The sequence below is a fragment of the Nilaparvata lugens genome, chromosome 1 (genome assembly GCF_014356525.2).
Source record: "Nilaparvata lugens isolate BPH chromosome 1, ASM1435652v1, whole genome shotgun sequence".
Lineage (NCBI taxonomy): Eukaryota > Metazoa > Arthropoda > Insecta > Hemiptera > Delphacidae > Nilaparvata > Nilaparvata lugens.
In genome coordinates, this window is record NC_052504.1 from 99,915,878 (window position 1) to 100,055,877 (window position 140,000).

At 34.5% G+C, this 140,000-nt stretch overlaps 2 protein-coding genes across 4 annotated transcripts; one reads left to right on the top strand and one right to left on the bottom strand.

Moving 5' to 3' along the window:
• The first annotated feature begins 44,938 nt into the window (after positions 1 to 44,938).
• LOC111062285 (X-ray repair cross-complementing protein 5-like) lies at positions 44,939 to 102,862 on the top strand. 3 transcript variants are annotated; one of them, XM_039419826.1, is made up of 15 exons: positions 44,939 to 45,202; positions 46,699 to 46,800; positions 51,732 to 51,967; positions 53,090 to 53,233; positions 55,295 to 55,388; positions 58,543 to 58,680; positions 62,461 to 62,614; positions 69,851 to 69,990; positions 71,083 to 71,220; positions 77,249 to 77,385; positions 79,637 to 79,906; positions 84,740 to 84,900; positions 89,660 to 89,869; positions 96,945 to 97,081; positions 102,360 to 102,862. In XM_039419826.1, exons 3-15 carry the CDS (start codon positions 51,846 to 51,848, stop codon positions 102,372 to 102,374), a joined length of 1,860 nt encoding a protein of 619 aa, XP_039275760.1. In that variant the 5' UTR covers positions 44,939 to 45,202; positions 46,699 to 46,800; positions 51,732 to 51,845; the 3' UTR covers positions 102,375 to 102,862. The 3 variants fall into 3 exon arrangements, with proteins under 3 accessions (XP_039275760.1, XP_039275761.1, XP_039275762.1); XM_039419827.1 differs by having other exon boundaries at positions 45,009 to 45,097; XM_039419828.1 differs by lacking the exon at positions 44,939 to 45,202 and having other exon boundaries at positions 46,699 to 46,799; positions 51,730 to 51,967; positions 102,360 to 102,860.
• A 13,434-nt stretch (positions 102,863 to 116,296) lies between these two features.
• LOC111049276 (complexin) lies at positions 116,297 to 121,113 on the bottom strand (the record flags this gene model as incomplete). Its single annotated transcript, XM_039419797.1, has 2 exons — positions 116,297 to 120,351; positions 120,954 to 121,113. Coding segments are annotated over 2 exons (234 nt in total), but the record flags the coding sequence as incomplete, so codon positions are not given.
• Between the last annotated feature and the right edge of the window lie 18,887 nt (positions 121,114 to 140,000).

Genomic DNA, 140,000 nt, shown 5'->3' on the forward strand with positions numbered 1-140,000 from the left:
AGGCAGATAATCAGCAACTCTGTTCTCCTATCTTTCTCTACAGTCATTATACCGTGGAACTTACTATACGATACTTGCAGAGACAAAAATAATCTAGGTATAATAATTAAACAGTATTGAGTTTTATCCAAGGAAATATATTTGTTGATGATTAAATAATACATTTTATAATATTGATTATATCTTTACATTGTTGAGAAACGATCAAGCAACGTTGCGGAGATGGGAAAGGATCATATCACATGCTTTGTCGAATGATAGACAAGGACAGGAATACCATTGTTAATCAAATACTGCCATAATAACGTGCACCTTACTTAAGCAGTTCTTATGTTTCAGGAGTAACATAGGGCAACCTGCATACACTCAAGTGTTGGCCCCTATGATATTAGCTATAACTAGCCGTCAGGCTCGCTTCGCTCGCCATATCCGTCTAGCAAGGGGGCTCCGCCCCCTGGACCCCCGACTGAATCGTCCAAGAATGAGATCAGCAGGCTCGCTTCGCTCGCCTACATTTTTCATTTGAGCATTTTTATCATATGTTAGTAGGACGATCCAGTTGGGGGTCCAGACTGAAAGTCTGGATAAACGGATACGGCGAGCGAAGCGAGCCTGACGGCTAGTAATATAATATTCTGATTGAAGTAGCAGTGCATCTCCAACTTGGTGCCAACCTAACAAAGTCAACTCAACTTAATGCCAACCTGACAAAATTATTAATTTAGTTACCAGTTAACAAATGTTTCGAAGAGGTACTCTCTCTAGATTATAGTTCTATATTAACATATGGTATGGACATTTTTCAATTATAATTAAGAGAAAAAGAAGAATATACATGCTAAAAGACGAACTTTAAACCCTAAAAACCACCCTTAGAGTTGAAATATTGCCAAAAGATTTCTTAGTGCGCCTCTAAAGGGCCAACTGAACATACCTACCAAATTTGAACGTTTTTGGTCCTGTAGATTTTCAGTTCTGCGAGCGAGTGAGTGAGTGAGTCAGTCAGTGCCATTTCGCTTTTATTATATAGTTGAGGTCCACGTTATAATTAATAGCAGTGTTTGATTACCATGGTATTGCTATATCCTTGTCTATCATTCAATAAAGCTGATAGCGCTACATCCTTCTCGCTTTGCTCTGTTGCCAGATCGTCTTTTAACAATTAAGAATTATCAATTAATTAACAGAATATTTCATCTTAATCATGAAAATTCATTATGAAACAGTTGAAAACTATCATTTCATGCTTTAAAAATTGATAAATTGGTAATTTTAAACGAGAATGAACAGTTAACCCTTTCTATCCCAATTTATGAAAAAACAAGATGAAAAAATTATTCTGGTGTTTTTATGTTTCAAAACACTCTTAAAAATGAGAAAATAATTTTCCCCAAATTTTTCTCACCCTCCAGGGGCCGCTAGGGGTTTGTTGTTTTAAAACAACATTGGGACATTTGGGTCATTTCAAATACGTATAGTAAAAAATTTTGGTTTTGCATTAGAAAAATCAATGGTACTTTCATCATGCTTTATTCGAGGAAAGGTGAATGATTTCATTATGGAATCATTCCTAATCAATAATTTTCTCTTGATTTCAACATTATAACAATGAAAGTCATATAATAAAATTCTCAAGAGTAGTAAAATGGATTCTCAAAAATGTGATACACAGAACCAGATTTTGGTGACTAACTTATTTATTATATTCATAACTGATACATATTTACGTAATATAAAAACGTGAAATTGAAACTGAAAATAAGGTTCTAAATATCATAAATTTCCTACTTTTTTAAAGCTATATTTTGGTTACTAACTTCTAACTGATACATACTTACATAATATGAAACAAACTAAAAACTGGAAATTGGGGTTTATCATATTATAAATTTACTACTTTACTACATCTACTCACATCTACTACTTCATCATATTTACTATTTCTGTAGAACAAGTTGTTCCTTGTAGCCTATTGGACTTTTTTATTTTATCTATGGTAATCATTGAAGCACATTCTGTCTGGGACTGAGCAAAGACATACTCCACATTTTGTGCAATACACCTTGGTGTACCCAGTCTTACACAGCTTCCTTGTTTTGCAAAATACCCATGTTCATGCCCAATATTTCTTCCAGTGTCTGGAGAAAAAGGGAATTATGAAGCTAGGTTACACTATGTAGCAGAGCTACATGTAGCAGAGCTACATGTAGCTCAGCTATAAAGCTCTGCTACAAGTTCAAAGAGTGACTTTGGAGATATGCTATATAGCAGTTGAGCCTATTTTCTCAACTATATAGCAAAAATGAGCTATCCAAAATTTACAAAATTATCCAATATCTTCTCTTTCTTCTCTGTGCTGAAAGCATCACAGTAGCTTCGCCGAAAGCAGTGGCTGCTGCAAGAACTATGTACATTCTTCTTTGGCATCTGGTTGGGATAACTAAGCAGTGAATAGTGGTTTATTCCAAACTATATGTAGCTCTGCTACATGAAATTTGCATAGATCTCCTTATAGCAGAGCTATATGTAGCTCAAATTTCATATAGCTCCCCAGCTACATATAGTGTACACTACTATAATGTAATGTATAATGTACTATAGTGTACAACTACATATATAGTGTAAACGTAGCTTTAGGCTATTTGCTTTCATACCAATGAGTCCTGTAATACAGGACTGCTGACTCAGGTAATGATTTAGATTGCACAGGTAAAACAGACTTTTGAAAATAATTGGAGAATCTTACCTGTACATTCTCTTGTAGAGGATCAGCAATAATATTACTGTCCGGTATCTTGATTTCTAAAAAACTATTCAACTCATCTTCAGGAAGATTCATGAGTTTGTCTAAATCTTCATTATCCAAGATTTTGTACATTATAACAAAAAACAATCATCCACAATAATTCAATAAACAATAACTCCACGAACGCGTTTGACAACTGAGAGAAACACAATAACATAACCTCAAAGTCTCCTCACATGTGACTCCTCTAACGCCCAATGTTGTTCTAAAACAACAGACATAAATTTTGAATAGATATTTTTTGTTCAAGTTTCTATTCCTATGACTGATATTTCATCATGAAATAATAAACAATTATATGGATATTTTTTATTCTTATTTTCAGTTCTTTAGAATTTTTATAAAAAATTATAAAAACCGAAGAAAATTGTCACATTGAAGTGTTGGTACAATTGGATATGACAGCTGCTTTTTCAGAAATTAGACTGCATTTGAGTGCTCTCTAGTGGTATAATACTAAACTAGACTAATGTAGCTTTCAAACAAGGCCAGTAGATGGCAGATTCATTCAATCACTGATCCAATAGACATCATAGAAAGTCATGTTGTTCAGGAACAACAGTGGGATAGAAAGGGTTAATATAACACCAATAAACCTGTATCAGCTACCGTCTATAGAAGGCATTGGCAAGACAGAGGATCAGCAACGTTTTTCTCCTATCTTCCTCCACTATAACATGGACCTCACTATGGTGGATAGAGTGCTTGCGTAGCAGCATAGAGATCCCGGGTTCACACCCTCTCATTACCAAAGGTTTTTCAACCACATCACTTCTGTGTTATCGGATGGGCACGTTGAACAGGCGGTCTCAGCTGAAGTGTGACAGTCGTAAGGCCCTTTGACAACCAAAATTATATATTCAGGGGAGGTGGGACCTTCCCGGAAGGGGCTCCCCACCAAAAAAAGGAATACGAATTTACTTTTTTACTTTGTCTATATATTCATACAACTTCCAACAATACAAACACCAATTTTACAGGTGTAAACTTACTTCTTGCATTTATTTGTTATTATTATTTTTTCTGTTATGTATGCTTCTTAGTTTTTTATTAATTCCGTTATTAATGTTTATTAATTCCGTTATTTCATCAAAACAAATGAATCAAATTATTCATCAAATACAATTACAATACAAATGAAAATATTATATCATTTAATACAATAATTGAAACAATGAAGTTTTATGCATTGAATAATTTCTTAATAGGCATAGATAATTCAATAAATACATATACACCCCACTATAAATGATATGTGTTGGGGAATAATCTTACAATAGATGAATAAGATGATTTTAAAATGAATAATTCTAGAATAATTGACTATTATCATAGCCACCTCTAATACAAGGCCCCGGCCTACGATATTGCAACGTCGCAGTGTAGGCATAGAATCTAATACATGATTGGTGAAAAAGATTAAAAAAATAGCAGCTGATCTTTTTCACCAATCATGTATTAGATTCTAGGCCTACACTGCGACGTTGCAATATTGTAGGCCAGGGCCTTGTGTTAGAGGTGGCTATGCTTTATAGATCTAATTGAAAATGCAATTTTCTAATAAATTCATGTAGAACAAAGGATCACGTAATGCCAAGACAATATCCCCTCACCGTCATCACAAGGGCTTGAATTACTTGTGAAGAGTTGCCTTTGTGAATGAATAAATTAATTAATATATAAATGAATAAATGAACTAATAGATGATTAATAGTATAATTCGCACCTAGAGCAGAAAATGAGATTTTTCCGGCTCGAAATCGGTTTTCAAGTCCGAGGCCGTAGGCCGAGGACTAGAAAAGATTGAGAGCAGGAAAACAGTTTTGCCCATGGTGCAAACGATATTTTTCGCCACACTACAGGTATTGCTGACAAAATAAATAAAGAATACGAAATAAAGAATACTCGTTATCATACCTATCTCTTGATTTTAGTGGTAGAAGATTTGCAGTCAGGATTTCAGATTCTTTTAAAATTTCACTTGGAATAACACTGGCGTTGTCATCTTCAAGCATTTTTGAAAATTCAGAATGCGCTAATCAACAATAAATAACTGAATAAAAATGGTTGCGAAGCGAATGCTGAATTAGTTTGATTTGAAATTCGAACTGAAATAATGGCGACTTCAGATGCAGAAAGTTGACACTCGCCCGATCTAGTGGATGATTTATTAACTACGGACTTCCATGTTAGCGGCTCGAAAGAATAATCTTTCCGGCCTAGGCCGGAAAGAAACCTGTTTCTTAGGTCAGACGAGAGTCGTCTGCAGACAAGGTCTTTCAGATCTATGTAGGGACTGGAAAACAGCTGGTTTCTGTGCAGTGTGGCGAAAATAAATAAACTAGAGTTTCCATAAACATTTTCCAGGTATAAGAAATCATGAAAGACATGCGTTGCCTAAGTGAATTAATAAATAAATCAATAGATAAATTGATAAATGAATCGATTAATTATTGAATGAATGATCAATTAAATACACTAGAGCTTCCATAAAAAATTTCCAGATGTGAGAAACCGTCCTTTACCCGCCCCTGTCAATTACTGATATTCACATTCTTCAGCTTGGCGGTCTCCTTTTCATGATTCTTATTCGCTTCTTCCTCTTCTCTCTTCTTTGCTTTCTTCTTTTCCTCCTTTGCTTTCTGTTCTTTTAACTTCGCTTCCTGATCCTTTTTCGCTATCTCTGCAGTAAAGCTTGACCGAGCAGCGTTCCACACACTCTGCATGGTCATCTGCAATCGAAAAAAATCTGGTGTGATACATTCACACAACTTTCCTTGCTCATTGATCTATAAGCCTCCTTCTTAAACGAGGATAATTTCGGGGAATATGCCGATTAAAACTATGGCATATTAACATTATGCCGATTGGCGGCTAAATAATTAAAACTATGATTATACTATTGTTATTGTTTTCAGAGTACATTTTCCTTTGTTTGAATTATGAAATTTGAGGATTTTTTAAAAGTTGTCAAAACAGCTGTTCTACAAATAAAATATCGACATGTGTGCTTTTGAATAAACTGCTCTACCTACATACCTACCTCTCGCACGAGAAGGAGGTTACAAAGTAAATTTCTCAGGGATGGGGTGGACCCCCTGTTAGTTTCCCAGGGAGGAGACTCATGCGAGTTAATAGAGCTCATAAATAACTATACAGAGTATGAATTTGAAAAAAAATCGGTCAAGTCATTTTTGAGAAAATCGTGAAAGAAATTCAACAGAATTCACTCTTCTCAGGAATATTATGGAGCTCCTGCAATTTTCCCAGAAATGAGACTAATGTCAATATTGATAGGGCTTATAAATAGCTATCTAGGGGTGTAAATTTGAAGAAAATCGTTAGCGCCGTTTTCGAGAAAACCATGAAAAATATGGTTTTTTAGCCATTATCCGCCATTTTGAATTGAATTTTATTGAATTTCTTATTGTCGGATACTCATGGTATAAGGACCTTAAGTTTAGAATTTCAAGTCAATCGGTTAATTAGGAATGGAGTTATCGTGTTCACAGACACACACACACCCACAAACACAAACTAACAACCAAAAATCATGTTTTTGGACTCAGAGGACCTTGAAACGTATAGAAAACATGAAATTAGGGTACCTTACATTTTTTTGGAAAGCAATACTTTCCTTTTCTATGGTAATAGGGTAAGGAAAGTAACAAATTCAAATTATTCTAAAAAAACATAGAATACGAATATGGAACACAGTATACAACATATTTTGGAATTCTACTACTATAATGAGGTCCACGATATAATGGTGGTGGAGAAAGATAGGAGAACAACGTTGCCGATCCTCTGTCTTGTCAATGCCTTCTCTAGACGGTAGTTGATAGAGATTTATTGATGTAACTGTTCATTCTCGTTTAAAATAATCAATTATATTTTTATTAAGCAAGAAATTATATTTTCCCAAACTTTCATAATTAAGGTGAAATATTTTGTTAATTGATTATTAAATTCAACATTGTTAACAGAAGATCTGGCAACAGAGCAAAGCGAGAAAGAGATAGCGCTATCCACTTTGTTGAATGATTGACAAGGATAGCAATACCATTGCTAATCAAACACTGCCATTATAACGTGGACCTCGCTATAGATTAATTATCTGTGAGAAGGGGGAGCGGAGTGTATCAACCAGCAATAATGACAACCATATGAAAAGTCATAATTAGAATCAGTTTTAGAATAATTTACCGAGGATGGTTAAAGGCCTATATCAAACCATCAAGATTCAAGTTCGTCAAGTTTTCAGTTCATCAAGTTCCTAATTTGTCAAGTTTTCCGTTTTTTCACTTTCCTTGCCCTATTACCATAGGTAAGGAAAGTATTGCTTTCCGAAAAAAATTAAGGTACCCCCAATTTCCAAATTTCTATACGTTTCAAGGTACCCTGAGTCCAAAAAAGTGGTTTTTGGGTATTGGTCTGTATGTGTGTGTGTGTGTGTGTGTGTGTGTGGTGTGTGTGTGTGTGTGTGTGTGTGTGTGGTGTGTGTGTGTGTGTGTGTGTGTGTGTGTGTGGTGTGTGTGTGTGTGTGTGTGTATGTGTGTGTGTGTGTGGTGTGTGTGTGTGTGTGTGTGTGGTGTGTGTGTGTGTGTGTGTGTGTGTGTGTGTGTGGTGTGTGTGTGAGTGTATGTGCGTCTGTGTATGAGTGTATGTGCATCTGTGTACACGATATCTCATCTCCCAATTAATGTAATGACTTGAAATTTGGAACTTGAGGTCCTTTCACTATAAGGATCCGACACGAACAATTTCGATCAAATGCAATTCAAGATTCCGGCTAGAATGACGGGAATTTTGTCAAAACAGGGTTTTTCGTGATTTTCTCGGAAACCGCTCCAACGACTTTGATCAAATTCATACCTGGAATAGTCATTGATGAGCTATATCAACTGCCACAAGTCCCATATCTGTAAAAATTTCAGGAGCTCCACCCCATCAATGCAAAGTTCGATTTTAGATTCCCGCAATTATCAGGCTTCAGATACAATTTAAACAAAAAATCAAGTGGAATAGATTGAGTAATCTCTACAATTTATCTTCAGTAACATTTTCACCTAAAATTGAAAATAAACTCAAAATTCGAGAAAATGTGATCATTCAATTGCAAATTATTGTTGATTCTATTAAATGATCCACTATGATAGCAGACCTCGTGTGTCTCCAGCGTTATAGCCCTGTCACCAGCTGGCTCAAATCTTTGAATAGTAGACTTGAGATGCGTGGGAGCACTAGCGACAGGTGATCAATTTTCATAACGGCAAGGAAAGTTGTGTGAGTGCGCCACACCAGATTTTCATACTTTGAGAGTGATTATGGATGGATAGTGTATTCAAAAGTTCTATATCTTATGAATAAAAATATGAATCTCAGTATCCTTCTAAATTATTTTGTCACAACATTAATGACATTTGACTTATAAATGGCGATAATGTCCGAAAAATATTGTGTCAAAATAATTTAAAAGGTTACTGAGATTTATATTTGTATTTATAATTGGGAGTAGCCCTGAAGAAAACTGACAATGAAACGACGTTTCATATCTCATCCTTCTACATGTAGACTACATCAAGAAGAATCAAATTTGCTTTTACATTTATGGGATTCGAAATACATTATCGATGCATCATAGTGTCTGAACTACTGAACTGATTAATTTTGAATTTTGGATGAAGACTCTTAATTCACTGAGAACGGTAATAAGCATACTTTCATTTTTTTTATAGAATATTTAGAATTAATCAAAGTCAACTTTTTCCAATGTGATATGAACTCTTTTCCACTGTCGGTCTTTGTTTAGAGTGGGTTTCGAACTCCCTCACTCTATACGGTATTTTGCCCGGCGCCAATCAATTACTATGAATTGATAAAATAATTACTTTACTATAATTTCACTCACTGTGTGGAAACTTATATTTCACTCACTGAAATAATAATAGTATAGAAGAAAAAGATAAAGAGAGATAGATCAGGGTCGTGTGTAAGGGTATCACGTACACCATGAGTAGCTTCAGAGGTGGGTGATTGATACCCAGGTGTTGCTCCTGGATGACTTCGCTCAGTCGTAATGTGGGCGGGGAAAGGAGGCAAGTCGAAGTTCCTCTTCCTTCTTCTTTGTGCCTCAGCTGGCGTGAACAGCACCTCCTGGTGCTTCTGACGGCGTGAAGGTCGCTCTCTTCTCTGATGACACAACTTTGATGTAATTTTGTATTGGCCTTATGGCCTCGGTTCCGCTCCAGTGAAGTAGGAAAAGGAAGGACAGACAGGATAGGGACGGCAAACAACGGTACGCTGTGCCCTGGGGAGATGGAAAGATAGGGACGGCAGACAACGGTCTGCTGTGCCCTGGGGAAATGGGAGGACAGGACGGCAGACAACGGTCCGCTCTGCCCTAGGGAGATGGAAGGACAGGGACGGCAGACAACGGTCCGCTGTGCCCTGGGGGAATGGAGGGACAGGGACGGCAGACAACGGTCCGCTGTGCCTGGGGGAATGGAACGACAGGGACGGCAGACAACGATCCCTGTGCCCTGGGGGAATGGAAGGACAGGGACGGCAGACAACGGTCCGCTGTGCCCTGGGAAATGGGAGGACAGGGACAGCAGACAACGGTCCGCTGTGCCTAGGGAGATGGAAGGACAGGGACGGCAGACAACGGTCCACTGTGCCCTGGGAAATGGAAAGATAGGGACGGCAGACAAGGGTCCGCTGTGCCCTGGGAAATGGGAGGACAGGGACAGCAGACACGGTCCGCTGTGCCCTAGGGAGATGGAAGGACAGGGACAGCAGACAACGGTCCGCTGTGCCCTGGGAAATGGAAAGATAGGGACGGCAGACAACGGTCCGCTGTGCCCTGGGAAATGGAGGGACAGGGACGGCAGACAACGGTCCGCTGTGCCCTAGGGAGATGGAAGGACAGGGACGGCAGACAACGGTCCGCTGTGCCCTAGGAAGATGGAAGGACAGGGATGGCAGACAACGGTCCGCTGTGCCCTGGGGGAATGGAGGGACAGGGACGGCAGACAACGGTCCGCTGTGCCCTAGGGAGATGGGAGGACAGGGACGGCAGACAACGGTCCGCTGTGCCCCAGGAAGATGGAAGGACAGGACGGCAGACAACGGTCCGCTGTGCCCTGAGGAAATGGGAGGACAGGGATGGCAGACAACGGTCCGCTGTGCCCTGGGAAATGAGAGGACAGGGACAGCAGACAACGGTCCGCTGTGCCCTAGGGAGATGGAAGGACAGGGACGGCAGACAACGGTCCGCTGTGCCCTGGGAAATGGAGGACAGGGACAGCAGACAACGGTCCACTGTGCCCTAGGGAGATGAAGGACAGGGACGGCAGACAACGGTCCGCTGTGCCCTAGGGAGATGGGAGGACAGGGACGGCAGACAACGGTCCGCTGTGCCCTGGGGAAATGGGAGGACAGGGACGGCAGACAACGGTCCGCTGTGCCCTGGGGAGATGGGAGGACAGTGACGGCAGACAACGGTCTGCTGTGCCCTAGGGAGATGGAAGGTTAGGGACGTACGGCAGCCAACGGGCCGCTGTACAAGGACAGGAGGTCGGGGACGTACGGCAGCCAACGGGCCGCTGTACAAGGACAGGAGGTCGGGGATGTACGGCAGCCAATGTACGCTGTACAAGGAGCAGGAAGGTTGTGAGCGGAATGCTGCTGTCTGGGGCTCGTCCAGCGTTTAAATACTCCCCGAAAGTGGAGGGGATGGAGTTGCGCTGCCGCCAGAGGCAGTTCGGAGCCCTCTCTGGCACCACCTTTAAAGGTGTGAGCCTTCTAGGCATCATCTTAAGAGGTGTACACCTCTCAGGCATCACCTTTAGAGGTGTATGACACTCGCTATGAGCTTCATCTATACCTGGTCCACAGGTACATATTTACATCGTCCATTTGATAATCAGACTTTTATGCGTGGCTTCCCGGCCCGTTTGCGCTTGCCTGTTGTTGTGTTGCGGTGGCACAGCACTGGATCCATATTTCGAGAGGGGCCTGGACTGGGTTCCTGGGATGGTGGGACTACTTCATTGGTAGTTGAAGACTGCGTTTGCTCTTCCACATCCATTTCAGTTGAGGAGGGTATTGACTCCTCCACATCCATGACAGTAGGGGTGGTATTGACTCTTCCACATCCCTCTCGGATACACCACTTGTGTTGGTGGCTGGGGCATGAATCGTGGCCTGGCGTTCAGAGTCAGTCATCTCATTCCTGTGATCCATCACTATGTTGCCCCAGGATGCTTGCCTTGGAATATGACAACTCTGCTTTGCTATCAATCAAGGTATTGGGTTCGACTCTGTTCAAACATCCTGCTTGAACATCCTTCTGTCGCGATCCTTGTTGTCCTGAGATTCTGATTGTACAGCTGATATTGTTGGGACTGATTTTGTCTTAGTCCCCAATAAGAGGGATTGCGACATTATTAGCAGACTTGTAGGATTCAGTTGGAGAAGATCCCACTCTACCTCTCTCGTGAATGTGTGAATATTCACTCTGTTTTCACACATAAATTCCATGCCTAATAGCAACTCTTGTCCAAGTCCTTCCATTATAGACGCCACTAGTGGAACTGTGATTTGTCCTATAGTTACATTAGTTGTCAGCTTCCCTTTAATGGGGTAGATTGTGCATCAGCTATATTGCGTGGTGATGAGTTGGTACCTTCCTTATCATCCCTATTTTTTGGAGAACTTCATAAACCTCATTACTCATATAATTAGCTTCAGCGCCACTATCTAGCAATGCCCGACACTTTTTACACCGATTGTCACAGTAATGAATAGTCTGTTGTCCCTTGATGACTCTTCAATCACAGGAATCCTGTGTGCCGTTCGCATCACTGCTGTCTTGTTTGAAGTTTTATTCTCCTTCTGCACATCACAGACACATTTCAGTGCTCTCTTTCTGCTCCTTTTACATGGGGGATATCGGGACAGTGTGATCTCCAGTGCCCCGGTCTCTTGTATTGCCCACACATGGGTTCAGACTCACTGACAGAATCCAAGGGCAGGGCAGTGGACTGTGGATGATAGTTGGTATAAATACCTACAAATAAATCTTTGAATTCTGTACATAAAAATACTGATAGCTTGAAGTGTGGAAGTACGCCAATAAAAGACTAAATGAATCAACAATATAAGATTTAATAATAATAAGATGATAATAGTAGCAGATGGCCACATACAAAAACAATTGGTGTTAAGTATCTTGGGATCAATAAAATAATGATAGGCAGGTGGCCCATACAAACATTGAATCAATTATTTTGAGATCAATAAATTAATAATAGGCAGATGGCCACATACAAAGGCAATTGTAAGTAGGTTAAGTTTGTGAATCCATAAATGATAATAGGCAGATGGCCACATACAAAAACAATTAGTCAAATCTTGGAAAATTACAACATGTGAAATAATGTAGAGAACTACAAAATTTAAATGAAATTAGGTCAATGACATTAATGACCATTAAGGTCTGACAATACAAAGTAGTAATAATTAAATTATTAATGATATTGGTATAATGATATTGCAATAAATGCAAAGGTATTAATAATGATACCTGAAATCAATATAAATTGAGTGCAATAATGAAGTTATTACTAAGGTACAATAATAATGATTTAAAAATGACAATAAGCTGTAAAAAATGCTCAGCAAATAAATACATAAAAATATGTGCATAGGCCTTCAGTGATTGAATGTCAGATAGACTTCGACCAAACAATTAATAGGCGTACTGGCCTCAGAATAACACTTAAAAGCTAAGGGTAGCTAATAAATACAATGTGAAGATAATCCAGGTAGAATATAGGCGACATGGGCCTTCAATGAATTGAATGTCAAGACAGACATCAATTAGAACGAGTAATAGGCGACAATGGCCTCAGAAAATCACTTGTAAAGCCAAGGTAGCTGTCAAATCCAGAGAATTAATAGTTGCTACTATTGAATACAATATATATAGGCGTCAGTGGCCTCATAAAAATCACTTGTGAAGCCAAGGGTAGCTGTTAAATACAAAGAATATATTGCTACAATTGAATACAATTATATAGGCATCAGTGGCCTCAGAAAATCACTTGTGAAGTCAAGGGTAACTGTTAAATACAATGAATTAATAGGCGTCGGTGGCCTTAGTGAATTGCATGTCAAGATAGACATTAATAAAATAATGAGTAGGCGTCAGTGGCCTCAAAAAAATCACTTGTGAAGTCAAGGGTAACTGTCAAATCCAATAAATAAATAGGCGTCGATGGCCTTAGTGAATTGCATGTCAAGATAGACATTAATCAAATAATAAGTAGGCGTCAGTGGCCTCATAAAAATCACTTGTGAAGTCAAGGGTAACTGTCAAATCCAATGAATAAATAGGCGTCGATGGCCTTAGTGAATTGCATGTCAAGATAGACATTAATCAAATAATAAGTAGGCGTCAGTGGCCTCAAAAAAATCACTTGTGAAGTCAAGGGTAACTGTCAAATCAATGAATAAATAGGCGTCGATGGCCTTAGTGAATTGCATGTCAAGATAGACATTAATCAAATATATAGGCGTCAGTGGCCTCAATGAGTTGAATGTCAAGATAGACATTAATAAAACAATAATGATGCATATGTAAATGAAAATTGAAAAGAACGATTTACATAACCTGAATAAAATTTTGAAGAGGAGATGCGGCCAGGCAGACAGGCAACGACTCCGCAATACCAACAGGAACAGGACATCAGCAAGCGATGAATTGATCTGGCTATGCTATGACAAGCATGAAAACGTCCCCTACAGCAGGCGAATCCCCAATGGAAAAGTAGGCTGAGCGAGTAGAATTCCAAATGAATAATCCGATCTTCAAATTGTGGAATTTTTGGATTGATTTCCAAACAGTAGAGATGATGCACTTGAAAGTTTGAGGTTCACGAGTAAGCCAATTGTAGAAAAAATGGCAACTGAAGCTTACATGAGGTTGCAATTTTTAGACAAAGTTTATCCAATTTTACCAGAGTAATGAATGAAGAATTCGATGAATAATTGAATCACACTGAAGAATGGAACAAACGAATTAATCTGAAGAATAATTCACACTTTAAAAAGGTTCTGTAGATTAAATAAATAGCGATGAACGCCCACACGAGGTTGTGAACTTAGCAAGTCTATCAAAGCAAATATGCAAAGCAATCGATGAATAATTGAGTCAATGAAGAATAGAACAAACGAATTAATTTGAAGAATAATTCACACTTTAAAAAGGTTCTGTAGATTAAATAAATAGCGATGAACGCCCACACGAGGTTGTGAACTTAGCAAAGTCTATCAAAGCAAATATGCGAAGCAATTGATGAATAATTGAGTCACAATGAAGAATAGAACAAACGAATTAATTTGAGAATAATTCACACTTTAAAAAGGTTCTGTAGATTAAATAATAGCGATGAACGCCCACACGAGGTTGTGAACTTAGCAAAGTCTATCAAAGCAAATATGCGAAGCAATCAATGAATAATTGAGTCACAATGAAGAATAGAACAAACGAATTAATTTGAAGAATATTCACACTTTAAAAAGGTTTGTAGATCAAATGAATAGCGATGAAACGTTCACACGCGTTGTAAACTTAGCAAAGTCTATCAAAGCAAATATGCGAAGCAATCGATGAATAATTGAGTCACAATGAAGAATGAACAAACGAATTATTTGAAGATTAATTCACCACTTTAAAAAGGTTTTGCAATTCCGATGAATTCAGATGAAAGTTTTAGACCGAGCGCAAGGTACGCACACTCGCCGACCTCCATGAAAAGAATAGACAGGAAAAACTAAAAACGCTAGCAACAAAAACGAGAAGGCGGAAATGTAGCCACGTACGTGAAACGTTTGGAAACGTATGTTGAAAAAGTGGCAAATATCTAAAAGGTAAGATGCCAAAAGACAAGATTAAATTCTAAAAAATCGAATGGCACAAATATTAAAATTACAACGGCAAAAAATCTGACGAAAAAATACGAAAAGAAGTATAGAAAACCAGCTGATTGAGCAGTGGCAAAAACCCGCGACTGAGACGTCACTGGCCTGCGCAGACGCACAAAGGACACAGCGCGCAGACAGACAGACATGATGACGACATGATGTCTACGTAGTAGCGGAACAAATAACAAGTGAAACCGTTCCAAAAGATGCTTTGTCAGATTTTACATAAACTGGGCCCCTTGTGTCATACGGGGGTATGGCACAATAAGAAAAAGTAAGAAATATGAAAAATCTGGCAAGGCAATTGGAAATTGAAAACTGGGCCCCATGTGAGAACCAAGGGAAAAAAACAATGAAACCTAAAAATACAACATGAACCATAAGAGCAAGGGGATTAACTAGAATCCTCATCAATGGGAAGAGGTGCTAAACTCGAAATAGCTCTCTAAAAGTGCCAGAGGGAGTGAGAACAGTGACAACTCGAACCTTGTCGTCCTTACCGGGATGAACTTCAGTAATGCGCGCCAGCTTCCAAGTGGACTGCGCGGAACCAGGATCCTTCAAGATGACAACTGTACCGACCTTCAAATTTTCACAATTGTTCAACAATTTGCCTGTTTTCTGAAGAGTGGTTGAGGAGTGGGTCTTTTTTCTGAAGAGTGGTGGTGAAAAAGTACGAGATTTGGGGCCGCCTACACAATGGAAGTAGGACCGCGTAATCTAAACCACAATTATGAAAGTGAACATTAGCCTGAACGCGGGCCGCAGGTAAACTACCCATGATTTGCTCAGAACGAAGAGCCGAAAAGCGAAAACACAATATGCAATGCCGCAATACACTTTTGATGGTGCGACGGGTGGAGGGAAACCAAAATCGTTGTCTTACGCTAGCCATGGTGGCCTGCACCCCAGCATGACTTATACGATGATGGTGAGCAACAATCAATGCACGAGTGAATTTATGATTGCTAGGCAACAAAATTTGATGTTTGTAATCAAAGGAAGCATTTGCATTTTGCAAACGTCCACCAACTCTGAGCAGAGAATCTGAATGAACAAATGGTGACAAGGCTTTATTAGAACTATTAGGCAATAGCTCCTGATTTTGATGCAATGCTTCAAGTTCGGCAGAGAAAGCTTCTTCTTGAATAGATTTGAAGATACAATTTTCAGCTTCTGAAATTTCAGAGACAGCTAATTGACCAAAGCGCGGAGCGACTGAATTTTGTCTCCTACAATTATGAATGAACCGTAGAACATACGCTGTTGTACGAACGATTTTGTGATAGGTGGAGCAACTATTGATTATACCTGAGATAACATCATTATGAGAAGAATTGATAGCTAATACCTGAACTGATTGAGAACTGTTTTTCTGAACTGATTTCTCTAACTGATGAGAGACATCATTTGAAGTTAGAAAATTCGACGTGACCCTACGGGGAGCGGCCACAGGTGAAGCGGGGAGGCACGAACGAGGTGCTGCAATAGGACGAATAGCTTTACAAGGACCAAATATGACCCAACCTAGACTGGTTTTCTGAAGAATGGGAGCATTTTGAGCTAGATACAATTTACCAGGCTGAAGTATCGATGCGAATATGCCAGCACCAAGTAACAAATCTACAGGTTTAGATTGATCAAACAATGGATCCGCTAATTTAAGTTCAACGGGAATTGAATTTTGGAGAGATCGATGTTCACACTAGGAACATTAGCTGATATGCTATCAACTACAATACAATTTTCTTCAACCGACCACGAACGATCAGATGAAGACAAGCAAACTGAATGAGAAATGGACGATTTGGTCTTATTCTCACCTACACTATGAATCAAAGTGTCAGAATACAAAGTAACAGTGACAATTTTTCAGCCAACCTAGTTGACATCAAATTACAATCAGAGCAAGAGTCTAAAAGCGCGGTTGCTTTAATAAATTCCCCACTAGAAGTTTGAACCAAAATTTCGGCAGTAGGTAACAAGGCGACAGTTGATTGCTGTTGCAAACACAGTGACGAAGTAGAGCTCATTGTGACATGAGAGTTCTTCTGAGGCTGTTCAGCATGAGAAACAGCTTGCTTAGCTGTTTTTGCATTCTGACCATGACGGAATTCAAAACAGCATTCTTGCCTTGGAGGAGCAAAGGATTGAGAATGAATAACATTTGAAGTTACCTTATCCTTAGAAGTAGGCTGAGTGTCCCGTGATTGAGGATACGACCTGTGAAGAACAGTGTGGTGACTCTTGCCACAAAGTGTACACGATTTGTCCGAACAAACATGATTGGGTGCGAAAGGCTTGAGGCAATTATAACATAACCTTTTGTCACGGACAGCATTCCAACGATCAGTAACCTGTACTTCAATAATTCATTACAACGATTTGGAAAATGACCACAGAATTACAAAAACTACAAGGTGACATAGAAGAGGTAGTAACCTGCATCCTAGCTTGAACATTTGATTGACCTTGATTGAACTTCGGCTTGCTATGAGCACCAACCGAGTTGGATGTACTTTGCTGTACATTTCCTTGATGATGGTTAGCTGAGCTGAAGCAACAGCTTCCATGATTTTGCATTGTGATTCCAAAAAATTCCAGAATTTATCAATGGTGGAATGTCGTGTATACCAACACTCTTTTCCCATTCTCGAACAGTAGCAGTATCCAACTGCAACAACATTTTGTGCATATACAACAAGTCCTGATTTGGACTCCAAGTTGAAGCGCTTCGAGCGCGGTGATGTGGGACTTGCAAAAGTCAATGAATGCCCGTAATGATTGCGGACAGTTACGCTTATGGTAGGCGGAGATTCAATTGCCGTGACGTGCCTGGCAGCAATTAATCTCTTGTTGTCATACCTCTCCCTTAAGAGGTTCCATGCAAGCTGAAAACCATTTTCGTCAGCTTCAATGTGTTCCACTCTAGCAAGAGCTTCACCACTGAGTGATTGACGAAGATAGAAAAATTTCAATGAATCTTAATGTTATCTTGATTACCAATAATATTAGTAAAAGCACTTGAGAATGCTTGCCATTTTGAAAGCTCCCCATTGAAGCGTGGAAGCGGTATCTGAGGCAACTGAATTTGCCAAAGGTGCGTTTTGAGATGTTGGCCGCTGGGAAGCACCAGCAGTGGCCTCATTGATGCGTTGTCTGCTTTCAAAGGCAGTTAATGCAGCGTTTGCCTTAGAGGTAATGGAGATAAACTTATTGAGTATCTCAAAATGAGTTGAAGTGTCCTGAGCTTGCAACTCTGAATTCGATAATTGTAGATGTATCTTATCATACTTAATTCTAAGTGAACCTAGTTCGTTTTTTACAGTCAATAGTTCATAATAAGTGGCTTCAGTGTCCACAACATAATCGTTATAGCTGGTTATGAACCAATCTATTTCCTGGTGTAAGTTGTCTCTTGTATGAAAAGAGCAAGGCTCAGGAAGTGAATCTTCCTCATGAACGGACATGCTTAAAAATTAACAGAAAAACCTGAGTGAATGACAAGTAAGCACTGTATTTTATTAACAAAAAATGATATAATTTATCATGATACATTCTATAATGAAAAAATTCAAAATTTAAGATCAGTTGATGTATTGAAATACAATGTAATTTAGTAGAAAAGAGTCTTAGTAATCATGAAATCATTCACATAAACATAATGAGAAAGAGTTACTATATCAATTTTTTCATAATACAATTCGTGGATCTAAAATTTCAATTCAACCAAATCAAAAAATATTGTTCCATTGAAAAAAAATTTACATAAAATTCAAGAAATGGTAATTTCAATTACTGATCAAAATAATAATCTAATAGTAAATCCTGATGTAAATAATATTATTTATTTAGGACTTAAAAAATGAAATATCCTAAAAAATTTTTATAATAAATGAATAAAGTTTTTGAAGAATTCTTTGATGATATAATCAAAAGCGAATATAGGACTATAAATCCTATTAGTGAATTAAATTTTAACTCACCAAATAATTATACTATTTTTAAAGTTGATAATGGTGATTGTTTTTATAATTATTCAAAATTCCAAATTCATGTAACTGGTAATTAATTAAAAAAGCTGGAGGAGGTGATTATGAAGATAATTCAACAATTAGATTAATTGATAATTTTTTACCATTTTTATTTTCACGAATTGAACTTAGAAAACATAATACTTTGATAGATTTTATTGATTTTCCAGGAATAACTAGTACTATAAAAGGATTAATAAGTTATAATAATGGGCATAAACAAACATTAAATAATACTGGATTCATTTCAAAATTTACTGGTGGAAAATTTGAAGTTCTATGTACATTAGGACAATTAGGTTTAGGATTTTTTGATCATCTAAGATATCCGATGTATAAAGGTGGTTTTGAAATAATATTCACTAGAGCTGAAGATCATAATGCTATCTTTAGATGGAAAGATACAACACAAGGAGCAATTGAACCACAAGAAGGTAAGATTATAATTGAAACATTCAATTTAAGAGTACCAATAGTTGAATTCTCTAATATAGCTATAATTCAAATAATAAATAAATTAAAATCAATAAGTGATGACAAAAATTGAAATATGATTACTTCCAATGGCAGTGTATAGATAAAAAAGGTGTATTTGGATCAACATTTAGTTTGATATTACAACTTCATTTAGAAATATCTATAATCCAAAATCATAGTTATATGTTTACAAACTGATTAAATTAAATGATCAAAAGGAAGATCCTTCAACTTTTGATAATGTTCAATTAAAAAAATGCTATTGTAAAAGTTAATGGTGAAAGATATCCTTATGAATGAGAAAATTTTGATTTTACTAATAAAAAAACAGCTATTTTATATGATATGTATCAGAACTTTAGAAGAGTAATGTTTAGAGATGATGAAGTATATTAAATTATGATGATCTTATAAACAAATATCCTATTGTTGTAATTGATACACATTTACACCCTACAAATTTAGGACAAATAAAAAGTGATATATTAATAGAACTTGATTTTTCAAATCCTGTAACAGCTCCAAATGCTAATAATGGTACAATTGCATATGTTATTGTTTTTCTGAAATGCACTTCCTATATGATATTAATAGAAATAGTATTAATTTGATTTAATTTTTTCTTATAATAAATGGATTTAATAAAACATAAAGTAAAGTTATCTAATAATCAAAAAAATACTATAAGAATAGCTAATAAAAACATAAAACAATAACAATTGGATTAACTTATGATCAATATCTAATGGTGAAAATGAAATTTTGTTACTAATAAACAATATAATGATGTAAAAAAAGCTTAAAAAAATAAAAAAGGTTTACGATTAACATTATTATATAATCAATTTGGTAGTGGATTATTGAATGATTTACTAACAAAAGTTGAAAATAATATACCTCTAGTAACAATGGATTATTTTAAAAATTTCATGAAAAATTTAGATGAAAAACTAATAAAGCTATTCATATCTTATTTGAAAAACTTGATAAAAGTAGTATAGATAGAAATCAGGATACATATAATAATCTTAAAAATGAAATAAATGATAAATTAGAAGATTTTGAATCTAAAATTGAACATATAAATTCACTTTTTAATAAAACTTAAATTATTTTTTTAGATTTGAAATATGACTTTCCATTTCTTGATGTTTTTTCATATATGTTTTAGTAATGAATTTATCACATACATCACATCTAACTTTTTCTAAAATTGTATCTCTATTATTATAATAGTGTTAAATAGATTTTTCATAATCACAATCTTTACACCAACTTGATATTTTATTTTTACAAGATTTGTTTTTATAATACTTATCAAGAGTTTTATCCTTATGACATTTTGAACAAGTTTTCATGTATTCATTGTTTATTTTACATCTTGAACATATATATTCATTTTCCATTTATATAGAAAAAATTTAAATAGAAAAAATTCAAATAGAAAAAATTAAATATTAGTTTTCTTTAATTCATTTTCATAAAAACTTCCAATTATATCTTCACCATTCAAATCTTTCAATTTATATGTTAAAGGATCTGTAAAAATAATTTTAGTAATAATGAAAATTTCTCTAGTCCAATTATTTTTATATTTATTCTCAAATGATTTTTTAAATGATGGTATTCTTACTCTATCATCTATTTCAAATTTTGGTTTAATAATAATATTAGAAGTTTTGAATTTATAAACTGTATTCAATAATATATTTTCTTTATTCTCATCAACATCTATAGGATTCATTTTTATAGTACTATGTTTTGTATTATTATAATTTATAATAATATTTTGTAAGTCATCAATCCATCTAAAATTTTTATTTATTTCAAAAATAATTTTCAATTTATTATTTAATGTTCTATTAAATCTTTCAATTATTGCACTTTTTTCTTCATTTTCAGTATGATATAATTTTATTTTATATTTTTTTTAATAATTGATTAAATTCTCTATTTTTAAATTCAAGACCTTCATCAGAATGTATAAGATTTGGAGATTTATGATTAACTTTTTTAGTATTATTTAAAATTTTTTCAAATGCTTTTGAAACTTCCATTCCATTTTTCTTTTTCAATGGTTCAACCCATACATACTTTGAAAATGTATCTATAACATTCAAAATATATTTATATCCATCATTTTCTTCATGATATTTATCAATATCATAAGATCTATAGCCCATAAATCATCAATTCCTAATGTTAAAATTTTTCTTCTATTAAATTTTTTTATAACTGGTTTATGTATTTCAATAGCTTCAATTTTTTCTTCTTCCTTAGTTAATTATTTTCAATAATTTCTTTAGTTACTGGTGATTTTATGAATTACTTTTATTAGTTTTATATACCAAACATTTAGCTGCTTTTCTATATAATCCATTACTAGTTTGAACTATTTCTGAATTCTTATTTTTAGTTTTCTTTTTACATTTATGACAATGAATAAGCTCATCCATTATTTAATAAGAAAAATACATCCATCATCTTGAAAAATTACTTCATAATTTTTAAGATGATGGATGCATGTTTTTTATTAAATATTTTTTTTTAATAAATGGAACAAATTAAAACATTCAATTTAACAGAATCATTTCAAGTATTTGTAAAAGGTGCTAGAGAAAAAATTAAAATAATCTTACAAATGAAAAGTGATAAAATTATTTTAGACACAGATAAATGGACTGAACTTTATAAAAACATATGTCATCAATAAATAATGAATGCAGAAAAGGAAAATATTACCAACAAGAATCCACACACATCACCGGCATGTAAGGTTTAAGGAGATCAAACTGCATGTTACCGGCCGACCAAGAGGAAATGAATTTGTAGGAAATGATCTACACCACAGGCACATTCGTTTTAAGCCAAGTTTGATAAAACGGATAGTTGCAAATTGGAACAGAAACTTTGAAATAAATCAGAAATCAAATTTAGATGGGGGCTTGAGGAAATAATAATACTTTAATCAACTGGAAGCTACATTGTGAATTACGTCAATTATCAAATTTTTTCATGGTCACAGCCTACCCACCGAGTCATTATCTTTGCAGACTAGCATCTTTATACTGCAGCCTAATCAACATAACCTAAACTTCTCCGCATCTCAGCTAATAAGGAAATATCAACAATCTACTTCAAATGAAGAAATTGAAATCAACTTCAATAACAGAAGAAATTAAAACTACGAAACAACTTTAAAAATTTACCAACCTAATCAAGCCATCTGCCTCATGTCACAGTCATCACAGAAACAATCGCCTGGTATCATCTGCACAACTGAAAAATAGAAACAAGAATTATATTATCCACGGAAAATAATTGTAAATTAGAAATAACATGAAGTTAATAGTGAATAGGAGGAAAGAAAATAAACAAAGTTTATTTGAAAAAATGTGTAAACCTAACCTTGAAATACAGAATCGATAGAAAAAATCTATTCAGAACCAATGCCTGTTCGATAATTTTCTTCGTCACACCAACCAATGTGTACGAAATCATAGAGTCAATGTTAATGGAATCCAAGCAATATCGTTATTTAATTAATGTAACATATCATTTAATGTGAATTATAAGTAAAAAACGCAACCAAAAATATATATTTATGTTAATTTGCACGAAATGCGCATGTTCTGTGTTACATGAATGTATCTCTAAAAAACTCCAAAGAAAATGAAATCCTTACCTTAAATGTGAAATTTATTACTGTTGCATCAAAAGATCATGAATTGAAATTCAAATTGATAAATGTAAGACTTAATATTTGTAACCAACATTGATAAAAATCAAGAGAGCCATTTCAAGTGTAACCCTGTTTGTACGCAACGTACTAAGCGCAAATAAGGAATTGCTCGAGTCAAACGGTAGACGATTGTCAAGTCACCGAAGTAAAATCACACTCTCACCCAATTTATGTAAAAGCCAAACCAAAGAGTCGAAACTTGTAATAACTATGAAAAATGATGAAAGTCTATATTTGTTGCAAATACTATTCAAATCTTAAGAAGTAATATGTGAAATCTTGTATATTTGTTATAGTTATGGGTCTGCTCATAAGCCACCCGTGAATGGAAGTTGTGGAGTTGTTTTAATGAAGGATCCAAAGAGACCTCATTAATTATTGTATTTCGATTGTATCCAATGAAAGGAACAATCAATTATTTATTTTCTCGTAGCCAAAAGTGCACGGTATATTGTTTTTAGTGTTAAGTGTTGAGTTTTCGTAGAAGTAAGGAGATGAAATGGTGTATTCATCACAATATCGGATTTTTCAAATAGTCATTGTTTCGACTCGTCTCCCAATTACCTATTTAAAATATCCTGGGGGCTTTTGTGTGATGAATCTTTCAAATAGATCTCATGAAAAGAGAGAAAAATTGTGATTACCTTTTAAAATGAAAGAATTTGCTAAAGGAATAGTTAGCGACCGAGCGATAAAGCTTACTTATCAATAACTGTATATTTGATAAGAGTACCGTTCTGTACTGAATATTTTTCTAGGAAAATTATTCAATAAAATTATAATTATTTTGCAAATAAAGCACAAATTGTTTATGAATCGCTCACTGATTTTGAGGTTACACTTTGTTTACTATCGATCAGATGTTTTTAAAAACAGTTCGAACGCAGCTGACTGATTCGAAGTATCGTCAAATGTCACGCTGGCTTCACGTAAGATATAATACCATCTCTAAAAATCAAAACTATCCATAAAGGATCAAGAATTTCAAATAAAAAAAAAAAATAAAATGTATGTGTTATCGTTGAAATTATTTATTATTTAAGAAATTATATTATACGTCAGGTCTTATTGTAACTAAATAGGTCATAGCATGAAATTATATTATTGATAAAATGGCAGAAATTATTTATAACAATCTCAAACCTAATAAAAATTGTACAAGAATATTAATTTATTAATAATTTAATTCAACTGAACCACATGGTAATTAAATCTCTTTGGTAGGTCTAAGCCAATCACAGTGCATAGAAATAGCACCAAGAAGGTGATCGTTTGAAAGCAACACATGTTAATCTATTATCAGACACCAACCCTGCCTTATCAGTTACACTAGCACATGTACATTGTATGAGAGAAACTATGTCTATAAGATTAAGCAGTTTTAAGGATTACATAAATTAAATTATTATTGTAATTAAAGGAATTGTATTCTACTGCTTGCCACTGACGTCATGTTTACGTCACAAGCGTTCTACCAATGGCAAATTTTTATGCAAATTATTACATTGAGATTCTGAGAAGCAAGGTCTAGCCTAAAAGCTTAGAGAAAAGAGCAGCACTTCCCTTTTGAAATCCTTACCGTGTAGATCTCTTTTTATAGTTACCAAAGACCTATTTGTGAAAATTCTTGTTCGATTTTAAATGTTCTATTTGTGAGCCGATATTTTAGGCCAATTTATTTGTTATTTGTAAATTTCTGTTTTCGCCAATCGATAAATTTAAAAGCTTAAAGTAAATGATCCCTTAATTAATTCGGTGAAGGAGATATTTAATTAAAATTCCCCACGTGCTGAAACCAAAGCCTGGATTGCCGCCGATCAAACGATTTTTGATCTAAAGAAGAAAACCACGACCGCCAAGGAAATTCACGTGAGTTATAAGTTTTAAAAGGGGCCCCAATCTACGCTTCGAAAATATTTCAGTGCAGAAAAACATAAATTTTTCTTCGTTAAATTATTGGCCACGCCGACAAGCGCTTTAGCATTTAAGAGCCTAGAATTTACTCATATTAAATTTATAAGAATTTGTAGTTGATTAGCTATCCTCCGCTGCCTGAACCACGACCCCGAACATTTTAAAAAATATTTTCTATAATTCATTTTTCACTATTTTTTCAAACTGTTAGATCTTATCAATTGTAAAATTCTGTCGAATCACGCATGGTATCATGCAAGCACAAGAAAATTTTTAACTATTCTGTTAATGCCAAATTATTATCAACCTGTAAATCAAATTCTGAACCTGCACTGTATGATTGCATATTTTATTGTAATATATTTCAGTTTTGTTAATTCGCTTTCTGAGTTCGATTATTTCTTAAGCCTGTCAATTATTGTGTCTGATACGTTCTATATCATCAAGAACCGATCAAATACGATCATTGGAATAATTGAATCAAGCTGGATATTGGAACAGGTCTAAGTGGATGTAGCGAGTGGGGTCAGATCGAGATATTTATTCTTTGTCCTTACCTGCTCATACATCAGCTTTTATCTGTTACCTACCTCGACTTAGGAACGAATGCATCAATTGTACAGCAGAGGCAGCCATAGATCATATGAATTCCTACAATAGAGCTTAAAACCCGACAAGACTCTGTTCTCGAAATATATTCTGAACGATATTTGGTTCAAATACCATATTTTTAATCCTTCAGAACTTATTAGAGACGCAGTCCCGTAAATTAGCTACATCGGGATTTTTGCTCGACCTGTATGATTTTGTATGCTCATTCTTCACAGGTAATAATTTTAAGGTATCCGTATTCAGTGTTTAGCGTCCGCTACACTACTTATAAAAGTTTCATCATTATACAATCTGTCATTAGAAGAATCAAGGGTGAGCGAGCGTTTAGGCCTCCCGCGATTCCGACAATTGTATGAATCTTGTAGTGAATCAATCAGTCTGGTGTTCACTTAGCGTCCACACACGCATTGCAAAATTTATAGCCTCTACACCATTGACTCAGTACAAGATTCACCCTACATGTGTGAAGCCATCAAATACCGCTCTACATGATTTGGCGCCCAACAGTGATAGGCATTGAAGAGGTGGATAATCGACTACGAGGATTATTTAGTTGCTCAGTATACTATAGCGCTGACAACGGGAAAATTTTTTGAAAAATTCATGGTTGTGAATTTCTTCAATTTTAATATCAACTGTTCACTGTTCTATAAAACAGCAAAACGTGCCATACCCAATTTTTGAACAGAAAAGAAATTTATCGATTGATGAATTTTTAGAGAAAAAATCGAACTCAGAATTTTATTATTGTGTTATTCGAAAATTGGTCGTACTATAAGTCATAGGTATAAGAGATATCATAAGAAAGGTCATATTATTTGAAGAATATTAGGTCTATATTGAAACAATTTATAAATATTTACAGAAAAGAGGATTGAAGTTATTTACATTTTTAAAAGTTTTTAAAACATAAAGAGGGAAGTAAAATTAAATCACGGATATATTGCGGAATAATTCAAACAAAACACTGCCCCTTTTATATAAAATTTTGCAAAGAACACTAGCCTATATATTGAATTGCGGCAAGAAATTATAAAAGTAAGATATTTATAATAATAGTAATAATAAATTATAAGAGGCGTACCTGTATTACCGCATAAGTGTTCACTGTGTATCCTGTGTGTCCTTGTCATTTTTATGTTAACGATATTGCTAACTTGACTCATTTTATCACTGAACACATTGCTAAACCACTTTTCCTGTATTTCACTCACTACGAAGCTATAGCAATTTCTATTGGATTTCTTGTTAATTATTTTGTATATCACATCAACACTTTCACGTTTTTTATTCACCGTACACGTTCGTCGCATTATTTTCTCACAAACCATGGCAGGAAACGACCAGGTCAATCCAAGTCTGTCGGACACCGAGGACCTCTCACCCGATTGTTCGCCGCCATCCGCATCCGCCACCGCATCCGCCGATTTCCACCCCAATGTACTGGATGATTTATCTTCGACGCAGGTGGAGGAGAGCTGCATTCTAGTGGAGGATCCATCGGCAGCCCAAGAGCCAGAGGACGAAACATCGGGGGAGCATACGGACGACGACGCCCCAGAAACAGGAACTCCCATTTCTCGCACCGTTGCTCGGATGAAAAACCAGCAGATGACCGTTAGATATACGCCCGCTCCCGCACTGGATATGGACACCCTCCTGAAAGCAATAGCCAAGATGTATGAACAAACAAAGGAAGAACTAAAAGAAGACAATAAACAAATAAGGGAAGAACTAATTAAAGATATCCGACAGATGCGGAACACAAGTGAACAGAGTTTCAAGAAACCAGAACCAAAGTTGAGGGAAGCGGAAGAAAGCAGGATGTTAGGATGGCAAATTGAGGAGAAGTGTCATGCAACGGAAGTCAATATTGGACCAGTAATTGAGCCCATGCATGCTAAAGCAAACATACTTGAAGAGGAGGTCATAAAACAAGCAAGTGAACATGACACATATAAGGAAGACCAACCTACCAAGAATGTCAAGACTGAAGTCGCACCGCACCCCGCAGAATGCCAAGACGAGCCGGACGACATCGCCTGCCAAGCCGAGGACGACATCCATGGCATAGAGGGACAACCCATACCACCGCGCGCCGACTACCAGGAGTCCAAGGACGTTGCCCGCCGAGTAGAAGAGCCGCCTGGACCACCGACCGCCCGTATCTCCGAGCCACCGAGGACAACACCTGCAACAGATAAACCCAGCACTCATGAAGATAGTCACAAACAGAAGTAAAACGAAAACCTACAACAATCAAAATCACAACTGAAACTAAAAACCAATGAATCAAAACAACACACAAGCAAAATAGCAGTTCAACAAAAAAGAAGAAGCATTAATAGAGTTCATTTACACCGCCGTCATATAAGGCTAAAATCTTGCATCAAACTTTCTACTAGCATACAAGAAAAAAGAAAAACAGTGGCAAAAAGAATCTATTCACACCGCAGTCATGTTAGGCTGAAATCCCACGTCAAACATTGTACCAGCATGCAGAAAAGGAAAATATTACCAACAAGAATCCACACACATCACCGGCATGTAAGGTTTAAGGAGATCAAACTGCATGTTACCGGCCGACCAAGAGGAAATGAATTGTAGGAAATGATCTACACCACAGGCACATTCGTTTTAAGCCAAGTTTGATAAAACGGATAGTTGCAAATTGGAACAGAAACTTGAAATAAATCAGAAATCAAATTAGATGGGGGCTTGAGGAAATAATAATACTTTAATCAACTGGAAGCTACATTGTGAATTACGTCAATTATCAATTTTTTCATGGTCACAGCCTACCCACCGAGTCATTATCTTTGCAGACTAGCATCTTTATACTGCAGCCTAATCAACATAACCTAAACTTCGCCGCATCACAGCTAATAAGGAAATATCAACAATCTACTTCAAATGAAGAAATTGAAATCAACTTCAATAACAGAAGAAATTAAAACTACGAAACAACTTTAAAAATTTACCAACCTAATCAAGCCATCTGCCTCATGTCACAGTCATCACAGAAACAATCGCCTGGTATCATCTGCACAACTGAAAAATAGAAACAAGAATTATATTATCCACGGAAAATAATTGTAAATTAGAAATAACATGAAGTTAGTAGTGAATAGGAGGAAAGAAAATAAACAAAGTTTATTTGAAAAAATGTGTAAACCTAACCTTGAAATACAGAATCGATAGAAAAAATCTATTCAGAACCAATGCCTGTTCGATAATTTTCTTCGTCACACCAACCAATGTGTGCGAAATCATAGAGTCAATGTTAATGGAATCCAAGCAATATCGTTATTTAATTAATGTAACATATTATTTAATGTGAATTATAAGTAAAAAACGCAACCAAAAATATATATTTATGTTAATTTGCACGAAATGCGCATGTTCTGTGTTACATGAATGTATCTCTAAAAAACTCCAAAGAAAATGAAATCCTTACCTTTAAATGTGAAATTTATTACTGTTGCATCAAAAGATCATGAATTGAAATTCAAATTGATAAATGTAAGACTTAATATTTGTAACCAACATTGATAAAAATCAAGAAAGCCATTTCAAGTGTAACCCTGTTTGTACGCAACGTACTAAGCGCAAATAAGGAATTGCTCGAGTCAAACGGTAGACGATTGTCAAGTCACCGAAGTAAAATCACACTCTCACCCAATTTATGTAAAAGCCAAACCAAAGAGTCGAAACTTGTAATAACTATGAAAAAATGATGAAAGTCTATATTTGTTGCAAATACTATTCAAATCTTAAGAAGTAATATGTGAAATCTTGTATATTTGTTATAGTTATGGGTCTGCTCATAAGCCACCCGTGAATGGAAGTTGTGGAGTTGTTTTAATGAAGGATCCAAAGAGACCTCATTAATTATTGTATTTCGATTGTATCCAATGAAAGGAACAATCAATTATTTATTTTCTCGTAGCCAAAAGTGCACGATATATTGTTTTTAGTGTTAAGTGTTGAGTTTTCGTAGAAGTAAGGAGATGAAATGGTGTATTCATCACAATATCGGATTTTTCAAATAGTCATTGTTTCGACTCGTCTCCCAATTACCTATTTAAAATATCCTGGGGGCTTTTGTGTGATGAATCTTTCAAATAGATCTCATGAAAAGAGAGAAAAATTGTGATTACCTTTTAAAATGAAAGAATTTGCCAAAGGAATAGTTAGCGACCGAGCGATAAAGCTTACTTATCAATAACTGTATATTTGATAAGAGTACCGTTCTGTACTGAATATTTTTCTAGGAAAATTATTCAATAAAATTATAATTATTTTGCAAATAAAGCACAAATTGTTTATGAATCGCTCACTGATTTTGAGGTTACACTTTGTTTACTATCGATCAGATGTTTTTAAAAACAGTTCGAACGCAGCTGACTGATTCGAAGTATCGTCAAATGTCACGCTGGCTTCACGTAAGATATAATACCATCTCTAAAAATCAAAACTATCCATAAAGGATCAAGAATTTCAAATAAAAAAAAAAATAAAATGTATGTGTTATCGTTGAAATTATTTTTATTTAAGAAATTATATTATACGTCAGGTCTTATTGTAACTAAATAGGTCATAGCATGAAATTATATTATTGATAAAATGGCAGAAATTATTTATAACAATCTCAAACCTAATAAAAATTGTACAAGAATATTAATTATTAATAATTTAATTCAACTGAACCACATGGTAATTAAATCTCTTTGGTAGGTCTAAGCCAATCACAGTGCATAGAAATAGCACCAAGAAGGTGATCGTTTGAAAGCAACACATGTTAATCTATTATCAGACACCAACCCTGCCTTATCAGTTACACTAGCACATGTACATTGTATGAGAGAAACTATGTCTATAAGATTAAGCAGTTTTAAGGATTACATAAATTAAATTATTATTGTAATTAAAGGAATTGTATTCTACTGCTTGCCACTGACGTCATGTTTACGTCACAAGCGTTCTACCAATGGCAAATTTTTATGCAAATTATTACATTGAGATTCTGAGAAGCAAGGTCTAGCCTAAAAGCTTAGAGAAAAGAGCAGCACTTCCCTTTTGAAATCCTTACCGTGTAGATCTCTTTTTATAGTTACCAAAGACCTATTTGTGAAAATTCTTGTTCGATTTTAAATGTTCTATTTGTGAGCCGATATTTTTAGGCCAATTTATTTGTTATTTGTAAATTTCTGTTTTCGCCAATCGATAAATTTAAAAGCTTAAAGTAAATGATCCCTTAATTAATTCGGTGAAGGAGATATTTAAATTAAAATTCCCCACGTGCTGAAACCAAAGCCTGGATTGCCGCCGATCAAACGATTTTTGATCTAAAGAAGAAAACCACGACCACCAAGGAAATTCACGTGAGTTATAAGTTTTAAAAGGGGCCCCAATCTACGCTTCGAAAATATTTCAGTGCAGAAAAACATAAATTTTTCTTCGTTAAATTATTGGCCACGCCGACAAGCGCTTTAGCATTTAAGAGCCTAGAATTTACTCATATTAAATTTATAAGAATTTGTAGTTGATTAGCTATCCTCCGCTGCCTGAACCACGACCCCGAACATTTTAAAAAATATTTTCTATAATTCATTTTTCACTATTTTTTCAAACTGTTAGATCTTATCAATTGTAAAATTCTGTCGAATCACGCATGGTATCATGCAAGCACAAGAAAATTTTTAACTATTCTGTTAATGCCAAATTATTATCAACCTGTAAATCAAATTCTGAACCTGCACTGTATGATTGCATATTTTATTGTAATATATTTCAGTTTTGTTAATTCGCTTTCTGAGTTCGATTATTTCTTAAGCCTGTCAATTATTGTGTCTGATACGTTCTATATCATCAAGAACCGATCAAATACGATCATTGGAATAATTGAATCAAGCTGGATATTGGAACAGGTCTAAGTGGATGTAGCGAGTGGGGTCAGATCGAGATATTTATTCTTTGTCCTTACCTGCTCATACATCAGCTTTTATCTGTTACCTACCTCGACTTAGGAACGAATGCATCAATTGTACAGCAGAGGCAGCCATAGATCATATAAATTCCTACAATAGAGCTTAAAACCCGACAAGACTCTGTTCTCGAAATATATTCTGAACGATATTTGGTTCAAATACCATATTTTTTAATCCTTCAGAACTTATTAGAGACGCAGTCCCGTAAATTAGCTACATCGGGATTTTTGCTCGACCTGTATGATTTTGTATGCTCATTCTTCACAGGTAATAATTTTAAGGTATCCGTATTCAGTGTTTAGCGTCCGCTACACTACTTATAAAAGTTTCATCATTATACAATCTGTCATTAGAAGAATCAAGGGTGAGCGAGCGTTTAGGCCTCCCGCGATTCCGACAATTGTATGAATCTTGTAGTGAATCAATCAGTCTGGTGTTCACTTAGCGTCCACACATGCATTGCAAAATTTATAGCCTCTACACCATTGACTCAGTACAAGATTCACCCTACATGTGTGAAGCCTTCAAATCACGCTCCACAATATATACTAGCACCACGATTTTCCGCCCCTCATCACCCTTCGCCCTCTAGCTCCGCCTACACTCAAACTCATCAGCCTAATATTCTGCTTACAAACTGGATTCATATATCAATTTAAATTTACTATAATGTTTATTATGTTATGTCATTTTAAACAATGGCTCCCCTTCATTATTAAAACAGATGATATCATACATTTCACCAAGATTTAAACTCTGAAGTTTGGATACTGACAATTGAATGCATTGATTTGATTAATACAGTAATCAATCTTATAAATCTGATATGGCAAATACTTCAATAATAAATACATGAAATGAACAAAATACAATGTCATACAGTACATCATTACAATTGAGTTGAATAAATCAAATTAATGAGATACCAATTAATTACTACTTAATTGATCAAGCAGGTTTCTTATACTCATTGTCAACATGTTTCAATCAAATATAGGTACCTAATTTATTCTATTTACAAATTTGTCCTTAGCCTATGAATTCGGATTCAACTAACTTGATTAGCTTATAATAATTATTGAATTATAATTTATTGTATAATATTATATTTGTTGAATACTTTATACATATAGCCTAATCTACTTCACGCCCTAGTTTTCATAAACATGTACTTGTTTCATATTTATGGTTTTATGTGATCACCATTCAAATAATTGATCATCAAATAATTGCTTCAATAATATTCATATGCTAACCACGTGGTGAAATTGTAGCATATGCTAACCACGTGGTAACGTTGTAAACTACATATCTATATTCTACTACTCTCCCAACTATATATCTATATTGCTATACACAATCTTCATTTACCTGCCATCAACTTATGCTATAGCTATATACAAGGGTTAACACAAAACACAGTGGGCCATGTGGTTTCTATTGTAAACATGTCTGTGACTGACGTGAGGAATACTGTTAGCAAGTTTCTATGAAAGAATGATTTTGTTTCAAACTATTTTGAAAAGAAAAATAACCCCTGTCGTCTGGCTAGGTAGGCTATTCAAATGCATTCTCAATAGTTTCGAGAAACGGTTCTTCTCATTATTCTAGCTCTTCAAGCGTTCATATTCTTTCTGATACCTTCTTCTTCAAGTTCAAACTTATTTTCTACAGGATATTTGATATACTTAAAAACAAGATGTGCCAATTTATGATTCATCATAAGCTCCATGGGTATGTGACCAGTTGATTCATGAAAATTGTTGTTGATGACAAATTCAACCTTATCAATATACTTGTACCAGATATTATGCTTATTTACAGGAACGTAAGTTCTCAATATGCGATTGACCTCTTTCAATGGTCTTTCACTAAGATTTGCCTGGGGATGATAAACTGAAATGTAGTAATATTTTATACCTAATCTTTCCATAGATTCTTTCCACAATCTGCTTTGAAAACAAGTACCATTATCACTGATTATATATTCAAATTTACCAAATTCATTTACATATTTTTCAACAACTTTTACTAAATTATGAGCGTTAGCCTTAACTATAGGATACAACTTTGTAAACTTAGTAAAGCCATCATGAATAATGCACATCCATTTGTATTCGCCACCTGTAATTCTCCATAAACATCAATGAACACTTTGTGATGTTTTTTCTCAGAAATTATGGTATGCATTTCTAATAATTTCTTTTCATTTGATGTCTTTACAAGTTGACAATACTTACAGTATCTTATAGTTTTGGTAACAAGTCTGTAACTATCTTTTATATAAAGAGTTTCTTCAATAAATTTGCATGTTTTTGATATAGGCTACCTACATGACCTAATCTTTCATGAAATTCAACTATCAATTCTTCATACAGTGCTGAAGGCACACAAACTTTCCAAAAACTATTCTTTCCAGATTTTCTAGTGAACAAAAGATCATCATTTACTTTAAAAAAATTGTTGATATTCAAATTACCTGTCTCTAACTTTTCTCTTACATTTTTTAACCAAACATCATCTTTTTGAAATTCTTTGATTTTCTTTACTATTTCGATTAACTTGTTATCACTCTTAATGATATTTAATACCTTGAATTCATTTAAATTTCGATTTTCTAAATTACCTTCATAATCAGTTCTAGAAATGATATCTGGCACAATGTTATCCTTTTCTGCTACACATTCCCACTCAATATTAAAATTCTGTAATGCAAGAATCCATCTTCCCAAACGACCATGTCCTATCTTACATTTTTTTAAAAAGGTCAAGGCTTTATGATCTGTACGGACAACTTTTTTTTGATTACCAAAATAATTTTGAAGTTTCATTAAGCCAAATAATACAGCTAAACATTCTTTCTCACATATTGTGTAATTTAATTCAGATTTCGTTAAGCTTCTGCTAGCGAAATGACACATATGCATATGCGCAATGACACAGTGTTCCTTATCTTCACCTTCCTGAAATAACTCAGCTGCAATTCCTACATCACTGGCATCAGTGGCCAAAATGAAATTTTTGTTATAATCAGGATGTTTCAAGATCACACAGTCGATGAACCTATCTTTAATTTCTTGAAAGGTATCATTATCTTTTTCAGTCCAAATGAATTTATTTTTCTTGCATAGAAGATGCTTAAAACGATTTGTCAAGTATGAATAATTTTTCTGAAACTTTCTGTAAAAATTACAGAGACCTATGAATGACTGCAATTGTTTCAAATTTTGAGGAATGGGAAATTTCTGAATAGCATTTAGCTTAGAGTCATCTGCTTCAATACCATTTTTACTTATAATATAACCCAAATACTTTATCTTATCTGAAATAAATTTCGATTTATTCAGTTTCAACTTCAAATTACTTTCCCTTAACTTATTGAATAATAATTCAATTCGACTAATATGTTGTTGAAGAGATATACTAGAAATGGCAAGATCATCAATATAAGCAATAGTAAACTCACAAACCTCTTCACCTAGCATTTTGTACAAGCACTTGATAAATTCAGAACCACTAATATTCAATCCAAATGGTAGATGTGATATTGATAAGTCTGTCCAAAAACATTGAAAGCTACATACTTTTTACTATCTTCAGTTAATTTTACCTGATTGAAACCTTGAGTGAGATCAAAACTGCTAATGTAGTTGCACTTATTGAAACGAATGATCAAGTTATCTATTGGTTCAGTTTCTGTAAAATCCCTTATTATGTACTTATTTATTTCTCTTCCATCTAAACATAATCGAATTTCATTATTTGGCTTTTTCACTACTACCATAGGGCTTGTATATTCAGAGCTACCTGGTTCAATGATTTTCTGATCTAACATTTTCTTTAATTCTTTCTTAATTTGATCTCTATACTGATATGGAATTGGATAACTCTTCTTATCTAATTTCACATCATCTTTCATTTTAAGTTGACATCAATAGTCTTTTGCAGATCCAGGACTATCAGAGAAAATATCTTTGTTATTTTCAAATACTTCAATTAATTTGTTTACCAATTCAGGAGATTCATCGCTTAGCTGTAATCTTAAATTATCAATCTGCTGATTCCATAAAGTATCAAACGTTTCTTGGTCTCTTACTATGTTAACATGAAAAAGTCTATTGTACTTCAAGGTATCCTTTTTTATAAATGGAAAACAACAATCTTTCAATGATATCATATTTTGATTAAAATCAATAATTGCTCCAGCATCTTTTAAGAAATCACAACCCACCAAAATATCTACATTTAAATCTTGAACTATAAGAAAAACTATTGGCAATTCTAACTTATCAAAAAATACCTCTAAAATTATCTGTTTATTTACCTTCTTATGTCTCATACCAGTAGCTACAACTATACTTACATTAGGAGCTGGTACTAAGTTCAACTTGAGATTGTTTTTCTTCATTTCATCAACAAGTTTCTCATAAATTACATTTACCTCAGAGCCAGTGTCAATAATCATTTGATATTTCTTATTGAAAATTTGTACTTCTATTTCTGCTAAATCATATCCAGTAGGTGGAGTATTCTCTTGTTCCTCCAATAGTTCATTAAAAATACAACCTATCATGTATGGTTCTTCTTGACAAACAGTTTCATATTCACTCATAGCTTCATCTACCTGAATTTCTGGAGTATGTACCATATTAACACTTGATGCTTCAATATGACTTTCTTGATAACTAGGCATTACTTCATTACTTAAATTCTTACAACTATTTTCTTGCACATGAATTTGACTGATTAATTCTGGCTTTCTTACTTCAAACCTGTTTGAAGTTTCAGATTCAAAATTTATTTTATTCATGTCTACAGCTATATCAAAATTTGACCTTTCTTAACTGGGAGAGCAGGGCTGTGTTTCGTCGTCCCATTATTAGTTTAAAGGAACATTATGTCTTGGACGATTTGCATTCATCTGATTTGAAGTTTGAGCAGGCATATAACCTGGCGGTGGGAAGCTGAAATCTAACTGGTAGTTGTTAGCTGGTCGATTTGAATTTGATTGATTTGAATTCACAAGTTGATGATTTGTATTATCTCTGAAATTATACTGAAAATTTTGATCTCTATGACCATTATTGTTTGGTCCATTTTGGTACCTTCGATTTTGGAAATAATTCCTACCTCCTTGATACTGCTTATTATTATCATGAAACATCACACCATTTGAATTCTGAGACCTATTTCTATCATCCCTATGTTCACTCTTATGAAAACTTATTGTTTTATTTTGACCTCCAGCTTGAGCATTGTTTTGATCACACAGGCATTTGTCTGTTTACTTTGTAAGTGTCAGTATTGTCAAACTCATTCAACAAACAACCACTAGTCTTAATGTTACGAATAATAGCAGCTGTAGATATGGTTTCATCAAAATGACCTTTCAAAAACTTGAAAATAGTATCTTTATCTAAGGCTGGAATTAGATTCTTAGCAATGTTGAAACGAGGAATATAATACTCAGTAAGATTCTTAGATAAGTTTGGCTTATATTTTCCAAATCTCAAATCATTTCTAGCAGATGACTGAATGTCGTCTGACCACATTCTAGCAATGAATTTCTCTTTAAATTCTTCAAAGTTATTTACATCAAAACGGATGAAAATCCACCAATCACGATGAGCAAAATTTTAATTAAAATTGTTTTCCAAAATACCCTTAATTTTGATCCAGTTTGTGATTTCATTTCTCTCAAGATACTCGGTCAAGTTTACTAAGAAATGCATTGGATTCTTTTTGTCAATTTGCATTTGGAATTCAAACCTATCGAAATTACTATTGTTACCAGTATGATTACACATCGGTTTTGTTGACATGTTAATTTTATTTTTTATTTATGTTTTTCCTAACCTCAGTTATAGCAGCTGTATTTTCTTGACAATCTATTTTCAAAGAGGATAATACCTTGATTTCCTTGTCTACTTTTTCGTTTAATTCTACAACCTCTTTTTCAACATGCTTAATACTTTCATTATTTTCTACATTGATAGCATTTTGTGTCATATTTTGTTGCTCAACTATGATCTTATTTTTATTTACTCTTTCATTAACCTCATTGACCCGATCAGAAATTTGAATGATTTTGTTTTGCATTGATTTTTCTACATCTAACATTGATGTTTCAAGATCATTAGTTTTCTGCTGTAGATGACCTATTTCTTTGTGATTTTTACTTAATGTATCATTTATCTCTTTTATTTCCCGCTTTTTACTAACCTGATCTAGTCTTATGCTAGCAAATTCTTGCTTCATATTGTTTGTATATCATGTGATGTTACTTAATCACATGATAACTGTTTGATAAAATAATAAGTTGTTTACTGAGTTTAGTTTGTTATCTACGTAAATAAAGATGGTTGCTTCAAATGGCTAAGAATTTATTAAGATATTTAAACATGGCGCAGTCAAGGAATTAAACAGGCAAGGAAAATGATAACGACAGGATTGAGTGAGTAATAAGATTGGGTAATTATCGTATTATTATATTTTTTCTTAAAAGACGAACATGGATTCCAACAAGCCAGAACCGTTACTATGCAATGGGGAAAATGTTTCACAAAATTTCGAATTATTCAGGAAAAATATAGTAAATTATTTTATAGCGACTGAGACAAATAAAAAATCCAACCAAATTCAAGTTGCAAGATTTAAAAACTTGTTAGGCAATGAAGCTTTGATTTTATATGAATCGTTACAAGATGTGGATGAGCCAGAGAGCTATTGTTTACCAAAAAAGAATGAGATCATGAATGTATACAATTTTATAGCTTGCAAACAAGAGGAAGGTCAATCATTTAATTCATTCTATGCAACTTTGAAGGGGCTAGTGACAAGATGCGAATTTGGGGAACAAAAGAATAAGTTATTGAAAGCTATGATTGCATTGGGGTTAAGGTCGAAAGAAATGCAACAACGTGTGTTGCGAGACAACGCCTCGTTGGAGAAAATAATTGATTATTGTCGCAGTGTTGAAATAGGTGGAAAACATGAGAAGTCAATAAATGAAGAAAAGTCTCGAAAGGAAGTGCACCCAGTTTCCAAGTATGATAAAAGGAAAACAAACTCATATCAGAAGATTGTATGCGGCTATTGCGGAATGCAGTATGTAGAAGGTAGGAGCTGCCCAGCGTCTGGTAAAAGCTGTAATAAATGTGGTAAGATGAATCATTTTAGCAAAATGTGCCTGAATAAAGCTAGAAGAAATAATTTCAGAGTGAGTGAGCAAAGGCTACCTCAACCATTACATAATGTTGTGGAAATCCAACAGCAATAGAAGAAGCTCACGAGTTATTGATTCAGTATATCTAGTTAACACTGTCAATGAAAAGGCTGGTTCAAACATTATTAATTGAACATAAACCAGTAAACTACAAATTAGATACAGGAGCAGAAGTGAATATATTGCCATATGAAATTGTGAAAGACAGTGCGTTATTGAGTAGGTTGAAAAAGAGTAGTGTTCGATTAGAAGCATACGGAGGATTTAAAATTTCACCTCTGGGTCAGTTCACTGCTCAAGTGGAATCAGAAAAAAGATTTGATTTGATAAACTTTGTTGTGGTCAAAGAGAGTACAGTACCGATTCTAGGCCTTGAAGCTTGTATTCAGTTGAATCTGGTGAAACGAATTGATGAAGTTCAGAAGCAAAGTAGTAACAACAATGTGAAGGATAGAACGTATTTTTTTGAAACGTATTCTGATGTGTTTACTGGCCTTGGTTGTTTCCCCGACAAGTGCAAAATTCGATTAAAAAAGGACGCAATACCACATGCCAGTTCAGCGAGACGTATACCAATGAAGATTCAAGACAAATTTAAAGAAAAACTTGATGATTTGATAACCATGAAAATTATTGAAAAGGTTGAGGAGCCCGTTGAATGGGTTTCAAATGCTGTGATAGTAGAGAAACCTGATGGATCCTTAAGAATTTGCATAGACCCTGTACATTTGAACAAGTACATTGTAAGAGAAAGAGTTACAATCCCAACAATACAGGATATCATCCTCGTCTAGCAAATAAAGAGTACTACAGCGTTCTTGACATAAAAGATGGATTTTATCACATACTCCTTGATGAACAATCTGCTAAATATTGCAATTTTAGCACTATATTTGGAACTTATAGATTTTTACGTTCTCCTTTTGGCTTATGTAATTTACCAGAATTGTTTCACAAATGTGTTTCAAAGTATTTTGAAGATATTCCAGGAGTAGTGGTTTATTTCGATGATATTTGCATTGCTTCAAACAGCAAAGAAAAACATGACGAGACAGTGAAACACGTCTTGGAACGAGCGAGGAATTAAACATCAAATTTAATTTCAAGAAATTTCAATATTGCGTACCTGAAGTGAAGTATTTAGGAATGCTGTTTAATAAATCAGGAATGCTTCCTGATCCAGGAAAAATAAAGGTTATTAATGATCTCCCCGACCCAACAAATAAAGCTGAACTACAACGTCTGTTGGGGATGGTCAACTATTTGAGAATGTTCATCCCAAATATGTCACAAATAGTGTCACCATTGAGAGAATTATTGAAGAAAGACGTCTCTTGGTGTTGGACATGTAAATGCAATCAATAACATTAAAGGTTCTTATAAGTGACAAGGTAATTGCTCCCTTTGATTATAAGAGTCCAGTTTTAATCCAATGTGATGCATCACAAGACGCTTTAGGTGCTGTTTACTACAGAACAACAAGCCAATTTATTTCTCATCACGATCTATGAACTCTTCTGAATGTGAATATGCCCAAATTGAGAAGGAACTCCTTGCTATTGTATTTGCTTGTGATAAATTTCACACCTATATCTACGGTCATGATGAATTGACTATATATACTGATCATATGCCATTAGTTTCAATAGTGAAGAAACCATTAAACAACATACAGAATAACAGAATTCGTCGATTGAGACTAAAACTAATGCCTTACCGCTTTAGCCTCCAGTACTTACCTGGGAAAAACATGTATATTGCTGATTATTTGTCAAGGTGCGGTGTAAGAACTAAAGAAATAGTTGATTTGAGCATGGCGGATATGGTTCATTGTGTTACTGAGAAAGGTGAAGTTGAATTTTCAGAGAAACGCTTGAATGAATTTGTAACAGAAACACAGAATGATGATGTTCTTCGGAAAGTTATAGATTATTGTGAAAATGGCTGGCTTAATAACATTGTTGATGGAGGAGAACTAATGCATTTTTTCAAAATAAGAAATGAAATACAATTTAGCAAGGGTCTATTGTATTATAATTCAAGAATTATTATACCCAAGAATTTGAGAGATTTTATCTTGAATAGGCACCATGAAACGCACTTAGGAGAAACAAAAATGAACAGCATTGCCTCAAAATTTTATTATTGGCCAGGAATAAGAGCAAACATAAAAAATCTGGCTGAATCCTGCACGCTTTGCCAAAAATATAGAAGGTCCAATGTAAGAAGTCCAATGCTTTCTCATGAAATACCCGATTTTCAATTTTTAAAAATTGGAGTGGATATAGCTGAAGTAAAAGGAATAGCTTATCTCATAGTTGTGGATTATTATTCAAGGTGGCTTGAAATAACAAAAATGAACAGTAAGACAGGTTCGGCTGTTAAATCTTTTTATCCCAGTTATTTGGCAGGTTTGGAATTCCGCAGATTATAATAGCTGATAATAATCCGTTTGGCTCCCAAGAAATGATACAGTTCGCAAAGGAGTGGGATTTTAAAATTATTACAATAAGTCCTCGTTATTCTCAGTCTAACGGCTTAGCTGAAAAGGGGGTGAACATAGCAAAGACTATGATAAGAAAGTGTGCTGAAAGCAAAACCGATTTAAACTTGAGTTTGCTTAACTATCGGAATAGTTGTGTTGCGGGTCTCAATTATTCTCCTGCTCAGTTAATGTTTGGTCGAATGATAAGAACAAAGTTCCCTTATCCTCAAGATAGTTTGAAACTTCATCAACTTCTTCGGGAAGAAATAGCAGTGCAAATGAAGAACCATAAATTTCAACAGAAAGAAACATACGATAAGCAGTCACAGAAACATGTATCTTATTTCAAAGAAAATCAGCCCATTTATATCCAAGATTGGAGAACAAAATTATGGGAGCCTGGAGTAGTTATTAATGAAGCTGATGCCCCACGGTCCTATGTGGTGAAGTCCAATAGTGGAAGAATATTACAACCCGTCAGGAATAGCATGAGCTCTAAGTTCAGATGCGCCGTAGCCCGAGAGAGAATTTTAGTGGTGGGGAAGCATTTGACTCAGTCTCAACTGACCTCCGTACGGTGCACATCGCTCCGTTTTTGCATAGGCCTAATAGCATAAGCAGTAGGAGAGGCGACAGTGAGCCTTTCGTCTCAACAACAAGCTCCAGCCACCTCCCCTCTCTTAGTTTCGAGCGGCCTCCCCACTCTCACTCCATTATCTCTCCTCTCGCGCATCTCACAGCTCATGCTATTCCTGCCTACTAGTAAGAAGAATGAGAGGTCTTTAAGAAGACAATGAAATCAAAGGAAGGTTGAAAAAGGAAATGTTTGAGAAAGTAAAAGGGGAAGATGTTTGTATATCATATGATGATACTTGATCACATGATAACTGTTTGATAAAATAATAAGTTGTTTACTGAGTTTAGTTTGTTATCTACGTAAATAAAGATGGTTGCTTCAAATGGCTAAGAATTTATTAAGATATTTAAACACATATCATCAAACCTATCCCGGGTTCGAACCCCTCTCATTACCAAAAGTTTTTTAACCAGATCACTCCCGTGTTATCGGATGGGCACGTTAAACTGTCGGTCCCGGCTGAAGTATGACAGTCGTGAGGCCCATTGACGGCTTAAATTATATATTCAGGTGGTGGAACATTCCCGAAAGGGAACTCCCCACCAACAAAAGCCATACGAATTTATTTTTTTTTTATCAAACCTAGCATTTTGATCTTGTTTCAAATTATCAATCTTAGCATTTTGCTCATCAATCTTAGAATTTTGCTCATCAAACCTTTGTGTTAGGAATGCTATAAGATTTATATCATTTTTAGCTCATACCATACTTGTTTCATTTGATATTTCTACTACTTTCTCATGAATTGTTACATTTGAAACGTTTTCACTTACAGCTACACTATCGTTTGAGTCATTGTTTAAGGTTAGGTCTAAATCTTGTGATTCTTCATCTAAGTTTTGAATGTTTTCACTGGATAAAACTTCATTATTTTTATTGTTCTCCATCTTGCTACTGCGTAAAAAATATTTACTCATTAGAACCTGAACTTTCTCAAACCGATTTCCCACTCACCAGCATCTCCCATTCATAATTCATCAAGATATCTATCCTACCAATAATTTTTTATAACCAGGGATATATTTTGTAGTTTGGGTCCCACACCAGGGCGTACCATTTGCCGTGCTACCAATTTCTCCTAAATCGGTTGGATAGCTATTTTTCACCTATTAACCTAAGGAAAGTTATTGGCTCTAACATAATAGATTCTTGATAAACTATGAATGGATCTATCGCCTATGAATGAGAAATCCAGTTTTCAGAGCAAAACAACTTATAATCTTCAGAAGAATTTTGGCAATATACTACACAAATCCACAAAGAACAATACTTTACACACTTAAGCATCTAAAATCATTACGAGCTAAATACTTATCCACTTATGTAGTTGAAAAAACAATGGCTATAGGCTTGTAAACACAAGAAATAATTATAGACAAAAATAGAACACTATAAACTGTTCAAAACTCAATTTAAAACATTAAAATTCACTTAAACAGAAAATATTCAGAGAGCACAAATTAGAACACACGCAGCCAGCCATCATTTTTAGAGAAGAAGGAAGCCTCCTAGCAAAGAGCAAAAGACACCTCAAACCAGTGACGACTTCATGGACACGTCACCAAAAAATTATAAATTACAAGTTTAGAATTCACATTTTACATTATTGTTCTCAATAAAACTTTATTTTGAAACTGTTATTTTAAATTTTTATATATCATCTCTATTTAAATAATCCATTTATCTGTTAATTCTGTCAACTCAGCCTCGGTGACACCATGGAACATGCAACACAATCATTTACGATAAATTCTCAGTTAAAAAGTTGTCCGTATATCGATTACTCTGATATTTACTATAAAGTTTTATAGATCTCGAATTGAAGATTCGATTCCAATCGAGAAAAAATGTAATATTACAGAATTAATTACTAATTCTACATTGCTGAAACTTGAAAGCCGATCTGGTAAGAGAGTAAAGCGAGAGATAGATAGTACTATCCGCTTTTTTCCTTATTCCTTTTTCTTCATCAAAGACCAGTGAACTGGATAGATGGCATCACGAATTTACTTTTAAGATGGCAGGTCAGGCTATGTTGTCCTTGTGTGCATCGAAATATCCACTCATGGTGTAGAATGGGTTATTCTTCAGCCACGTCACTATTTTAATTTTGAAATCACTTCCTTGCAGATTCCTCACATTGACAGGTAGGTCGTTGAACAAGTGAAGGGCAAAAATGGGGAAACAGTCTTTCTTCTTACTAATTCTGCAGCGTGGAATATCCATTGCAAACCTCCTCCTTGTATTATAACCGTGGAAATTTGATCTAAGGACTTGGCCGCTCTCTGTGTCCTTGACATGCAGCAAACTGAAGAGTATGTACTGGTTGTAGATCGTGAGGATGACCAGTTGCACAAAGATGGGTTGACAGTGCTCACGATACCCCACTGATGTGATTACACGAAGTGCCTTCTTCTGGAGCATCAGCACACTCTTGCAGCCCGCCGCATGTCCCCACAGTAAAAGTCCATAAAGAAGATGGGAATGGAAAAGAGCATGATAGACCATGATCAAGTCCTTCCGGCTGAGAAGGGTCCTCAGTCTGCGCAAAAGATAGACCACCCGCGCCAGCCTGGAACAAACTCCCTCGATGTGACCCGCCCATGATATTGTTGAATGATAGACAAGGATAGCAATATCATTGCTAATCAAACACTGCCATTGTAACGTGGACCTCACTATAGTGGCAATATAATGGTATTCCAAAGTAAATTTTTGATATTTCAGATAATAAACTCAAGGAAAGAAAACTTTGACCAATTAGCTGATTTGAGATGAAGTGAAATTCAAGATAAAAATATATGTCAGCCTATTGAATTTTTTTTCAAGAAATAAAAATAATAATAATTCAATCCCTCTCAATCATCTGCTTCGAGCAACTCAAAACTGTCAAAGTTTTCGACGGAGAATTTTTCGGACACCACTTTTTTCAGTGTTGCTGAGCTGTGCTGAGACTCTGGTGACATATTACCTTTGTCGATCTTTGAACAAAATCCAGTAAGCAGTAGGCAATAGAATCCAGTTCCAGTAGGCAGTGACAACTGACAAATAGAATTTGGAAAACGCTAGGTTATGTTTGATTAAAAAATAAAATAAAATCATTTATCTATGGATTTTTGCTGAAAATCGTCAATGTTTTTAACTTTTACAGTAATGTATTAGTAGTATTGTACTCACAAATGCGGTAAGGTACCCTTGGATTTTCACTGAATAGGCTAATAAGATTTTTAAGTTGATGCTTTGATACCGGCCAGATCTTGCAAAATATGAGTGGGGTGCAAAGGATATTGTGAGTATCAATAATATTATATAGACCTATACACCTTTAACTACATAATTATATTGATAATTGATATTAATCATTTTTTTTATTTAAAAAACCTACAAAATTCCATTACGCTATATGTTAATTGAAGCAAATCACATGATGTGTTTGAAATATTGTCTTTTAGATTTGTAAAATACATTGCTAAATACATTTAGCATTCAAAATTTGCCATAAATTCCTATTATTTTGGTTCTTATATTGAGCAATATCCTAGAACCTAAAATATATAGGTTAGGCCTTTTTTACTTTTGTGGTGAGTGCATCCACATGAGCTCCACCTCACCTACTGAGACGGATAATTAAAAGTAGTACCTACATGGAATAATTTTGCTGATCAGATAACCATGGAATTAACTACTTTCATACTGATACTGAAGATTTGCTGGATTCCGTTATATTGAGATCCACGATAAGCTGCGTACACATATACGCGCTTCCAACCCGCACCGAGCACGCTCCGCCCTCGTACCGCCCTCGTTCCTCCATATTACCGCAGTCGCTCCGCCCCCGCTCGGCAGTCGCACCCATCATGAACGTTACGGGAGATTTTAGCTCTTCTCGCGTTCCCCGGTCGAACCACTGTTGCTCCCCGGTCGATCATCAATCGCTCTGCTGGAGTGACGTTCGGTTGCGGAGCAGAGCGAAAGTCTGTACGCACCTTTATAATGGCAGTATTTGATTAACATTAGTGTTGCTTTCCTTGTCTATCATTTTTGACAAAGCAGTTAGCGCTCGGCAACGTTTTCTGATCCATTTTTCAACAATATAAAAATATAATTAATCAACAAAATATTCTATCTCAATTATTCAATCATTAGAAAATAGTTTTACAAATGGAAATAAATTGAAAGTTGCATTTGTTCAAATGCTAATTAATTAATAATAATTATTAAACAAAATCCCAATTAAATGCTGTAAATAATTAAAATAATTTTTCTTGACAAATGAAATACGGTATCATTAATTATTGTAAACCAATCTCAATTATAACTATTTATAATAATTGAAAAAATATTTTGTCACAAATAAAATATAATTGTTTATTCTAAATAAGGTTGAACTGTTCATAAGTACATCAGATATACCGGCATCAGCTGATCTTCTATAGAAGGCAGTGGCAGGACAGAGAATCGGCAACACTGCTCTCTATCTTTCTCTACTGTCATTATAACGTGGACCCCACAATAACGACTTGCAGTATTTAGGTAACAAATCATTATGATAGAACGTTAGAGAAAAGTTGGTAAAACTTTTCTGCAAACTTGGTAACACTTTTCTGCCTACTTATCAGATTTATTTATTTATTACATCCCACAATCAAAATATCAAACTAATGATTGGGAGAGAATCAACAAGATAAACCCGAAACTGTTTCTCTCCTTAAGTTGTTGTCGTTTGTTTTTTGTTTGTATGTATGTTTTTTTGTTTAATGTCTGTATGTTTCTGTGTTATTTCAGGAGGCAGTCGCTCTAGTCATCGACTGTGGTCTGAGCAGCTCCAAAGATTCACAGTTTCTGGAAAAATGTAAAGAATGCGCTACAAACATAATATTAAAAAAGGTATTATTTTAATTATTGAACAATGACGTTCTGAAAATTCACTAAGGGTCGGTTTCCGAGCTCGGGATTTAGCTAAGTTCTAGGAGTAAAACAGTTTGAGTCAGTAAATTGGCTTTCTGAAACGGGGTGTAGTCTCAAGCCGCGTTTGCACCAATGTTATTAACAAAATGTTTTTTTCTCCGTCCTTGAAGATTTTATTAGATTGAACATAACTTATCATACACATGATGAACATATGTATTTGTCAAGTTCCGTTCAATCTACTAGAATCTATAAAGAAGGAAATAGTATATTTTGCACCTAGGGCCGAAAATGAGACTTTTCTGGCTCGAAATCGGTTTTCAAGTCCGAGGCCATAGGCCGAGGACTAGAAAAGATTGAGAACCGGAAAAACATTTTTGCCCGTGGCGCGAACGCTATTTTTCGCCACACAGAAAAATAAACAATAGCCTATATATATATATATATATATATATATATATATATATATATATATATATATATGAGAATAATTGTTCATTAAGCACTTCCGAAAGCAAAAGTGGAAGGTCTTAGCTCTAGCAAATCTGAGGTAATCTGAATATCAGGAAATTGTCCAAATATTTTTATTTTTTATTCTGATTTGTCTAAATAACCTGAAAGATGATGTTCAATTATGTGGGAGGTTGAGTTTATACTTTTTTTATTCTTTCAAATGACAATAAGATTATATTATTATAAATGTTTTAATTATTGAATAATAAACTCAAATAATGAAAAGTTTCAAGATCAGCTTTTTTAGCACACTTTAAATTTAGCGGGCGGAAAGGGTAGTCTTTCCGGCCTTAGCCGGAAAGAAACCGGTTTCACGTCAGACGAGAGTCGTCTGCAAACAATGTCTTTCAGATCTACGTAGGGACTGGAAAACAGCTGCTTTCTGTGCAGTGTGGCGAAAAACAAGCATTTTGTTAATAACTTTGGTGTAAAAGCAGCTTAAGTCCTCGTTTAAATTAAATTTCGAAAAACTAGAAAATTAAACACAGAATAGAAAAGAGAAAATAGTGTAAAGTTTCAGCTATTATGAATTATTAAGGAATGTTTAATTTCATCAATAAAAAACGTTTCCAATGATAGAAATTAGAAAATAAAGATTATCATAAAAACTTCTACTAAGCCCCGTTTCGGAAAGCATTTTTTTTTTTTGACTACAGCTGTTTAAAGTCTAGAACTTAGCTGAATCCCGAGCTCGGAAACCGGCCCTGAGTATAGTCATAGAAAAAATATAGCACAATAAGATAAAATCCCATTGTATAGGACGTTTATAAATTCCAATTTTTAATGTTAACTCAAACCAATAGTCCTAGTAGTTGTTTTGGGTGAAGCTATGTGACGCTGGTAGTCGCTCATACTGTGCCGTTCTTACACTCTTAGGGCCGTTTGCACAGTATAGATTGCTAAACTCGATTAAGTTAATCGAGTTTAAGTTAATCTGAAAGTTCAAACTTGAATCGGTTTTCTCAGTGCATTTACTAACCCAGTTCAAGTTAAACTAGTTTAGCGTTGAGTTGGTAATAGAATGCCATCGTTTATGATATCAGGAAGGCTGATTTTTAAGGGAATTTTGTTTTTGTTTACAAACCATCAGTAAATTGAGGTTATGTAGCTACTATTTCCTTGTTCAAAATCCACAGAGCTGTAAGTTGTACGGTAATAAAAGTGAAAAGTGATCAAGAAATTATTCAAAAAATGCTATATTACTATTAGATACAAACTTATATTTAGTTGGCACCAAAAAATATATTTTAGAATTTAAGATAAAAAAGTTATTTTGTTACGCTTAAATCTACTATGATCCTCCTCTTTTATTAGAAATCTCTCGAAAGCAAAATATCTCAGTTATGTGTTATTAAAAACATGTTTTCTGATCAAAGACCACTGATAAAAATTGTCTTATTTTCTATCAAGTGGTTTATTTAATCAAATAATAAATTGACACTTGCTTTACTCAAGCCAAACCGTTAAAAAATTTTCTATCATCCCAGAAATTTAAATGATTCGTTTTTTGCCCAATTTTTCTCAGTTCCAAAATTTCTTCGCAGTCTTCTCTATCAATCGCATTAAAAACTTCTATCAATTCTATCAAAATAATGATTCACTAAATCCTGAATAACTATTATCGTCTACAGAAGCATTAAAAACAACCGTCGAAAAATAATTTACCATCAGCTGTTTCCTCATCAAATCTTACAGATGTCCAGTTAATCCAAATTATTTGGTTTAAACCTCCTGCTTTGGAGGTTTAAACTTTCCCAGAGTTTAAACTCAATACAGAGTTTAAACTGATACTGTTCAAACGGAATTTTAGTTTAAACCAAAAAAATCCAGATTTGGTTTAACTTACAGTGTGCAAACGGACCTTACACTCCCAACAAAACAGTAATAATGGACAGTAGTCGTCAGTAATCGGCTTGAGTTAACAAAAATACGGCTTGAAATATGAAACATGAATACTGTATAGATAGTTGAAAATGATACATTAACAACACAATATGATACAGTATCATCTCAACTTGATACACAACACCAAAATTTGATACAAAACTTCCAAACTTTGAATGATTTCTTCAAACCATAGAATATCTTCTTATGATATTCCTAAGGGTAGGCACATATCAGTTAGTCAAGACAAGTCACGATTAGTCACAATACTTCACATAGTTGCTTATGAAGACATCTAATTGCAATGACTAAGGCTAGGCACACACCAGTTAGTTAAGACAAGACAAGACACGTTTAGTCACATTACTTCACATAGTTGCTTATGAAGACATGTCTAATTGCAATGACTAAGGCTAGGCACACACCAGTTAGTAAAGACAAGACAAGACACGTTTAGTCACAATACTTCACATAGTTGCTTATGAAGACATGTCTAATTGCAATGACTAATCGGTGTGTATTGCTTCATAAGCAACTATGTGAAGTAAGTAGTATTGTTACTAAACGTGTCTTGTCTTGTCTTAACTAACTGGTGTGTGCCTAGCCTTAAACTTCAATATATACAGAGTGAGTCATATGATTGTATGGGAACCCCTAAATAAGTTGAAGACTGTTGTAGATATAATACTGTAACTTCCAGGATAAGTTATTGGTCGAATACTCTACCTTTTGACGTACAACTGAATTTCAAACCCTCATGAGGGGATGACTTAGGGGTTGTAACTCGAGTATTTTAAATGAAAACACCCTTTGTGTGGTACATAATTTTAAAGGCCTTTTCAAAACAAGAAAAATGACATCAATAGAAATGTTCTATGATACTTCCAAAATGGCTTGTACCTAATAATTTAAAAAAAAACTAAAACCTCATTCGGCTGCTATTTTGGATACAAGTATCATAGAACATTTTTATTGATGTCATCTTTCTTGTCCTTGAAAGGCCTTTGAAATGATTGACACAATGGGTATTTACATTTGAAGTATTGGAGTTACAACCCCTCATTTCTTTGAAAACTAAAACTTTAATCAGCCGCCATTCTGGATACAAGAATCACAGAACATTTTTATTGATAACATCTTTCTTGTTCTTAAAAGGCCTTTGAAATGATGTACCACACAATGGGTATTCACATTTGAAGTATTCGAGTTACAACCCCTCATTTCTTTGAAAACTAAAACTTCAATCAGCCGCCATTCTGGATACAAGAATCATGGAAAATGTTTATTGATGACACCTTTCTTGCTTCAAAAAGGCCTTCAGAATGATGTTACCACACAATGGGTCTTTAAATTTAAAATAATCGAGTTACAACCCCTAAGTCACCCATCATGAGGGGTTGAAATTCAGTTGTACGTCAAAAGGTAGAGTATTCGACCAATAACTTATCCTGAAAGTTACAGTAATATATCTACAACAGTCTCCAACTTATTTAGAGGTTCCCATACATATGACTCACTCTGTGTATAATTTTAGTTATTCATTCATTCACACATCATTTTGTATAGTTTTCTCTTCAATTGTAATGCAATTTATTTATTTATTTATTCAAACAATCAGAATTACACAACTTACAGTAAAGTACCACAGGCTTATAAGCCCAAAACGGTTCCAATTCTAATTTATACAACAGTCCAAATGTAGCTAGGTTATGTGTCACTCAACATTCTTCAATAATTACACATTCAATTTACTAGTAGTTCTGTGAACAGTAGACCTCACGCAGTATTCTCATCCTCAAGTACCTGATTGAAACTATAGACCTTATGGAAATACAGCAATAGACTGGCTTCTCCACACATCTGTGTAATCACTTGTCAGCTGATTTTTATGATGAATAATTCTATAGGCTGATTTTTACTCTAATATTGGCGTATGAAGGAGGCTCCTTTTTCCTTTCATATTATCCTTGAAATGAAAAATTTCTAAAAACCTTGTATATACGTCGACGCGCAATTAAGAAAGGAACATACCTGTTAAATTTAATGAAAATCTATTACAGCGTTTCGCTGTAAATGCGCAACATATAAACATTTAAACATTCAAACATTAAGAGAAATGCCAAACCGTCGACTTGAATCTTAGACCTCATTTCGCTCGGTCAACTACAGTCCAAATGTAGCTAGGTTATGTGTCACTTAACATTCTTCAATTACACACTCAATTTACAATTCAAAACACACACAAAAATCATTTTTAAATTTAAAAAAACTTCTAAAATTTTATTCAATCATTTAAACATTAAGAGAAATGCCAAACCGTCGACTTGAATCTTAGACCTCACTTCGCTCGGTCAACAACAGCTAGGTTATGTTTCACTTGACATTCTTCAATTACACACTCAATTTACAATTCAAAACACACACAAAATCATTTTTAAATTAAAAAAAACTTCTAAAATTGTATTGTAGTTATGATAAGTGAAACTCATTCATGTGATCCATTTTTATTGCAGATCTTCAGCGAGAGCAAAGACGTGTTGAGTGTGATTGTGTTGGGTTCGGAAGCCACCAGTCATCCACTGGACAGCGACGGAGGCTACAAGCACATAGAGGTGGCGCTCCCCTTCATGGTGGCCTCCTGGGATCTGGTGACCGCGGTGTCCGGCCTCTCCATCAACCACAGAGTCACCAACAGCGACTGGTGTGACGCCCTCGTGGTCGCCATGCAGTGTCTCAAGGAGAAGATGGAGTGAGTGTCACCTCTCTATAGATAGGTCCACGTTATAATGGCAGTGTACGATTGACAATACTGTTGCTGTCCTTTTCTATCATACAACAAAACAGATAGCGCTATCTCTCTCTAGCTTTGCAATGTTGACAGTTTGCCAGAATATTTTATTTTTACTTTTGACAGTAACTGTACAAACAATTCTCAGCCGCCATTTTTTCTTCATTCTATCAAAACACTTTAGTACACAGTCGTGTAATTCATTTAAAATGTATTTTTGGAACAATGAAATACTTTTTAGACATTACCCTATGAGAAACACAAATTAAAATACCTGAAATGACATTTTAAAAGTTGATAACTAACCATCCTAGACTTCATCCATGCTTCAGTTAGCCTACACGTATACACTACAATTTACAACGTAACAATTTATTACGAAAGAAGAAATTATCATAACATTCATACAGAAATGTTCTATCTAATCACAGTAAATTGAGATTAATTCCCAGAGGAATGCACAAATTTCCCTCACAAAGGCCCAGTTGCACAAAAGCCGGTTAAATTTTAATCCTGATTAACTTCACGTGAACCAAATCAGAGTAGATCATTTCAAAAAGATGGATGTACTGGAATTAATCAGGATTGAAAATAACCCGGCTTTTTTTGCAACTGGCACTAAGTACCTGATTGAATGATTACAAAAGTTCAACAGCTGAGCCATAATTTTGACACAGTTCCACAAACATGAACTCGCTCACTCACTTCCATCACCAACAGACGACGAAATAATTATTATCATCTGTTTTTCCAAGGATGAATAATAATTATCCTTTTAATGTCGTTCAGCGAGTTTTCCCAGGGATGAGACCTGGTGCAATCCAATCTTTATATTATAAACCTATTATGTTCTGAATTTCGTGAGAATCGTTAGATCCGTTTTTGAGATCCGGTGGAATACAACCATATAAACATTTAAACATCCAAACATATAAACAGAAGTTGCTCGTTCAATAGTATAGGATAAACTGGATTTAAGAAAATTAATATTATATTATACTAAATTTGAGAAAAAAACAGATTAAAAGTTACATTGTCTAATTATACAAATTCAATAATTGACGATGTTTTTTCTTGTTTCAGTGACACCAAAAATATGAAGAAAGTCAATCACATTACGACGGCGAAATTAGTGATGCTGAGCTCATTTAGCCAAGATGTGGACGACTCATGTATGGACAGTGTCGTCTCAGCAATCATCAACACTGACATGGAGGTCATTTTCATGTGAGTACCATCACCAAAGAGACACCATAGAAATTGTCAAAAAGGAACTTGAACGACTATACCATGGGGGATATCTGGTTATGCTATCTCTAAGGTTTCTCTTTTCGTGTAAGTTAGTTGAGAAGTTGATATTTTGGTGATTATTCAAATAAAATATTACATAAAAAGACTAAGAAACTGTCAAAAACCACAGATTTTATGAAAAGTAGAAATACCAGTTTCGGTTGTTACACCATTGTCGATCTCTGATAAACTAAAACTAAATACAAGAGCAGCAGAATTTTTACTAGTGGGCGAGTACTGCTATTGGTCAAGGGCATGAACGCCTGCCATTGGCCCAGCCTTAGACCAGTTATAGAATAGACACGGCCCATTGTATATTCATACTGAAAGTCGATGAAGCCAACATCTACTGCCATATTGCCAAATCGTCACGTCAGCATCGGATAGAAAACTTTTATGTAGAGTTTGTTTACATTGTTTTCCATAGCAGATTGTGTCTATTCCAGCGGGAGCGCAGCGGGAGTTTACCATTTTAATGAATAATAATTTACATCCTTCTGAAATAGACACAATCTGAAAATTTTCTATCCGATGATGACGTCACGATTTGGCGATATGGCCGTAGATGATGGCTTCAGAGGCTATTCTTCCCAGCGTGTCTATTCTATAACTGGTCTAAGGGCCCAGCTAGACAGTCTCCTTCCACTTAACGGTGTCACAAAATGGCCGCTTAAGCAACAGACTCGCCATGATAACAAAATTTACTTTCAGTACATAATAAGAACCAAGAATACCAGTAAAAGATAATAAAACTAATATTTAAATGGGAAAACTATTGACTAATGCATGCTTACAATGTTATGACTAAATTCGTAGTGTTGTATTGGTTGAAATGAATCTGGTTATTCAAACTATACTGGGAATTTTCCCTAATTACTCATGTTATTTCTAAAGCCTCTAGAATATTCAAAGATCTGTTATTAACATGCAGAAACTCAACATTCTCCTCAACTGTGAACTTGTGATTATTTGTTATCAAATGATCTTTCTAACCATCAATAAATCTGTGGTTTTTGACAATTTCTTAATCTTTTTATTCAATATTATATTATTTGTATTCAACAACTCACCAGAATTATAGCAATATATCAAGAGGCCCAACACACCGAAATCCTTGGACTGATAACTTGCTGAGCTCGGTCAATTGATTCAATTCAATCATCTTTAAGGTAGGCGCACACAGATCGTCATCGGACGGACGGCACGCATCGGACGGATCGGATGATTATATTTGATGCATTGTTTTCAATTGGAGTGCGCATACCTATAAGGATGCGGATAGTATGCGCACTCCAATTGAAAACAATGCATCAAAACTAAAAATCTGGTGTGGCGCACTCACACAACTTTCCTTGCCGTTATGAAAATTGATCACCTGACGCTAGTGTTCCCGCGCATCTCAAGTCTACTATTCAAAGATTTGAGCCAGCTGGTGACAGGGCAATAACGCTGAAGACACACATGAGGTCTGCTATCTTTTCATAGTGAATGATTTAATAGAATAAACAATAATGTGCAATTGAATAATCACATTTTCTCGAATTTAAAGCTTATTTTCAATTTTAGGTGAGAATGTTACTGAACATTAATTGTAGAAATTTTCATGCTCAATCTACTCCACTTGATTTTTTTTTGTTTAAATTGTATCTGAAGCCTGATAATTGGGAATCTGTTGTTTTTGACAACATTTCCGCCATTTTAGCAGCCATCTTGAATTGCATTTGATCGAAAACACATACAGACCAATACCCAAAAACCACTTTTTTGGACTCAGGGGACCTTGAAACGATTAGAAATTTAGAAATTGGGGTACCTTAATTCTTTTCGGAAAGCAATACTTTCCTTACCTATGGTAATAGGGCAAGGAAAGTAATAATCCGATCCGTCCGATGCGTGCCGTCCGTCCGATGACGATCTGTGTGCGTCTACCTTTAAATGTATGTATTTAGGGCAACTTATTTTTATTAATTCAATCAAGTTGCACTGTTTCTATTGCAGAGCTCCTGACGAGGTGGCTGAGAGAATCGAGGAAGATTCGACGGGCAAAACTCTGTCTCATGGTGAAAATGCTCTCAGAAAAGTGATCGAAAAGGTCAGTCTGCTAAAACCATGAATTTAACTGCAAACTGTAAGCACCTTTTGTACATGATTGGTTTTTATGAGAGTGTTTACATATTGGTAAACTGAAAATGTATGAAAACTCCCATAAAAATTAAAGATATTCTCTACGCGTACAAGAGAGCAGATTTTTTTGGAATAACTTAAGTCCGACACACACACATCGATTTTGGGTCGTACGATATTTTGCCGCCCTTATGAATTCTATCAGATTAAACGAAACTTGACAAACATCATCTGTTTGAAATCATCTTTTCAATATAATAGAATTTATAAGGACGGCAAAATATCGTATGAACTGTGGGAACTGACTCGACCTAAGGGTCGTTTGTAACTTAATTTTGATAAATTGGAAAGGACTCACCGGCTTTTGTGGTTTTTTGTCCTTGGATAGCAATTCTCCGGTAGAGCATCAGTCATTGTCCGTCAGCCTTTCACACGCATACACACTAATACCGTTTATTCAATTTTTTTTTCACTTGAATCAACTGCACACTTCAACCGATTGCGAGCGAGTCAGGAGAAGTCTAGGAGAAGAGTGAACAAAAACAGGCCGAGCTCCTTCCAAGTTGCCGGGAGAGAGTCCCGTTACAACAAGAGATAAGGCCTTAGGCCAATACTTCCCCAAAGCTATGGTGGAGGGGGGTAAGCACCCTCAATTGCAAAAGACAGAAGCGAAACTCTCCATGAAAGAAAACTAAATAAACATGGAGGTAGATGGATAATTTGGAGGATATAAAAATAATTATTAAAAATATTATAATTTGACAGACAACATTATTACATTTATAATAACACAAAATTGAAATGAAATATTTATTGTATTAAAGCAGCATGAATTGAAATAATAGCTGGCTGGCATCGTATCAAAATTACTGCCCGCTATCTGACAACTCGAGCTATGCCAGCCCGCTTATGAAATGTGTTGTCACAGAACAAAAATCGATGTGTGTGTAGTTAGCCTTAGGCTGGGCGCATACCTGTTAGTTAAGATAAGACAAGACATGATCAGACACGTTTAGTCACAATACTTCACATTGTTGCTTATGACGCAACTCACACTGATTAGTCATTGCAATTAGACATGTCTTCATAAGCAACTATGTGAAGTATTGTGACTAAACGTGTCTGATCATGTCTTGTCTTGTCTTAACTAACTGGTGTGTGCCCAGCCTTACAGGGTTTATAAAGATCATCAAATATTGTAAATGACTTGAAAAAGTGCTGTACCATAACATCAATGCTTTGTAGCAGTTTTAAACGAGAAATTGGAGAAGTTTTGAGAGTATTTCAAGCTATTGAAAATTCTTCTTAAACTCTCTAACTCTGGGAAGTCTTTAAATCTGAAAAATGAAAAAATCAGGTTAGTGTCAAGTCTTTAGTGAGATCCTCATAAAAATCTCATCTTTGGTTAAGTGAAAAATAGATGTGTCTTATTGAATCAATAAATTCATATTATTTATTTACATTTTCATTCAGTTACATTATTTTTCACATCTAAAGAATTTCTGCATTAATTATTATTAACGAAAATCCAAATTAAATGCTGCAATTCACCCCGAAGACTTCTGCTACTGCAAATATTGACAACAGGGTAAACAACCAGATGGAAATTCTATGAGCGCTACTATTCTAAAATTATCCAGACATTGTCAGTTTGGTGTAAGGGTAAGCATTCCTGACCGGCAATTAGGAGGTACTGGGCTCGATTCCCGGGCTGACAAATAATTTTTGAATAGTAGCGCAATCATCGATTTCCATCTCGCTGTTTAGCCTTTTGTCAATATTTGCAGTAGCAGAAGTCCTCGGGGTGAATTATAGCATTTAATTTGGATTTTCGTTTAATAATAATAATTAATTCATTAGCATTTGAATAATTGCAATATCTCAGTAATTTCCATCTGTAAACACAATTCGATATAAACATATTCAATTGAACAAATCACAAAGCCTGGTCCACACGCAACGATATATTGCACCAATCTGATCGGTACCGACCATATTGTTACAATAATTGGAGCGTATGGACGGAAGATTGATCGCGATATATCGGGGTTGAACGGTTGATCGAAAACTTGATTAACCTGGCAACGTTTGCACCAATCTGGCAAGATTGGAGCGACAGGTTGTAGCGTGTAGACAGTGCTTCGATCAACTTATTGATCAAACTAAATTGCTCTGATCATCTGTTCAATAAAATCTTTTTGGAACTCAGACTCAACTCACACTTACGGGACTCAGGTCGAGAAGAGACTCGACTCTAGTGGAGAGCATGTGTTTCCAAATGGTGACGTCGCGGAGACTAGAATCGACTGGTCTGAGTGTCACCATTTGGAAACACATGCTCTCCACTAGAGTCGAGTCTCTTCTCGACATGAGTCGCGTAAGTGTGAGTTGAGCCTAACTTCTTGGTTTGAATTATCTCTTTCTCCCTACTTCCGCCAAACAAATTACATAAAGGGACTACAACACTATCTCTTCCATGTGGATCACAACTGAAAGAAAGGAAAGAGGAAAGACCAACAAATTGCGAAGGAAGTTGTCGAAAAAAATCGTTGCATGTGGACGAAACGTCGATGTACAATTTATTGCAACGATTATTGGTGCAATCAGATTGGTGCGGACATATCGTTGCATGTGGACGGAACGTCGATGTACAATTTATTGCAACGATTATTGGTGCAATCAGATTGGTGCGGACATATCGTTGCATGTGGACGGAACGTCGATGTACAATTTATTGCAACGATTATTGGTGCAATCAGATTGGTGCGGACATATCGTTGCGTGTGGACCAGGCTTAAGGCCCGCCGCAAAGTAGACCCACGATAATGTACGCCACTCCAACCGCGCCGTGGGATGTTTTGTGAACCATTGCTAGGCTTCTCCAGACATCTGTGTAATGCATGCAATGAATAATCCACTTGTCAGCTGATTGATTGAGAATAATTCTATAGCAATGGTTTACAAAACATCCCACGGCGTGTGTTGGAGTTGCGTGGATTAGCGTGGGCCTAAGTTGTTCAGTAAATGAGTGGTTGTAACAGATTCAAGACGTTTTTTATTTATAGTCACGTTTATTATATTGTTTCGTTTTATTCTGTTCTTTTAATTGAAATTTTTTGCAGACAGGTACAATGGTAGCAGTCAGTGAAGCCGTGACAAAACTATCGCACTTTTCACGAAAGAAAACTTCACGAATGCGTTGGATATCGGAAATTTCAATTGGCAGCAAAATCAGTATTCCTATCAACGGATATAAAATTGTGAGTTCAATAAATTGTTTACTTTATTCATTCATACAATAAGTACATCATCAAAATTATAGGGAGAGAAAAAATAAGGTAACCTTGTATTATCATAGAGAAACAATAGGGTGAGTAGATATCCCATGGTATAGGGCGTTTATGTCGCAACTTTTACTGTTATTTCAAGCTGATAGTCCACGTAGTTCTTTCCTGTGAAGTTTCATGACGCTGGTAGTCTCTCATATTGTGCCGTTCATACACTCTTACCCGGTCAAAGCAGTAAAAATCGACAGTAATCGGCTTGAGATAACAGTAAAAGTTGCGACATGAACGCCCTATACCATGGGATATCTACTCACCTTATTGTTCCTCTATGGTATTATTCCTCTTTCGAATTTAGATAGGGTTATACATATTCCGAAATAGGTTAAGTCTTGTAGTTCTTATCTCCACAAAATTTTCAGTCATTTTAAAAACTATATGACTAAGTAGCAGATAAATTGATAGTTGAAAAAATAGGATGTATGCCCAGTTGCACAAAAGCCAGTTTAATGTTAACCATGATTAAATGCACTCAGAGAAGGCTTTTTTGAAAGTAAAAAGTTTCTATATCAAATAACCTACTTTGATTGGCTCTTTCGAATATTTAATCATGATTAAAATTCAACATCCTTTTGTGCAAGTGGACTCACTCCAAACTGTCTACATTGACGCATGAAATTTATATCTCAATGTAACTTAGTAAAAATATCAGCTGTTGTGTGGACTATTAGTTGCATGCAATGACGCATGCAATTGATAACTGAAAATAACATAGTATTTTATCTCGACCTTTCTCTGCTTTCAACTCGGGCTGACCTGTTGCCAGTATGTCTTGGAGGAGATTAGTTTTTGATGTTAGCATTTTTGATACACCAACCCCAACAGCCATTAGTCGTTTTCACACCGATATCTCGCCGACACGTCAGAATTTACTCTGATGAACAGTATGGGCAGAAGAGACTGTGGTTTATAACTGCGCGAGGTCTACTGTTCACAGAACTACTAGTTAACATAACATAAATGTTCCTCCCTTAGAACTTGTTATTGAGGAGCTAAAAAACCAGGATAACAACTGATGCAGTAGCTACAGTCCGAGAAGACATCTTGCGAACATTGTGGGATGACTTTGGCTACCGTCTATAGTGAGGTCCACGTTATAATGGCAGTGGAGAAAGATAGGCGAACAACGTTGACGATCCTCACTGTTTTGTCAATGCCTTCTGTAGACGGTAGCTGATACAGGTTTATTAATGTAATATTAATTGCTATTCTCGTTTAAAATAATCAATTATATTATATCTTATTAAGCAAGGAATTAAATTTTTCAATAATTACCATAAAGAATTTTAGTAATCAAGATGAAATATTTTGTCAATTTATTGTTAGTTTTATATTGTTAAAAGTCAATCTGGCAACAGAGTAAATCGAGAAAGAGATAGCGCTATCAGGTTTGTTGAATGATAGACAGGGATAGCGATACCATTGCTAATCAAACTGTGCCTTTATAACGTGGACCTCACTATAGGATAATGCTACTGTCCGAGAAGACATCTTGCGAACAGTTTGGGATGAATTTGGCTACCGTCTAGATGTCGTCTGAGTCTCAAACGGAGGGCAGGCATTTAGAACACTTATAATACATCATCATAAACTTGATATTTCTGTGAGTTATTTGATGTAAAATTAGTTTGTGTGCACCATTTTTTAAAATAAATATAACTTTAAAATTGGGTCATTCTTTCTGAAAAACACCCGGTATAACTGTAATTTTTGCTTTCCTTGCCCTATTACCATAGGTAAGGAAAGTATTGCTTTCCAAAAAAATTAAGGTACCCTAATTTCATGTTTTCTATGCGTTTCATTACTTTCCTTGCCCTATACCATAGGTAAGGAAAGTATTGCTTTCCAAAAATTTAAGGTACCCAATTTCATGTTTTCTATACGTTTCAATGTCCCCTGAGTCCAAAAACATGATTTTTGGGTGTTGGTCTCTGTGTGTGTGTCTGTGAACACGATAATTCCATTCCTAATCAACCGATTGACTTGAAATGTTAAACTTAAGGTCCTTATACCATGAGGATCCGACAATAAGAAATTCAATAAAATTCAATTCAAAATGGCGGATAATGGCTAAAAAACCATGTTTTTCGCGGTTTTCTCGAAAACGGCTCTAACGATTTTCTTCAAATTTATACCCTAGATAGCTATTTATAACCCCTATCAACTGACATGAGTCTTATTTCTGGGAAAATTGCAGGAGCTCCGTAATATTCCTGAGAAGAATGAATTTTGTTACATTTCTATCACGATTTTCTCAAAAATGATTCGACCGATTTTTTTCAAATTCATACCCTGTATAGTTATATATCAGCTCTATTAACTGGCATGAGTCTCCTCCCTGAGAAATTAACAGGGGGTCCACCCCATCCTTGAGAAATTTACTTTGTAACCTCCTTCTCGTGCGTGAGGTAGGCAGGTAGAGCAGTTTATTCAAAAGAACACATGTCGATATTTTATTTGTAGAACAGCTGTTTTGACAACTTTTGAAAAATCCTCAAATTTTCATAATTCAAACAAAGGAAAATGTACTCTGAACACAATAACAATAGTATAATCGTAGTTTTAATTATTTAGCCGCCAAGCGGCATAATGTTATTCCCTAAATTATCCTCGTTAATGAGGCTTATAGATCAATGAGCAAGGAAAGTTGTGTGAGTGTACCACACCAGATTTTATTGTGCATACCTGATGGTGTCCATGTATTTTTAGAAAATGCTCATGACAATGAAGAATTATTTTAATGAATGAAAGGTTTGATGCTGATTGCTGAATAAAATGAATGTCCAATTTTGGATTAAATGCTTGATTCTTTCTATATAATAAGAGAGTGTAGGGTTGTGTTTGTTCGTTCTTTCCCATCAAAACATGTCAACTTGTGGATTTGCATACCGGAAAAACGGGAATGATTTAGAGATGTTCAAATTCTGCTCATAGATTCCAAAAACATCAATCTCGTGCACCTCGAAGCCCAAATAACAGTTTTCCTTCTAGATGTTTCAGAAATTATGTTCAAATTTCATTCATGGGACATGAATACTTACTATATAGAACAACTATAGTTGTTCTGAAGTGAACAACTGCAAGACTTAACCTATTTAGAACTAAGTGTAACCTCATTTAAATTTGGGAAAGGAATATCACAAGGTTACCTTATTTTTTCTCTCCCTATCATTTTTATGATCTACTTATTGTATGAATCAATAAAGAATAATCCAGAGAGACTAGCTCTTCGAAACAGATGGTTTAAATTGGCAACTAAATTAATAACCAGTCCAATTTTGTCAGGTTGGCATCAAGTTGAGGAAGGTTTCTAAACAAGATTTGAGTTCTGTCACTTTATTAGGTGAGCACTAAGTTGAAGAACTTATCTACACTATAATAAAGGAAACAACTGGTTCATACATGTACGGGATAGGAAAATTATGCTTGACGCATCATCACGTCTAAACTAATCGACTGATTAACGTGAAATTTTGCAGATAGATTGTTAATTAACCGAGGATGGTTCTAGGCCTATTTAAAATTCTTGAAGATTTCAGTACGTCAAGTTTTCAGTTTGTCAAGTTTTAAAATAGACCCTTTGCAGAGCACTGGTTTTACCTGCTAGTGGTGAATGAATGTTGAATTTCGGTTGATGAATAAAATGAATGTTGAATTTTGGATGATGAATAAAATGAATGTTGAACGTTCTTTCAGATGAACGAGCCTCTGTTGAAAAAGGAGAAGCGATGCCTGGCAGATGGTGCCCTGGTGAAAGCAGACTTCAGCTATGTGCACGGAGCCGACGAGGTCCCCCGTGAGGACATCATCAACGGATACGTCTATGCTGACGTCATCGTTCCTCTATCAAGTAAATACAACTAGTAGTTCTGTGAACAGTAGACCTCGCGCAGTTATAAACCACAGCCTCCTCTGTCTATACTGTCCATCATTGGTGTTATTATCCTTGTATATCATCGTTAAGGGGAGACAAAATGCCTATTCAACATAATGTTAACTCTGGGACAGATATCTGAAGAGCTGTTAGAGCTAGGGCTCTGTTTTTTTTATTTTGAAAAGCAGACCTTTATCTAGATCCTTACACAAGCTTTTTTTGATATGATGAATAAAAAAAAATCTATAATTAAAAAAAAATGAGATTTATACAATCAAAAATATATATAAAATGATTAATAATTTGGTTTGTAGAAGATATATCCTAATTTCCTTGTGTACGGAACTAGAACTTTATAATAGAAATAATGTTCCAAAATTTGGTGAAGATATATTTTTCCATTCCTGAGATATCTGTCCCCAAAGTTGAAAAAATGAAATTTACGGCAAATTGAAAAAGAAAATTATTAGTACGTATAGTGTAAATTACTGATAAAATCACGGATGAAATGTTCGCTAACAAAACACCAAACTCAGAAAATAACCTAAATCACCTTGTTTGAAAACAATAACAGCTGATAATTTTGGAAATACCAGTGTTTACCAACTGTAAAAAAATTAGAAAGATAACCTATAATGAAGATGTTCATAATGTTGAATATTATTATGGAATTTTGAATCATGAAAGTTCTTTTCCGGAAATTTGACATGTAATAGGTTTTTAAAAATAACAATAAAAATATTTCTAATTGACATCATCATCATCATCATTATTGACACTACAGCCCATGTAGAGCCTTAGCCTTCACAACCACATCCTTCCACCCCTCTCGACATTCTGCTGTTCTTCTCCATCTTCTTACACCCAGTCTGCGCAAATCCTCTTCCACATCGTCAACCCACCGCTTTCTTGGTCTTCCTTGTAATCTTCTTCCTCCGGGTTTGCCTTCCAGCACCATTCTTGGCACCCTCCCTTCCGGCATTCTGCACACATGACCAGCCCATCTCAGCCTCATACTTTTCACAACAGATAAAATACTGGTCTCTTCGAACAATCTTCCTAGTTCCTCGTTTGTTCTCATCCTCCATATTTCATTCCTTGTTGCTCCAAAAATTCTTCTTAAAATCTTTCTTTCCCATCTCTGAAGCAGACCTTCTTCTCGTGTAGTCAATGTCCAAGCTTCGGCCCCATATGTCACTATTGGTCTTAAAACTGTTGTGTAAATTTTTATTTTGCCTTTTTTTGACACATTTTTAGACTTCAGGATATTCTGCAGGGCGAAATACACCCTATTTCCGGACATTATCCTAGCATCCACTTCTTCAGCCACATTATTTTCTTCTGTTATTAGGGTGCCTAAATACTTGAATGATTTCACTTTCTCAAAGGTTCTACCTGATAACTGTATCTGTGTTCCATCATTCACTGGCCTCCTGGACATAACCATCACTTTAGTTTTCTGCATATTAATTTCCAGGCCTACTTCTCTTGCCTCATGTTCCAGCTTTTCATAGATCTCTGTCAGTTCCCTCCTGTTTCTTGTTAGTATGGTCAGTCATCTGCATAAGCATTATTTGGCACATCCGGTTGAAGAGTGTGCCCCCGGGGTTGTTGGTGGTTACCTTTCTGATAATATTTTCCAGCACTGCATTGAATAACATGGTTGACAGCACATCTCCTTGCCTCAGTCCCCTTCTTACCTCAAAATCATCTGTAACACTTCCATCAATCTTGACCACAGCTCTGCTTCCTTTCATCGTTACTTATGAGACGGATCAGCTTTGTGGGGACATTTAACTCTCTAAGTGCCTCATACACTTTCACCCTACTGATAGTGTCATATGCCTGTTGGAAATCAATATATATCTGTTGCACGTGACATCAAACTCATAGCATTTTTCCAGAATTTGCCTGATTGTGAAGATATGGTCGACTGTTGATCTTCCTGGCCGGTAACCACATTGATACTCTCCAATATTACATTCTATCAATGGCGTCATCCTTTTTGCTAGAATTTTGGCAAAGACTTTGTACAGAATACTCAGTAGGGTGATTCCTCTGTAGTTTCGGCACTCCATTTTGTCCCCCTTTTTATGAACTGGACAAATTATACCAATGCTCCATTCTTCTGGGATTTTTTCTTCTAACCATATTTCATTGATTAGAGCATGCATCCTCTGTACAAACATGTCCCCTCCTTTTTTAACAAGTTCTGCCGTTATTAGATCTAACCCAGGGGCCTTATTGTTTGCAAGATCTTTGATAGCCTCTTTCACCTCATTAAGCATTGGTCTACCCACTTCCTCTTGTACCGTTCTCACATCATCATAAGCAGCTTCAGTTTCTTGTTGGCCATGGTTCAAGACTTCATCAAAGTGTTCTCTCCATCTCCTCTTTATTCCTTGTTCATCTCCTATCATATTTCCTAATTTATCCTTGCAGTACACTGCCCTGGGTTGAAACCCTTTCTTATCTTCTCTTATTTTTTTGTAAAACTTTCTCATCTCTCCTCTGCCATAATGCTCTTCTATACTCTCCAACTGCTGCTTCTCATATGCTCTTTTCTTTCTTCTACATAACTTATCCGCTATCCTCCTTTCTGATCTATAATCTTCCACAGTTCCCCGTGTTTTCTCTGGATCATTTTCATTCTGGCCCTATTTCGTCTTTCAATTGCAGTTATGCATTCTTCATCAAACCAGCGAGCCTGAATCTCCTTCTTTCTAGAGCCAACAACTTCCCTTGCAGCTCCAATCACACTTTCCTTCAGAATACTCCATTTCCCTTCTACTCCCTCAGTGTTCCATGCATCCTCTTTCTGTTCCAGATAGTTCTTCAAGCATTCCTCATATCTGTGTGACACCGCCTCTTCTTTCAGTTTTGCCACATCAAAACGAGTTTGCGTTTTTGCTCTCTTATTGTTTGTCACTGCGATACGCTGTCTACAACCAATCCTGACCATATAGTGGTCTGAGTTTATATCAGCCCCTCTACAGCTTTCCACATTTGTTATATCAGTACAGTGTCTTTTATCGATCAAAATATGATCTATTTGATTTGATGTGACCCCGTCCGGTGAACACCAGGTAGCTTTTTTGATGTTTTTTCGTTGTTTCTGGGTGCTACTTATAATCATATCCTTTCTTACAGCAAGATCTATCACTCGCCTCCCGTTATCATTACTTTCACTGTGTAAGCTCTCTTTCCCTATCACACTCTGAAATCTCTCTTCTCTACCTATTTTTGCGTTCAGGTCTCCCAGGAGGATTTTTACATCATGATGCGCTATTTCGTCAACTACTTCCTCCAACTTCTCATAGAATCTCTCCTTCTCCTCTTCATCCGCATCTCTGTTGGAGCATATACGCATACTAATGTGATGTTGAAGAATTGAGATCTTAATCTTAGAGTGCTGATTCTCTCATTCACTGGTTTGAAACCGATTACTGCTTCTTTCCTTTTCCTATTGACCAGAAATCCAGTACCAGCCATTCCACTTCCATCATTACTACCACTAAAGAACACGGTCCAGTCTCCACTCTCCAAAATTCCGTTCCCTGGCCATCTCATCTCCTGAATTGCAGCAATTTCAACCCTGTAAAGTTCCAACTGTCGTTTCAATGCTTGTAGTGCTCCTGGTCTTTTAAGTGTTCTAACGTTCCATGTTGCTAAAATCAAATCCATATCCTTTTTCCTTTTGGTGCATTTTCCTTTTCTTTTGTTTCCATTTTTATCCGATCCAATCCGACATAGAGGAATCCGATCCAATCCGATCTAATTGACATAGAGGAATAAATTTTACATCATTGTAAAGCGCGAATTTCAAACTATAATCTTTGCTAAAAACCAAAAACAAAAACAATAGTATATTTCGCACCTAGAGCAGAAAATGAGATTTTTCCAGCTCAAAATCGGTTTTCAAGTCCGAGGCCGTAGGCCGAGGACTAGAAAAGATTGAGAGCTGGAAAAACATTTTTCGCCACACTACAGGTATTGTTGACAAAATAAAGAATACAAAATAAAGAATACTCGTTAAGCTATCGTACCTATCTCTTGATTTTAGTGGTAGAAGATTTGCAGTCAGGATTTCAGATTCTTTTAAAATTTCACTTGGAATACCACAGTCATCTTCAAGCATTTTTGAAAATTCGGAATGCACTAATCAACAATAAATAATTGAATAAAACTGGTTGCGAAGCGAATTAGTTTGATTCGAAACTGGAACTGAAATCATGGCGACTTCAGCTGATGATGAAAGTGGACACTCGCCCTATCTAGCGGATGACTTATTAACTACTTCCATGAGCGGCTGGAAAGAGACAACTTTCTGGCCTAGACCGGAAAAGAAACCCTTTTCAGACGTCGACTGCAAACAAGGTCTTTCAAATCTACGTAGGGACTGGAAAACAGCTGCTTTCTGTGCAGTGTGGCGAAATAGTATATTTCGCACCTAGGGTCGAAAATGTACGTTTTCCGGCTCGAGATCGCGGTTTTCAAGTTCGAGACGAAGTCGAGAACTTGAAGCGTTCGAGAGCCGGAAAAACATTTTTGCCCGTGTTGCGAACGCTATTTTTCGCCACACCAAAAAAAAAAACTTCCCAATATATAAGAAATTGAAAAATAAATAAAATTCAAACAGCCTATTTTGATAGTTTGAATCTTGGTTATGACAACTTTTACTGTCAATTAATTTCAATATTACTAATTAGTAATTTACAATAGTGACCATATTTTTATACTATTAATATTTCGAATAATTGTTTGAATTTTTTGAGCTCGCGCTTTGCGCCCGGTGCAATATCTCATGGAATAGAATTTTCATTACTATTTTGAAATAATGTGATGAAAAATTAATATATTTGCATATTTCACAGTTTTGTCTCAAAATATATCTAAATAATTGATTGAAATTTAAATTACGGTAACTAATATAAAAAATAGCTAATAAAAGTCGAAATTCATCGACAAAAAAAAAATGTCATTGACCGAGATTCGAACCTAGATCATGTTTGTTTGTTATTCACTGAGCTACACGCCTTTATGCTCTCGGCTATTGCGTATTGATGAATGTAGGAGCCTGACTGATAACACTTACGTAATGCTGTACTGTGAACTAGACTTCTAAAGAAGATTACTCACTACTAAAAGCGTACAACAGTCATGGCTCATTTTCACAACAAAATATTGCTCTGAAAACATTCGAAGATTCAATCTTCAGTGGGCCTAATGTTTTCTCTATATGGTTTAATATTGAAGAAAAATTATCTAAAAGTTTTAATAATGAGTTACGGAAAAATTACTAGGAATTTTTCAGTCAATGCTGAGTTTCACCAGTAGGCTTACCTTAAACTTCAGATCTCTGCTGTATTTTCTTATTATTATTGTTGATTGTATTGCATTAAGAAGTGGAATTCGATAATAAAAAAGAAACAATTATTACTCTACCTCACTTTTAAATATTGATACAATTATTGTACTTTGATTTCAAATTCGATTCTTCACTTTTAAATACTTGCGATATGTACCTTTCTGACAATGGACAATGCAGCTAACATTATATTGTTGAGGCTATGGAGATATCATCGTATTCTATTGTTTGATATCAAAAACACAATAATAAATATTAAATTATGAAACAGTAATTTATAAAATATATTATAGACATAATACCGCGATTCACGATACATAATTATATAGATTATTACAGTTGTTATGAGATTATCTCTCTATGATTTTTGTGAGATCGGACACGATCAGCTGTTATTCAAGGTCATTTTACAGCCCTAGGGCCGTAAAGTTTTACCGGCCTGGTCGGAAAACAATCACTTTCGGCCTCCATATGACGCACGTAAACCAGCTCATTACATCCAAGTATGGCGAAAAAAATATTTCTGCTGTTTTTTCTACCCTTCAAGCAGATAGCACTATTCTTCTCCAGCTCTGTAGAGTTGTTAGATCGTGTTTCAACAGTGTAGAAATACTAGTAGATCTGTGAACAGTAGACCTCGCGCAGTTATAAACCACAGCCTCCTCTGACTATATTGTCCATCATTGGTGTTGCTATCCTTGTCTATCATTCGTCAAAGCAGAGAGCACTATCCTTCTCAAGCTCTGTAGAGTTGTTATATCGTGTTTCAACAATGTAGAAATACTAGTAGTTCTGTGAAGAGTAGGCCCCGCGCAGTTATAAACCACAGCCGCCTCTGTCTATACTGTCCATCAGAGTAAATTCTGTCCTGTCGTGTCGGCTAATGGCAGTTGGGGTTGGTGTATCAAAAATGCTAACATCAAAATCTGTAATCTCCTTCAAGACATACTGGCAAAAGGGCTGCCCCATTTGAAAGCAGAGAAAGGTTGAGAGAAAATACTATGTTACTTTCAGTTATTAATTGCATCTTGCATGCGTCATCGCATGCAACTAATAGTCCACACAACAGCTGAATTTTTACCAAGTTTCATTGTGATATCAATTGCATGCAATTTACAATCCACTCGACAGCTGATTTATGATGAATAATTCTATAGTCTGATTTTTACGGCGTTCAGAGGAGACTCCTTTTCCTTTTAACTGTATTAACAGTCAAGTGAAAAGTAGACCTCACGCAGTTTTCTCATCCACAAGTATCTGGTGTCACCTGTTCACCGGCTTCTCCAGACATATGTGTGTTGCATGCAATGAATAATCCACTCGTCAGCTGATTATGAATAATTCTACAGTCTGATTAATTCTATCTTCAGATTAGATGATTATAATATAGTGATATCGGAGTATGGAGACAATTCATTCCCTTTAATATTAACCTTAAAATGCAAAATGCAAAATTTCAAAAAACCTTGTGCATACATAGAATATTCCTGCCAAATCTCATAGAAATCTATCAACGCTTTTGGTTGACAGACAGAAAATCCGAGTTAAAACATAGACCTCACTGCGATCGGTCAATTATCCTTAAAATTCAACATTTCAAAAAACCTTATTCATACGTCGATGCGCCTTGTTTCAAAGTAATTGTATACCAAATTTCATCCAAATCGGACAACAACTGCGACTGTAACTGCGGTACAAACAAAACAGACAAAAGCCGATCGAGTCTAAACTAAGACCTCAGCTTCGCATCAATCAATTATAGATAGTTTTTATTATTATTCCTGTCTTGTATGGTTGAATTGGATTTGTATTGAATGAATTAATTGAAATTGTGTTTGTTACAGAGCTGGATAGGGAAGCTATGACGTATCGCCCGGGAGCAAAGGGTCTGTCCATACTGGGCTTTGTCAAAAAAAGTGCAGTGAAACAACACCACTGGACTGGGAAGTCGGCGTTCTATGTTATCGGAGCGCTAAATGATGCTGTGAGTAACTCATGTTCTAAATGTTCCCGTGGTTCGGAACCCACCTGAAACTGTATAGTGAGGTCCACGTTATGATACTTCAATAATGGTACAATAAACGTGACTTCAATAATGACAGTGGAGAAAGATATGAGAAAAACGTTGCTGATTCTCTGCCTTACCACTGCCTTCTATAGAATATGTAGCTGATACTGTATCGGTATATTGAATAGAATCCTATTATATTGAGCGAGCAATTTCTGTATTTATCTGGTTATTTTTATATCTGGATATTTTTATATCTGGTTATTTTCATATCTGGCTATTTTTATATCTGGTTATTTATGTTTTACGGATCTCGAGAACGGCTCTAACGATTTTCACGAAATTAGGAACATAGTAGGTTTATGATATAAAGATTCGATTGCACTAGTCTCATCCTTTGGAAAACTCGCTGAACGACATTAAAAGGATAATCCATCCTTGGAAAACAGATGATAATTTCGTCGTCTCTTGATAACAGAAGATGCGTGAGCCTGTGTGGGAGAGAGACAGAATTATTTCCAGCTGTGTAATCATAATCAATCAGCAAGAAATTTTATCTAGCTAGACAATTCAATCGATTTGATCAACATAATCTGATTTGTTGACATGACATGATAATCCTCCTAAACTAGAGTATATCATAATTTTCAAAGTTGATCATTATTTGACAATTTCAAGTGATTAGTGAGTGTTATTTTGTTATTCAATTTGGTTTGTATATAATCTAAATTATAAATTTTTAATTTTCGAATGTTTGAACAGAAAATTGAACCTGAATTCAAGTGTATGGAACATAACCTACTTTCTGGACTATTTATAGTGTATAAATCAAAATTCGGGAAAGAAACCGTTTTGGGCTGTGCCTGTTAGGACTTCCCCAATCATTTTAAAGAATTGTGTTCGGTTTATCAAAAGTCAATAAATAAATAACGAGTGAAGCTCGGTGCCCCGATTTTAGAATGTTAATTCACCAATAAATACATTTCAATGTAGTTAAGATGTCGTCAAGAATAAAATTTGAATTGTTTGTATTTATTCGATGTTTGTATTTGTTTGTTTGTTTGTCAGAGTGCTGAATCAGCAATGGCGGCGTTTGTGCGAGCTTTGTCTGACATGGGGATGGTAGCCATTGCCAGGAAAGTGTACAGTCAGGACAGAGGCCTCAAAGTGGGCGCCCTCTACCCCAAGCCAAGTGCCAATCCGCCTGTGAGTCGAACCCAACATCACAATCAACTTAATTTTTCCTTCATTTGTACATGTAAGGCTGGCCACTGACGGTAGGATTTCCAGCGAGAGAATTCTAACAGAATAAACAACCAATAACGATAAAAAATTTCAAAATCGAAATTCAAAAATCTACTTTGTGAAAATAATTAAAGACTGATAATTTTGTAAAGTGAACAACTACAAGACTTAACCTATTCCGGACTATGTGTAACCTTATCTAAATTTGGGAGAGGAATAGCACAAGGTTACCTCATTTTTTCTCTCCTAAGTACATCATCATTTCGATGATGTACTTATTGTATGAGTCAATTAAGAATAAAGAATAAGCCACTGGTAAAATACAAATGATCTTCTTCTTCTTCTTCTTTTTCTTGACCCCCTCTGCCGTTACAGCGTAGGGGTACCAGCCTCGGTCCATCTCCTCCATGCAGTCCTATCCTCAGCCATTCTTCTCATATCTCTCATTGTCTTGCCTCTCTCCCTCCCCAATTCCTCCAGATAGCCTTCCCAGTTCATCCTAGGTCTACCTCTCCGTCTCTTTCCTTCCCTCCTAGCCTCCACCACTTCCTTTACTGGGCGACATTCTTGCATTCTAGTAAGGTGTCCAAACCATTTGAGTTGCCTTTCTTTTATGTCTTCCATCAGTGATCTTCTTCCCACTTCTCCTCTCACTCTCTCATTTCGCCATCTATCGTGTCTTGTCTTTCCTATTGCTCTTCTGTGGTACCTCATTTCTGCTGCAGTAACCTTACTCCAGTGTTTCTTGAGGGTTACCCAGCTTTCACTGCCATAAATGAGAGTTGGAGCAAACACACAATTAAATATTCTTTTCTTTGTAGTCATATTTAACTCTCTTTTGCCAACCACGGTGCTGTTCAGCTGGAAATATACATTCATTGCTTTTTTCACTCTGTTTGCAATTTCTCTATCTAGTTTTCCATCTGCACAGATAATTGCTCCCAGATACTCGTACTGGTCTACCTCATCCAGGGCCTTTCCTTTGCATGTTATTCCACAGCTCTCTCTCTCCCACCGCTACCCTCATAATCTTGCTTTTGCTCGTATTCACCTCCATTGATCTTCTTGACAAAACCTTTTCCCATACATCAACTGCCTTCTGGAGTTTCCTTGCACTGTCTTCCATCAGAACAATATCATCTGCGAATACCAAGGCCTGTAAGTATACTGGTCTAAGATTTTTATGACCCACTTTCATTTTTGGGGTGTTTCTTTTGCAATACTTTAGTATGCTGTTCATAAGATTATAAAGAGCAGGGGGCTGAGGCTATCTCCTTGTTTCATACCCTTTCTCATATCAAATTCCTGAGATACCTCCCCATCTATCCTTACCACTCCAACCGTTTTCCTATACAACGTTTGTACTGCTCCTATCAATCTGTCGCTGACTTCCAACTCTCTCATGGCACTCCATATTTCTCTTCTTGGGACCGAATCAAATACAAATGATAATGATAGAAATATAATTCAACCTCAAATAGAGCTGCGAAAAAAATGAACAAAAAGTTGGAGATACGAAAACCTAACCTCGAAAATTTGTTTAAAGCCTTACGCTGTGATGACGCAACAATTTGTATAACGACATTTTTAACATACGTGATAGATTCTAAATGGTTTGTTTGTCTTTTCGGTCTCAAAATGTTATAGTTTTTTCAAAGTTTGGAATTATCTGAATGTTTTTAATTGATTTAATTCAATTTAGAAGTTGAAATTGTGTTTGAAATTTTAATTCAATTTAGGACTGTTGTATAAATTAGAATTGGAACCGTTTTGGGCTTAGAAGCCTGCGGTACTTTTCTGTAAATTGTGTAATTCTGAATTATTAAATAAATAAATGAGTTCAAAATGTGTATCTTGCATGTTCAACCGTTAGTGGCCAGCCCAACATTCATAATAATTGTTACTAGTAGTTCTATGAACAGTAGACCTCACGCAGTTTTCTCATCCACAAGTATCTAATGTCACCTGTTCTAGTTAATTCAGTTGAATCATAATTTACTCTTAAAAACTGTTACTTGTTTTCTCTAAGATCAAAAACTCACTTATGTTAATAAACTCAGTTCAAGTTTGAATTTGTATCACATATGATAATTTATCCAGTTCCGTGATAATCTTTCCATCTGATAAAAATATTCCTCAACTTTAAAAATTTTTAAATTAATTTTTTTCAAACAAGAATATTATAATTTCTTCAGCATTATTTCAATTCAATTCAATTCAATTTATCAATGTCAACAAAAAATTAATATACAATTCATACTTACAAACATAAATACAAATTCTTTATAAAATAATGAATATTCACATAAAATATCATATTCTAAATAATATTGTTGCATCCCTCCTTAAGCAAAGCTTGTGATGAGGGATGGTGTATCTCTAGAATGTTGGATAGCATAAGATACTAATATACATCGTAATATTAATAACATAATTAGATTTTATAATTTTACATTACAATATCAAGAAAAAAGAAACAAGAAAATTCCATTCTCTTATGCTATTTTCATACAAATGCTGCTCCTGTAATCAGTATAGGCCTAATTGAGATTCAACTATATGTTCTACATCAAAGATAAAGATCACCAATATTTAAAAATAAAACAATAAATTCTGTTCTGCTCTGTTATACTAAGTAAGATATGTATTTTAAGAATAGAATTGAGATTTACAAACAGATTTGAGAAATAAATCAAAATTAGTCTTCATTTTGTCTCCCTAATAAGTAGTGTCGAAGATACTGTCTAAAGGTTTTGAAAGTGAAAGAATAATAACAAATTGGTATACATTGGGATGCTCCAGAAACTTCAAGCAACAGACGGTTTAAAAGTCTAGGACCATAATACGCTGCATGAGCACTGGCAGCCGCTGTTCTACAAGGTGGTTCTAGCAAAAATCTCTCAGATTGTCTACGAGTAACATAGCCGCCATGAGGGGCTATAGGGAATCTATTGGGCCACGAATAGACAAAACTAGCTAGGTCAAGATCATACAAGTGCTCAATACTGAGAACATTAAATTCTTTATACAGCAAATTTGTTGGATATCTAACCGGTTTTTTCAAGCATATTTTAATAATCTTCTTATACAATACTATAAGAGGCTTAAGAACGGTAACACCACAACCACCCCAGCCAATTATACCATATCGCACAACTGACTGCACAAGCGCAAACAAAACCATTTTAATTTGCTCAACTGTAAAAATATTTCTCAGTTGAACAAACGTATACAGCTTATACTTAAACTTAAACTTATTTAGTTCATTTAATCATTTTTTTATTTTATATTGAATCGCCTATTAAATTTGTTTTTCAAATGTGAGAATATTGATACTGATGGGCACGCATCATAAAAAATATTGAAACCCCACCTTATAGAAATAAACACGGCCAGACATCTGTGTAATGCATGCAATGAATAATCCACTTGTCAGCTGATTGATTATGAATAATTCTATAGTCTGATTGATCCTAGTGTTATCAGAGTATAGAGGAATTCCTTTTCTTTTCATTATTATCCTTATGATGCAAATTTTCAAAAAACCCTTGTGTGTACATCGACACGCAGTTGAAAAAGGAATATTCCTGCCACATCTCATCAAATTCTATCAACGCGTTTGGCCGTAATCGCGTTACATACAGACAGTCAAAAGAAAACCGAGTTAAAACATAGACCTCACTACGTTCGGTCAATTATGTTACAACATTTATGAATAAGTAACAAGTGAAACTCATAGTTGATAATATGAAATGATGGAAATTGATGTCTGAATAATGAAAAGATAAGAGTATAGAGGAATTCCTTTTCTTTTCATTATTATCCTTATGATGCAAATTTTCAAAAAAACCCTTGTGTGTACATCGACACGCAGTTGAAAAAGGAATATTCCTGCCACATCTCATCAAATTCTATCAACGCGTTTGGCCGTAATCGCGTTACATACAGACAGTCAAAAGAAAACCGAGTTAAAACATAGACCTCACTACGTTCGGTCAATTATGTTACAACATTTATGAATAAGTAACAAGTGAAACTCATAGTTGATAATATGAAATGATGGAAATTGATGTCTGAATAATGAAAAGATAAGAGTATAGAGGAATTCCTTTTCTTCTCATTATTATCCTTATGATGCAAATTTTCAAAAAAACCTTGTGTATACATCGACACGCAGTTGAAAAATGAATATTCCTGCCAAATCTCATCAAATTCTATCAACGCGTTTGGCCGTAATCGCGTTACATACAGACAGTCAAAAGAAATCCGAGTTAAAACATAGACCTCCCTACGTTCGGTCAATTATGTTACAACATTTATGAATAAGTAACAAGTGAAACTCATAGTTGATAATATGAAATGATGGAAATTAATGAGAAATTGCATTTGTCAAATGAATAAATAGTTATGATTGAAAGCAAATCGAAAGTTAAGGTTTATAACTGCGCGAGATCTACCTCTAAGCTTGATAAATGAAATTTAAAATCTACACATAGATTTAAAATGAAACTTTTCAACTGGTTAGTGAAAAAATCAACGTATTCTATTGAAGAGTTCTTGGATTCCGACATGATTATTGATATTTGATTCCTTGATTATTTTTAACTTTTCTTTCTTATTTTAACTATATTGACTGGGCCTTGTTTGGTACTGTGTTCGTATAGTGATGAATATTTGAGTTCTTCTAGGTTTACTTCAGATGTAGTTATGTTTGTGTTTATATGTATAGGCTACCGTACATACTTTCAATTACATTAAGTTATATCCTTCTGACTTGTATAATGTTTATTATTAGTATTGACTTTGCCTATTACCAATGTTGCTTAATGACAATAAAAATTTATTTATTCATTTACTGTTCACAGAACCACTAGTAATTCCTTAATCTACCTATAGTCCAGTCACTATATACATTGGTGCATGCAATTTATATTGTAGTTCTGATTTTTTAATATATTATTTGGGTACATAAGAGAAGTACAGAACCAATTTCTTCATGCAAAATTTCCTTGTGCTAGATACAGGAGGCTATTGTACATTTCAAGATCAAGTAATGATCTTTATAATGAGGGGTTATCGAGATACATAGCTTTGAATATAGAAATTGACCATTTTTTGTTTATTGGAATATGTGCTTAAGTACACTCAACAATAAATTTTCCATTTTTTGACCGAATTCGACTTATGATGCATGATTTTGGACCGTCTTGACGAGCCGAGAAGAATGAAGTGTAGTACGATGAAATCTGAGCATTGTGACAAAAGTTGTAAGTGTTTGAAATTTTGATCCTTGAGGTGTCATTAAGCGCGCCTCTCCACTAGAAAATACTGAAATGAAGTGCATCTAACGGGTGATTCTCATAGGACATAATCTCATGAACTTATTTCATTGTACGAAATATCAATGTGAGGACAATGTAGTTGGTGATGATGATTGAAGCTGAAAATTAGGTGTTTTTCACAATACAAGGAGCATTGTTGTCAGGTGTACCTGAAAATCTATAGGAGATAGAGCGCTCTACCTGATATCATATTGTAGAGCACAAAAATACACCCAGAGGGATTGTGAATTATACATCTAAATGGTAACAATCGAAAGATATTGTTGATCAAAAACTAAAATTCATCAAAATTGATTTTTTCTTTAAATTTCACTCATTTTTGAAAATTCATAACTCAGTACTCATTGGAGATAGAGAGTTCTGAATGATCTTATTTTATTCAAAATTTTATAATCTAAAAAAAAGGCGGGAGCAAATTTTTCTGTCCGATTGCGCGATTTGGCAGAAATAGCTGAAAACTGGAAAATGAGCCGAAAATACGAGGTTTTTGGCCCACTCTGTATCTAGCACAAAGAAATTTTGCATGAAGAAATTGGTTCTGTACTTCTCTTATGTACCCAAATAATATATGAAAAAATCAGAACTACAATATAAGCTGCAAGCACACCCCCTTTTTTATGTCTATATTGACTGATCTATTATTCCAGGCGCTGATATTCATTGAACTGCCCTACTCCAACGAAATAAGAGCTCTACAGTTCCCGTCTTTGAAGAAGACCAAAGTCACCGAAGAACAGTACGCTGTCATTGATAAACTCATTGATTCCATGGACTCCTCTAACCGGTCAGTAAGATACTGTATCATATTGTGTTGATACTGTATCATATTGTGTTGATACTGTATCATTTGTGGTGATACCATAGAGAAATATAGCATAAGAAGATATCCCATGGTTTGTGGAATTCATTCAAAGTTTGGATGTTTTGTATCTGGAACTGGTATCAACTTGTTATATGACAAAGGCCCAGTTGCACAAAAGCCTATTGAATTTTAATCATGATTAAATGTCACGAGAACCAATCAGAGGAGGTATTTTTGAGAAGAAGTCTCCTCTGATTGATTCTCATAGCAATTAATCACGGTTAAAATTTAACAGGCATTTGTGCTATCGGGTAAGAGACTTGAATATGTATATACTTTAAATTCAAAATGTTCAAATAATTATTCCTGGACCGAAAATCAAGTGAAGAAGCAGTATGTGATTACATATATAACTTATCTTTTGGACAACATTAAAATTCTATCAAAATTTTTGGAGGGAAGTAGTACAGGCTCAGCCTAGTTTTTCCTCTAATGTCATAATTGTATTATGATTATAGTGTTTTATACAATAAATGATTGAATGATTGAATAGCATCGATTAAAGATTGATAAGGGATAAGGGGTGAGCATACCCGACTATAGTCGAAGAAGATAGGAGAATGTGGCGAATCATATGATTGCCACCTGTAATGTTTTCAACCGGCATAGTTTGTTTATCACTTGTAACAGTTCATTTCAATATTTTATCCAGAGTCCAATTTTTTCATTCCAACATTAAAAATCTGGTGTGGCGCATTCACACAACTTTCCTTGCCGTTATGAAAATTGATCACCTGACGCTAGTGTACACGCGCATCTCAAGTCTACTATTCAAAGATCTGCCAGCTGGTGACAGGACAATAACGCTGGAGACACACGAAGTCTGCTATCTCTTCATAGTGAATGATTTAATAGAATCAACAGTTGCCAATAGTTTGCATTATTGAATAAACACATTTTTTTGCGAATTTCGAGCTTATTTCCAATTTTAGATGGAAATGTCACTGAACATTAATTGTAGAGATTTTCATGCTCAATCTTTTCCACTTGAAATTTTTTCTTTAACTTGTATCTGAAGCCTGATAATTGGGAATCTAAAATTACACTTTGCATTGATGGGGAGAAGCTCCTGAAATTTTTACAGATATGAGATGTTATTACGAACAAAAACTAAATGGTAGTATAATATATTCCCTTTGATAGATATTATTGAACTGTTGATTATCATTACGGTGTATAGTTAGTTATAGATGCATAAAAAGCGTATGCATTAAATTCAGAAGTTTCTTAAAAAGAAGACAATATTCGACTCACATATTTCTATTTTACATTTTGAAGGTACTATTCAATACTTTCATCTATTAATGAAATACATTTGATCATTAAAATTGCTCGTAGGAAATACAGACACAGAAAGTAAGAACAGTGAAGTATATTGCCAAGCTAGGCATTATATTTGAAACTCCTATAGCTAAAGTTAAAATAAGTCTATTAGTTAATATTATATATTTATTCAATATCATTGAATTGAATTTCTCAGTATTGGTATTTGATAAAGGGCATAAAACTGGTAGTTAATCGGGAGTCTACCCAAGTGAATTCAATTTGCTCGGCCTGAAGCTGAGCTTGACTGCGACGATGCCAATTTGTGCGCTCCAGCCTTTATCTAAAGTAAGCCATGCCAGAGTCCAATTTTGTCATTCCAACATTAAAAATATTCCATCATTCATCTAGTTTCATTTAATCAATTTCAACATAGGAAACCAACAAATTAAATTCCTATAAGAACAACGTTGCCATTCATCACGGTGTTGTCAATGCCTTTCATGTTGGGTACCTGATACAGGTTTATTGATGTAATATTAACTGTTCATTCTCGTTTAAAATAATCAATTATATTCTATCAAGCAAGAAATTATATTTCTCAATAATTTCATAATGAATTTTCATAACCAATATGAAATATTTTGTAAATAAATTATCAATTCTACATCGTTAAAAGTCGATCTGGCAACAGAGCAAAGCGAGAAAGAGATAGCCCTATCCGCTTTGTTGAATGATAGACAAGTATAGCAATACCATTGCTAATCAAACATTGCCATTATAACGTGGACCTCACTATATCTGTTAACCCTTTTGTCAATATTTGCAGTAACTGAAGTCTTTGAGGTGGTTTAAAGTATTTAACTTTTGATTTTCGTTTAATAATATTTATTTGTTTGTTTTTAAACAGTGATGAAGAAGAGGAACATTACGATGTGACCAAACTGATGGACATTAAGGAGCAATTCTTCTTCCACTGTTTGGCCAAGAAAGGGTTGGCCGATGCCACTCGGCAAGCCGCGTCGAGTGACTCGGCCGAGTTACATTTGCCCGAGTGTCTGAGGCAGATGCTCGAGCCTCTGTCCAGTGTGAAGCAGCGCTCCAAGCTTGCTCTGGATGAACTAAAAACACTTTTCCCGCTCAAACCGGTTGTCAAGAAGATCAGAACGATGAATGAACCGTAAGTAAAGCTATAGAGAAGATATAGCACCAGTGATCCCCTGGGTTGGAGAACTCGCTCAAGAACAACTGTTGTTTTCTCTTTTTTTTGTGTAGTTGAGAAGTTGATATTGTGGTAATTATTCATATTGAATGAAAAAGACTGAGAAATTGTCAAAAAACCACTGATTTATTGATAATTAGAAAGACCGGTTTCGGTTATTACACCATTGTCAATCTGATAAACTCCTCTGAGTTTATCTCCTCTGAGTTTATCAGAGATTGACAATGGTGTAATAACCGAAACCGGTCTTGCTAGTTATCAATAAATCAGTGGTTTTTTGACAATTTCTCAGTCTTTTTCATTCAACAACTGTTGTATTGTAATCATCAAAATTATTTCTTTTATATTATATGAATATTTCCTATTTTAGTGATAACAATGTAAAAATTTTCTTCTATTTTTGGTTTTGAAGAATCTAAATTTAAAAATCTACTTTGTGAAAATAATTAAGAACTGAACAAGACTCACCCTATTTGGGACTATGTGTAACATTAGGCCTATATCTTAATTTGGGAGAGGAATAGCACAAGGTTACCTTATTTTTCCTCCCAATCATTCTGATGATGTACCTATTGTATGAATCAATAAAGAATAAAGAATCTTTGAAACCCACAACTTTTAATTATACAGAGTTGATCATTATGGAAACAGCTAAATGTTTCTCTAAAGGTGCGTACAGATATACGCGCCGCGAACATGAGAAATTCACTTTTAATCAGCTGACTATATCTGTATTTTTACAGAAACGGTAAGATACAGATATAAAGAGCTTGGCATCAGCTGATTAAAAGTGAATTGCTCATGTTCGCGGCGCGTATATCTGTACGCACCTTAACAAGAATAATTTGACAGTAGGTTCCATTGGGGATGTTAATTGAAATGAAAAATCACTCTTCAATAATTACTCTGCCGCTTTAACATATTTTACCCTCATATGAATCCAAATTCATTTCTTGAAATGAGAAGGTGGTCATGTGATACATGATTTAGATATAGAATCTCAAGAGAAAATGAATGGCACACATTGCCATCACCATCTCAAACAGGTCTAGTACCTCGAGATGCAAATACTCAATTGGCATTTCATTTTATTTTGAAATATTATTTTTCCATGTTGTAAAATTTGTATTGCTTTTATTATGTATTTCTAAGATGTTGTAATTTTTTATCTCTGTCAATAAAAACATTTCAATTTTATTTCATATCTCAACCCGTATCAGTTTGTTGACGTAAAAGTTGTAAATTATATTAAACAGCTGACTTCATGAGTCAGCGCATGAAAGACTGTCTTAGTGATAGCTCCCAAATAGTCTCAGCTGATGTTATTAATGAATTAATGGAGAAACTGTTGTAATTGCATGAAATGAACTCTCCAACTCTCACAACAGATTTTTTTCTTATGCGCTTTCATTTTAATTTTTATATCCTGAAAAAGGACGAAGTGGTGAGTCAATTTTGTTGTCCAACGTAACCTACTTTACCTGTAAAAAGGTTTGAAGAAGACGTGCTCAAAATTTGAAGGTGATTTGATAAATTCTTTCTTAAATATTGTTAAGCATTCAAACAGACGGACAACGACTTTGGCCTTCTGTAAGTCAAAAGTGAGAACTCGCTAGCACTCGTTCAATAAGTAGATATTCCATGGTTTGTAGAATTGGTTCAAAGTTTGGAAGTTTTGTATCAAATTATGGTGTTGTGTGTAAAGTTGAGATGATACTGTATCATGTGTGGTGATATCCCATGATGTAGGTCATTTATGTTCCAAAATGCAAACCGTTTTTACTTTCCTTGCCCTACTACCATAGGTAAGGAAAGTATTGCTTTCCAAAAAAAATTAAGGTACCCTAATTTCAAGTTTTCTATAAGTTTCAAGGTCCCCTGAGTCCAAAAACATGATTTTTGGGTGTTGGTCTGTGTGTGTATGTGTGTGTGTGTGTGTGTATGTGTGTATGTCTGTGAACACGATAACTCCATTCCTAATCAGCCGATTGACTTGAAATTTTAAACTTAAGGTCCTTATACCATGAGGATCTGACAATAAGAAATTCAATAAAATTGAATTCAAAATGGCGGATAATTACTGAAAAACCATGTTTTTCACGGTTTTCTCGGAAACGGCTCTAACGATTTTTTTCAAATTTATACCATGGATAGCTATTTATAAGCCCCATCAACTGACATGAGTCTCATTTCTGGGAAAATTGCAGGAGCTCCGTAATATTCTTGTGAAAAATGGCGGATAATCACTAAAAAACCATGTTATTCACTGTTTTCTCGAAAACGGCTCTAACGATTTTCTTTAAATTCATACCATGGATAGCTATTTATAAGCCCTATCAACTGACATGAGTCTCATTTCTGAGAAAATTGCAGGAGCTCCGTAATATACTTGAGAAAAATGGCGGATAATTACTAAAAAAAAACACGATTTTCTCAAAATAACTTGACCGACTGTTTTCATATTCATACTCTGTATAGTTATTTATCAGCTCTATTAACTGGCATGAGTCTCCTTTCTGGGAAACTAATGGGGGTCCACCCCATCCTTGAGAAATGGACTTTGTAACCTCCTTCTCGTGCATGGGGTAGGTAGGTAGAGCAATTCCTAAAAAGAACACATAGTCGAGATATTCCATCTGTAGAACAGCTGTTTTGACGACTTTAAAAAATGACGACTAAAAAAATCATCGAATTTCATAATTTACACAAAGGAAAAAGTACTCTGAAAACAATTATATATACACATATACAAGAGTCTTATCGTAGTTTCAAATATGAGCAAGGAAAGCTGTGTGAGTGTACCACACCAGATTTTTAATGAATGAACTGTCGACTGCTGTCTATTAAATTATCACTGTTCAACATTGACCTGTCCTACTCCAGACTGTCAAAAGCACATGAATACCACCCTTATGGACTCAACAATTTAATTTAAAATCTTTAACAGACTGCTGATTTGTGTTCGAGAGCTGGAGTATAGTAAGAGGCTGGTACGTGAGAAACTCATCATCTACCATCTGTAGACCTACTCACTGAGAGATAATGAAACCAGTGGACTTGTGGAACAGTTTGAGACTGTTTCATAATTCAGAATTGCAGTCCATCTACAGAGCCACATGAAACGACCTTTCTGTAGCCATCTCAACTTATTTGTGTTTTAATTGTTTCAAACTTTTACGGAGTTTGTCTGGCAACTGCTGGTCATGGACTGAATGTACTGAATTACTGAATTACTGTTTTGACCAAACAAGAATTAGGCTATAGCCTGTTCAGACTCACATCTAGCAGATTATTCAAATAAACCTACAATATTGCTTAAAAATTTCCTATTATTGCCACCGCTTGCGTGGTTTCGCCAACTGGCTGATAATTATAGATTTTTAATGGAATGCTCTCGGCTGACATTCTTTAGACATACTCCCTCCATTGATGCCGATTCTCCACAACTCTTTCATTCATGCTGTAGATAGATATTCAATTATTTTTACTTTCCTTGCCCTATTACCATAGGTAAGGAAAGTATTGCTTTCCAAAAAAATTTAAGGTACCCTAATTTCATGTTTTCTATACGTTTCATTACTTTCCTTGCCCTATTACCATAGGTAAGGAAAGTATTGCTTTCCAAAAAAATTTAAGGTACCGTACCCCAATTTCATGTTTTCTATACGTTTCAAGGTCCCCTGAGTCCAAAAACTCTGGGTGTTGGTCTGTGTGTGTGTGTGTGTGTGTGTGTGTGTGTGTGTGTGTGTGTGTGTGTGTGTGTGTGTGTGTGTGTGTGTGTGTGTGTGTGTGTGTGAACACGATAACTCCATTCCTAATTAACCGATTGACTTGAAATTTTAAACTTAAGGTCCTTATACCATGAGGATCCGACAATAAGAAACTCAATAAAATTCAATTCAAAATGGCGGATAATGGCTAAAAAACCATGTTTTTCACGGTTTTCTTGAAAACGGCTCCAACGATTTTGATCAAATTCATACCAAAAATAGTCATTGATGAGCTCTATCAACTGTCACAAGTCTCATACCTGTAAAAATTTCAGTAGCTCCGCCCTATCTATGCAAAGTTTGATTTTAGACTCCCAATTATCAGGCTTCAGATACAATTTAAACAAAAAAAATCAAGTGGAAAAGATTGAGCATGAGAATCTCTACAATTAATGTTCAGTAACATTTCCATCCAAAATTGAATATAAGCTTGAAATTCGAGAAAATGTGATTATTCAATTGCAAACTGTTGGCAACTGTTGATTCTATTAAACCATTCACTATGAAGAAATAGCAGATCTCTTGTGTAGGCCTATCCAGCTTTATTGTCCTGTCACCAGCTGGCTCAAATCTTTGAATAGTAGACTTGAGATGTGCGGGAACACTAGCGTCATGTGATCAATTTTCATAACGGCAAGGAAAGTTGTGTGAGTGCGCCACACCAGATTTTTTAATATCTGAACTGATCTCTACTGTCACATCCCTTGGTTCTTCAAAGAAATCAGTTTTTTGGTCCTTCAAAATTATTCTCCTAATATGTGAATATTTTCTATTCATAATAATGTGAAATATTTCTTCTATGTTTGGTTTTGAAGCATCTGAATTCAAAAATCTACTTTGTGAAAAAAATTAAGGACTGAAAATTTTGTGAAGTGAACAAACTACAAGACTCAACCTATTTCGAACTACGTGTAACCTTATCTAAATTTGGGAGAGGAATAGCACAAGATTACTTCATTTTTTCTCTCCCTAAAATTTTGATGATGTTCTTGTTTTATGAATGAATCAATCAATATTTCAGGAATGAGGTTGAGCCAGCCGTCAAGTCGGAGCCGCTCACTGATGTCGACATGGCACAAGTCACGGACATTTTCCAGTCGACCCTGTCAGCTGTGGGCAGTGTCACGCCGGTCCAGGATTTCCTCACGCTCCTCAAGAAACCTCACGCTGACTTCGACACGCGTAAGTCTGGTCAATTTTCAAGTCGAGCAAATACAGGGTTATCATAAAAGAATGGTGCAGTATCGAACATGGTTTAAAGAAAACCAAAATTACTTACAGTTGATGTTGTTTATGTATCTAATTTGTCGTCTAAGGCCCGGTTTCACCAGGAACTAAACGCGTCGTTAGAGGAAGCGTAAACTATAGTTAGCCCTTGACTGACAAAATTGAATTTCACCACACGTCATCAGCTGATGAGCCATTATAGAGTTAACCGGTCAAATTTGGTCAATTAACATCTGTAATCTGTCGTTAAGGAAAAAATGGCGGCGTTCTGTTTACTGTCATGTTGAAAGTAGTTAAGGTTTCAATTATTTATTCGCGGCTTTTATGACTAGTAGTTCTGTGAACAGTAGACCTCACGCAGTATTCCCATCCACAAGTACCTGATTGAAACTATAGACCTTATGGAAATACAGCAATAGACTGGCTTCTCCACACATCTGTGTAATCACTTGTCAGCTGATTTATGATGAATGATAATTCTATAGTCTGATTTTTACTCCAATATTGGCGTATAAAGGAGGCTCCTTTTTCCTTTCATATTATCCTTGAAATGAAAAATTTCCAAAAACCTTGTAACTACGTCGACGCGCAATTAAAAAAGGAACATACCTGTCAAATTTCATGAAAATCTATTACCGCGTTTCGCCGTAAATGCGCAACATAAAAACATTCAAACATCAAGAGAAATGCCAAACCGTCGACTTGAATCTTAGACCTCACTTCGCTCGGTCAATAAAGAAATTTCTTATTAGACTATTTTGAAGATTTTACAATAAGATTAACAGAATGGCTAGATGACATCCTGTGGCTTTTGAAATTTTTCTTATTAAAAAAGAAACAATAAAATTATAGAAAAATTATTAAACACTATAGCCAAATTTGAATTTACCAAATCATACAACTAAAAATACTGTACTACAAAAAATATTATCAATTAATAAAATTTGTAGGCTAATCTTCACTCAATTTGGTAAACAAAACTTGTGGTTTCGGAATCTAATTTTATTTTCTAGGTTAGGTTTCCAAATCAAATCAATTTATTTTCAATTTTTTACATGTTTTAGATGTTCACAACGTGAAACAAGTGTCATGGCGGCTCACTGCCACCCTGATCCATTCAAATATGTCGTTTAGTAACGTAGCATTAGTTTTCGTTGGTGAAATCAAATTTCTTAAAGTTTAAGAGCAAAAATATAAGAAAATTGGTGGCAAACGTGTTTTTTTTTTCAAAAATGTCACACATTCAAGAGCGGATATCTCGAAAACTAGGGGAGATATAAAAAAAGGTGTATGATGAATATTGTAGGAAATTATGTAAGCTTTTGTGATGGTGATGATATTGAAATAAATTAATTAATCATGGGTTTGTGTTTTCATAGAGATAAATTTAGTATGGGTTCATTCGAAAAGTGTAGAATTAGGACTTCAACAATGAGACTTTAGTGATCTGGTAGCTGAATTTTGTGTGTAAATTTTTATCGTGAGAAATTTATTTTTCCTACAGTTACCTTGAAAAGTGACGATTCCTGCACTGATTACAGAACGCAAAGATTCACTTTTCCGCTCTAGTGCGGGAAAAATCTTTTCTGCACTCCAGATTTGCAACATGGCAACACAAAATAGTTGGTGGGTTAAATGGAGGATTAGTGCACGAAAACAAAAATTGAGTTGGTAACAATGACTGTGGTTAGATTTAGATGAGAATCATTTCAATGGCTACCCTACATTTATGATAAAATCCCAATCTAGAAATCCAAAACAAGAATAATGTTCATCTAAATCATTATCAAATAATCATCATTTATGCATTTCTCATCATTTAATAATAAATAATAGTTCTTTTCTATTGATAATAATTATCAATAATAATTAGTATTATTTCAACTGCAAGAAATGAGAAAAGTAGCAAATATACATTATAAAATTCGAATTTTGAGGTTAAATGATTACCGTTCGATATTCATATAAATAGAAATAATAAAAAACATAACAATACTACAATAAATATTCTCTGTTGTCTATGTTATTTTTATAAATATTTCTCAGTTTACATTGAGCATTTTTCTCGGTAATTTGAGCAAAAGTCTAAATTTCTGAATCGTGTTTCAGTAATTTTTAGCTGGATGAAACAAACTTAGGTACGATTCTTCCCGCTAGGTCGCGCGCTTGTCGGTTCAGCCATCTTGTTGTGTTCAGCCATTTTGCAGCTCGGTTCAGCCAACAAGCTGCTGGCGTGTATGTTGAATCATTGAATGTGAATTTTTTGTTCTATCTGTATTTTTTCTGATTCTTGAATGAATAAAAATGAGAATTTTGGCTGAGAATTTTCAACTTCAATTGGATTATTAATTTTTAAATGAATTAAGGTTGTTATTAATAACAGCATCACACACACAAACATTTGATGGATTTCAGCCATCATTTTACCCATAATCATTTAATCAACCACTTCTCATATTCAATGGTAACTGTAGGAAAAGTTTAATGTGAAATACGTGAGCAAAGTTCGTCTGCTGCACTCAAGAAGCCATTCCGCCCTCGCCTAAGGCTCGGGCGTAAACGTTTCTTTCGGTGCAGCAAGCTATCACTTTGCGCACTAGTTGTACAAATAACTATTTCTGTTGAAAAATAATTTTCTCACATTAAGATTTTGCTAACTTGCGTCCGGGAAGACTCCAATTTTATGCAGGGTTGAGGTATTCTCACGGAACTGTATTTCCGTTAGCGATGGAAAATACACGAGTATTTGGGAATATTTCAAACTTGCATTATTTTCCTTTCCCACGGAGTTATGCTCGTTCTTACGTGGACCGTTGTCTCGTTGGTGGAAGGGGAACATAACTTGCGTGGGATAGTGCAGTTCCAATCAAGCCGCGGCCGAATTCACATTTAAAATCCAGAGGTAGCCTCGGGCCTCGAGGGCTCAAAATTAACGTGTGTGTTGAATTTGTTTGCTGTTTAAGTTTGTTAATATGTATTATTTTTCGCCGTGAGTTAAGTTGAAGTAGTTTATTAATTATTTGAAGTGAATATGTCAATGTTTGTTTAAATTAGTAAGTTATCCGGGAGTAATCAGTGTAGTGGAAATTTCTAAATAGTAATGAATTTATAAATTGATCGATTTTTAGTGCTATTATATTTTCTAGCTCATGCTAAAAACCCTTGAATGGCCGAGTCCCTAGTATCATAAATTTGTAATTGAGAAATGAGTAAAGTCCACGCTACCTTCGTGAACAGTTAGAATCCAAATAAGCAGTTAGCAAAATCTTACATGCAGTCATCTTGAATTTTTAGAATGTGCAATGAACCGATATAGATTATTTTTGTTATTGTCCAAATTGAAATCAGTTTAATTCATTTAATAAAATTTACAAGTTTAATAGAATGCTGAAGTTTGTTGTTTAATAAAGTCGCATGACTCGCCCTTTAGAATTTAGATATCTCTTAATTCTACCCCCATTCTGGTCAGTTACACTTTAATTTGTTATATGGCCGTCAAATCCTTAGTTTTTGAGTTTTATGCGAGAAACCAAAAATTGGTACCTTCAAACCACCCCCACCCATTTAGCAAAGGAGGTATGGGTGGGGACTTTTGATATGTTTACCTCCTGACTACCCTAAACAGAACTGCGGGGTCAAAAATTGTCTTCTTAACTTTTCCCTCTATAACCTTTCCTTGACTGGACTATATGTGCTTTCAAAGTTTTAAAGTCCTTTTATGATCACCCTGTATGTAGTAACATTTGAACGTGTGTGTTGAATTTGTTTGCTGTTTAAGTTTGTTAATATGTATTATTTTTCGCCGTGAGTTAAGTTGAAGTAGTTTATTAATTATTTGAAGTGAATATGTCAATGTTTGTTTAAATTAGTAAGTTATCCGGGAGTAATCAGTGTAGTGGAAATTTCTAAATAGTAATGAATTATAAATTGATCGATTTTTAGTGCTATTATATTTTCTAGCTCATGCTAAAAACCCTTGAATGGCCGAGTCCCTAGTATCATAAATTTGTAATTGAGAAATGAGTCCACGCTACCTTCGTGAACAGTTAGAATCCAAATAAGCAGTTAGCAAAATCTTACATGCAGTCATCTTGAATTTTTAGAATGTGCAATGAACCGATATAGATTATTTTTGTTATTGTCCAAATTTAAATAAGTTTAATTCATTTAATAAAATTTTACAAGTTTAATAGAATGCTGAAGTTTGTTGTTTAATAAAGTCGCATGACTCGCCCTTTAGAATTTAGATATCTCTTAATTCTACCCCCATTCTGGGTCAGTTACACTTTAATTTGTTATATGGCCGTCAAATCCTTAGTTTTTGAGTTTTATGCGAGAAACCAAAAATTGGTACCTTCAAACCACCCCCACCCATTTAGCAAAGGAGGTATGGGTGGGGACTTTTGATATGTTTACCTCCTGACTACCCTAAACAGAACTGCGGGGTCAAAAATTGTCTTCTTAACTTTTCCCTCTATAACCTTTCCTTGACTGGACTATATGTGCTTTCAAAGTTTTAAAGTCCTTTTATGATCACCCTGTATGTAGTAACATTTGAACGTATTTGTTCCAGTAGATTTTTAGTTCTGTTGATTATGAATGAGTGACTGAGTGAGTGAAGAGATGAAGATGAAGATAAATTCAAAACAGTAGACTTGAATCGTAGAGCTCACTTCGCTCGGTCAATTTGATTGAATTGTGTTTGTGTTGTTAGTGTGCGAACAGATGCAGACGGTAATTATGGATCTGCTGGTGAGAGCGTGCGATGCGGACATGCTGGAGAAGCCTTGCTCTGCCTTGAAATGTCTGCGACAGGCCTGTCTTGAGCAGAAGAAAACAGCTGATTTCAACAGCTGGTTGCACAAGGTGAAGGAGACAGCTGTCGAGAGTCAGCTGACCGACTTCTGGAGTGTTCTCAAAAAAGGTAAAGTCTCAGAAAATCAAAATTCTCATCACCGAAATTCACAAGTTGACGTTTAGCCAAACTGTAAATTATAAACACGGCCTAAAAGATTAATGCCCGGTTGCATAGTCGTTACATAAAATCAAACATAGCTATGTGAGACATAGTTTAAAATCACTGACATAAATGGTTGGTTGTTGCACAGTCGTATGTCGAAGCCTATTTAGCTATATCTTGAATTAGCATCACACATAAGTCACACTGCAGCTCTATTCACTTTTTTCCGTACATGCTTCTATCCAACCAATGTATTGGCATCGGGGAAAGTTTCAATCAGCATCACTGTGAACAGACCTTAGAGACCTCACATAAAATTGATAAACCATATGGCGAATCTTGGCTTTTGGCGAGATTTCTCACCAAATTTAGCGATAATATTACAGATGGTTTTCAATGAACATCTTTCAAAGAAAGCTATCACAACCTCTAAAATGCATTTGGCGAGTGTAGATATTAAATTTAACAGCACGACTTCGGGCCCATAACTTAAACAACCGTTTTTAGCTATTGGAGACATAAATAATCTCTTTTTGGCCACTCTGCAACGAAATCATGTGTTCAATTGGGCGTTATTAGTTTTATAGGAGATCTAGTTTACTTTGACATCTGTGCAACGAAAAGTGAAGTTATGGCTTCACAAAATAAGTTAAATGCCTGATTTTAACTTTATGTGATTCGTCTGCAACCGGGCATAAGGCCCGGCATCTGTGCAACGAAAAGTGGAGTTATGGCTTCATAAATAAGTTAAATGCCTGATTTTAACTTTATGTGATTCATAAAGCACCGGGCATAAGGCCGGTTGCAGACGAATCACTATCGCATGTGGGATGTGGGACCGACATACCACAGAACAATACGACTAACGCAGAGAGACTTTCACACTACATTTGAGAAAACGCGCACTAGTGCAACAGTTTTCAGATGTTTGTATCATACTCGGGTGTTTTTATCAGATGTTTTATCACAGCGACTGTGATTGTAGTACAGAAGCTAGGGGAAGCGTGGTGCTCAAACCAGTGGTACGACAATCGCAAGGAAAATAATGGCTTCTACAGCGCGCATATGAAATGCATTGGCAGGCATGGCAGTGGCACTGATACTTTCACATGGCATTGCGCGCTTCGGTAGCGATTATTTTCCTTGCGATTGTGGTACCACATTGCTTATGGCATTGAATTATGGGGGAGTACCTCGAAGCAAAACATTCAAAGAATTTTTGTTTTGCAAAAGTCCGCAATAAGATACCTGGAAGGGCTCAAGTTTCCACAGACATGTCGGGAGTCTTCCAGTAGCCTAAGTATTTTAACTGTTCCATCATTGTACATTTTCAAATCAATATTACATGTGAAGGATAGGTTTAATTCATTCCAAGTTAACTCAGATATTCATGGCTATAACACTAGAGGAAGGAATAACATTTCAGTTGAGAGACATAGGCTGAGTGTATTTGAGAAAACCCCTACTTATAGAGGACAAAAGTTTTTTGCGAAACTTCCGGCTGATTTGAGAAGTATTGTTGAAGAAAAACAATTCAAAACAAAATTATATTCTTTTCTCAGTGAGAAGGCTTTCTATGAGGTTGACGAATTATTGTTAGAGTGAAAAAAATTATTATCTGAATTTTGCAAATTTAATGAATTGTTAAATGTTATTAGAGTTTTATTTCAAGATTGATATTTTATGTTATTATGTTATTTATCTGTGACGTTTTTCAACTGTATTACATTGTTTTTGTTATACTTTTGTTGAGAATAAAATATTATTATTATTATTATTATTACCACTGGTGCACTGGTGTGAGCACTACGCTACCCCTAGCTTCTGTACTACAATCACAGTCGCTGTGATAAAACATCTGATAAAAACACCCGAGTATGATACATGCATCTGAAAACTGTTGCATTAATGCACGTTTTAGGTTAGGTTAGATAGGTTAGGTTAGGTTAGGTTAGACCTAAACTCTGCGTTATGGCCGGGACACACATAACCGCACCGGGCCGAGTCGGACTTACTACGGCAAGTGAATAGTCTGAAGAGACTGTTAATCAAATGAACATCTTTTTTCAGGCTAACGGTCTTTGTTTGAATATAAACAAAACTAAATTATTGGATTTTAAGTTGACTGATACCAGTAAGTTAAGTGGCACAATCAGCCAAAAGATGGATGAGATTGTTCAGGATGAAGTTTGCTTTTTGGGAGTCAGAATCAGAAACTGTCTCAAGTGGATCACATTCTGAACAAACTCTCAAGTGTCTAATTCTCGTTGAAAGTGCTGAAGAATGTAGTTGGAACAATAACACTATTGAATGCCTTCCATGATTATAATGTCGGTAATTCAATATAGCATAATGTTCTGGGGGAGTGGAAAAAATAATCTCAGTTCTGTCTTCAAAAAGCAAAAAAAAACCCTCAGAATTGTCGACAACTTGAAGCCTTATGAATCTTGTAAAAACTCTTTCAGAAGACTTAGAATTTTAACAGTTCCTGCACTGTACTTCCTCGAAATTGCAACTATGACGAAGAAAAACGAGAAGATATTAAGAGAGAGTTATATCCATTATAGACACAATACTAGAAACCAGATAGTTCATGTTCAGTACCCGCAACACAGAACAGCAAGCTTAGAGAAAGGGCCACGTTATAGCGGATTAAGAGCTTATAACTCTCTTCCTATTGAAATAAAATGTATTGAGAGCTCAGAAAGGTTTAAGAATGCAATAAAAGCTAAATTGATCGATGCATCTCCGTACAGTTTAGAGGAAAGCATCAACTGTATGCATTTATTTGCAAGCATATTTTTTCAACTCCTTTGTATGTTCTGATTTTCTTCTTTTTTTCTCTATTTTATGATTACTTTTTTTGAGTACTGTACTCAATACTTTTGACATGTCATATACTACCAAGCTTTGCTTGATTCTGTAGTGTTACATGACGAAAATTGAACTAAACCAAACTAAACTGAGAAAACAAATGCTTTCAAACGTTTAGGGACACATACTACCGCAACGCGCCAGCACCTTCCAGCACCACCACCATGTTTGTTGCCCGCGCCGTCACCTACTAGTTCACTTTACTTTTTGACGGTGACGGTGCGGCCTCGTTAAACATAGAAAGTGAAAAACTTATTGAAGAGATACGGAACTTTCAAGTTTTTTATGATCAAAGTGATGAGAATTATGGTTGAACAGAATAAAAGTTAAACCAAAAGTAATAGTATAACCACATAATAAGTTGAGCCAAAGCTATAATTGACATAATAAAATAACAAAAATTATAAAAGAAGGAAAAGAAGGAACCAGTGACTGTGTCTTAAGGCTGTGCAAAGGCTAAAAATAAACTTTCTACTAGTGATATTTTTCATAGTTTTTCAATTTGTATATAATCAAGCTATTAAAATGAAAAAGTTTTCTTTTTGAAAAGAAAAAAATGAAAAACATTTTGTCCGATCATTACTTTTTGAGATATGAGCGCCTAAAGTTCAAATTTTTGGGACAGAACATTTAAAATTCAGTAAGAAATAAATCCATGAGATTTAGTGGATAAATTCTTTATGGTATTGATAATTGAATAAAACAAAAATTTCCTGAATATATAAATTTTTTATAAAGTTATTCAATTTACCAAAAATGACCATTTTTGAGTTATTTTTGGTAATTTTTAGTAAATTGAATAATTTTCTCGAAAATTAACGTTTTTGTTTTATTAAATCAACAATACCATGAAGAATTTATCCTCTGAATCTCATGGATTTATCTCTTACCGAATTTGAAATGTTCTGTCCCAAAAATTTGAACTTTAGGCGCTCATAATGTCAAAAAGCAATAATCAGGAAAAAAAACCTTAATTTGTTGTCAAATTGAATAATGTAGTAGTAAATGAATGAAGGTGGCACTCATGTGGTGGCTGTCGCTGTCCTCGTTGTTCTAAATATTATTATAACGTGCACCACAGTCACTGTTACCAACTTCATTTAGATTTTGCTGCACTGGTGCTCCATATAACCCACTAACTATTTTGTGTTGCCATGTTGCAAATCTGGAGTACGCAAAGTAATCACTTTGAAAACGAAAAGTGATTCTTTGCGTTCTGTAATCAGTGCAGGAATGGTCACTTTTCAAGGTAACTGTAGGAAAAGTTTATTTTTAGCCTTTGCACAGCCTTAAATTTTAAATTTAAAACTAATTACGTTTAGATACATAAGGCAGAAGATGACAATTTTATTGCTGATATATATTTCCGATACATTACTGATTGTGGTATTGTTATGCACCGAAATATTTACCAGCACTATGATTCTCATCTTCTGTGTCTACAGGTAATTAGTTAAAAATTGAAAAATATAATTTAAATCGGATGTAACAAGCTTTAAATAGTGTTATATTATTAACAATAGTTTAACAGATTCATAAATCAGACCGCAGTAGCACTAGAGAACTGAGACACTGCTGCCGCTCGGATATGTGTGTTCTCCTACTACCATGACCGTGTCGCGGGCTTAGCTCGAAACGGGCTCGGTGCGGGTATATGTGTGCCTGCCTTTAGTCGTATTGTTCTGTGGTATGTCGGTCCCACATCCCACATGCGATAGTGGTTCGTCTGCAACCGGTCTAAGAAACCGTAAACCTAGCGCCGCAGTGCAGGATGGTTTCTCACAGCTTGGCGTTGTCGTCATTTGAGTTGGGTGTCTGGCTTGGAAGTGTTTCGGCCGCATTGCAGGATGACTATTAACGGTTGCCGGAAGATCAACAGCTAGGTTTTTTCGTTATTTTTCGTGATAGAGAAATTCTGATTGCAGATTCGTTCTCAGCGACCCCAAGTTTAGCCTGAAGGCTCAGAATGTTAACAATGTTTTTAAATAATTAAGAATCATCATGAAAAGTCATTAATATGGTAGTACACCACGTTTCTGGAAAATTTTTACTGGTGACTGGGGTTATTATTGATTATGGGTAGCACAAAAATCAAAATAATCGTGAGAAAGAAAACTGCTGATGAACGCGAATGAGACCGTCATTCCATTGTTCTATTGTCTCGGCTGCTTGGCTGAGCCTGGCTGGAGGGATCAAATAACCGACTGGATTGATCTTTCGTCTGTCTGCTAAGCTGAACTACGCCGACCATTGCTGGGTGGAAGACGTTACTGCGGCCGCTCGCATTCCCACCAACGCTGCTATTATTTGCTGTCTCAGCGCCCAGTCCGAGTCAGACAAGCATCCAGCCTGCACTGCGGAGCTAGGTTAAGGGCCGGTTTCCGAGCTCGGGATCTAGCTAAGTTCTAGATTTTAAACAGCTGGAGCCAGAAAATTGGTTCCGAAACGAGGCGTAGTCGTCGTCCACATTTAAATTGAATTTCGAAAAACTAGAGAGTTGAACACAAAATAAAATGAAGAGGAAACTGTGTAAAGTCTCTGCTATTTTGAATTTTATAGGAATGTCTCATTTCGTCAAGGAAAAACAATTCCAATTTTAGAAATGAGAGAATAAAATTATCATATAAAATACGACTACGCCCCGTTTCGGAAATCCAATTTTCTGACTCCAGCTGTTTAAAGTCTAGAACTTAGCTAGATCCCGAGCTCGGAAACCGGCCTTGAAAGTTGCAGGTTTCAAAGATAATGCGGGTTTCAATTATATTATACAAAGACGTGAATAAAATGGTGGGAAAAATAAAAATAGCTTATTAATCCGAAATAGAAAAAGTATCAGTACTTTTAATACAAAAGTATCCAGCAGTATCAATACAACATTTCTTCAACCCAGGGGGCCACTACGTTATTGCCATTTTCATATAAATGTATCGACAACGTCAGTGTAAAATGGAGCTAAGTCAAGACATTACATTAAAATTTGTGTAGATAAAATTATATAATACTAGCAGGTAACTCATGCTCCGCAAGAGTCTATTTTAAAACTTGACAAACTGAGAACTTGACATAATGAAATATTGAAGAATTGAAAATAGGCCTGAAACCATCCTCGGTTAATTGAGAATCTATGTGCAAAATTTCAAGTTAATCAGTTGAGTAGTTGAGACGTGATGATGTGTCATTCATGAATTTCCTATCCCGTACGTGTATTAGCCAGTTCTTTCCTCTATTATAGTATAGATTTATAAATTTTCACTTTTTGTGTAGTTGAGAAGTTGATATTGTGGTAATTATTCATATTGAATAAAAAAGACTAAGAAATTGTCAAAAACCACAGATTTATTGATACTTAGAATTTTTTTATTTTATTTATTTACAATGCAAATTATAGCACTAATGTAATATAACATTGAAAGATAAAATAATAAGGTAGTCCTTGTGTTATTTTCTTCCAAATTTATAGGTGACAAAGTCCAAGATAAGGTTAGAATTTCACGTGTACAATTTTTTATTAAATTTTGGTTCAAAATAAACATCAAAACTATAAATTTTGAATTTAGATGCCTTAAATTGATAAATTAATTAGAAATATTACACTCAATTACCACTTTTAACGAAAGACCGGTTTCGGTTATTACACCATTGTCAATCTCTGATAAACTGAAACTAAATACAAGAGCAGAAGAATCTATACTAGTAGGCGAGTACTGCTATTGGTCAAGGGCATGAACGCCTGCCATTGGCCCAGCTAGACAGTCTCCTCCCACTCAACGGTGTGACAAAATTGCGGCTTAAGCAACAGAATCGCCATGATAACAAAATTTACTTTCAGTACAAAATAAGAACCAAGAAAACAAGTGTGAAAGATAATAAAACAAATATGTAAATGGGAGAACTATTGACTGATGTATGCTTACAATTTTATGATAAAACTAAATTTGTAGTGTTGTATTGGTTGAAATGAATCTGGTCATTTAAACTATACTGGGAATTTTTCTTAATTACTCTTGTTATTTCTTGTTATTTCTTGTCTTTCTAAGTATCAATAAATCTGTGGTTTTTGACAATTTCTTACTCTTTTTCATTCAAGATTAATAAATTAGAAAAGTGGTAAAGGTCAGTAGTTATATCTTGTTGAATTAATTATTTATTCTCTCTCTTTTCATAGATAATCTTGGCCTTATCACTCGCGAAGAAATGCCCTACAGTTTCTATTCCAAAGAGGAAGGAGAAGAGTTCCTAGATTTCAATGTTAAAGTTCGCAAGACCGATGGATCCGATGAAGAACCCGATTATGATGCTATGGTAGGTATTAAAACAATAATCAATAATTAATAATCATTAAAAAACAATATTTAAGTTAAAATGCTTCTTCATTATTAGGCAGGCCTCTAATGCCCGGTTGCAGAGTCGACAAATAACGTCGCCCATAGTTAACAGCGCGGACTTGACTATTTAACAGGCCAATTTCGTTGCAGAGACGTTCTGTTAGCTATCGCTCTGCCGATAGGTAACAGCGCGCCAACAAACAGGTTTTTCCGTTGCAGAGACGAAAACCCTACAGGCAGATGACGTCATCTGAGGCTACCAATAACTAAATGTGCTCTTAATTTAAATGCCCAAAATCGTGCTTATAAATCCACTATACATTCGCGCCAAGTGTATTTTAAGGTTATGTTGACTTGTTTGCATGTTCTAAAAGACAGACGAAAATGATCATACATAATAGTTGATTACATTAAAATAACGTTAACTATTTGAAACTGTAGACGAAGTGTAAATAAACTGAATAAAATATCATTGACTATTCGAGTAGCTTGGACGAAGATGTAATACAGTACAATTTTCAATACTTAATTCAAATAATCAATTATTATTAATCTTAATAATAAGCACCGTATGCAGAGTCATTAGAAATATATCCTGTAAACTGGCTGCTTTGCTTCCAAGATATATAAAAAGCCAGAAGGCAATGGAATAATTCTGGTCAAAACATTTCTTTTTATTAATATTATACAATAATAAATACACCAGTCACTTATTCCACTTCTACCTCTAATCTCATTTTACTTAATTCATTCATTTTGCTATCAAACATCAAACTGAAAATAATTACAAATTAGTCTGCAGTTTACGATCTTGATTCGTAACCTCCAATCATGAACAACACAATAAGCAGACAGCAGTGTTGTGATAAACAAGCGCCATGTTGTGACGTCATCTGACTGGAGGTTTGGAAGAACTGTTCACAGTGATTCTCTCTCCGTTGCCAATACATTAGTTGAATAGAAGCATACCACGCAAAAAGTGGTATGAGCAGCAGTGTGACTTATGTGTGTGCCTCATCAGAGCCATAGCTAACAGGGGTCTAGCAAACGACTCTGCAACGAACATCTATTTATGGGCGAGTTGTTAACTAATGGCTCTGTTAACTATGGGTGACTTTATGTAGCGACTCTGCAACCGGGCATAAGACTAGGCACACACCAGTTGGTCAAGACAAGTCAAGACATGATCAGTCACAATACTTCATATAGTGGCTTAAGCCGTCTCCACACCGAACAAATGTTCGACATACATGTTCGGCAAACATGCTTGTTGAGGAGCTCAGGGACAAACATTTTAAAAAGTTTGGACAATCATTTTTTGTCAAACAAAAAAAATCTGGTGTGGCGCACTCACACAACTTTCCTTGTTATGAAAATTGATCACCTGACGCTAGTTTTCACGCGCATCTCAAGTCTACTATTCAAAGATCTGAGCCAGCTGGTGACAGGACAATAACGCCGGAGACATACGAGGTCTGCTATATCTTCATAGTGAACTAGTAGTTCTGTGAACAGTAGACCTCACGCAGTATTCTCATCTACAAGTACCTGATAGAAACTATAGACCTTATGGAAATACAGCAAAAGACTGGCTTCTCCACACATCTGTGTAATCACTAGTCAGCTGATTTTTACTTTCCTTGCCCTATTACCATAGGTAAGGAAAGTATTGCTTTCCGAAAAAAATTAAGGTACCCCAATTTGTAAATTTCTATACGTTTCGAGGTCCCCTGAGTCCAAAAAAGTGGTTTTTGGGTATTGATTTTCTCGAAAATGGTTCCAACGATTTTGATCAAATTTATACCTAGAATAGTCATTGTTAAGCTTCATCAACTGCCACAAGTCCTATATCTGTAGAAATTTCAGGAGCTCAGCCCCATCTAGGTAAAGTTTGATTTTAGATTTCCAATTATCAGGCTTCAGATACAATTTAAACAAACGAAGTTTGCTATCTCTTTATAGTGAATGATTTAATAGAATCAACTTGCCAACAGTTTGCAATTGAATAATCACATTTTCTCGAATTTCTAGCTTATTTTCAAATTTAGGTGAAAATGTTACTGAACATTACTTGTAGAGATTTTCATGCCCAATCTATTCCACTTGAATATGAACAATATGAATGTCAAAAATCTGATGTGGCGCACTCACACAACTTTCCTTGCCGTTATGAAAATTTATCACCTGACGCTAGTGTACACGCGCATCTCAAGTCTAGTATTCAAAGATTTGCCAGCTGGTGACAGGACAATAACGCTGGAGACACACGAGGTCTGCTATCTCTTCATAGTGAATGATTTAATAGAATCAACAGTTGCCAACAGTTTACATTATTGAATAAACACATTTTCTCGAATTTCCAGCTTATTTCCAATTTTAGGTGAAAATGTCACTGAACATTAATTGTAGAGATTTTTATGCTCAATCTTTTCCACTTGGATTTTTTTGTTTAAATTGTATCTGAAGCCTGATGATTAGGAATCTAAAATCAAACTTTGCATAGTAGGGGCGGAGCTCCTCAAATTTTTACAGATATGGGACTTGTCCCATAGAGCTTATCAATGACTATTTTAGGTATGAATTTGATCAAAATCGTTGGAGCCGTTTTCGAGAAAATCGCGAAAAACTCTGTTTTGACAACATTTTCGCCGCCATCTTGAATTGCATTTGATCGAAATTGTTCGTGTCGGATCCTTATAGTGTAAGGATCTTATGTTCCAAATTTCAAGTCATTCCGTTAATTGGGAGATGAGATATCGTGTACAAGAACCAAAACTTTTTTGGACTCAGGGGACCTTGAAACGTATAGAAATTCAGAAATTGGGGTACCTCAATTTTTTCGGAATGCAATACTTTCCTTATCTATGGTAATAGGTCAAATAAAGTAAATTATTACTGTTTCTCCAAACATTTACAGAGTTGACAGCTGTAAACATAGAACCTGTTCTCCTCACAATATTTTGTTTGGTGACGCGTCCACACTTGTTACGGGCAATAGTATATTTCGCACCTAGAGCAGAAAATGAAATTTTTCCAGCTCGAAATCGGTTTTCAAGTACGAGGCCATAGGCCGAGGACTAGAAAAGTTTGAGAGCCAGAAAAAAATTTTGCCCGTGGTGCGAACGATATTTTTCGCCACACTACAGGTATTGCTGACAAAATAAATAATGAATACAAAATAAAGAATACTCGTTATCGTACCTATCTCTTGATTTTAGTGGAAGAAGATTTGCAGTCAGGATTTCAGATTCTTTTATAATTTCACTTGGAATATCACGGGGGTCGTCATCTTCAAGCATTTTTGAAAATTCGGAATGCGCTAGTCAACAATAAATAATTGAATAAAAATGGTTGCGAAGCGAATGCTGAATTAGTTTCGATTGATTCGAAATTCGAACTGAAATGATGGCGACTTCAGATGAAGAAAGTTGACACTCGCCCGATCTAGCGGATGACTTATTAACTACGGACTTCCATGTTAGTGGCTGGAAAGAGTACTCTTTCCGGCCCAGGCCGGAAAGAAACCTGTTTCTTTTGTCAGACGAGAGTCGTCTGCAAACAAGGTCTTTCAGATCTACGTAGGGACTGGAAAACAGCTACTTTCTGTCCAGTGTGGCGAAAACATTGTTTGTCAAATTTAATAAAATTTGCCCAAACTTTTTCAACAAACATGTTTGTTGAACATTTGTTCAGTGTGAACACGGCTTCATGAAGAATGTCTAATTTCAATGACTAATCAGTGTGAGTTGCGTCATAAGCAACAATGTGAAGTATTGTGACTAAACGTGTCTGATCATGTCTTGTCTTGACTAACTGGTGTGCGCCTAGCCCAACGGTTGAACGAGCATGCACCTACACAGTCCACTTACATTGTCTTACATTCTTTCAAATTATATTCTCTTAAATCTATTTATATATCTATTTCGCTGTGATAACATAACAATGGTTGATCATTATTTTTGAAATATTTACTGAAAACTGAATCTTCAATAATTAATCTTATAGATGGGAAAACTATACAGAGTGAGTCATATGTATGGGAACCCTTCAAAAGTATGAAGACTGTTGTAGATATAATACTGTAACTTCCAGGATAAGTTATTGGTCAAATACTCTACCTTTTGACGTACAACTGAATTTCAACCACTCATAAGGGGTTGACTTAGGGGTTGTAACTCGAATATTTTAAATGTAAACACCCATTGTGTGGAACATCATTAACAAGGCCTTTTTAAAGCAAGAAAGATGGCATCAATAAAAGTGTTCTATGATACTTGTATCAAAAATGGCGGCTGATTGAAGTTTTAGTTTTTAAAGAAATGATGGGTTGTAACTCAAATATTTTAAATATCCCATTGTATGGCACATTATTTTAAAGACCTTTTTAAAACAAGAAAGATGGCATCAATAAAAGTGTTGTATGATACTTGTATCCAAAATGGCGGCTGATTGAAGATTTGTTTTTAAAGTGATAATTAGTGAAGTAATGTATCTTAAAACAACACTTTTTTGAATGAATAACGAAATTTATTCAAAAATAGTTATTTATTTAGTAATCTGTCTACTACTATTTACATTTCATTTTACTATAGAGAAACAATAGCATAAGTACGGTAGATATTCCATGGTATAGGGCATTTATATCGCAACTTTTACTGTTATCTCAAGCAGATTACTGTCGATTATTGTCGATTTTTACTGTTTTGACCGGGTAAGAGTGTATGAACTGCACAATATGAGAGACTACCAGCGTCATAAAGCTTCACAGGAAAGAACTATCAGCTTGAGATAACAGTAAAAGTTGCGACATAAACGCCATGGGATATCTACCGTACTTATGCTATTGTTTCTCTATGATACATTTATGATAGACTAGCACACTGTCAAACGAGAGAAAGAGGGCATTTCGAGCATATTTTAAAATGAAATGTAAATAGTAGTAAACATATTACTAGATAAATAACCAGTTTTTTCAATGTGTTTCGTTATTCATTCAAAAAAGTGTTGTGTAAAGTTCATTAATTTACTTACCAATCATTTCTTTAAAAACTAATACTTCATTTTCCATGTTTTCTGTATCATTCCTCTTGTTCTCTGTATCATTTTTCATGTTCTCTGTACCATTTTCCTTGCTTTCTGTATCATTTTCCATGTTTTCTGTATCATTTTCCATGTTTTCTGTATCATTTCTCATGTTTTCTGTATCATTTTCCATGTAAATCTGTGTACTAATGTATAACATTTATTTTTTTCAGCTCATGGAAATGTGAAAAGTTTATTCGTCCATATTACTCCTCAACAATAATACATTTATGTATATGAATAAAATTACTATAATTTATTCATCCATTGGTCTCCATGAGAGGTGAAATAAAGTTGAATATACTTTCGAAAAAATCCCAAGTGCCGGTTGCACAACAGCCGGTTAAATTTTAACCGTGATTAATTCCAAGAGAACCAATCAGAGTGGCCATCTTTTCAAAAACGCCTTCTCTGATTGGTTTTCCTGGAATTAATTACAGTTAAAATTTAAACGGATTTTGTGCAACCGGGCATAAACTTTGAATTCATTATAATCTAATTCATGTACCATAATAATTAACGCTCAGCCTATGTAATGTTTTCACAATGTGATATAACCTTATTATTTTCAGTTAAAGTTTAATCTCTGTATGTAGATATTGTATGTTTTGAAACTTGCATATTTTCCCATGTATTGTTTGTTTAATTACAAGAATAAACTATTTTTGCAACTAGTTGTTTGTATTCTTTTGTGAACGGTCCCCCTTTCTCTGCCATAAAAATATTTGATTTTTTTAATCCTCCAATTATTATTTTTCACATTCTCCTTAAAAATTGTTTCTGAGATGGGTGATAAGGACAAAAATAAAAACTTAACTAATTCAACAACAACTTGTTTTTATTCAGTACCAACAGGCTTCTAAAAATGGATCAAATTACATTCTAAAACAATAAAACATATTATTTCATTATAAAATGACAATATTAATATTGTATCTAGCAATGGAATAGCTCATTCAATTTTGTATCTCATTTTGAGAAGCATTATTCTATTTTATACTTAGTACGAAAAACAATGCGTGACTACCTTACTGAGATTATACAATTCTAACTTCAAAAAAATGAATAAAATATATGCAATAATTCACAACAATAAATCATAATAGCAGATTACAATATTTCTTTATTTCTTTGGATAAATGCGCTCTCTTGTTTAGTTATGATAAATTGTTAACTTCAAATAAAAGATGGGTTGCAATTTTTTCTAACAGATTACAAATATATTTAGTTCGTTATTTCCTTGAATAAATTTGTGTCCTCTTGTTTATTTGTAATACATTTTTGTATTGCCATGTACCTGTTACTTATTGATGATTTTCAGGCATAAAATAGAGTTTATAATGAGAGATCATGATAAATTATCCATGTCTGCCTATTTTTATCTGAATCTTCCAACTAAATTGTTGATTATTTCAGAGGAGAGAATTGATTATTTATAAACTTTTGACCGTTTAACGGTTTGTATGAGATGTATGAAAATCAAGTTTTGAAGTTGATACAGTTTTTATAAAATTAAAAATCAAGAAATTTCAAAGATAATACAAATTTTATGAGATTGAAAATCAAGTTTTGAAGTTGAAACAGTTTTTATAAGATTAAGAACCAAGTTTCAAAGTTAATACAATATTTTTATGAGATTGAGAACCAAGTTTTGAAGTTCTCTAATTGAATTTTCATTAAAGAATCCGAAAAACTTGAAAAACTGATAACAATATGTTATCAAGCTGCCATGAAAGCTCTTATATATATTATCATAGTTACCCAATTCATGATCCATCGCATTGATATTAACTATTATTATAAAATACTCGAATATTATACAATCATATCGATATTGTCTTTATAATATTGAAAGAAATATAGATTTTGTAATAGATATACTGCGTCAAACTTTAAAGAGCATCACTGTAATGATATTGAGTTACCGTATTATCTTGCTGAACGTCTTCAAATTCAAAATTCAAAATTCAACGTCTTCAAGAACTTTTTTAGATAAAAGCCATGTAGCAATATAATAGAATATAGTTCATCATCGTAATTATTGTAGGTATAAATTTGTTCCAAAGAGGAATAACTCAATAGTATTGTAAGTTAGTGATTGTAGATAAATCTGTGTTTGAGATTTCAAAACTTTGTGAATGAATTATCACATTTTTATTCAATCAATCAAAAATAATGTTTCCTTTGACATGATTGCACAATAGGCTACAATATAATTTGAAAAAGAAAACAATTTTTCAATCATGACCAGTAAATAACCACTGTATTTTTTCCTCGTTTTCCTTAAAATTATATAGTATAATTCTTATCTGTACAAAACTCTTTTCAATTCATGTCTGTTTTGTTCATTAGAGCTAACTTACTATAACTGTATTAAGTTTATTTCCTTTATTGTAATCTGGAAGCTGCAATGCTCAAGATTATATACTTTAGATCATATACTTTATACCAAGATCATATACTTTTGTAAGGTACCAACACTTATCACTCAATAAATGTGATTTAACTTTGAGTGGATATCTCTATAATGAGGTCCACGTTATAATGGCAGTGGAGAAAGATTTGAGAACAACGTTGCCGATCCTCTGTCTTGTCAATGCCTTCTATAGACGGTAGCTGATACAGGTTTATTGATGCAGTATCAACTGTTCATTCTAGTTTAAAATAATCAATTATATTTTATTAAGCAAGATATTAAAATATCATAATTAAGATGAAATATTTTGTTAATTAATTATTGTTAAAAGACGACGATTTGGCAACAGAGCAAAGCGATAGCGCTATCAGTTTTGTTGAATGATAGACAAGGATAGCAATACCATTGCTAATCAAACACTGCCATAAAAACGTGGACCACACTGTAGGGTAGAACATGAATCATTTATTTATTTATTTATTCGTTGATATAATTACAAATCATATGAATATGATCGGGATAGAACAACAGGCATAGCCCAAAACTATTCTGTTCCCAAATTTTGATAAATAATAAATGTCCGAAAAAATAGGTTATGTTCTTATACGTATCATGAGTTCATTTGCAACAAATGAAATAGAATTTACAGCATTTTACTTTGGATTTTCGTTTAATAATAATCATTAATTTATAGAATAATATTATTGTTTTAGCAAAACTTTTTATGTATGCTATCCTGAAGCAAGCGGTTCAGAAGTTTGTACCGTTGATAATATATATCATAGTAGGTAATTTGTATAATTAGATAAAACATAAAAAGATAATAACATAGTTATTGTTGATAATTTATTCAAATCGCTATAAGTGAGATACAATAATTATTTTGTTATATAACTTCAATAAAAATAATTATGAATTGAATAACACACAAGTCTTAACAAGTCTTTGTAAGGAAAACAACAACAGCTACATCCTAAAACAATGTCTCTCGTTTTTAAAATTTTTATCTTATTTTCAAAAATGTGTAGACTATACAATCTAAGTATACACTGTGCCCTTAAATCGGGGGCAATCTAGATCTCTATTAACCTTAACAATCCCTCCAATGACTAATGCTTTATATGTGAATGGGGCTCTACGTGTAAAACTTATGTATTCTATTGTATGTACACTATACATTAACAGATTATGTATTTATTGATTCGTCGTCGAATAAATTTCTCTCATCTTGGCATTGTGGAGACTATTAGATTAACTCTGTATCACCTTACCCCTTTGATTCATTATGTAATTTATGTATCCTTACATTATATCTGTAATGCCTTCTATATACGATTTGTACAGTTCGTTCGTGTGTTTCTTTTTAAAAATATTGTGTTCTTAATTTTTATTTAACATTATCGTACAATGTTATTGAAAATATTCCTAATTACATTAATAATTTTATTGTGAATTGTTTTGTGTGAGATAAGGCAGTTCCAAGCATATATTCTATAAAGGGTGTGGCGCAAGTACCAAGTTCGTTCAATAGAATGAATTTGCGTTTTGGAAAATTTGTTCGTTCAATAAATTAATTTGAACACTTGAATTTAAGTCTTGGAAAATTTGGTTGATCAGTTATAGTAGATTGGGAAATCTTGATAGAAAATCTGAGAAGTTAAGTTTAATATTTTTATCAAAATTAGGGAGAGAAACAGTTTTGAGTTTATCCTGTTGATTATCTCCCAATCATTATTTTTATATTGTGATTGTAGAATGTTATAAATAAATAAAATAAATATCGATAGCAGCCTAATTACACCAAGAGAAAAAACAATACATTATTGAAATTTGACAGCTTTCAAGTCAATAACGATATAAGAAATTGAAAGGTTGTAATAGATTTATCCGATCCATTGCAATGTGAACGGTGTTTATTATTTATTTATTTCAAAAGTCTTTTAAAAATCTTGAAAAATACCAATTTTTTGAAAAGCTGCAGCCCAGCTAAAGTACCAGGAATCCTAGAAAGTCTTTTAAAAATCTTGAAAAATACCCGTTTTTTGAAAAGCTGCATCCCAGCTAAAAAAAACCAGGAATCTTAGAATTCTATTAGACAATTTATTAGTAATTTTGTTGTCTTCAATTTTGAAGGGAAATCTTCTCCTCAAAAAACGTGAGGCTCTGCAGATAAAGTCCCAACATTTTGTAGGGAATTCAATTTTTTAGGGAATTTTTCTCCTCAAAAAACGTAAGGCTCTGCACATAAAGTCCCCAAATTTGTCAACTAAATGAGAATCTAAGCTAGATTCATCACACAAAACAATTCACATCGACTACTTTGAGAACATGCGTTTTTTAAAAACTATTTTATTGATTTATTTGAGCACAGGATAGAGATTTAGATTTGAAAGTTTTTGGGGGTTGAAGCAATTTTTAGAGGGTTTGTGTCTCAAAGTAGAGCTGGGAGAAATTTGTCAAGATGTGATTCCACAAGTGTTTCATAATATATATGAACAGGTGTAAGAGACAGTCGTATAGTCAATAGTAGCCACAATATAGATCTAGAAATGATTTATAAAAGAGAAAATAATCATTCCATTACACAGTATAGCATGAAAGCTTCTAATTTTGTTCTATTTTTAGCATGCCATCACAACACCAAGAAATTACAACATCAAATAGTGTAGAGGGAGAGAGGAAGTGTCAAGATAAATAAAATAAATGAAGTTTGAAAATAGAACATTGGGCAGATATATAACCAATAATAATAACGTTAGTAGTGTCAATATATCCACTATCCCAGTATATCAGAATTAAGAAGACAAAAATTATAAAAACTACAAAATTAATTAAAATAAAAACAAATTCTGTTGAACTCTTCTTGAATTAGGTGTCATTTACCTTCTATTTTATCTACTTTCCTAATTTTATCTAGGCATTATTCATAATTACTGTAGTAATTTCATAATAATAATATGCTAATAAAGTATTATTCATTCACTATATTATGAATAAACTCCTATGTAACGCAATGATATTTGTAATTTATATAGTAAGTTATAATGAATATGATTATCGTAATCAATTAATTTTAGTTATGTTTATTTTTAATATATATTCATAATATAGTATGGTCGAATTGATGATAATAATATTATGAAATGACGAAAATCTGGAACTCTAAGCAAGTTATGGATAATTATTCCCGCAAAAAGAAATATGAATAGATTTAAATGTAATACAAGTCTGGTTAGAGATTATTCTCATGGCATCATATTAGATGAAAAACAATTAGAATTAATTATCAAGTGTTTGTGTTTCAAGAAAGTAAAAAGTGGAAAATGAAAAAAAAAGAAAAACATTACTTTTAATATCAACAAGTGGGGAAAGAAAGTTGAAATTATGATGATATTGATAACTCTCTCTTAATGTTCTTCACCAACATTTTTCTTCTTCTTCTTCTTCTTCTTTTTCTTCACCTTATCCTTCTTCTCAAAGTACTCCTCCATCTTCATCCAAATCTTTCTCTCCAAAAATAAATTGCAAAAAAATTAAGACATCTCCAATGAGATGCGTGTTGATTAAAATAGTAATTTTATTGAAAAATAATCGAAAAATACTCTATGTGTGTCTCACAATAATATTTCATGTATTTAATTATTACAAATATAATCTAAATTACATAATTTATAATTGACTCGCCCATAAAGGGCATGTTATAATTGCATACATTAACCAACCACTTTCAACTGTGATATTATTTAATTCTTCAAATCGATTTTAATTGAAAATATTCATCTTTCATTCACGTCAGGTTATTTTATATCATGTCGATTATTTTTCTGCTCAACTGATGTTCAGAAGTGCCGGTTGCACAAAAGCCGGTTGAATTTTAACCGTGATTAATATTCTATGAGAAACAATCATAGAAGGCGTTTTTGGAAAGACGGCTTCTGTGATTGGTTCTCGTGGAATTAATCACGGTTGAAATTTAACCGGCTGTTGGGCAACCGGGCCTTAGCATGTCTCATCAATGTACTCCATACAACCAATGCTAATCTTTTGTAGTGAGCCTGACTTCAGTATGAGAGCTCCTGTATTTTATTCCATGCTTGAACATCTTTCCTGATTCCCAAATTATTCTTGATTTTTCAAAATACTTTCCTGATTTTCATGTATTTTCAAAAAACTTTTCTCGATTTCAAAGTATTCTTCTGATTTTAAAGTATTTTTAAATAGCTTTTCTTAACTTCAAAGTCCTTTTAAAGTACTTTCCCTGATTTTAAAGTATCAAAACTAGCCGACCACCTTCCATTCCTAACCAATCCTACAAAATTAGTGCTTACATCTGACATGGGAATCCAAGATCTGCCCCACCATTTTGAATTTGTGATGATAAAAAATATTTTTTGTGTAGTTGAAAAGTTGATATTGTGGTAATTATTCATATTGAATAAAAATACTAATAATTTGGACAAAGATTTGACAATTTATTAGTCTTTTTATTCAATACTAAAATATCTTTAGATTTTAAATTTGTAATGATATTAAAATATCTTTGCAAACCAATTAGATAAAATCCAAGTTGATAAGAATTTTATCCGAGTAGATGAAGTTTCAAAAATGCATACTGTGATGTTGAAAAAGTAAAATTTTAAGTATTGGTTTCATAAAAGCCGGTTAAACTTTAACCGTGATTAATTCCACGAGAACCAATCAGAGAAGGCCTTTTTGATAAGACGACTTCTCTGATTGGTTCTCGTGAAATTAATCACAGTTAAAATTTAACCGGCTTTTGTGTAACCCTACCATAGACTATGAAGTGGGAATCCTAATTAATGAGAACTGAAGATCTATTAAACTAGATTTATTCGCCTTTGTATTTGAATTTTGTAAACAATGCCAACCTGCTGTGTAGGATAATTTCCTAAAAAGCAACACTGCATCAAATAAATAAAATCTATTTTACTAAACTATGATGTAAAATTTGAATCTAGTGTGTTAACTGAGGATTTGATATAATAAACTATGGCGAAAGATTTAATTTAGTGCCGGTTTATAGATGGAAACTCAAGATTTATTACACTAAACTATGATGTTAAATTGAATCTAGTGTGTTAACTGAAGATTTGATATGAAAAATTATGAGAGAAGATCAATCTAACGCTGGTTTATAGATGGGAACTAAAGATTTATGGTACACTAAACTATGATGTAAAATTGTATCTATAGTGTTATAACTGAAGATTTGATATGAAAAACTATGAGGGAAGATTCAATCTAATGCTGGTTTATAGATGGAAACTGAAGATTTATTACACTAAACTATTAAGTAAAAAAATATGCCTATGAGTTTTGTTAAGTCTAGAAACAGAATCGCGAAAGCACAATCACTTTATCATAAATCTAGATAAAAAACAAGATAAATAATCAAGATAATTAGTGAAACTATCTTATAGAATTACTGCCCAGATGCATATAAGAACATGCTAAGAGAGGGAGAGAGAGAGAGTGAGAGGTCTAGAAGTGTAAAGTCATGCTGGATTATGTATTACCATATATATATTATTAGTGTATATATAATAATAACAACAACGGGAAGTTTAAAGGTTTCCATTAAATATAGAGGAATTGGTGTTAGTTGAGGTTATATTATCTCTTGAGTGAGGTTCACGTTGACTTATGAAGCCGTTAAACTGTCGGTGCCGGCTGAATTGTGACAGTCGTAAGGCCCATTGACAGCTTTCGTTGACAGTCAGCAGTCCTTATGGACCCATTAAATCGTCGGTCCCGGCTAGAGTATGACAGTCGTAAGGCTTTTAAGGCGACGTGGAACTTCTGTCAGGAACTCTCCACCAATAAAAGCCATACGAAAATTTATATTTTTATTATTACAAAATAGAATTATAGTACCTTAAAAAATTAATAAAATAATGGATATAAATACAGATAGATACAAATTATAATTTGTATTCTAGAGCTGGGTTTACACCAAAGTAATTAACAAAATGTTAATAACTTAATCCTTATAGATTGATCTATTAGATTGAACATAACTTGACAAACACATATGTTCATCATGTGTATGATAAGTTATGTTCAATCTAATAGAATCTATAAGAATTACCGTAAGCTATTAACATTTTGTTAATAACTTTGGTATAAACGAAGCTTTAACTATTATTTCATTAATTTCAAAGGGTACTATAATTTTATTTTATAAATAAAAGAAAGTAGCCCTGATTTCATATTTTTTTATTATATTCCATATGGATGACAGCTCAATCAATTCTCACAGTTCAAAGTGAACCTCCTCAAGAGATTGTGTTTTTTTTTAAGAGATAGATGAGTTTTCTTCAAGTGAAGCAATATACAAGACAAAAAAGGCAAGGCGTTAAATACATTAGTGTGGTTCACTCAAATTTTACCTCTAAAAATACGTAGATTTTATCAACCATGTGGAGAAATAATGCTGTCACATTATAGAGTTCTCTTCAAAACTGTCTCCACTCCCTAATTTATATCTACAAGCTACAGATAACAAGATTTGTAATTTGTGTGAATTTTCCTCACAAGGTAAGCTATTAATTCAAAACTATGTCATGTTTAAACTCTACTTGGGATGTCTATTATTTGTTATACTGCATCATTCAAACTCTACTGATAATAGACCTGTTTATAGAGGATATGTTTTGTTAAGCTGCGTGCAGACTTAAGCGCCACAAACACACGTATTTCACTTTTTATCAGCTGATTATATCTGTAGCTATTTGTACATGTATCAATGTGTAGCATCAGCTGAGTATATCTGTATTTGTACAGAAACAGTATAGTGAGGTCCACGTTATAATGGCAGTGGAGAAAGATGGGAGAACAACGTTGCCGATCCTCTGTCTTGTGAATGCCTTCTATAGATGGTAGCTGATAACTTACAGGTTTATTGATGTAATATTATCTGTTCATTCTCGTTTGAAATAATCAATTATATTCTATTAAGCAAGAAGTTATATTTTTCAATAGTTTCATAATGAATTTTCATAATTAAGTTGAAATAGTTTGTTAATTAATTATCAATTCTACATTGTTAAAAGACGATCAGGCATCAGAGCAAAGCGAGAAAGAGATAGTGCTATCCATTTTGTTGAATGATAGACATTTTTCAATAATGAATTCTCATAATATAAGATGAAATATTTGTTAATTGATTATTAACTCCACATTGTTAAAAGACGGTCTAGCAACAGAGCAAAGGGGAAAGAGAAAGCGCTATCAGCTTTGTTGAATGTTAGACAAGGATAGCAATACCTTTGCTAAACAAACACTGCCATTATAACGTCGACCTCACTATAGGCTACTGGGATATCGGTGATGATACTCTCATTTTACCCCTACTAACTTGGACCTCATTATAGGCTACTGGGATATCGGTGATGATACTCTCATTTTACCCCTACTAACGTGGACCTCATTATAGGCTAATGTACAAATATAATGAGTGTCGCATCAGCTGATGAAAATTGGAATATGTGTGTTAGTGTCGCTAAAGTCTGCACGCACCTATAGAGTTTCACATTTCAAATTCAAATTTTCCCGCGGTGATTCAAATTTGAATTCTGGCCTGCAGCTGGAGACATTAACAAACCGTATAATATTCAAGGCGATAAACTTATCAGCTAAACATCTAAACTTTCAAACTATAATAAACAAGATTTCAAATATTTAACAGTCACTATGTTATCGCTGAGAAACTCGCTACGTCTTGAGAAAACCGTCTAATTATTCCCATTATATAAAAAAATGCACTAACTATAAATATTTAATAGAATATTATTCTAGTAACAACATGAGTAATGCACTTAGAAATCCTTCAATCAGATCCACTGTGAAGTCTATACATATATTATATGATATAATATATTCTGTTCTCATCAGTTATTACAGAACACCATGTATTCAACATTAACTACACGCAACTTGCTCTTAGTAAGGCTACATCATTAAAAATCTATTATAGCGGTTTCGACCCATCTTCAATTTTCAATCATGTTGGACAATTTTCAAACCAATTTCTTCATTATTCTTATAGAAATGTAAGTAACAATTAGTGCCGATTGCCCAGAAGCCGGTCAAATTTTAATTGTGATTAAATATTCCACGAGAACCAATCAGAGACGTCGTCAGAGAAGGCCTTCTCTGATTGGTTCTCGTGGAATTAATCACGGTTAAAATTTGACCGGCTTTTGTGCAACCGACACTTGGACAGTGGAATTTTGATGACACTGTCGCTTCTTTATCATAAACTTCAGGCGGATTTTCAGTGTAGTTTCCAGTACAGAGAAAATATTCACAAATTAGGCACAAGCCTAGAGCACTCCTGGGCAGCACCCTCAGGAAAATATTGCTCTTATGGGACTATTTCTATTCATCCCAGAGTATGAATAGTCCTTTTGGAATCCACAATATAGGCTACTAGGATATCGGTGATGATACTCTCATTTTACCCCTACTAACTTGGACCTCATTATAGGCTACTAGGATATCGGTGATGATACTCTCATTTTACCCCTACTAACTTGGACCTCATTATAGGCTACTAGGATATCGGTGATGATACTCTCATTTTACCCCTACTAACTTGGACCTCATTATAGGCTACTGGGATATCGGTGATGATACTCTCATTTTACCCCTACTAACGTGGACCTCATTATAGGCTACTAGGATATCGGTGATGATACTCTCATTTTACCCCTACTAACTTGGACCTCATTATAGGCTACTAGGATATCGGTGATGATACTCTCATTTTACCCCTACTAACGTGGACCTCATTATAGGCTACTAGGATATCGGTGATGATACTCTCATTTTACCCCTACTAACTTGGACCTCATTATAGGCTACTAGGATATCGGTGATGATACTCTCATTTTACCCCTACTAACTTGGACCTCATTATAGGCTACTGGGATATCGGTGATGATACTCTCATTTTACCCCTACTAACTTGGACCTCATTATAGGCTACTGGGATATCGGTGATGATACTCTCATTTTACCCCTACTAACTTGGACCTCATTATAGGCTACTAGGATATCGGTGATGATACTCTCATTTTACCCCTACTAACTTGGACCTCATTATAGGCTACTAGGATATCGGTGATGATACTCTCATTTTACCCCTACTAACGTGGACCTCATTATAGGCTACTAGGATATCGGTGATGATACTCTCATTTTACCCCTACTAACTTGGACCTCATTATAGGCTACTGGGATATCGGTGATGATACTCTCATTTTACCCCTACTAACGTGGACCTCATTATAGGCTACTGGGATATCGGTGATGATACTCTCATTTTACCCCTACTAACTTGGACCTCATTATAGGCTACTAGGATATCGGTGATGATACTCTCATTTTACCCCTACTAACTTGGACCTCATTATAGGCTACTGGGATATCGGTGATGATACTCTCATTTTACCCCTACTAACTTGGACCTCATTATAGGCTACTGGGATATCGGTGATGATACTCTCATTTTACCCCTACTAACGTGGACCTCATTATAGGCTAATGTACAAATATAATGAGTGTCGCATCAGCTGATGAAAATTGGAATATGTGTGTTAGTGTCGCTAAAGTCTGCACGCACCTATAGAGTTTCACATTTCAAATTCAAATTTTCCCGCGGTGATTCAAATTTGAATTCTGGCCTGCAGCTGGAGACATTAACGAACCGTATAATATTCAAGGCGATAAACTTATCAGCTAAACATCTAAACTTTCAAACTATAATAAACAAGATTTCAAATATTTAACAGTCACTATGTTATCGCTGAGAAACTCGCTACGTCTTGAGAAAACCGTCTAATTATTCCCATTATATAAAAAAATGCACTAACTATAAATATTTAATAGAATATTATTCTAGTAACAACATGAGTAATGCACTTAGAAATCCTTCAATCAGATCCACTGTGAAGTCTATACATATATTATATGATATAATATATTCTGTTCTCATCAGTTATTACAGAACACCATGTATTCAACATTAACTACACGCAACTTGCTCTTAGTAAGGCTACATCATTAAAAATCTATTATAGCGGTTTCGACCCATCTTCAATTTTCAATCATGTTGGACAATTTTCAAACCAATTTCTTCATTATTCTTATAGAAATGTAAGTAACAATTAGTGCCGATTGCCCAGAAGCCGGTCAAATTTTAATTGTGGTTAAATATTCCACGAGAACCAATCAGAGACGTCGTCAGAGAAGGACTTATCTGATTGGTTCTCGTGGAATTAATCACGGTTAAAATTTGACCGGCTTTTGTGCAACCGACACTTGGACAGTGGAATTTTGATGACACTGTCGCTTCTTTTTCATAAACTTCAGGCGGATTTTCAGTGTAGTTTCCAGTACAGAGAAAATATTCACAAATTAGGCACAAGCCTAGAGCTCTCCTGGGCATCACCTCAGCAAAAATATTATTCCCATGAATGGGACTAATAGAATTAAAACCTATTAGAATTCACGGAATAGGCACAAGCCTAGAGCTCTTTTGGGAATCACCATCAGAAAAAATATTATTCTCAATGGAACTATTTTTCCTATCCATGAATAGTCCGATTAGAACTCATGAGAATTATATTTTTGTTGAGAGTGATGCCCACATGAGCTCTAGGCTTGTGCCTAATTTGTGAATATTTTCACTGTGCCGGATTCTTATAAGTGAGAATTCACCTCAGATTTTATTGAAATTGAGTAAAAATTGAATTTGAACAGCAAAGTGTGATAAATTTTGAAATTTCTTGAGAGAAAATATGAGTTTTGGTCACATACAAGTGTTTATAACTCATTCGAATTTATTCATATATCTTTATGAGAGCACAAGGATAACATCCCATGATTATGCTCTTTCAACACATTTAACACGAATTATCTCCAACATGAATTTTGAGACAATGGGTAAATTCATTGAACAATTCTAAGTGTTTTCAAAAAATTCGTTCAAGAGCTTGCTCTAACCTATTTTCTCCACAAAATTCAACAAATATTTCATACAACTTTTCAAGCTTTTTCAAATTTATCACCGATGAATTTCCCAGCTTTTCAAATTTTCTCTTCTTAGGGAGAACAGAGCTCACATTATTATCTATATTTGGGAGAGGAATAACACAAGGTTACCTCATTTTTTCTCTCCCTATCATTTTTTATAATTTACTTATTATTATGTAACATAGTTACTCATATTTTTAGTTAATTTTCTTCAAATACACCCATTTCAGTTTTTATATTTATGTTCAAATCCTTTTGAAGGAATATTTTATACACATAATATAATAGTAGCATAGAAAACTATTTCAAGTCAATAGTGTTATATTATGTACATTATAATAACATTGAGGTAAACAAGAGACCACGCCCCATATTATTAACCTGTGTATTATAGAAAGAAGGAGAGGATTATGGAGGTTTATAGCAAGGAAGAGAGATAGAGATAGAGTGAGAGTTAGAGAGATAGAGAGAGAGTGAGAGAGTGTGTGTGAGAGAAGTAGAAGTAGAAGAGGAGGAGGGAATGTGGCGATTGGTGGGTGAGAGAGAGATAGTGTGTGAGAGAGAGTGAATGAGAAAAAGAGATGGCTTCAATATGATAGTCAGTGAACCGATGTTGAAGGAATGGAGCTTTCAAGGTTATTTTTGGATTCAGGAGCGGTTAACAATTTTATTATTTAAACATTGTTAAATATAGAAAGTTGGTATCACAATTTTTTGACTTTTCACCTCACTTTTCTTCCATTATTGAGCTGGAGAAAATTTTATGAGGTCAACAATTACATATTTATTTATTTTATATAATATTATATATCATAAATACTATCAACAACACAGATAAAATATAAACGAAGAGTATCTATTATACGCAGGGAAAACTATTGTATAAATTGCTATAGCCTGCTCAACATTTATATAATATTTGCAAATAATACGTCGCCAAAACACACCGATCTGTACAGCGGTTCAAATCAGCTGCCTGTGGTTCGGATTTCACCTGAATTGAACGAAATAAATATGTCTGCAGATCGAAATTGCATTTATTCAAATGCTGATCAATAGAATTAATTGAAATTTATTATTAAAATTATAAAATTATTTGATGAGAAATTACATTCATTCAAATGCCAATCGATAAATGATTTATTATTGAATGGATTATTTACAGAATTTGGATTTTCGTTTGATAATAATCTATACTATAATGGAGGGAAAAACTGGCTCATTCACGTACGGGAAAGGAAAATTATGTTTGACGCATCATCACGTCTCAACTACTCAACTGATTAACTTGAAATTCTGTTTAATATAGAGTCTTTATTAACCGAGGTTGGTTACAGGCCTATTTTCAATTCTTCAAGATTTCATTACATCAAGTTTTCAGATTGTCTAGTTTCAAAATAGACTCTTGCGGAGCACGGGTTACCTGATAGTGTGTATATAATAAAGAAAAGAATTGGCTCATACACGTACATGATAGGGAAATTACGAATGACGCATTCTCACGTCTGAACTACTGGACTGATTAACTTGAAATTTTGTATATAGATTCTTTATTAACCGAGGTTGGTTACAGGCCTATTTCCAATTCTTCAAGATTTCATTACGTCAAGTTTCAAAATAGACCATTGAGGCGCACGGGTTTCCTGGTAGTCATCCATATTATATGCTTACAAGATGAACATAATAGGCCTATATCATGCTAAAAACTTGATACCGTAGAATTTAACAAACCATAGCCAACTTTAATCTCTATTAGATGATGATTGCTATGATTGTACCCAAAGATTTAGTACAATAATTATGTTTGAAACACAGACCAACATGGCAGCTGATTTGAATGTATTATCTACTTATTTACATAGTTTGTTGTGAATTAAATCTGAATTTAACTTCAAAAATTCTCAATATACATCAATGAATATTCAGATAATTTTGAAACAGTTTAAATTGAAAACATTGAGATTCGAACAAATTAACACAAATATTTTAAACGATTTTTGTTTTTTCCTGTGCTTAACAATGGATTAATCATAATAACTGCTTTATAAACACACCAATCGTTATGAGTACACTTACAGGAATATCCAGATTCTAATGTACAATATAGTGATCACAATTATTAATAAACATTTTTTACAATTTTGTACAAATTTTCGGCGTTACAACCACTCAAAATATGCTTCCTGAGCTGAGCCACGATGGGATTCGAAAAATTGAAATTTTCAAATTTTTAAGAATCGTCCATCTCATCTATTTACTACAACATCAACATTTTTAACAGGTTTGAAAGAAATAATAAATTATTTAGCATTACAATGTCATTTTCATATGATAAATTTTGAATAATTAAATTCACAATTAAATTATTCGAAAAATTAGAATCACAATAATTGCAAATTGTGGTTTACAAAAAAATCAATCAAATCTAAAACAAACGATAATTAATTATCTAGAATTGTTAAGCTGGGTTTACACCGGAGTTGCTCTAATAACAAACGTTTTAAAATTCTTGTTATTCACTGATGTTAATAACAAAAGTCATTAACATATGAGCTTATAACATTTTCTTCAATAACAAGGAATTTTCGGTTAAAAACACAAATTATTACCTTAACTTTTGTTAAGATAAATATTTTTGTCCATTCAGTTAAGTTAATAACTTTTTGTTAATAACTCGTGTTATCAACCCCGGTGTAAACGCAGCTTTAGTTGTCAAATCAAATAGATTTTGTTAGTTGACCTGATAACAGTATAACAGTTAAGTACCGGTATCCATAGATTTTAAAACTATGGAACTAAATTTTTAAACTATGAATTTTTATCATTAAAATTCATCCGTTCTCATTCTCCACAGAACTAGATCAATGCTTGATCCTCTAGAAATTGAAAGTATTAACTCTGTAATGATTTTAACTTTTCGATCTGTAGAATTACTTTGTACTTAATTTATAGTTAATTTTTGAACCATATAAATCTTGAAGGAAATATTCCATTTAGATCAATGTTATTGAAGCATTTCCAAGATGCTATGAATCTATTTTATTCAGAATGGATGACAATTAATTATAACTTAGAAAAAGTATTATAATTTTTCTTTAATAAGTGCGTTACAAAACATTCCACAGCACAATTTATGTAGCTTGAGAAATTTAAATTTTGAAGATATTTCACATTTTCCGTCTCATTTCAAGAGAATCACTCTTCCTTTACACAGATACCAAACTCAACCAATTGAGAAGTTTAAAAATGAGAAAATGAGGTTTTAAAAACAGTTACATATCAATGAAAAACATATAGAATTCGTTGTCTTTGAACTGTACATCTATAGTGAAAACCCTTATAAAAATTTTCCACATCTATATATTTAATTAACTTGGAAAGAATCTTCTATTGCTTTAGTTTTGCTCTTATTATCATCATCTACTTCATCAACTGTATAATATAATTTTTATCATAAGAAGTCTATTATGAAACAATAATGTATTTCAACAATGAATTTAATTAAAAGTATATTGTCTTGAAATTTCAAGAAGTTTAACACTGAAATTTCCATTCAAAAAAATGTTCAAGAATGCAGTCAACTTGTCTAGTCCCCTCAACCAGCAAAAAAAATTCAAAATTTTTTGTTTCAAAATATTGAGAGGCAGATATTTTGAGATCAGAAGCTTCATTAGTAATCTACTCCTTGAATAAATATATATTTTTTGTAAAAGTGTAGGTTGAATCTTTTTTATAATAATACGTTGAGGTAATATCCTCCGAGTTATATTCTCATGATATAAGTTGAAAAAATCTATCAAGTATACAGAGTGACCCAAAAGTCACTACACATCTTGAAGCTTACGTTACAACTAAAGCTGCGTTTACACCAAAGCTAATCACAAAATGTTTATTTTTCCGTCCTTATAGATTCTATTAGATTTAACAGAACTTAACAAACACATATGTTCATCATGTGTATGATAAGTTATGTTCAATCTAATATAATTTATAAGGACAGAGAAATAAATATTCTGGTCATAACTTTGGTGTAAACGCAGCTAAGTCATGTGGAACTTTTTTATCAGCACACTGATATTGTCTATAGTTTTGAATATTCCTTGAAAGAATTATCCTTAAAGTTGACTGCACCTTGTTTTTTTTCAACATCCCTTACTGAGGCTATCATTATCATCTCCCATGTAAACATGTAGTAGCTTACATATATTACATTGTAAGCAAATTAATTTTATGAGTATAGCCTTCCAATAATAACAATAATTTTGGCCTAACCTATATTGGTTAAATAATTTTTTTCTATTTACACAAGCTATCAAGCTTAGCCAGTCTCTTGTTTTAAACATCAATGTTGAACTATAATAACAGCTGTTTGGAAATCAGCCGTTCGAAAATCAGCTGTTCGAAAATCAGCTGATCAATTACAGCTGCTGCTGCGGTTTGTTATTGTTTTATTCTTCAAAAGTTGATGCGGATTTTAGAAGCAGTTTGTCTCTCTCCTGCAGCAGTGTGCTCTGTTCCGTTCCTTGCTCCGATTGGTCGTTACTAACAATTTTTATAATATTTTCTCTATGGTGAATTTTGTCTACAAGATGGCGGGCGATCAAAGTTGGGCCGGATTCACTGCAGTAAGCACTTGCTTTCAATCTGTGTTTTCAACTCGTTCACTTGTGTTTCTATTGTGTTCTTCAGTTCTGCAACACAGGAAAAGGACAACACTGTGTTACTCTTCTGCAAAAATCAACAAATGACTATAGTGAGGTACACGTTATAATGGCAGTGTTCGATTAGCAATGGCATTGCTATTCTTGACTATATCATTCAACAAAGCGTGAACACTCCCATGAGGAACAATGTTTTTTTATTCTCTGTAGCTATGTGTAAACACTCCTATAAGAAACAATGTTTAATATTCTCTGTAGCTGTGTGAACACTCCCATAAGAAACTATTATATTTATTCACTGTTACTGTGCGAGCACTCTCTCCCATAAGAAACAATGTTATTGATCTGTATTAACACTCCCATAAGTAACAATATACTATTTATTTTTAATAGTATTTATTTTCTGTAACTGTGTGAACCCTCCCATAAGTAACAATATAGTATTTATTTTCTGTATCTGTCTGAACACTCCCATAAGAAACATAATGTTTTTTTATTTTTATCTATGTGAACACTCCCATAAGAAACAATGGTATTCATTTTCTGTAGCTGTGTGAACACACCCATAAGAAGCAATGCCTTTTATTTTCTGTATCTGTGTGAATACTCCCATAAGAAACAATGATACTCACTGGTGAACTCATCCTGATCGGCTTCCTCGGCCTCTCGTGCCAGCTCTTCTGGGGTCTTCTTCTTCCGCATGAGAGGATTGTCAGGCTCCTCCGGTACTGGTTCTTGGATCTCCTCTTTTTTCACTATTTTGTACTGCAAACACCGAAAAATACACTTCAATTAACAATAATATTCAAATAAAATACTGCCAACTATCTCGATTCAACTGTTCTTTTAATTATGTGCCAGCCCGGGAATCGAACACGGTACATCCTAATTGCCGGCTTACCTCAACCAGTTACACCAAACTTCGAACATTTTGAAACTAGCATTCCCCCTTGAAGCTGTACTGGATAATTGGTCAATTTGTTTGTGAAAAGCTGTGGAGACTGATTTGGGCATAATTTCTTTAGTTTCCCTTCTTTTTGTAATAAGTAAATAAATATTCAATTCGAATAAATGAATAATAATGTACAAACATCCACGTAGAAACATTGGATGTAGTCTAATGCTTGCAGTCTCCCTATTTTTGGTAATAGATAAATAAATATTTTATCTAAATGAATAATATACAAACATTCGCGTACTATAATTTATCGGCAACACTCGAAACACACAACAACATTCACTCAGTTGATAATTTCTATAATTTCGATCGACATGTACAAGAATAGATTTTGACAATCGTTCAGTTGTAAATAATATGGATAGATACAAACATCCATGAACATAACATATCATAGAAACATAATATATAAACATTTTCATAAAAACTAACATAACAGAAATTAATATATTTTCACGATTACAGAATATATTTTTTCTAGACTCCAGTATCCTTCGCCACAAAAGCATACTATAATATGTTGTATTGTAATGACCAGAATACTGTATTGTATTTTCTAGCTTCTATAGATCTACAGTAAAGAATATAATTTCATCGCAATACAGTAAACAATATTGGGGGTTACAGTCAACAGTACAGTCAATAGGAAACAAGGTAATAGGAAAAATACAGTCCATAATATAATGGAGATAGGTACTTTACTTCAGTTCTTCATCACGTCAAGTTTTGAGTTTGTCAAGTTTTAAAATAGACCCTCGCGGAGCATGGGTTACCTTCTAGAGTGCTTTAATAAAGGAAAGAACTGGATTATACACGTACGGGATAGGAAAATTATGTTTGACGCATCATCACGTCTCAACTACTGGACTGATCAACTTGAAATTTTGCATATAGATTCTTTTATTAACCGAGGATGGTTATAGACTATTTTCAGTTCTCCATCACGTCAAGTTTTCAGTTTGTCAAGTTTCAAAATAGACCCTTTCGGAGCTCGGGTTATCTGCTAGGTAGTTCAAAATAAATTCTGTCAACCAACTTGATCAGTTGATCTTACTTAGATATCTTATTCTTTTTTCTTTGAGTTATATTTGTACTGCAGAACAAAAATTCAAATCGAATACCGTCAACCACCTGCTACTGCTACTGGGAATATATTGAGAAGTACACTTCAATATCAACAGAAATCAAAATTGAATGCTGTCAACCAGTTCAACTTTGATCTCATCCAAAAATTATGTGCCAGCCCGGGAATCGAGCCCGGTACATCCTAACTACCTCAACCTTGCCTCAACCAATAACACCTAACTTCGATCATTTTGAAACTAGCATTCCCCCTTGAAGCTGTTGTAATGGATGATATAATTGGTCAATTAGATTTTAAAAAGTAGTGGAGACTGATTTATTGATTGATACAATAATTACATCATCAAAATGATAGGGAGATAAAAAATAAGATAACCTTGTTCTATTTCCCTTCCAAATTTAGATAAGGTTACACATAGTCTGAAATAGATTAAGTCATGTAGTTGTTCACTTCACAAAATTTTCACTCCTTAATTATTTTCACAAAGTAGATTTTTTAAAAATTTCGATGCTTCAAAACCAAATATAGAAGAAATATTTCACATTATTAGATTTGGGCGTAATGCCTGTAGTCTCCCTTGTTTTTGTAAAAGATTAATGAATTTTTCATCTAAATAAATAATATACAAACATTCGCGTTGGATACTATAATTTATCGGCAACGCTCGAAAACACTCTACAAAATTTACTCATTAATAATTTCTATAATCTCCTCTGTATTCAAACATGTAGCCTACAAGAAAAGATTCTGATAATCGTTCAGTTGTAAATAATATGGATAGATACAAACATCCATGTGAACATAACATTTTAAATATAGAAACTTAAGATAGAATAAAATTCCATAAAAACTAACATAACAGAGATTAACAATGCAGTCAAGAATATAATTTCATCACAATACAGTAAACAATATTGGGGGTTACAGTCAACAGTACAGTCGATAGACAACAATAAAATAGGAAAAATACAGTCCATAATATATTCAGGATACTTTTACTTGATTATTTATTTGATCCTACCTAGTTCATTTGATAGCCTTACTAGTCCAGTCCAGTCACTATATAAATTGGTGCATGCAATTTATATTGTAGTTATTATTTTTTAATATATTATTTGGGTACATAAGAGAAGTCCAGAACCAATTTCATCATGTAAAATTTCATTGTGCTAGATACAGAGTGGCCCAAAAACCTCGGATTTTCGACTCATTTTCCAGCTTTCAGATATTTCTGCCAAATCTCGTTATCGGACAGGAAAATTTGCTCCAGCCTTTTTTCCAGATCATAGAATTTTGAATAAAATGAGATCATTTGGAACTCTATATCTCCAATGAGTACTGAGTTATGATTTTTCAAAATTGAGTGAAATTTAAAGGAAAAATCAATTTTGATGGATTTTATTTTTTGATCAACAATATCTTCCGATTGTTACCATTGAGATGTGTAATTCAAAACCCCTCTGGTCGTATTTTTGTGCTCTACAATCTGACATCAGGTAGAGCGGTCTATCTCATATATATTTCCAGGTACACCTGACAACAATGCTCCTTGTATTGTGAAAAACACCTAATTTTCAGCTTCAACCATCATCACCAACTAAATTGAGTACAATTACTCACATTAGTATTTTGCTCAATGACATAAGTTCATGAGATTATGTTCTATCAGAATCACCCATTAGATGCACTCCATTTCAGTATTTCCTAGAGGAGAGGCGCGCTTAAGGACACCTCAGGGATCAAAATTTCAAACACTTATAACTTTTGACACAATGCTCAGATTCCATCGTACTACACTTCATTCTTCTCGGCTCGTCAAGGCGGCTCAAAATCATGCATCATAAGTCAAATTCGGTTGAAAAATAGAAAATTTATTGCTGAGTGTACTTAAGCCCATATTCCAATACACAACAAATGGCCAATTTCTAGGGGCCACTCTTCATCTAGCACAAGGAAATTTTGCATGGAGAAATATTATATCACTACTGCAGATACAGCTGTAGCTTGAACCATAGAGGAACAATAGCATAAGTAGATATCCCATGATATAGGGCGCTTATGTCGCAACTTTTATTGTTATCTCAAGCTGATAGTCCACGTAGTTCTTTCCTGTAAAGCTTTATGACGCTGGTAGTCTCACATATTGTGCTGTTCATACACTCTTACACGGTCAAAACAGTAAAAATCGACAATAATCGACAGTAAACGGTTTGAGAAAACAGTAAACGTTGTGACATAAACGCCCTATACCATGGGATATCTACTCACGCTATTGTTTCTCTGTGCTTAAACCTAGTCGTCGTTTTTGGTAAGATAGGGTCTTAAACCTTTTGGGCCGGTTTCCGAGCTCGGGATTTATCTAAGTTCTAGACTTTGAACAGCTGGAGTCAGAAAATTGGCTTTCCGAGACGGGGGAGTAGTCGCAGTTTTTATAATAATCTTTATTTTCTCATTTCTATAATTGGAAACGTTTTTCCTCGACGGAATGAAACATTCCTAAATAATTCAAAATAGCTGAAACTTTACACTATTTTATCTTTATTTTATTTTGTGTTTAATTTTCTATTTTTTTTTTTGAAATTTAATTTGAACGTAGTCTGCGACTTCGCCCCGTTTCGGAAAGCCAATTTTCTGAGTCCAGCTGTTTAAAGTCTAGATTTAGGTAAATCCCGAGCTCGGAAACCAGCCCTTAGACTTTCATCCAGTGAAAATAGTAATGATAGACTTTTTGTGTAGTTGAGAAGTTGATATTGTGGTAATTATTCATATTGGATGAAAAAGACTAAGAAATTGTCAAAAAACCACTGATTTATTGATAATTAGAAAGACCAGTTTCGGTTATTAAGAAATTGTCAAAAAAACACTGATTTATTGATAATTAGAAAGACCAGTTTCGGTTATTACACCATTGTCAATCTCTGATAAACTAAAACTAAATACAAGAGCAGCAGAATTTATACTATTAGGCGAGTACTGCTATTGGTCGAGGGCATGAACGCCTGCCATTGGCCTAGCCAGACAGTCTCCTCCCACTCAACGGTGTGACAAAATGGCGGCTTAAGCAACAGAATCGCCATGATAATAAAATTTTATAATAAATAGAATCGCCATGATAATAAAATTTTATTATAAATTAAATAAAATTTTATAATAAATAGAATCGCCATGATAATAAAATTTTATAATAAAATTTTATTATCATGGCGATTCTGTTGCTTAAGCCGCCATTTTGTCACACCGTTGAGTGGGAGGAGACTGTCTGGCTAGGCCAATGGCAGGCGTTCATGCCCTCGACCAATAGCAGTACTCGCCTAATAGTATAAATTCTGATGCTCTTGTATTTAGTTTTAGTTTATCAGAGATTGACAATGGTGTAATAACCGAAACCGGTCTTTCTAATTATCAATAAATCAGTGGTTTTTTGACAATTTCTTAGTCTTTTCCATTCAAGTAATGATAGACAGTAGTCGACAGTAATCGGCTCAAGTTAACAAAAATAGGTTTGAAATTTGGAACATAGACTAGCTACATCATGGGATATCTATCTTCTTATGCTATATTTTCTATATGATACTGTTTACAATAATTATATTACAGCTATCATTAAATATGATGTTGAAATCTTAAAAAGCTATTAAAAAATCTTATCATAATTATCCTATCAAACAAAACATGAGGATTATTATGATTTGTATAGTGAAAACGACATCAATCTGTCAGTATTAATGTAATGGGAAGCATTAATGCTATTTATGAGGATTACTGACAGTTTATGTGAATGCCACAATAGTGAGGTCCACGTTATAATGGGAGTGTTTGATTAGCAATGGTATTGCTATCCTTGTCTATCATTCAACAAAGCGGATAGCGCTATCTCTTTCTCTCTTTTCTCTGTTGCTAGATCGTCTTTTACCAATGTAGAATTGATAATTGATTAAGAAAATATCACATCTTGATTATGATTACTATCGTATTTACTGTTTTGAGTTTCTGTCTGGCTTGAGAATGTGCAATACCTGCACGAAACGGTCGTCGCCACAACAAAGAATGTGAGTGTTTTTTCACTTAAAAGTTATAATAGAAGTTATAATAGAAGTTATATAATTGAAAGTTATATGAAAATCATAATTTTTCTAATAGGAAAAAGTGATTTAAAAGTTATATTTTTGAATACGATAGTAATAATAATAGTGAGAACAAGATGGATAACCAACAAGGAATTTCTCAATTATGAAATTATTAGAAAATATAATTCCTTGCTTAATAAAATATAATTGATTATTTCAAACGAGAATGAACAGTTAATATTACATCAGTAAACCTTATCAGCTACCGTCTGTAGAAGGCATTGACAAGACAGAGGATCGGCAACGTTGTTCTGCTATCTTTCTCCACTGTCATTATAACGTGGACCTAACTATATGAGCTACAAAGATATTCTGTTGATTTGCACATAAATTTAAAATTATTTAACAATTAAATAAATACTGCACCTCCAGAACGGAAGTGACACCACTTTAAAACAAATGTTAAGAAAATGGAAAACTGAAAAAAATTGGTATTTCAGATAGAAATATTGATTTTTCTTTCAATTTTTGTCTGAAAAAATGTAGTGATTCCATTGTAATAGTATTGGAGGTTGTCAGGTGTTGAGCTGAAATAATTGTTCAAGCTGTTTAGAAAACATTGTGACAGTTGCACGAAAGCCTGTTAAAATTTGACCGTGATTAATTCCACGATAACCAATCGGTGAAGCCGTCTTTCCAAGAACTCTTCCTCTGATTGATTCTCATGGAATTAATCACGGTTAAAATTTAACCGGCTGTTGTGGAACCGAGCCTCAGTATTTTATTCTCTTGAAATATAATTGATTATTTTGAACAAGAATAAACAGTTAATATTACATCAGATATACGGGTATCAGTTATCCTCTATAGAAGGCAGTGGCAAGGCAAAGAATCATTGACGCTGTTCTCTCATCTTTCTCAACTGCCATTATAACGTGGACCTCACTACATTCGAACTGTGATACCTTGTAATACGTTGTGTTGCAAATGTGGTACGTTGCGTTGCAAAATTGGTTCGTTGCGTTGCAACTGTGGTACGTTTTGTTGCAAATTTGACACGTTGTGTTGCATCTGTGATACGTTGTGTTGCTTGTAGTGTTGTGACGTAGCTGAAGAATGACTCATAGGAGATCAATCTGACTCCATTAGGGAGTCAGCTAGAGTAAGGACTCCCTACTAGAGTCAATTTGACCTCCTCCTGAGTTGTCTGTCTCTATCCGATCGTCTGGCGTCTCTCTTCAATCTAATGTCGTTTGTGGTTTATGTTCTGTGATAAAAAATGAAAAATACCTACTCTTTTTCACATGTGTAAGGCTGGGTTGAGACTAAACGAGAATAAATCTAGTAGTCCAGTCAAATGGTCGTTTTTCAGGAAACAGCCCCAGAATAATTTTTCTCTATGGTTCTATAAGAATTTTGGGGCGCTAATTCGAATCTGAAATTTGCTGACACTTCAGAGGGCGGCTTCACCCCCAAAAACCCCCAAAAACCCCCACAATTTCGGACTTTTCTCAATTTCCCATTCCCATTCCAAGTATTTATTCTTCTTTACAATGAAGCACAGATCGGGAGAGAAAAACTAAGAATACCTTGCACTATTTCTCTCCCAAATTTAGGAAACATTAAGGGACGGTTTCCGAGCTCGGAATTCAGCTAAGTTCTAGACTTTAAACAGCTGGAGTCAGAAAATTAGCTTCCATTAGCTGGAGTCAGAAAATCAGCTTCCATTAGCTGGAGTCAGAAAATTAGCTTCCAAAACGGGGCGTAGTTGCAGTTTTTATAACAGTAGTCGCAGTTTTTATTTTCTCATTTCTATAATTTGAAACGTTTCTCCTTGACGAAATTAAACATTTCTAAATAATTCAAAACAGCTGAAACTTTACACTATTCTCTCTTTATTTTATTTTATGTTTAATTTTCTATTTTTTTGTAATTTAATTCAAACGTGACTGTGACAATGACTACGACTACGCCCTGTTTCGGAAAGCCTATTTTCTGACTCCAGCTGTTTAAAATCCAGGACTTAGTCAAATCCCGAGCTCGGAAACCGGCCCTAAATGTCCAAATGGGGTTATATCTTCTAGATTTCCACAAAATTTTCAGTCCAAAAATATTTATACAAACCATTCTTTTGAATTTGGATGTTCCAAATTCCAAAAAAATAATAACTTATAACACTTAGTTATTTTAAAAATAGAGAATATTCACTTATTTTTTAGTGCAATTTTTAATCCATTTGAGCTTCCAAACTGGCTTTATCCAGATTTTCTTTAATATTTGTTCAGAAAAAGCGTTCGCCGTTTGGTCCAACCTCAGCCTTAAACAAGGAAAACAATCAAACACAAATCAAATAATACAGAATGGCACAGGAAACGGGAAATTTGAAAATTACAGTAAGAAGCACTGTGGAGAATTGTATAACACTGTACATCAATTAATTCTCTACTTATAAGATATATATTTATTAGATATTATTTATATATTAATCAGATATAAAATTCAATGAAAATAGACAATAATTCTACATCCACATACTAAATACAGCTACGGATACGAACTCAAATTCACAATATTATAAAGCTATGGACTACATTCATTTACAAGTAAGTATATTTTTTTAATATTAGTTTTTTATGAATATAAGTAGTTGGAGAATGTGGCTATACACATTAAATATACACATTCCGCGCTCGGGTAACTTCGTGATGGCTCGGCTAATGACTTTTGGTTACATTATTATTAATAGCCGTCAGGCTCGCTTCGCTCGTCATATCCGTCTAGCCAGGGGGCTCCGCCCCCTGGACCCCCGACTGGTTCGTCCAAGGATGAGATCAGTGCCTCGCTTCGCTCGCCTGCATTTTTCATTTGAGCATTTTTATCATGTTAGGACGATCCAGTCGGGGGTCCAGACTAAACGTCTGGCTAAACAGATATGGCGAGTGAAGCGAGTAGCTCTTATTGAAGTAGCAGTGCCCAATCAATTTTTCTGCGATAAATGCATTTCAATCTTCAACTTGGTACCAACCTTACAAAGTCAACTCAACTTAATGCCAACCTGACAAAATTATTAATTTAGTTACCAGTTAACAACTGTTTCGAAGAGGTACTCTCTCCAGATTATATTCTATATTAACATATGGTATGGGCATTTTTCAATTATAATTAAGAGAATAAGAAGAATTTACATGCTAAAAGACGAACTTCAAACCCTTAGAAACCACCCTTAGATTTAAAATATTGCCAAAAGATTTCTTAGTGCGCCTCTAAAGGGCCAACTGAACTTACCTACCAAATTTGAACGTTTTTGGCCCGGTAGATTTTTAGTGCTGCGAGTGAGTGAGTGAGTCAGTCAGTCAGTCAGTGAGTGAGTGCCATTTCGCTTTTATATATACAGATGACTGCATAAATGGCTATGTTTAAATGAGAAATATCTCTTTGTATTCTTACATTGTTATTTTTTTGAGCCATAGCATTTTATAAATATGGATAATAATTAATATCTTTGTTTTGTTTTTCTTGTGATATTGTACTGTTGTTTATGAGAAACAATAAATTCTATTCTACTCTATAAGTAAATCAAATTAAATTTATCATCTATTTATTGTTCATATCCTGTAATTCCAATTATTATTCAATCAGTAGATTCAAGGAAATGTTGTAATGTTTGTTTTGCACAATTTTCAAATTTGGAAATTTACTGATTAAATTGAATTGTAAGTTTTAAGGCTTTCATCAGAACTGGAACTAGAGATGAACAAAATAATGGTCTCATCACTTAGAATATAGTTTCTAAGATTTCATTATATTTTAGATTTTAAGATTCCATTTTCATAGACCAAGAATATAGTTTCCTTACTATAATATGCTGGAACTAACAGATAAGTCAATAAACACGTGATTTCAGAGTTATCCTATCATATTTAGCGAGCAATTTTTGTTCATTTAATTATATTTTTATATCTGGTTATTTTTATATTCTTATATCTGGTTATTTATGTTCAACGGATCCCAAAAACGGCTCCAACGATTTTCAGGAAATTTGAAACATAGTACGTTTATGATAGACTATAAAAATTCGATTGCACTAGGTCTCATCCTTGGGAAAACTCGCTGAACGACATTAAAAGGATAATTCATCCTTGGCTGAGACAGCTGAGACTTTCGTCGTCTGTGGATGGTAAAAAGTGAGCGAGTGATTCTGTGGAAAATCAAAATATCGCATCCACGAAATTCATAAGCTGACGTATATAGCCAGCTGTAAAATATAAACACGATAATTTTTGAGAATTGTGTTCTGTTTATCAATAAATAAAAATAACGAGCGAAGCTCGGTGCTCCGATCTTCTTCTTCTTTGACTGTGCCTTATCCCATTCAAATGGGGTCGGCATTCCTTCCTCTTAGTCTGCCTCTCCACAAAGCCCTATCCAATGCTTGCTCTCTCCTCCAACCACTCTCCCGCAAGTCAGCCGCTATTCTATCTCCCCACCTCATCCTAGGTCTACCTCGTCCTCTCACACCATCCAAAACCAAATCCTGTCCAACATAATCCTCCTCCCGTCACTACACATGCCCAAACCACCTCATCCTTGTCTCCTGCATTTTCTTTCCCAGTGGTCCAACTTTTACAGTGCCTCTGATCAATTCATTTCTTATTTTATCTCTTCATGTAACCCCACACATCCATCTTAACATTATCATCTCAGTCACTTACATCTTTCGTTCCTGTTTCTTTGAAATGGGCCATGTTTCTGTTCCATACAGCAAGCTCGGTGCCCCGATATTGAGTTAATAATATAAAATAATAACATATTGTTCATGGAATATCAACATCTAGTACTTGGAAAGTAATTTTTTTATATTAATTTGTCAGAATGAATTATCAAACTTTCACACTGGATAGATGGAAATTCATCAATATATTTTGGATGTAAACAATCCCGAATTGCTGAATTTCCTCTTCCTCCATAAAAGGCAGTGTCAATGCAGAGAATCGGCCAAGCTGCTCCCCTATTTTTCTCCACCACCATTATAACGTGGACCCCATCACAGGAGAGACTTTTCATCGACAAAAATGGAATAGAATAAGGTTTTTGTTCAATAAAACCGCAATTACGCTGTCAGACAAATGAGATGTGTAAACACGGCCGTAAACAGTTAGCGTAACACATAATAGCAGCAGAACGGGGCAATTAAGCAAGACCCACCTACACTGGACAGCTTAAAAGAATCGCGTCCGTCCGAGTGCATATATTACGGTGTGAACACGCCTTACAATAAATACTGTTGTTGAGGTGGTAGAGTGTGCAGAAAAGGTTCTGTGATTAAAAGGTGTGGAGGTGAAAATAATGAGAAAGAAAGAAAGAGAGAGAGAGAGAAGAGAGAGAGAGAGAAAAAGAGAGAGAGAGAGAGTGAGTGTATGTGATGGAGGAAGAGAGACTTCAAGAGACAGAGATAGAGAGATATTTGATATTTGATATTTGATATTTTATTTTACATCTTACGTTGCCAGGTCTGGTAAGACCTATAGCAAACACTAGTTGATAAGAAACAAACAAAAGAATATTGCTTATTACATTGAAACTCAACAAATTACAAGAAAAATTAAGTATAGATTTAAGCTACAAATAATTTAATTATAATTAACAGAGAAAGGAACTGATATGCAAAGCTTGATACAGCTTCTGCAAAGCTAGAGAGAGTGAGAGGGAGAGAGCGAGGGAGAGAGCGAGGGAGAGAGAGAGGGAGAGAGACCTGAGAGAGAGAGAGAGAGAGAAGAGAGACTTTGAGAGAGAGAAGGAGAGGGAGAGAGAGAGTGAGAGGGAGAGGAAGAGAGACTTTGAGAGACAGAGATAGAGTGAGAGTGAGTGAGAGTGGGGGAGGGAAGAGAGACCTTGAGAGAGGAGAGAGAGTGAGGGAGAGGAAGAGAGACTTTGAGAGACAAGGATAGAGAAAGAGAGGTAGAGAGAGAGAGAGAGAGAAAGAGAGTGAGAGGAGGAAGAGAGAGAGAGTGAGAGAGAGTGTGAGAGAGTGAATGAGAGGAAGAGAGACTTTGAGAGAGATAGAGAGTGAGAGAGAGTGAGGGAGAGAACAGAGTTTGAGAGAGAGTGAGGGAGGGAAGAGAGACTTTGAGAGAGAGAGAGTGAGAGGAGTGTGAGGGTGAGAAGAGAGACTTGGGGAGCGCGAGAGAGAGTGAGAGAGGGTGAGGGAGAGGAAGAGAGACTTTGAGGAAGAGAGAGAGTGAAAGAGAGTGAGGGAGAGGAAGATAGACTTTGAGAGAGAGAGATTGATTGATTGATTGAGTACTTTTTTATGATTACAATATAACTGGCTTATACACTCATATACAATAGCTTACAATACAGCAGAATTATAATGAATTTTCTATATAGACTAAGAGAAATAATTATTGAACTGTATATTATATGAAAAAAGCAATTTGTAATAACTATAGATAATATTGTTATGCATCTACATAAATTGGCGGAGCTTTGGGCATATCAATGTCCATTCTTCGGAAAGAATATTCAGAGTATCTTTCCCACTAACTCTCTACCAAAGAGAGAGAGAGAGTGAGAGAGAGAGAGATTGAATTAAATTAGATTAGAGTTCTTCAACTACTGTATCTTTTTTCCGTTAGGGCTTTTCATTCATACAATTCTTCATTCTTTATTGATTGATACAATAAGTACATCATCAAAATGATAGGGAGAGAAAAAATGAGGTAACCTTGTGCTATTCCTCTCAATTTTACACGAAATGGCAACCCTGTAATTTCTTCGGATGGAGGGCCAAGTCTCAACTTATCTTACACAAACTATAGAGGAGACTGTGGTGTATAACTGCGCGAGGTCTACTGTTCACAGAACTACTAGTTAGTAAATTAGAGTATCAATGAATTAGAATACCCCTATGATTTTCTTGAGAGTCTCGTCTCTCGCTACTCTCAAAACGTCTCTGTCTCTCTCTCTTTTTGGTAGAGAGTTAGTGGGGAGGATATTTTTAATATTCTTTCCGAAGAATGGACATTGATATGTCCAAAGCTCCGCCAATTTATGTAGATGCATAACATATGATTATTATCTATAGTTATTATATTACAAATTGCTTTTTCATATCATTTACAGTTCAATAATTATTTTCTTAGTCTATATTATGAAATTCATCTATAATTTTGCTGTATTGTAAGCTATTGTATATAGTGTATAAGCCAGTATATTGTAATCTACATAAATAAAGTACTCAATCAATCTCTCTCTCTTCTACTCTACTCTCACATCAAGATAAATATGGGCTACACCATAGAGTAAGATTTATTCTCAACTGTCAGTTATACCAATAGAAAAAATAATGTTTCCCATTCGCGTCATGCTGCAAGTTTAAAGGGAAAAACCGCCCGCGCACTCGGCAGAAATAATTCTATAGACAAAAAGAGATGGAAACAAAAACAATGCTAAAAACATAGTAATGTCACAAAATCTTTGTTTGGGCTTGGCATCGTAAATACGCCTATTCAGTGAATTTGATGTGGAAACGCGTAATATAATTCTTCTTCTTCTTCTCCTTCTCCTTCTTTTTTCCTTCTTCTTCTTCTTCCTTCTCTGTGCACTACTGAAAGAAACGAGTAATATAATCTGTGCTAGGGCAAAAACTTTACTGAATTCGGCTCATTTTGGAAAGATCTGTTCATAATGTTATGTTGTAAAAAGGCCACAATTGAGAGTGGTTCAGGGGGGCTTTTTTATTTTCCTCTTTCGTAGGGTTTCTCTTGTCTCTCTCTCTCACCCTTAGTGTCTCTCACTTTTTGTGACACTCGTGGAAGAAGAAGAAGAAGAGAAGAAGAAGAAGAAGAAGAAGAAGAAGAAGAAGGAGAAGAAGAAGGAGAAGAAGAGGAAGAAGAAGAAGGAGAAGAAGAAGGAGAAGAAGAGGAAGAAGAAAACAACAATGAGAGTGATTCACGGAAGTTTCTTCTCTTCTCTCTCGTAGGGTATCTCTTGTCTCTCTCATTCTAAACTCACTCTATTTTATCCCTTCACTTACATTCTTCCATTCTCTCTCTTACCCTTCACTTACACACACTCACTCTCTCTTTCTCGATCTGCATTAACTTACTATTCTCTCTCTCCCTTGTATTACTCTATAGTGATGTCCACGTTATAATGACAGTGGCGAAAGATAGGAGAACAACGTTGCTGATCCTCTGTCTTGTCAATGCCTTCTATAGACGGTAGCTGATACAGGTTTATTGATGTAATAATAACACTGTTCATTCTCGTTTTAAATAATCAATTATATTTTATCTAGCAAGAAATTATATTTTTCAATGATTTCGTAATGAATTTTCATAATTATGATGAGATATTTCACTTTTTGTGTAGTTGAGAAGTTGATATTGTTGTAATTATTCATATTTAATGAAAAAGACTAAGAAATTGTCAAAAAACCACAGATTTAAATATGTGGTTTTTTGACAATTTCATAGTCTTTTCCATTCAAGATGAGATATTTTGTTATCAATTCTACATTGTTAAAAGACGATCTTGCAACAGAGCAAAGCGAGAAAGAGATAGCGCTATCTGCTTTGTTGAATGATAGACAAGGATAGCAATACCATTGTTAATCAAACATTGCCATTATAACGTGGACCTCACTATAGCGAATATCACTGTACACGAGGAACGGGTTGAAAACTGAGTTTATTTCGATAAATCAGTTTTAGTGCAGTGGTTAACCACAGCTATCATTAAGAGTGGATTTAGCGAATTTAAGTGGATTTAAGTTCCATCCAACCACAATTTGAGGTTTCAATAATTTGCGATACTGTCGTTTGATGTAAATTAGTGTATAAGCCAGTATAAATTGTAACAAACATAATTATTGAAAAATACAAATGAGAATAGAAATCTAAGAACCCTTTTTACTTTCCTTGCCCTATTACCAAAGGTAAGGAAAGTATGTTCTATCATCCTATAAACTTGTGTCATTTGATGTTACTAATTTATTCACTAACATTCCGGTGGGAGAAAGTCTTGAAAGAGCTGAGGAAATAATGGAAGCCTCTATAAATGAACATACACTCAGGAAAGAACTAATAGGATTGATGAAGTTATGCACTCAGCATAATTATTTCAAATTTAACAATAGATTTTTTGAACAAAGAGAGGGGTTGGCAATGGGGTCACCCCTCTCACCACTCTTAGCTGAATTATTTATGGATAAGTTAGAAAGTAGAATAATTGGAAATAGTCATTTCAAAGATAAAATTGTTTACTGGTTTCGATATGTTGATGATATTATTTGCTTATGGAAAGGAAGTAACAGACAACTAGACAATTTTCTTTCCTATCTGAATGGATTACATCAGAGTATAAAATTCACTGTAGAGGTAGAACAGGATTGTGTATTGAATTTTCTAGATTTAAGAATAGATCAAAGCGCTGGTTTTCACAAGTTTTCTATTTTCTCTTCATTCTTGTCATCCTATTTCTCACAAACTTGCTGCTTTCAATAGCATGGTCTATAGAGCACTAGAAATACCTATGAGCAATCATGATTTTGATATTGAGATCACTAAAATTAAACAGATAGCTGTCACAAATGGGTATGAAGAAAGTATGGTGGACAGATTATTGAGTAAAATTAATAGACAAATTTCAATCAATTCTAGCTTTGTAGGCTCAAACTGTGAGGAGAAGACTTGGATAACAATCCCATATTTAGGCCTTGTATCTGATAAAATAGGTAGGGAATTGAGGAGGAATGGATTTCATGTTGCTTTCAAGACCAAACCGATTTTAAATAGTCTATTTAGCTGGAGTAAAGACAAAATTGATATTTGGGATAAAAGCGGGGTGTACAAACTTAAATGTGATGATTGTAATGCTTGTTACGTGGGTCAGACTGGTAGAAGTTTCAAAAGTAGAATTAAAGAACACATCAGAGATTGGAATAAACAAAATGGGGAATCCAACTTTGCAGAACATTTGATAACAAATAATCACAAGTTCACAGATAAGGAGAATGTTGAGTTTCTGCATGTTAATAACAAAGGCAGATCTTTGAATATTCTAGAGGCTTTAGAAATAACAAGAGTAATTAAGGAAAATTCCCAGTGTAGTTTAAATGACCAGATTCATTTCAACCAGTACAACACTACGAATTTAGTTTTATCATAAAATTGTAAGCATACATTAGTCAATAGTTTTTCCATTTACATATTTGTTTTATTATCTTTCACACTTGTTTTCTTGGTTCTTATTTTGTACTCAAAGTAAATTTTATTATCATAGCGATTTTGTTGCTTAAGCCGCCATTTTGTCAAACCGTTGAGGGGGAGGAGACTGTCTAGCTAGGCCAATGGCAGGCGTTCATGACCTCGACCAATAGCAGTACTCGCCTACTAGTATAAATTCTGCTGCTCTTGTATTTAGTTTTAGTTTATCAGAGATTGACAATGGTGTAATAACCGAAACCGGTCTTTCTAATTCTCAATAAATCAGTGGTTTTTTGACAATTTCTTAGTCTTTTTCATTCAATATGAATAATTACCACAATATCAACTTCTCAACTACACAAAAAGTCTAACGATTTTCTTCAAATTTATACCATGGATAGCTATTCATAAGCCCTATCAACTGACATGAGTCTCATTTCTGGGAAAATTTGCAGGAGCTCCGTAATATTTTTGAGAAAATGGCGGATAATTACTAAAAAACCATGTTTTTCACGGTTTTCTCGAAAACGGCTCTAACGATTTTCTTTAAATTTTATACCATAGATATAAGCCCTATCAACTGACATGAGTCTCATTTCTGGAAAAATTGCAGGAGCTCCGTAATATTCTTGAGAAAAATGGTGGATAGTTACTAAAAAACTACGTTTTTCACGATTTTGTTAAAAATGACTAGACTGATTTATTTCAAATTCATACTCTCTATACTCATTTATCAGCTCTATCAACTGGCATGAGTCTATTCCCTGGGAAACTAATGGGGTCCACCCCATCCTTGAGAAATGGACTCTGTAAACTGACATGAGTCTTTTGTCCTTCTCGTGCATGAGGTAGGTAGGTAGAGAAGTTTATAAAAAGAACGCATAGTCGAGATATTTCATCTGTAGAACAGCTGTTTTGACGACTTTTAAAAAAATCATCGAATTTCACAATTTACACAAAGGAAAAAGTACTCTGAAATCAATATTTATATACACATATAGGCAGTATTCTGATCGTAGTTTCAAATATGTTGCCGCCAATCGTCATTATGTTATTACCCTAATTATTCTCGTTTAAGAATGAGGCTTGCAGTTCAATGAGCAAGGAAAGTTGTGTGAGTGTACCATACCAGATTTTTAAAATTGTTTACTCAAAACATGTTTCGGCTATATGTTTGAAGAGTACTCTGTGAGAATAATTAAGGACTGAGAATTTTGTGAAGTGAACACAACAAGACTCAACCCATTTCGGACTATGTGTAACCTTATCTAAATTTGGGAGAGGAATAGCACAAGGTTACCTTATTCTTTCCCTCCCTATTATTTTGATGATGTACTTATTGTATTGATCAATAAATAATGAATGATAATAGAGTACATTCCAAACTATCAAAAGCCTTTATAATATATATCAAAGACTTTTATCTCTTAATCATTCCCTATATATGGAAATATAGAAATTCCCTTTCTCATCATTCCCTGATCTGAATCTTTTCTAAACCCTGAGGCTAATTATCCCTATCAGGTGCGTACAGATATTCACGTCACGAACACGCGATCATGAACATTACGCGAGACGTTCGCAATATGTTCGCAAGATGATCGCGCGCTTATCTTATATTCAATCATTTAGAATTACACAACTTACAGAAAAGTACCACAGGCTTATAAGTCCAAAACGGTTCCAATTCTAATTTATACTAATTTATAAATTCTAATTTATTGTAGACTTCAATACGCTACAACAATAAAATAACCTCAGAAATGTGAAATCTTCAACTCAGCTGATCGGGAGACAAAACTAAATAAAATATTCTGACCAGGAATACTGGGTAGCCTAATAATACATTGTTTTTATAATAAATCTAAATACCGTATAATAAAAATGAATGTCTGTTTGTGTGTTAATTAGTTAGTTTGCTTGTTTGTTCGTTATAGATATGAAAACTAATCGATAGAACGGCATGAAACTTTGGGAATATGTTGTGTGAATATTGGGGATGGTTTCCGACCAGAAATTTTAATAGGGGGGCTAATGATAGTTTTTTATTAATCAATTTCACAGTCATATGTTTTCGAAATTGTCGGCCGAGCGGCTACCGAAGGACGGAAAGATGATAATGATCAAGATCATGTTGTGATAATAAGATTTAGCATCTCAAGTTACCAGCTGTAATAAACAGGTCACCCTGTGATAAATTGTGTACTGGTATTAGAACGGTAGTTTGAAAGAGTTGAAGTGTAGTTGATTGGTACCAGCTGTAGATAATTGTTCCTTAGAAGACCTATATTAATAATTATCACTCCCCTATCATTAAGAAACTGGAAAAAGTTGGAAAAAATTATTCACCTCATGAGAGAGAGTTGTTCATATTGCATTCATTGATTACTGAAGAATGACAGAAAAATTAACAATTTCTTTGAATTTAGCTTAGCTTATCAAATAATTAGCTAAGCTTGATACAAATAATCATCACTCCCCTATCATTGAGAAACTGGAAAAAGTTGGAAAAAATTATTCACCTCATGAAATAGAGTTGTTCATATTTCATTCATCAATTACTGAAGAATGACAGAAAATCAACAATTTCTTTGAATCTAGATTCATCCTAAAATGGAAGACGGAAAGAATATGGAATTCTGTGTGATTCATCGTACATTGCATATTTCCTGGAGCATTTATTGACAATCAAAAACTATGAAAACATTAAATTCATCTTTGAAAAATTGATTTAAACTAACCTATCAATTTTTTTAATCCAACATTTTACTGATAGATATTACAACCAATTGATTGAGAAGAATATGTTCTCAGAATAATAAATGCTGCATGACTAAGCACATAGGAGGTCCGTATTGAGATGTAAATTAAAATATTGATTGTCAGATAGAGTTCATGAATCACCAAGTAAAGTCAAGTGTGACATGAGATACATTGACTTTTTGGCGGTACGAAGTTCGCCGGGCAAGCTAGTTGATAATAAATATTATATTTAATATAATCATTTTATATCTAAGTAGCTTAAATTTAAAGTTTAACATTGAAAATGTTTAAATGTTTTAATACCTCAAATAAGTTCAAGAAAATATTAAACAGAGCTCGTGCTCTGTTCGCGCTCTGTTCCTGCGCGACCTGTGATCATCTTGCGAACTGCTCGCGTAACGTTCGTTTGCGGAGCAGAGCGTAAGTCGGTTAGCCTCAAGAATTATTGTCGTCAAGCAATGAAATTCTTATAAAAATAAAAGTGGAATATTCTATCGAAATTCAAATCGTTTCTCGATAATATTTAAGACCAAGTTTTGAAGGTCCCTTAACGACCGCATCAGTGAAGTTATTGCATTATTGACACCCTTAGCCCT

What these genes read in the sequence shown, in the direction of transcription:
- LOC111062285 (XM_039419826.1), top strand. Translation starts at nt 51,846, where the DNA reads ATGGTGGCCTCCTGGGATCTGGTGACCGCGGTGTCCGGCCTCTCCATC. An exon ending in TCAGAAAAGTGATCGAAAAG is followed by an intron (nt 55,389 to 58,542) that starts GTCAGTCTGCTA and finishes AATTTTTTGCAG; the next exon opens with ACAGGTACAATGGTAGCAGT. An exon ending in ATCAGAACGATGAATGAACC is followed by an intron (nt 79,907 to 84,739) that starts GTAAGTAAAGCT and finishes TCAATATTTCAG; the next exon opens with GAATGAGGTTGAGCCAGCCG.